Below are 144,179 nucleotides of genomic sequence, written 5' to 3'. Positions count from 1 at the left end.
ATTTGTATTATTTTTTACAATTAATTATTTTGATTATTTATTGCAATATTTTATTTCTTAGCCCTGTTGGGGGGCTTTGGTGAGATATCAGGGGTCTTAACAGACCTCTCACATCTCCCCTTTGAGACAGAGAAAGAGACTAAGGACACAAATTCCCCAGTCCCTTTCTCAGCTGCACTGAAAATGAATGGACAGGAGACAGAGGCTCCTATCAATTCATAAACTGAAGCATCGTAAACACAGGTTACGATGTTTCAGTTATATGAATGGACAGAGTCAGTGATCACTGACTGTTCATTCGGAAAAGGTAGGAGCCGGGTTTAGCGGCTCCTACCGCCGTTCTCCATCCTGACAGATGGGGCGGAGGAGGATATGGAGGGTGACACTGAGCAAAGAGGGGGACATCAAGCACGGAGGGGCAAAGCAGCAGCACGGAGGGGGGACACGGAGCATGGAGGGGAAAAGCAGAACAGAGGAGGACAGCAGGGGCACGGAGGGGGGACACGGAGCATGGAGGGGGAGAGCAGAACGGAGGAGGACAGCAGCGGCACGAAGGGGGGACACGGAGCATGGAGGGGGAGAGCAGAACGGAGGAGGATAGCAGCGGCATGGAGGGGAGACACGGAGCATGGAGGGGGAGAGCAAAACGGAGGAGGATAGCAGCGGCACAGAGGGGGGAAACGGAGCATGGAGGGGGAGAGCAGAACGGAGGAGGACAGCAGCGGCACGGAGGGGGGACACGGAGCATGGAGGGGGAGAGCAAAACGGAGGAGGATAGCAGAGGCACAGAGGGGGGAAACGGAGCATGGAGGGGGAGAGCAGAACGGAGGAGGACAGCAGCGGCGGCACGGAGGGGGGACACGGAGCATGGAGGGGGAGAGCAGAGCAAAGGAGGATAGCAGCGGCACGGAGGGGAGACACGAAGCATGGAGGGGGAGAGCAGAACGGAGGTGGACAGCAGCAGCACGGAGGGGGACACAACGCGCGGAGGGGGAGAGCAGCACGGATGGGGGAACTGGAGGAGGATACAGGGACAGTCAGGTATCGGTACCGATACTAGTATGCTTGGTATCGGTACCGATACTAGTATCGGTATCGGGACAACCCTAATTATAATATTGTCCATTATGTTGCTAAACTGCATTTTTTTTTTACTTTTTTCATTAGTATTCACCAAGTCAAGTGAGGCAATTTTTGAATGTTTTTGAAACTTGCAGAAGATAACCTCCATGATTATGTTATACATTGTTTAGCTGTTGTGCACATGAGCCCAAACATTTTGAACTGGTGGTACAGTGCCTTGAAAAAGTATTCACACCCCTTGAAATTTTCCACATTTTGTCATGTTACAACCAAAAACGTAAGTGTATTTTATTGGTATGTGATAGACCAATACAAAGTGGCACATAATTATGAAGTAGAAGAAAAATGGTTTTCATTTTTTTTTTTACAAATAAATATGTGAAAGTTACATAGTAGGTGAGGTTAAAAAAAGACACAAGTCCATCAAGTCCAACCTATGTGTGTGATTATATGTCAAAAGTGTGGTGTGCATTTGTATTCAGCCTCCCTTACTCTGATACCCCTAACTAAAATCTAGTGGAACCAATTGCCTTCAGAAGTCACTTAATTTGTAAATAGAGTCCACTTGTGTGTAATTTAATCTCAGTATAAATACAGCTGTTCTGTGAAGCCCTTGGTTTTTTTTTTAGAGAACCTTAGTAAACAAACAGCATCACGAAGGCAGAGAAACACACCAGACAGATCAGGGATAAAGTTGTGGAGAAGTTTAAAGCAGGGTTAGGTTATAAAAAAATATCCCAAGCTTTGAACATCTCATGAAGCACTGTTCCAATCCATCATCCGAAAATGGAAAGAGTATGGCACAACTGCAAACCTACCAAGACATGGCCGTCCACCTAAACCGACAGGCCGTGCAAGGAGAGCATTAATCAGAGAAGCATCTAAGAGGTCCATGGTAACTCTGGAGGAGCTGCAGAGATCCACAGCTCAGGTGGGAGAATCTGTTTACAGGAAAACTATTAGTCGTGATCTCCACAAATCTGGCCTTTATGGAAGAGTGGCAAAAAGAAAGCCATTGTTGAAAGAAAGCCATAAAAAGGTCCTGTTTGCAGTTTTGTGAGACTGTCATGTACGGGGTGTATTTGAACCGGGATCTTCCTGGTCCCACAGCTGCAGCCTTACCTGTTGTGCTATGGAGGAGATTTGGACTTTTGGAAATGTCCTTGCAGTATTAAGCATTACCTTGGACTCACTAGCCCCACCTGCTGCCAGCTTAGAAAGATTGTCAATCAATGCAGCCCATAAATAGGAAGTGATGCTATCACTCAGCGCCCGTTTATGTGGATTAGCTCCCTGGGTGTTCTGACTGCTTGTGATCTTGATTGTCATCTTGAACTTCTGCCTGAATCCCTGACTACTCTTTAGCCTACTGATTTTGTACTTCACCGCCAGCTCGTGTATGACCTTTGCCTGCCTGACCACTCTCTGGATTTCAATCGTGTACCACTTTGCCTGATTTGTTGCCAACCTAATGTGCCTGATTACATTTCGCCTGAATCCTCAGCACACAAGTTCCACTTCGGACACTATCAATCACAGGTACCTTACAGGAACACAACAAACATGTGGAAGAAGGTGCTCTGGTCCGATGAGACCAAAATTTGACTTTTTGGCCTAAAATCAAAACGCTATTATATGTGGTGGAAAACGAACACTGCACATCACCCTGAACACACCATCCCCACTATGAAACATGGTGGTGGCAGCGTCATGTTGTGGGGATATTTTTCCTCAGCAGGGACAGGGAAGCTGGTCAGAGTTGACGGGAAGCTTGATGGAGCCAAATACAAGACAATCATAGAAGAAAACCTGTTAGAGTCTGCAAAAGACTTGAGACTGGGGCGGAGATTCACCTTATAGCAGGACAACAACCCTAAACATACAGCCAGAGCTACAATGGAATGGTTTAGATCAGGGGTCTCAAAGTACCGGCCCGCGGACCGGTTTTAAATGGCCCGCATGCAGGGCGGGTGCCGCGGAAGTGTAGATCGAGGTGCATGAAGAGTAGCGCAGGAAGCGTCTGTCATAAGTTCACTTGTCCCTCATGTCACACTGCTACTCCCCGGCGACCCCTCCTCTCTTCTCGTCCATCCCCATTTGCTTGTGACATCATCTGAGATGGACGAGAAGAGAGGGGGGGCTGCCGGGGAGTAGCAGTGTGACATGAGAGACAAGTGAACTTATGACAGACGCTTCCTGTGCTACTCTGCCTTTGAAGAAAACAACAAGTAAATGCTGACCTGTGCCCTGGTGTGCTCTCATGTGCCCTGATGTGCTCTCATGTGCCCTGATTGTGCCCTAATGTGCCCTGATGTGCTCTCATGTGCCCTGATGTGCTCTCATGTGCTCCCATGTGCCCTGATTGTGCCCCATGTACCCTCATGTGCACCAATGTGCCATGTGCCCTCATGTGCCCCATGTACCCTCATGTGCCTCATGTACCCTGATGTGCTGGGCTCTGTACATCAGGGTACTCTGTGCCCTGTACCCTGATGTGCCCTGTCCTGATGTGCTGTGCCCCATGTGCCCTGATGTGCTCTCATGTGCCCCATGTTCCCTGATTGTGCCCTGATGTGCCCCATGTCCCCTGATTGTGCCTTGGTGTGCTCGTATGTGCCCCATGTGCCCTGATATGCCCCATGTGCTCTGATTGTGCCCTATTGTGGCCCATGTACCCTGATGTGCCATGGGGCACATGAGAGCACATCAGGGCACAATCAGGGAACATGGGGCACACCAGGGAACATGGGGCACACCAGGAAACATGGGGCACATGAGAGCACATCAGGGCACAGCACATCAGGACAGGGCACATCAGGGTACAGGACATGGCACATCAGGGCACAGCACATCAGGACAGGGCACATGGCACATCAGGGTACAGGGCACATGAAACAGCACATCAGGGTACAAAGCCCAGCACATCAGGGCACATGGCACATCAGGGTACAGGGCACATGAAACAGCACATCAGGGTACAAAGCCCAGCACAATCATGTGCTGTTTCATGTGCCCTGTACCCCCAATGTGCTGTGCCCTGATGTGCCATGTCCTGTACCCTGATGTGCCATGTGCCCTGTCCTGATGTGCTGTGCCCTGATGTGCTCTCATGTGCCCTGGTGTGCTTGTATGTGCCCCATGTGCCCTGATATGCCCCATGTGCCCTGATGTGCTCTGATTGTGCCCCATGTGTCCTGATATGCCCCATGTGCCCTGATGTGCTCTGATTGTGCCCCATGTACCCTGATGTGGCCCATGTACCCTAATGTGCCATGTGACCCATGTACCCTGATGTGCTGGGCTTTGTACCCTGATGTGCTGTTTCATGTGCTCTGTACCATGTGCCCTGTCTGATGTGCTGTGCCCTGATGTGCCATGTCCTGCACTGTGCCATGTGCCCTGTCCTGATATGCCCTGCCCTGATGTGCCGTGCACCCTGATGTGGCCTGTTGTGCTGTACTCCCATGTGCTGTGCTCTGATGTGCCCTGTACCCTGATGTGCTGGGCTTTGTACCCTGATGTGCTGGGCTTTGTACCCTGATGTGCGCTGTGCACTCATGTGTGCTGTGCCCTGATGTGCTGTACCCTGATGGTGAGTGGTCAGTGTGTAGTGTAGTGTAGTGGTCAGTGTGCAGTGTAGTGGTCAGGGTTAATAATGCGTTCGCTGACACCAGTACTGTTTTTGAAGTTTGAAAGTTTGCATGCGGCCCCCCATGGGATATGGAAACTTGTCTTGTGGCCCTCAGGTAATTTGAGTTTGAGACCCCTGGTTTAGAGATCAAAGCATATTCATGTGTTAGAATGGCCCAGTCAAAGTCCAGACCTAAATCACATTGAGAATCTGTGGCAAGACTTGATATTTGCTGTTCACAGACACTCTCCATCCAATCTGACAGAACTTGGGATATTTTGCAAAGAAGAATGGGCAAAAATGTCCCTCTCTAGATGTACAAAGCTGGTAGAGACATCCCCAAAAAGACTTGCAGCTGTAATTACAGGGAAAGGAGGTTCTACAAAGTATTGACTGAATACAAATGCACATCACACTTTTTGAAATGAAAACCATTTATCATTTTCCTTCCACTTCACAATTATGTGAGAAATCCCCAAAAAGACTTGCAGCTGTAATTGCAGTGAAAGGTGATTCTACAAAGTATTGACTCCGGGAGGGCGCTATACAAATACACCTGTCACAGTTTTCAGATATTTCTTTGTAAACCCATTTATCAGTTTCCTTCCACTTCACAATTATGTGCCACTTTCTGTTGGTTTATCATATAAAGTCCCAATAAAATACATTTATGTTTTTGGTTGTAACATGACAAAATGTGGAACATTTCAAGGGGTATAAATACTTTTTCAAGGCACTGTATAGTCTTGACCAATGCCAATTGAAGCCATGTGCCATGCATCTGCTTTTAATCGTGATGTGATACTTATGTCTCAGCTATTTGAAATATCAAGAGATGGAGCCAATTATCGCTGTGACAGGTATCTAAACTATGTTTGCTGGCTGCAGCCCAGACAGAGCATGGGTCAGGTCATGTCAGCATTCCGTATCGCTCAATAACATTAACTTGTAAAAAACACCTTGTTATTAAACCCTAACTAGCTAATTTGTATTAAACTTTTTATTGGTGCCACAGAGAGGTTACATTGTAAAAACATAAGATATACAAGAGAAAAATGGTAAATTTGTAATTATCCAAAGGTAGCAGAGATAGGTTTTATATCACGTAAGGGTAGATGGTGCGGAGCAAATGGGAAGCTTGTGCAGACTTTAGCTTAGGGGTGTCCAACCGTTTGAACTTCCTGAACCACATCGAAGAAGAGCAATTGTTTTGGGCCACACATAAAATAAGATAAGATAGTCCAAACTTTTTTCCCCTTGCCAAGAGCACTTCTGAGGTGACCCTGACTCCTGTTTCTATAACAATAAAGATAGCCGATAAAGAAAAAAAGTCAAGCAGATCACAAGTTAACAAACACTGATATAGATAATGGCCTGGATTCACAAAGACTTACGCCGACGTATCTTTATATATACACCGCGTAAGTCCATGGATGCGCCGTCGTATCTATGCGCCTTATTCTTGTAATAAGATACGCCTGAATTTTGGCTTCCTACGACCGACGTAAGTCTCCTACGCCGTTGTATCTTGGGTGCATATTTACGCTGGACGCTAGGGGCGCTTCCATTGATTTACACGTCGAATATGTAAATGAGCGAGATACGCCGATTCACAAACGTTCCAAGCTACGCCGTTTACGTAAGGCGTACGTCCGGCGTAAAGATAAACCACCAAATAGTTGGTCTAAGCCATGTAAGGTATGGACGTCGGAACTGCCGTCGGATTTTACATCGTTTGCGTAAGTCGTACGTGAATGGGGCTGGGCGTAGGTTACGTTCACGCCGTTGCCATTGAGCCGTCGTATCTTAGGGCGTAAATTCGACGTGATTCTGAGCATGCGCGCGCATGCGCCGTTCGTTCGGAAATTCATTTACATGGGGTCACGGCTAATTTTAATACAACACGCCCACTACCTTCCTAATTTGAATTTGGCGGGCTTACGCCGGCCCATTTACGCTACGCCGTCGTAACTTACGGAGCAAGTGCTTTGAGAATACTGGGCCAGATTCACAGAATAGATACGACGGCGTATCTCCTGATACACCGTCGTATCTCTTGTCCTATCTATGCGGCTGATTCATAGAATCAGTTCCGCATAGATAGCCCTAAGAGCCCTAATTGACTTACACCGTCGGATCTAATGCCGCGTACAGACGGTCGTTTTTTGTGATGAAACAAAACGATGTTTTATGTGATGAAAAAAAACGACGTTTTTGAAACTTCATTTTCAAAAACGACGTTGCCTACACACCATCGTTTTTCAAAATGCTCTAGCAAAGCGCGGTTACGTTCAGCACGTACAACGGCACTCTGTTCCATTGAAGCTCGCTTCATAACTTGCTTCTGAGCATGCGCGGGTTTAAAAACATTGTTTTCAACGTCGTTTTGCCCACACACTATCATTTTAATTGACACAAAAAAAGACGTTTTGAAAAACGACACAAAAAATTCGAGCATGTTCGAATTTTTTTTTTTGTCGTTTTTCAGAAGACATAAAACGACGTTTTCCCCACACACGGTCATTTTAAATGACGTTTTCAAAACCGTAGTTTTTTTTTCATCACAAAAAATGACCGTCTGTACGCGGCATTAGGATGCAGTACCTCGGCCGCCGCTGGGTGGAGTTCGTGTCGTTTTCCAGCGTCGGGTATGCAAATTAGCAGTTACGGCGATCCACAAAGGTTTTCGGGTTCGTTACGTCGGCGCAAGTCTTTTTTTCCCGTCGCAAAGTTAGGTGTGCTATTAACATGGTGTAAAATTACTCCACCAAGTATGGCCGTCGAGATATCCAGGGTAGCTACAGGTAATATAGGCTTACCTGTAGCATAAAGTTCTTATAATGGGTTTACAACCACTTTAACATTGAAAACTTCAGCTATAACCATAGTTGCCTCTCTAATTTAACCACTTTGTGCCCAGGCCAATTTTTAAAATTCTCTCCTACATGTAAAAATCATAATTTCTTTGCTAGAAAATTACATAGAACCCCCAAATACTATATATATATATATATATATATGTTTTTTTTAGCAGAGACTCTATAGAATACAATGGCGGTCATTGCAACTTTTTGTCTAACACGGTATTTGCGCAGCAATTTTTCAAACGCGTTTTTCTGGGGAAAAAAATAAAAACAGTAAAGTTAGCCCAATTTTTTTGCATAATGTGAAAGATGAAGTTATGGCGAGTAAATAGATACCTAACATGTCACGCTTCAAAATTGCACACGCCCGTGGAATGGCGCCAAACTTTGGTACTTAAAAATACCCATAGGCGACGCTTACATTTTTTTTTACTGGTTACAGAGGAGGTCTAGGGCTAGAATTATTGCTCTCGCTCTATCGTTCGCGGCGACACCTCACATGTGTGGTTTGCACACCATTTTCATATGTGAGCCGGACTTACATATGCGTTCGCTTCTGCGTGCAAGCACACAGGGACAGGGAAATTTTGATCACTTTTATTCCTATTACAAGGAATGTAAACATCCCTTGTAATAGGAATATGACATGACAGGACCTCTTTATAGTGAGATATGGGGTCAATAAGACCCCACATCTCACCAATAGGCTGGGAAGCCTTAAAAAAAAAATCACTGCTTCCCTGCAGAAGCGGCACCGTTTTTTTTAATGCAGAGGCCAGGCATGACGTCATAACATGGCGCCCGGACTACGAACAATCCTAGAGACTCCAGCGACCATCTGGTCCACCAGAAATCTCTATGGTAGGAACCTGGGGCTGGCGGATCTGTTCTCTGACTCACTGATCGCAGCGGTGAGTCGGTAGAAACACCGGAGGGAGGCGGGAGGGGGGGACGTCCCCTCTCACGGCCTGTAAGAACGATCAAGCGACAGAACAGCCGCTTTGATCGTTCTTACGGTGCACAAAATCGCCGGCTCTAACGATATCTGAATGATGCCTGTAGCTGCAGGCATCATTCAGATATACCACCACAAAGCCCAGGACATCATATGATGTCCTCTGGGCACAAAGTGGTTAAAGATTGTATGCATAGTGAGTTTCCCTGAAAAAGGGAGAGAGCACCATAAAACACTTTGGAAACCCTATGCTCAAGAAATTTCTTGTTGAATATGAACAAATATTTCAGGCCATGTGCCATATGCCGTTCACACATCCATGCGTTTTTATGATGATTTTATGTATGTGTAGCGCTACCCCTCAGGAGCCGCTGGTTGTTTTGGGATTGGCGTATTAAGTTACCTCTAATCATCCTAATTTGAATTTGGCGGGCTTACGCCGGCCCATTTACGCTACGCCGTCGTAACTTACGGAGCAAGTGCTTTGAGAATACTGGGCCAGATTCACAGAATAGATACGACGGCGTATCTCCTGATACACCGTCGTATCTCTTGTCCTATCTATGCGGCTGATTCATAGAATCAGTTCCGCATAGATAGCCCTAAGAGCCCTAATTGACTTACACCGTCGGATCTAATGCCGCGTACAGACGGTCGTTTTTTGTGATGAAACAAAACGATGTTTTATGTGATGAAAAAAAACGACGTTTTTGAAACTTAATTTTCAAAAACGACGTTGCCTACACACCATCGTTTTTCAAAATGCTCTAGCAAAGCGCGGTTACGTTCAGCACGTACAACGGCACTCTGTTCCATTGAAGCTCGCTTCATAACTTGCTTCTGAGCATGCGCGGGTTTAAAAACGTTGTTTTCAACGTTGTTTTGCCCACACACTATCATTTTAATTGACACAAAAAAAGACGTTTTGAAAAACGACACAAAAAATTCGAGCATGTTCGAATTTTTTTTTTTGTCGTTTTTCAGAAGACATAAAACGACGTTTTCCCCACACACGGTCATTTTAAATGACGTTTTCAAAACCGTAGTTTTTTTTTCATCACAAAAAATGACCGTCTGTACGCGGCATTAGGATGCAGTACCTCGGCCGCCGCTGGGTGGAGTTCGTGTCGTTTTCCAGCGTCGGGTATGCAAATTAGCAGTTACGGCGATCCACAAAGGTTTTCGGGTTCGTTACGTCGGCGCAAGTCTTTTTTTCCCGTCGCAAAGTTAGGTGTGCTATTAACATGGTGTAAAATTACTCCACCAAGTATGGCCGTCGAGATATCCAGGGTAGCTACAGGTAATATAGGCTTACCTGTAGCATAAAGTTCTTATAATGGGTTTACAACCACTTTAACATTGAAAACTTCAGCTATAACCATAGTTGCCTCTCTAATTTAACCACTTTGTGCCCAGGCCAATTTTTAAAATTCTCTCCTACATGTAAAAATCATAATTTCTTTGCTAGAAAATTACATAGAACCCCCAAATACTATATATATATATATATATATATGTTTTTTTTAGCAGAGACTCTATAGAATACAATGGCGGTCATTGCAACTTTTTGTCTAACACGGTATTTGCGCAGCAATTTTTCAAACGCGTTTTTCTGGGGAAAAAAATAAAAACAGTAAAGTTAGCCCAATTTTTTTGCATAATGTGAAAGATGAAGTTATGGCGAGTAAATAGATACCTAACATGTCACGCTTCAAAATTGCACACGCCCGTGGAATGGCGCCAAACTTTGGTACTTAAAAATACCCATAGGCGACGCTTACATTTTTTTTTACTGGTTACAGAGGAGGTCTAGGGCTAGAATTATTGCTCTCGCTCTATCGTTCGCGGCGACACCTCACATGTGTGGTTTGCACACCATTTTCATATGTGAGCCGGACTTACATATGCGTTCGCTTCTGCGTGCAAGCACACAGGGACAGGGAAATTTTGATCACTTTTATTCCTATTACAAGGAATGTAAACATCCCTTGTAATAGGAGTATGACATGACAGGACCTCTTTATAGTGAGATATGGGGTCAATAAGACCCCATATCTCACCAATAGGCTGGGAAGCCTTAAAAAAAAATCACTGCTTCCCTGCAGAAGCGGCACCGTTTTTTTTAATGCAGAGGCCAGGCATGACGTCATAACATGGCGCCCGGACTACGAACAATCCTAGAGACTCCAGCGACCATCTGGTCCACCAGAAATCTCTATGGTAGGAACCTGGGGCTGGCGGATCTGTTCTCTGACTCACTGATCGCAGCGGTGAGTCGGTAGAAACACCGGAGGGAGGCGGGAGGGGGGGACGTCCCCTCTCACGGCCTGTAAGAACGATCAAGCGACAGAACAGCCGCTTTGATCGTTCTTACGGTGCACAAAATCGCCGGCTCTAACGATATCTGAATGATGCCTGTAGCTGCAGGCATCATTCAGATATACCACCACAAAGCCCAGGACATCATATGATGTCCTCTGGGCACAAAGTGGTTAAAGATTGTATGCATAGTGAGTTTCCCTGAAAAAGGGAGAGAGCACCATAAAACACTTTGGAAACCCTATGCTCAAGAAATTTCTTGTTGAATATGAACAAATATTTCAGGCCATGTGCCATATGCCGTTCACACATCCATGCGTTTTTATGATGATTTTATGTATGTGTAGCGCTACCCCTCAGGAGCCGCTGGTTGTTTTGGGATTGGCGTATTAAGTTACCTCTAATCATTGTCTAGGGGTGATTGTAGTGAGTAAAGCAGTAAACGAATGTCCAATCAGCGAATAAGGTTTTCTGAATGCTTTATTTCTTGGCCCAACACGACCAACATCAACATAAGGTAGACAGAAAAGGTTGATGAAGTAAGAGAACTCTGCGGTATCGGGCTTGGATAAGAGAAAAGCAATCCTGCTCTCAGTAGTAGTAGATACAGTTCGTCGCCACTCCAGACAGAGTGGGTGAAGTGCCTCCGGACAGACTCCTGCCACGAACCTGGCAGCCGAAGTGCCACTTTAAGGTTACTGGGAAGGAATAAGTCCCTGCCACGGACTTGGCTCTGATCCAATTAGGTTAAGATGCCAGATGAGGCCTCTGCCACAGGCTCAATGCTGACAATGTGAACAGCAGAGCGAATCCTCCCAATAAGTCACAATATGGTCACCGGTTGACAGTTGAAGTTCACCTGTCAATGTCCCGGTCACCAGATCCCCGATGGTTCGTTCAAGCCTCTCAGACAACCTGCCTCCGGGTTCTCCTTGAGCCGATCAATCAACGGCACATCACGTAGCTTAGGATCTCTTCAGTAGAGTTGGGGACCCAGTAAGTCACTGGGGCCCCTGACAGCATCAGTTGCTCCAGGCCATGAGGGCCCAGAGTCAGGAACTCCGCGCTGTGCGCAACCCCAGGCCAGGTAGGCCATAGTGGTGGGGCCCGCGATGTGCGCACACCCTAAAGGGGGGTGCCGCACCAGGAACCTGCGAAGAATCAAGAACAACGGCTTCCGCCACAGAAATATTCCTCCCCAGCATGCCCCGCGAGAGAAAACTCCTCTAATTGGCTGCTAGGAAATTATCTCTCTCATTCCCCCACTAACTTTAGCGTAGTGCCTTTACTGAAAGTAAGGGGGTGCTACATATGTTTATAATGTAAAAAAAAAAAAAAAATTGTATACAAATTGTATTTGTGTGCCTAACTCAGTGACGGCCTCATATTCCTTAAAAATCCTAAATTCTTATGCGAGGGAACTACACATTTTTCTTTGATTCTATGTTACTACTGGGATGTGGATGTGATTGGCTGTCCCTAGAACTGGTCAAACCTTAATTAACATAGTTGCCTGTCTAGTCATCAGGATGAGATGAGAGGACCTAGATGAGAGTGAATACTGTATGTTCTCTAATGGAGATACAGTATAGTAGGGCTGAGTAAAGAGAGTCAAATGGCAGGGTCCTTCAGAGGAAAGTCTAGAAAAAGTCTTCAGGTTCTGCCTACCCTGCCCAACAGCTAGGGTTGGGCAAGGTAGGCAGAGGCCGAAGAGTGATGCAGGTCTCAACATTATTTCAAAGCACCCAGTGTTCCCTTTGGTTTTCCTGTAATATAAAAATCAGTATATTGGGAGATGGAATATATTTCTTTGAGTCGTGAGAAAAACACTGTATGGATTGAGTAGGGGGTCCAGGCTTCGAAGAATTTGGTGAGAAGATGTGGTGTTCTTGGCTGACAGAAGAGTCATGGTTATTAAAGGGACCCTTTTCAGTTGGTAAGTTGGAACATATAAGCATAGTTTTGTTACTAAATTGCGTAAATCTGGAGATAATGCCACAGTAGATGGTACAGACCTACTCTGTGTTTGTGACGTTTAGTTAGATACTGGCCTTGAGTAGGATTTTTAAAGGGTAGATCAAATTTATAATAGGCCCTGTGGACAGGGGCGGACTGACAACTCATGGGGCCACCGGGCAATAGGAGATTATGGGGCCCCCAGGCAATAGATTATGTGGCCACACAGTATACACACACACACAATATACACACACAGTATACATACACACAGGATACACATGACGATACACAGTACACACACAAAGTATACACATACATATACAAACAGTACACACACACACACACACTATACACATAAATATACACACAGTACAAACACAGTATACACATACATATTATTTCAGGGACAGATGTAAAAAAAACACAGATTTTAACATACCGTCCCTGGTTTTACTGAGGCTGGCAACCCTGATGGGGCCCCCTAGTGGCATGGGGCCCTGGGGCAGTCCCTGTGTGAACGAATGGTCAGTCCGTCTGTGCCTGTGCAGTATTTCAACAAATGTTTCAAGGCAATAAGTATGTAGATACATTTTTTGGGGGAGGTCAGGAGAAAGGTAAGAGGTGATGGTGTAGTAGGCACTCATAATTAGAGTGGTGGTGGAGGAATGCACTGAACTGTAGATAAGGAAAGAAGTGGCTGGATAGAAGAGCAAATTTGGCCTGTAAGACAGAGCAGGGTGGCAAATTGGTGTCCAGATCAAGTGAATGAATGAGTAACTTGTATAGCGCTACAAACGCGAACTAAATCACCTCAAGGCACTTTTGCAGCCAGTGTCCGCCTGTGTCTTCAGAAGAGATGGGTCTTAAGCTTCTTCCTGAAGGCCAGATGTTTTTTTTCCAAGCGGATGTCCGTGGGTAGAGCGTTCCAGAGCCAGGGGGCCTTGCACTTCAAGTAGATCACCTAATGCCCCAATCCAAAATGCCCATAATGTGTAGTGGTTAGTGGTATTCCATTGTGGGAAAGATGGGGTGAAGTGAAGAGGAAAGAAAGGGGTGATATACCCGGAACTGGATAGGAACTTATGGGTTACCCGCTAGGTATATTTGCTAAGGATAATGGATTTAGGAACAGGAGGGATAGAGGATAGTGGAGAATGAAGAAGGCCTCGAAGAGGAAAGAAGGGCTGATTGAGCTTCCAAGGTAAGGTTTGCATAATGTTTGGTATTTGCGCGTCTGGTTATCTAAGGTCTCTCAGCTTGCCATATAAAGTGTGGAAAGACTTAGTTGAGTGTAGTAATAAAGAATTCTCTTACCTTTGTGGTTGTATGTGGTGAATATATATATATATATATATATATATATATATATATATATATATATATATATATATATATATTCACATTCACATATATATATATGTGACGTTTTTTTTTTTGGGGGGGGGGTGCATGTGATAAGCACAGGGCCAATCAGCACTGGGTCAGGGGTCCTGCAGCCTGATAGGACAGTCAGAGTAGAAGGAAAACTCCTCCTACAAGCTTTAACCAGACACTAATATAAGTCACAAGACTGCTATATACTGATGATGATTAAATGTATTTAGCAGTGTATATTTACCAAAATAATTGCATTTTCATGTTCTGTGTTCTGTGGGAGACCAGATATAGTGCATGCAGAGCCCTGGGTTTAGTAACACTTTAATGTTAAGGGGGATGTAAAGTCAGAAGGTTTTTTATCTTAATGCATTTCTACGCATTAAGATAAAAAGGCTTCTGTGTGCAGCAGCTGCCCAGCTCCTCTAAGGCCCCGTACACACGACCGGATCTGTCCGCTGGGATTGATCCGCGGATCAGTTCCAGCAGATAGATCCGTTCGTGTGTACGTCCGAGCGGACATTTCCCAGCGGATAAAAATCCAGCCGACGGATTCCCAGCGGATAAAAACAGACTCAACGGATCAGTCCGTCTGCTCCCATCCCTCGCATGCGTCGTAATGATTCGACGCATGCGTGGAAGTATTTACCTTCCAGGGTCGCGCACGTCGCCGCGTCATCGTCGCGGAGAAGGCGCGGCCACGTCACCGCGGATGTATTCCGCTGGGATTTCGATCTGATGGTGTGTACAGCCATCAGATCCAAATCCGCCAGAGGATTTATCCGCTGGAAATGGTCCGGCGGACCGTTTCCAGTGGATATCCTCTCGTCTGTACGAGGCCTAATACTTACCTGAGCCCCATCTCTGTCCAGCAAAGTCCACAAGTGTCTTGGCTGCCCGAGACTCTCCCTCCTGATTGGCTGAGCCACAGCAGTGGCACCATTGGATCTTGCTGCTGGCAATCAAAGTGAGTCAGCCAATCAGAAGAGGGTGGGTGGAGCCAGGTCACAGCTTTGTGTCTGGACAAACACAGGGAGCTTTGACTCGGCTCAGGTGCCCTCATAGCAAGCTGCTTGCCTAGGGGGCACTCAACAGGATGGAGGGGCCAGGAGCACCAAAAAGGGACCCGAGAAGAGGAGGATCGGGCCATCTCTGTGCAAATCCACCGCACAGAGCAGGTAAATATAACATGTTTGGTATTTTTATTATCTTTTTATTAATTATCTTTCCATTCCAATCTGAAGTCACTGTAATTTTCTAACAATGTTTAAAAATCAATGCAACATGGTATTCCATACACCACTGATGCAGAGAATGCCCCAGAAATATAATTCAGACATGTGAACGAAGATACAAGTAACATTTTAGGCATCTCCTGCAATAGAAATTTCATTTTTGCTAAGATACTACCTAAGGGTTAGCTACTTCTAAAGGGATGCAGACACTGCAACTTTCTGCATTAAATTACTGAAAGTGTACCAGGTGGTTATAATGAACCAGATTTTCCCATTCAGGAATGTGTCTGTAATGTACATTGATCACCAATTACTCAACAAAGGAGCTGATTTACCTACCACCAGATGATTTATATTACTGTCCACCCAGTCCTGGAGTTTACATGGTTCTTCCACACAGCACAGCCACTGTCTGGCAGGAATATTGCAACCATGTTACATCTTAAATATGGATGTAACATTATCTAAAAGGTGGAGTAATGCCCCGTAAACATGACCCGAAAATAGACGACAGATCGTCCGACTTTTTTCACTGACTTGACGCAAGTAGACATTGGATTTGGTTACTAAAGTCACGAAAATTCTCGTAAGACGGAAAACAAAATCTGAAGTGATGTCATGTGTTGTAATGTATTTGTATTGTATTTTCGGACGACAACTGTACTGATTAAACGAAAATCATACGATTGGGAATCGTACGAGAAACATTATCGTGCATGTCCGATAAAATAATATCAGATGAACTGTCATGATTGGCTCTCGAAAGCTCTGTACTAACAATCCGATTATCGTACAATCGTGTCAATCTGTATTTTTTTTTGTCCGATTTTCGGATCGTGTGTACGGGGCATTAACCTTTATGTAATTCTAATGCCTGGTACTGTCAGAACCATTGACGTATCACGTCATAGTGCCTCCATATACTGTCAGAATGTTTATACTGAAATATAAAAATATTAATGTATTTATGGAAGTATGTAAATCTGTGCATTGGGAGAATTACACTTCCTATAATATCAAACAAGAAATCCAAAGTTCTTTTATCCGTGCTGCTTTGAAGACAAGTAACACAAATGAATATTGCTTAAAATATATATATATTATTTATTAACTAAAGATATAGTGCAAAATTAAAATCAGGTATAAGTTGTGATGATACTTCTACAATCAGAGATAAATGATGGTTAAATGTTCAGATAATATTTACATTATATGACAAGGTATATTCACAGTTCTTACTTAAATCATCCTTGTATATTTAAAACCTGGTTACTTGTAAAATAACCTTCCCGAGACTTCACAGACTTAGTAAATAGCTTTTGTTTACATTGACACTGTTATCTCTTCTCAACACAAACAGATTTCCTTATTTCTTAAATGCATTATCAAAAGGTTATATTATGCAATAGCTTGATAATTTGACCAAGGCTCATTTTAAATTTAGAATGAATTTATTTTTATAGATACTTCATAATAAAACCATTGTACCACTGTTGGATTAGATTTTTAAAGACAAACAAAAATTGTGTATATGTGGTATATAGGGGGCGCTATTAGGACAAATTTTGTAATTAAACAAAATATCAAAATATATATAAATAATATGGTGATAGCAATTACAATCTTAGTGATATCTATAAAAATAAATATACAATCTTTACAAGTAATACTAGAAGACCCGTGGGTCAATAGTGAAAAATAAATAAAATCCACAAGAGAGTCTCTATGACAAGAGTAATGTGCTCCCAGGACAAGAAATCAAGAAAAAATTGCTTTCTTAGTGATAGTTAGTATTGTCCATATATTTGAGTGATAGTAGTGACCACTAACAAACAAAAAAGTGAATCTTTGCAATAATCCAGAAAAGTAGACATGCAATCTTCTCGTGAATGACAGTGCTTCAAAGTCTTTCCACCACTTTCGCAAAACGACACCCAAAAGTGTATAATTTAAATGCGCTTACCAAAGCGATTTGACCCCTTTAGCTAAAAAGAGAGTCAAAAACGCTTGTGCAGTTGTAAATGTCTGCAAACATGTAATGCGTCCTTCACTGATTAGATACAGGCAAATCTTCTTCCAGCAACCTCATAAATGAAATATAAAACAGAGAGCCTCCATAGTGCAACCAGTTTTATTTTAAAAGAATTTTAAACAAGACTTGGGCCAAGTGGCCACTTACATTAAAAAGTGCCCATCCCGGCACTGGGTCTGCGGGCCTTTAGATAGAGGAGACAGCAGCCTCAATTGGCAAGTGGCAGGTTCCTCCTAGCGCCTCGTCAGCTCACAAGGGTCGGATGATGGGAGATGAATAAAAACAACGTGACCAGGCTCGCCGCCGACGATCGTTTCGTATAAACGTCTTCAGGGGGGCAATTTTTTCTTGATTTCTTGTCCTGGGAGCACATTACTCTTGTCATAGAGACTCTCTTGTGGATTTTATTTATTTTTCACTATTGACCCACGGGTCTTCTAGTATTACTTGTAAAGATTGTATATTTATTTTTATAGATATCACTAAGATTGTAATTGCTATCACCATATTATTTATATATATTTTGATATTTTGTTTAATTACAAAATTTGTCCTAATAGCGCCCCCTATATACCACATATTCACTAAAATTTAATGAGGGATTGCCTTTTTATATTTTTAGGGGAGCAGCTCTAATTTTAATTTTAATTTTATTTATTAATTAATTGTTCCACATTTTTTTGGCGCGAAAATCCATCTCCAAAAATTGTGTATGTCTCTTAATATTTGGAATATAATTATTTCATACTGCAGTTAAAAATAAGATAACTCCAAATTGCCTTGCCAAATATATTTAAATGGTTTTAGGTATGTGTATGCAAAAACATTGAATTACCAAAATGCTAAAACTAAAAGATGTATACTTTACCAGGGTCTGTCTGTTTGAGAAGCAAAGTCCCAAGAGGGACTTCTTTCACCATTGCTACATGTTTGCATTCAATCTCTCCCTTCCAGCTTCCTTCAGAGATCCTCTCAGAGAGAAAGTCCATCCAAAGCTAAAGAGCCCGATCAGCGATCCTCAGAGATTCACCCCCTCAAAGATTGACCCCCTACATTACTACATCATTGACGACGTCAAATGATGCTATGTTTAAGTAGGCTGCCATAGCAACCAACTATGCGGCCATCTTTAACAATGTCAATTTTAACCTGTAGGGGCGGTGGTGTATAAGGAATAATTCCTAATGTTAGGGTCACGAGGCCTAATATAATTTATGACCCCTTTTGACCTAAGCCTTGAAAAACACAATAAATTGTCTGATGGTGTCAAAACCCATCAGACACTGTGGCTCTTCTTACAAATTTATAGACTGGGAATGTTTACATACCATTAGCTTAGACCATTAGTTAAATTCGGAGGAAAGTGAGATAATTTGAAAAGTAACTCTAAACAAAACACTTACTTCAGAAATACAGGTTCTCAATGTCTCTGACACTTAGGCCTCGTACACACGATAGGATATCCAGAGGATAACGGTCTGAAGGACCGTTGTCTTAGGTTAACCGATGAAGCTGACTGATGGTCCGTCACGCCTACACACCATAGGTTAAATAAGCGATCGTGTCAGAACGCGGTGACGTAAAACACAACGACGTGCTGAAAAAAAACGAAGTTCAATGCTTCCAAGCATATGTCGACTTGATTCTGAGCATGCATGGTTTTTTAACCGATGCTTTTGCATACTAACGATCAGTTTTGACCTATCGGTTAGGTGTCAATCGCTTTTGCCCGATGAAAATGGTCCTTCAGACCGTTGTCCTCTGGCTATCCTATCGTGTGTACCAGGCCTTAGGATCTCACATGTGTAAGGATAATAATATATATGTATTAAACGGGTTATAATAACTAATACATTTACATTATTACCATTATGAAAGAAACATTACTATTTAAGATATATAATACGATAGATTATTTGTGGATGAGCCCCCTAGTTTTGTTCATGCAAAGAACAATTCCTGTGAGTTCATGTGAAACCAGAGCTCCTTGACATTCTTTTATCTTAGAAGTGTCAAACCTAAAAGATGTATGACCTTGGAGATGGCACAGAAAATGCTCACACAGCCTCCCTGTAAGACATAAAATCATTCTGGTAACAAGGCCTAATTCATAGGCTTTGAACTGTGATTCAACTTTAGAGACAAAATGGTTTCTCTTATGCCAAATATATATGTGTATGGAAAATATGAAATATATATACTGTATTTATCGGCGTATAACACGCACATGCGTATAACACACACCCTAACTATACAAGGGGAGTTTCAGAAAAAAACTTTCCACAGCCCCCTGCGTATAACACGCAGGCACAGTTTACTCTCTATTTTCAGGGTAAAAAAAGTGAGTGTTATACGCCAATAAATACAGTAATATGCGTAATGTAAAGGTCTATATGTATATTCTTATAACCCCAAATGTTCTGACAGTGCACACGATCGGAATTTCTGATTAAAAAAGGCCGACTGAATTTTTTCATTGGATTTTCCGACCATGTGTATGCCCCATCGGACTTTTTCCGTCGGAAATTCCGACGGACTTAGAAAGAGAACATGTTCCGTCGGAAATTCCGTTCGTCTGAATGGAACACCGATGGAGAAAAAACCCTGCATGCTTAAAATCAAGTCGACGCATGCTCAGAATCATTGGACTTCGGCTCGTCGTACGTGTTTTACGTCACCGCGTTTTTGACGGTCGGAATTTGGTGTGACCGTGTGTATGCAAGACAGCTTGAGCGGAATTCCGACGGAAAAAAAAACGATCGTGTGTACAGGGCATTACAGGAGTTATCCCTTCCCCCAGCCATTGACTGGACAGTGCATGTGTCTTGTTAGCACATGAGTATTGCAGCACATCTGACAAGAGGCTGACACCAAATCAAATTTAGGTGTCTAAACTGCTTGTACTTTACAAAATGCATTCAATTATGTATTACTTAATACAAAGCTGGTTCAACAGGTCTGGAGTTCAGCTTTAAAGCCAAGCTCCAGGCAAAGGTTCCGGAGACTCCTGTAATATATGGGAATAATTACGAGCATGCATTGACGCTCTCCGTTCATTACCAGCATGTGCTCACATTCTTCTACACTTACGTCTGTATTCACTGTATTAATGAGAAAAGAATCTGTGTTCTCACGTGCCTAATAACTCCTCCAAATGATTATCCTCTCAATGCAGCTCCAGCAAACACAAGCTGTTTTATGTTTTAATTCCAAAGTGTGATTATATTTTTCTAAATGTCACTTCGTCCTTCTTTCTTTCTATGTGTGCCTTGTGCTATTAGTTCCCTCTGATGACACTTGTAAGCTTCCCGTATCGATCCCTTGGACACCTCTGTGGTCTTTTTTTCTAGGAAGCGTTTCTTAATGGTGCCCATTAAACGATAAAATATTTATTTATTGCCCCGTCTGGACTCATTCAACTCTCTGGTCCGCTCTCTAATTTGTGCAGCCGCTGTAGGAGTAACATTAAGGGTGAGTGAGGGCACAGGAACCTGGCCGTGCTTACTGCATTCATGGGAAATATGACGGGCTGCAGTTACTGTACAGAATCTGGCGAGTTTCAGGCAGGTGGACATTATGGCCAACAGTAGATCAGGGAAGCTGGAGGACTAGCTCTTTGTGTTCTCTAGAATGCAGGAAATTCAAAAATAAACCAAATTAACCACTTGCCGACCGCCGCATGCCGATTTACGTCAGCAGAATGGCACGAGCAGGCAAATGGACGTACCTGTACATCCCTTTGAATTCGCCGCATAGCATAGGGTGACCAGATGTCCCCGGATTAGGGACACTGTCCCCGGACTAAGTCTGTCCCCGGTTTTGTCCCTGGATTGGATTTAAACAGGGGCTGGGGCAATTTCAAAGACAGTCAATGCAGAATAAAAATATAAATAAACTCTGAATTACACAACCCCCGCTCCGCCGCTCCTACTAATTTAGGGGGTGAATTTTTTTCCATTATCTGTGCCCCTTTTTGATGATCATGTGCTGGTCGGAGCGGAGGGAATATTTCTTCAGTTTCAGGTGCATGCCCATTCATCTCCGCTTGCATGTTCTGCCTTGGCTCAAGTCCCTGCCAGCCACCTGCCTGCTTATCTCCTTGCCTTCCCTGGCAGAGTGATCTTCCTTCGCTCCCAAACCAGTAGTAGCTGGAGCCCGGAGAGTAAGACTTGACAGGCTGTAAGGCGGGCGGCAGCAGCGACGAGCAGAGAGTCGCTGACTGCTGCCATTACTAGTAAAATAAATAAATATGTCCCCGGATTTCATCGGATTTTCACCCAGCTGGGCTGACCCTGGGTATTTAAGGAGGCCTGCTCCCTGCCAATCCAAGTTGGGGATTGGTCAAGGCTCCATAGAATACCCCAGACAGCTCCACCTCCCCTCTCTTTCCAGAATGTTCTGGAAAGAAAAGGGAGGTCTTGATGATGCTGCCTGTGAGTCACCAGCTGCTACTCTGAGCCACTCCCAGCCCAGAATAAAAAACAAACAGGCCTAGCCACCAGCCTAAATTTTCCTACTCTGCTAGAAAAATCCGCACTCTAGCACCTACCTAATTAGAGGGCGCTAGAGTTAGAAAAATAATCCTGCCTTTTTATCACTTTGCTAATTACGTGCTTAATTTTGACCAAGTCAAATTATTTAACCACAATGCAACAGTCTCCTTCCGATAGTTTTCCATAGATCAAAAGGTGGTAAGCCTAGGGTCAGCAGAGAGTGCCTGTTGTTTGTGCACCTGGTACTGACCCAGCCACTGTGCATGGGGGGGGGGGCTCTTTGGAATCTTTTGCTTTGGGTTTTTTGGCACTGTCGCTACCCCTAACACTCCTGATAACACAAACTCACATCTGAACTCTCTCACTAACATTAACTTTCACCCTAACCCTACCAACTTCCCCCAATGCAACCCTCCTGACAACACAAATCTTTACCCTCCCACTGACCTATAAGTTGGCCATAGACAGATCCCTGCAGAACCAGCCGAATTTCGATCCATGTGTAGCCACTGCAGTTGAACAGAAGTTAATCCACTGATCAACTTCTGTTCAACCTTGTAAGATAAAAGCTGGTTGTACTTCATGACCTGCTGACCAACCTTACCATAAGTGACCTTATACTTCTCATTTGTTGGTTATTAACCTGGTTATCTCTGGAAATATTCAAGTGATATGGGTCAATAATAACAGTTCTTATTTGGTTGTACCTTATTAGGGTGTATTTTCTGATCATTTGATGGGAATTGTTGAATTATGACTTATTCCATTATGTATTTGACTTTATCCATGATGTAATGTATTTGGAATTTATTCTCTGTATTAAAAAAACAAAAAAAAACAAAGAAGCTGGTTGTGGTGCTGATGTGTGTATTCTGACAGCAGGGATTGCTGTCAGAATACAAATGTGCAGGGTGGGAAATGTGTGGATGGGGAAATCAGTTCAGTTTTTTTCACTCAGCCCACTGGCTGAACGAAAAAAAAAATTGAACCATGTATAACCAGCCATAACTCTTTGGACAACCATTAAGGCTCAATCAGATACTTCCTCTCCATTGCAGTGCATTAACAGCAGCCTGGCAATGAATGTGATATTGGAGCTTCACTAATTACACTCAGAGAGCTGCGGTCTCAGTGTATTTTAGAAGGCTAGGCTCCCCTTCCCCCAGTTGTGTTGTTTAGCGAGTTAATGAATGAGCCAGCACAAAACAACCCTATTTCTTTGAATTTGGCCAATACACCAAAACAGACTGGAAATCTGATGTAGCGCACCACAGCGCACAGTTCTAAGCTCTAATGGTTGGCACTGCAATGCACTAACTTGTGCATAGTGTATTGCTGTAACATGCACCGCAGTGAATAGGTTTAAATTAGGGTTGCACCAATACTGTTTTTTTTTTCTGCAAGTAAGAATACTTTGGTCAAGTACTCGCCAATACCGAGTACCAATACTTTTAGGGTGCAATTTGCAGTAGATACACCGACGTAACTCGCAATCTAAGCCCGTCGCATGGTTAAGTGTATGCTCAAACTGAGATACACTTAAACCTGCCTAAGATACGACGGCCTGCGCCGTCGTATCTTAGGGTGCAATATTTCCGCTGGCCGCTAGGTGGCGCTTCCATTGAGTTTGGCGTAGAATATGCAAATTAGAAGATACGCCGATTCAGGAACGTACGCTTGCCCGTCGCAGTAAAGATACGCTGTTTCCATAAGAGGTATGCCGGCGTAAAGATAAAGCTGCCCCCTAGGTGGCTTATCCAATGTTAAGTATGGCCGTCGTTCCCGCGTCGCAATTTGAAAATTTTACGTTGTTTGCGTAACTCGTCCGTGAATGGGGCTGGACGACAATTACGTTCACGTCGAAACCAATGACGTCCTTGCGACGTCATTTGGAGCAATGCACCCTGGGATATTTTACGGACGGCGCATGCGCAGTTCGTTCGGCTCGGGCACGCGCATCATTTAAATGATACACGCCCCCTACCCGCCGAATTTGAATTCCACCGGGTGATTTACGCTACGCCGCCGCAACTTTACAGGCAAGTGCTTTGTGAATAAAGCACTTGCCTGAAATACTTGCGGCGGCGTAACGTAAATGAGATACGTTACGCCAGCAGAAAGATCCGCTGATTTTTCTGAATCTGGCCCAGTGTGTGTATAAAAAGGGAAAAGTGCAATCTAGTGAGCAATTTATCAATTGCAAAATCTTGATAGGTGTCCTGGTCCCGCCAATGCTAGAAAATCACAGCCGCTGGAGGTGCTCACAGGGCTGGAGAAGTTCCCGGGACCCCATTGGTATAGGGCAGAAGTGATGTCAGCTTGGGGGTGGACCACCTCTACATTTCCTCCAGCCCTGTAAGCACCTCCAGTGGCCATGATTTGCTATCATCGGCGGGACCACTTGGACACCTATGCAGATTTTGACCAGCGGAGATCCACCCAAAAGTAAAACCTTCACTTATCTTCTTCTTCCCCACCTCTGGTGCCACATTTGGCATCTTTCAGGGGGGAGGGGGGGAAAGGGTACCTGTTTTTGAAGGGTACCCTTCCCCACCTTTGGGAGACGGTGCCGCTGCGCCACCCCTCGGAAGTTCGGCCGGCCCCCCTCCTCCTTCCTCTGCTGCCAAGCCAGTTAGAAAGTGCAGCGTGCTTCGCACATGCGCTGTAGGGAACCAACATCTTGCAGGAACTCAATCAGACCCAAGTTTCTCCAAGTTGGCACCAGGAATCTATAGCAGAGGACACACTAGTCCTTTGCTGAATTGCCCCTAGTGTCAGTGTCAACGTGGCAGTCACCTGACCGCTGTATTGACATTGCTGTACAGGAAAACAGCCAACAGGGCTAAGGCTGGCCATAGATGAGTCGAAAACCGAGTTCTGTCAATTGTAAAACAAAAATGGCACATATGATTGTGTCATCATTTGTTCCGTCTTTCTAAACAAAATCCAGCATGTTGGATCAGGCACTTTAGATTGTGGCACAAAAATCGTGTGTCACAGCTGGCACACTAATGGTGCGAAAAACGAGGCTGACAGTACAGGTGTACCCCACTTTTAAGTACACAATGGGACCAGAGCATGTATGTAAAACGAAAATGTACTTAAAGTGAAGCAATACCCTTTTTCACTTCTGGGGCGTTAGGGGCTGTAGTGGGGGTGTCAGGGGCTATAGTGGGGGTGTCGGGGACTGTAGTGGGGGGGGTCAGGGAGTGTGTTTCCAAGTAGCGGGGAATCTGAACTATCCGTGCACGGATTACTCAGCTGCAGCTTTAGCCTGAGAGCCACTTTACATACACTGACGGGTATGTCCTTACTCACGAGTGTATGTAAAGTAAGTGTACCTAAAGCGGGGTATGCCTGTACATAGTTTACACTGGTAATCAGTGCCCTGATTATCAGTGTAGATGCATCAGTGCAGATTATCAGTGCCGCTTATCAGTGCCCATCAGTGCAGTCTCATCAGTGCCTCCTTATCAGTGCAGCCTCATCAATCGACATCAGTGTAGCCTCATCAGTGCTCATCAGTGCCACCTCATCAGTGTACATCAGTGCAGCCCGATAACCGCCAAGGCTGACAGTACATAGTTTACACCGATAATCAGGGTACTGATCATCAATGCCCTGATTATCAGTGTAGCCCCATCAGTGCAGATTATCAGTGCTGCCTATCAGTGCCCATCTGTGTAGTGATATAATAAATGTCCAATAGTGGAGTCCGATATAAAAAAAAGGTATAGTGTCCAGTCCTCTTAGATAATTGATATCTTAGATATTATACGATGGCTATACTTTTTTTTTTTTTATTAACTTCCAATAACAAAGTTCAAATTCCACAGATGATACAAAATCCAACAGGGTAATTCAAAGCTTCATCTTAGAAAATATATATTCTGATCACTTCCAGACCAATATATATTCATGCAGAGAATACATAGGGTTATATTCTCTTCACTTGTAGACCTGTGCCAAGTTTCTCAGTGACAAGACCAGACTGAATGCCAGCTTGACTGCCTCAAATGCTGGTCTCACACTGGAGGGAGGTGTTCTTTCAGGTCAACCAAATGTTTCCCTCAATGAATACCCCCTCAAGTCTAATCACCATCAATAAATACTTCCTTATGTATGTAAGCAATTTATCCTTTGAGGTTAACAGGCCATACCTAGGTAATCTTGGACAAGATTAACACATCCAAGGGTCTTCAGCTGTCCCTTTGATCTGTGTTTGGCCACTAACCCTTTTGGTCAGCAAACACCCTTTTGATGTGTAATCTTGAATGCCTGTATGTAACACAGATATACCATACATATAACACAATATTTTAAATACCTACACATATATATTAATATTACAACAATCGGTGCTGCCTCATCAGTGCCCATCAGTGTAGCCTCATCAGTGCCCATCAGTGCTGCCTGAAAGCTAAAAATTGGCCCGGGCAGGAAGGGGGTAACATTTTCCAGTATTGAAGTGGTTAATTTAAACAACCACCCCTACTCACTATCAAAAGGATAACTGTAAAAAGCAACTACTCATCTCCTTACACTCACATCTGCAGTTCACAATGTGATCTGTAAGTTAGCAGCCACCATTCTCCTTTCTGCATGACACCACATATCAGCAGACGTACCCCCTCCGCCCACACACAAACCCTCCAGCCAAACATTTGTCTCATCTGCACTTCAGAAAGCGGCGAGGGAACGGTGCGCGGTTGTTTCAGGTTTGATAAATAATGCATCGTTTTCAGGATAGAGAAACGGCCTGCAGATATCTAGGTTCATTTTCAGGTGCTCGTCAAGGCCCTAATGATATAAAAAAAATATCCAGTGATCCCAATCTACATAAAAGCACGTGTGAAAGGAAAACCTCTTCTAAGAACAATGAGTATGAAATGTGCTCCGAAGAATAAAAGGAGCAAGAGGTTAAAGGGAAGCTGCCAAATCCTTTGTTTTTTTTGGAGCAAATTTTTATTTGATATGCAAAGTGAAAGCTCACCTGGAGTTGATTGCAACCGTTACCATCGTATATAGGAAACCTATAAAGGCTGCTGATATTTCATGTGTGTTCCTTTCATTTTTTGTAGAGGAGCTTCACCGCACAACAGCAAAACAACACAATTTCAGTATCGGTTGAGGGTATAATATACACTACGGGTACGCAAACATATGATAAAATAAAGCTGTAAGCAAAGTCCAAAACATGAAGGTTATAGTGCACCCGGAAAGTATTCACAGCGCTTCACTTTTTCCACATTTTGTTATGTTACGGCCTTATTCCAAAATGGATTGAATTCATTATTTCTCTTCCGTTCATAGACGGACAAAGCCTTCTTTGACATTAGGGTTATGCTTCTTCCTACCAGGAGAGTTTAGGCAGAATTTAACAGCACTTAAAGTGTTAAAACCTTTCCTTCGTGCCGCTCCTCCCAGGGGGCGTGGCTCCCCCAGGCATAACCCACACCCTGCTCTAGGAGCCTCAGTCTTTTTCTGCCTAATGACAGGAGAGGAGTCAGGCACTTCTGGAGTCCTGTACTCTGGAGTTTTTTTCTTGCGTTTTTTTCGCTTTTATTATTTTGTTCCTGCATTTTTGAATCCTGTGATTCTTCTATCAACAGCCGACTGGGTGACAGGCTATAATTTTTTAAAGCGCCCCCCTGTCCCCACCAGCTTGCGCAGCAAAGAAAACGCATACGCAAGTCGCACCCGCATATGTAAACAGTGTTCAAACCACACATGTGAGGTATCGCAGCGATCGTCAGGGCAAGAGAAATAATTCTAGCATTAGACCTCTGTAACTCTAACCTGGTAACCGTTAATATTTTTTAAAGCGCCGCCTATGGAGATTATTAGGTACCGTAGTTTGGCGCCATTCCATGAGTGTGCGCAAAAAGACACGCACCTGTCCCACAATCCAGCGACATGGCCACTCGAACCCTCCATTCTCTCCCCCGCCTGTCCGCAACACTGTCAATACTACTGTGGGCATCCGGCTATGACAGCTTGCAGCTTCACAGCCAGGTGCACATGTCTCACTGCACTGTCCTACATAGCCGAGCAATCTTCTGGGACTTGTGATGTGTCCCAGAAGATTGCAGGGAGGAAGGGTCGCCTTGGCTGCCCAAGCGGAAGTGGGAGCTCGTCAGTAATCGTGATGCATCGCGGAATCGAATCGTGAGACCAGTGTTTAGTAGGGAGAATTACATTTGCTGATTGCAGATATATAGGTCCCTGTGTTCCTCCATTCTAGGCCAAACTCCTAAGTGGCCAGTGGAGTCTTTTGGATGGTATTTTTGAACTGGGTGTGGCCTACAACTGTAAGGGGGGTGGTGCATAGTACTGACCAGTGGCGGCTGGTGCTCAAAATTTTTGGGGGGCGCAAACGGAAAAAAAAATTGCAGCCTCACTGTGCCCATCAAATGCAGCCACTGTGCCATCAATTGTCACCACTGTGCCATGCCATCAAACGCAGCCACTGTGCCATCAATTGTCACCACTGTTCCATGCCATCAAACGCAGCCACTGTGCCATCAATTGTCACCACTGTTCCATGCCATCAAACGCAGCCACTGTGCCATCAATTCGCACCACTGTGCCATGCCATCAAATGCAGTCACTATGCCATGCCATCAAACGCAGCCACTGTGCCATGAATTGTCACCACTGTTCCATGCCATCAAATGAAGTCACTATGCCATGCCATCAAACGCAGCCACTGTGCCATGTCATTAAATGCAGCCTCACTGTGCCCATCAAATGCAGCCACTGTGCCATCAATTGTCACCACTGTGCCATGCCATCAAACGCAGCCACTGTGCCATCAATTGTCACCACTGTTCCATGCCATCAAACGCAGCCACTGTGCCATCAATTGTCACCACTGTTCCATGCCATCAAACGCAGCCACTGTGCCATCAATTCGCACCACTGTGCCATGCCATCAAATGCAGTCACTATGCCATGCCATCAAACGCAGCCACTGTGCCATGAATTGTCACCACTGTTCCATGCCATCAAATGAAGTCACTATGCCATGCCATCAAACGCAGCCACTGTGCCATGTCATTAAATGCAGCCACTGTGCCATGCCATCAAATGCAGCCACTGTGCCATCAATTGTCACCACTGTGCCATCAATTGTCACCACTGTGCCATGCCATCAAACGCAGCCACTGTGCCATGCCATCAAACACAGCCACTGTGCCATCAATTGTTGCCACTGTGCCAATTTTCACCACTGTGCCCTTTAATTGTTGTCACTGTGCCCATTGTCGCCACTGTGCCCATTGATGTCACTGTGCCCATTCATGCCACTGTGCCAATTGTCCCCACTGTGCCTATTGTCGCCACTGTGCCCATTGTTGTCACTGTGCCCTTTAATTGTCGCCACTGTGCCCATTCATGCCGCTGTGCCAATTGTCCCCATTGTCCCCACTGTGCCTATTGTCGCCACTGTGCCCATTGATGTTGCTGTGCCCTGTAAAATGCCCCTTTCCCCCCCCCCCCGCCCGGCACTTACCTTTACTGGAGTCAGCCATCCACGTCCTCGACCCTCGATGTCTTCTCCCGCCCTCGATGACGCTTCAGCCAATCAGGTTACCGGTAGCCAGAACCGGCCAACCTGATTGGCTGAGACGCCTGTTAGTCTTATCCAAGGAACGCACCCCCTGTGCGTTCCGAGGATAAGCTTACGGGGACCCGAGCCGCTGGCTCTGATAGGCACTTCCGTACAGCCAACCAGCTGCTGTTATTCAGATGGTCGGTGCTCAATGTCCGGCCATCTGAATAGAACAGCGGCAGCGGCGACAATAACATAGATTCGTGCAATGCAGTAATCTATGTTAATAGACTCGGTGGCGGTGAGAGCCAGAGGGGGCGGCGCTCCAGCGCCCTCTATGGACGAACCGCCACTGGTACTGGCTTGACCAGAAGTCATAGGCCAGTATACAGACTGGGCCAGAAATCCATGAGCTGAAAAAGGAAACCGCATTGCTTTGAACACAGTATGTTTTATAGGATCCGACAGGTTCACCTTCTACCGACGGCTCCAGTAAGCGTCGGAGACGACCGGACTGGCCCCACTCCCGCCACTGAAAAAAGTGATCTCGCAGCGAATCCACCGCTGAGACCACTTTTACTTGAAAGAGGACAGTCCACCGTTTTTTTAAATGCCAGGGTTATGGCAGCTAGCTGCTGCCATAACAACGGTATTTAACGTCCTTAAGTAGTTAATATAAATTAGGACTACAGCCATTTTCCATGTCCTCCATGTAATAAATAAATAATCAATAAATGAACACATTTTCTGCATGCGCACACACACCTGCGGCACTGCACAGCGTGTTCATTGTCTGGCCCGAAGAGCTTACACCATGACAAATTCCGATAAGCTTTATCCTCCGAGATAATTATGCTTGGGGGGAAAAAAAAAATCAACTCCGTTTTACAATAAAGAGCAGAGAAGCACTGAGAACATTGGTTTAAGGATATTAATTTGCATAAAAGCAGACATTAAGAAATATCTCGTTTTCACAGGCGACGTAAGATGTGCAAGCTGTGCGAAATGAATGGCAGGCAATTGTTGGGGATAACCCAGCCTTGTGTTAATAAGATGTAAGAATCGCTGGTAATGTCTTCACACAGGACGGCCGATGTTTCAGATAAATTTCAACAAAATTGCTGTAAAATAATTATAATCATTTCACAGCTCTCAATTACTAATGTTCTCTGGTCCACAAGCTGTAGCTGAATAACACTTGTTTTGTTTTTGTATAATGTTGGATATTTTGGGCAATAATTACGCACTTTGCTGCCGCCGCCGCTACAACGCCGTCAGGCTTCTACCCATTCTCAAAGCAAAATATTTACAAATCTGAAAAATATGAGAAAAGGAACGGGAGCTTTTATTCAAAGTAAGTAAATTTGACATCGTTGCGCTAAGGGATTATAAGGAACCCAAAGAACTGTAGTAGGTGGTGACCATCAGCTCCAGTGGTGGTGCTACCATAGAGGGCGCAGGAGCGCCGCCCCCTCTCTACTGCACCCGTCAATCGCAAATAGATAGATTCATGCATTTCATTAATCTATCTATTGTCGCCAGTGCCGCCCACTATTCAGGTGTCCTTATCGGGCGCCGGACATCTGAATTACAGTGACGGGGTGTTTTTAGAAGTGCCTGATTCGAGTCGTGGGCTCTAATAGGCTTCCGAATTTGGTAAACAGCGGGCGCAATGCTCTGCGTTCGCTGTTTACACAGTATTGTGTTAGAGAAGCAAATAAATCACTTTCTTAACACTGACCCGCCTCTCAGCCAATCAGGTGCTGTGATTGGATGCCTATCAGGCGTCCAATCATAGCAGAAGAGGACAGGAGAAGACATTGAGGACTCGGAGGGAGCGTGAAGGACAGCGCCGTGACCCGAGACAGGTAAGTGCCGAGCGTGGGGGCACACTGGCAGAATTTGATGGGGAAAACTGGCAGCAATTAATGGGGAAAACTGGCGGCAATTGATGGGGCAAACTGGCGGCAAGTGATGGGGCAAACTGGCAGCAAGTGATGGGCACACTGGCGGCAATTGATGGGGCAAACTGGTGGCAATTCATGGGGCACACTGGCAGCAATTGATGGGGAAAACTGGCAGCAATTGATGGGGAAAACTGGTGGCTATTGATGGGGAAAACTGGCGGCAAGTGATGGGCACACTGGTGGCAATTGATGGGGCAAACTGGTGGCAATTGATGGGGCACACTGCCGGCAATTGATGGGGCACACTGGCAGCAATTGATGGTTACAGTAGCTGTGTTTGATAGGCACAGTGGCTGCACAGTGGTGGTAATTTATAGGCACAGTGGCTGCGGTTGATGGGCACAGTGGCTGCGGTTGATGGGCACAGTGGCTGCGGTTAATAGACACAGTGGCTGCGCTTGATGTTTTTTTTTTTTAGTTTGTTTGCGCCCCCCCCAAAATTTGGAGCACCAGTCTCCACTTATCATCTTCCATCCAAGGCTGGTATGCAATGCCACTGCTGCCCTTTTAAGATCGGGAATCCTGAAATGACATAAACATGACAAAACAAAAGGATGCAAAGATCAAGTGCATTATCAACAACATTAAACCAATGAGTGCATCCTCACAATAGCCAATGGCAAAAACAGCAATGTACATAAACCCAGGGGACAAGGTGGTCCTTTTGAAGATGGAACTCGCATGACCCTGGCATAAGCATGACCTGCCAGATCATGCGTTTCAAGGGACAAGCCCTCTTTTTTGACCAAAGCCACTGGACTTTTTTATAAATTAAAGCTTAAAAACTTATTTATAGCCAAAGCTTATTTTTTTTTCCAAGAACCCTTTTTTTCCCCCCATTAGATGGATTGAGTAGAGTAGGGTTAGGTTCCCTGTTAGGCTCTTATTGGTGTGTGTTTTTATTGTTCTCTATTTGTTCTGGTGACCATTGCTGTTCTCGTTTAGACATTCCGTATATACTCGAGTATAAGCTGAACCGAATATAAGCTTAGGCACATAATTTTACCACAAAAAATGGGAAAACGTATTGACTCGAGTATAAGCCTAGGGTGAGAAATGCAGCAGCTACTGTAAATGGAAAAGAAGATCAACAATGCCCATTTGCAGCCTCACTGTGTCCATTTGCAGCCTCACTGTGCCTATTTGCAGCCTCACTGTGCACATCTGCAGCCTCACTGTGCCCATCTGCATGCCTCAGCCTCACTGTGTCCATCTGCATGCCTCACTGTGCCCATCTCCCTGCCTCATGTACCTGATCTCCTGGCGCTGTGCCCATCTGCAGCCTTATGATCTCCCACGCTGTTATATGCAGTTTAGTCGGCGGCCTTCCAGTGAAACAAAGCCCCGCCTCCTCCTCGTTCTCGTCCGTGACGGAAAACTGACTCAGTTTCCCAGCAGTGAGTCAGTGTTCAGCCTATCAGACGAGGACGAGGAGAAGGCGGGGTTTTGTTACACTGCGTGGCCACGACTAGACTGCATATCACAGCGCCGGGCAATCATAAGGCTGCAGATGGGCACAGTAAGGCAGGGAGACTCGGGTATAAGCCGAGGGGGACTTTTTCAGCACAAAAAAAAATTGCTGAAAAACTTGGCTTATACTCGAGTATATACGGTACTTTGAAATTTTAGATACCATGGATGGCTATTAATGTGCTTACTATGTTAAGATGCTTTATTGACGTGTTTTGCATTTGTGTTAAAAAACAAGATATACGTACACTGTATTACCAAAAGTATTGGGACACCTGCCTTTACTCACACATGAACTTTAATGGCATCCCAGTCTTAGTCCGTAGGGTTCAATATTGAGTTGGCCCACCCTTTGTAGCAATAACAGCTTCAACTCTTCTGGGAAGGCCGTCCACAAGATTTAGGAGTGTGTCTATGGGAATTTTTGACCATTCTTCCAGAAGCACATATGTGAGGTCAGGCACTGATGTTGGACGAGAAAGACTGGTTTTGCAGTCTCCACTCTAATTCATCCCAAAGGTGTTCTCTCAGGTTGAGGTCAGGACTCTGTGCAGGCCAATTAAGTCCCTTTACCCCAAACTCACTCATTCATGTCTTTATGGACCTTGCTTTGTGCATTGGTGCGCAGTCATGTTGGAACAGGAAGGGGCCGTCCCCAAACTATTCCCACAAAGTTTGGAGCATGAAATTGTCCAAAATGCCTTGGTATGCTGACACCTTAAGAGTTATCTTCACTGGAACTAAGGGACCAAGCCCAACCCCTTAAAAACAACCTCACGTCATAATCCCCCCTCCACCAAATGATTTGGACCAGTGCACATTTCAAAAATGCAATGGTGCTGCTGAACAGTGGCTGCACTTTTCCACCCGACTCAGCCAGTTATTAAATTGACCATTGTCGAGTCCAGTGGAAATTCGAAATTTTGGACATTTGAAATTTTGGACATTTGAAATGTTGGACATTTGAAATTTTGGACATTTGAAATTTGGAAATATTTTAGAAATCTGCAAATAAAAATGAAAATCTGAAAATTCAAAAACCCGAAAATCTGAAATAATAACTAACTAATAATGACTTATTTCGGATAATTCGTAACTTCAGATAAATTTGTATTCGTTACATTCACTAACAGCCAAATTTGATAGGAAATTACAATACCTATAATTTAATACTTATTATTGGTTAGTTATTATTTCAAATTTTACTGATTTTCTTTCTTTTTTTCAAATCGTAAATTCAAAAATCAAAAATTCGAAAATTCAAAAATTCGAAAATTCCAAAATCAGAAATTCCAAAATCAGAAAAATCGGAAATTCGATAATTCAAAAATCAGAAAAATTGGAAATTCCAAAATCGGAAATTCCAAATTTAGAAATTCAAAAGTCAGAAAAATCGGAAAATCCCAAATTCTAAAATCTGAAATTCCAAAATTTGAAATTCCAAAATCAGAAAATTCAGAAATTAGAAAATCTGAACATTTGGATTTTCGATTTTCCGAATTTTCGAATTCAGAATTTTCGAATTTTCTGAATTTCTGAAAAAATAAAAAAAATGAAACGAAAACTAACAAATTTTTGGGACAGTGCACATGTCTACTGAAATTTGAGTGATCTATGGCCAGCTTAAGGCTTTCATCTGTCGCTTCCAGCAGATCAAATACGATGTTGTAAAGATTATATAAAAAAAAGGCAGCAAAGGTATTCAAAATATAGCAGTATAGGTGCTGCGTACGTAACTTCTAACCTTGGAGCGTGGTAAACCCAGTCAACAAATGTGTTTTTGAGTTTGTCTGATGACTAGAAATTTTAATTTGTTGTACTTGATATTAAACATTAATATACGAACAGAAAACACAAATCTATATGGAATTATAATCCAGTATTGACTAATGACAAATAGCATGATGGTTTATAGTACCTTGAAGACTACGCTTTTTTTCCTGACATTTGTTGCTTACAAATACAGTATTTTTTGCTAAAAAAAATACTTAGAACCTTCAAACTTTTTTTTTTTAGCAGAGACCATAGAGAATAAAATGGTGGTCGCAATATTTTATGTCACATTGTATTTGTGCAGCAGTTTTTCAAACTCAATTTTTTTTGGAAAAAATACACTTTAATTGGCTCAGGCACATATAATGCAGCACAATGGCACCGCTGCCCGATACCCCATATGGGGATGGGATTCCCTTTAAGAGCCGCCAGAGGGCTTGCTGTCGGAGGCACACGCGCACACCCGTTGCACGGCGGGGGACCCGATTGTCTGCACTAGAGCCAGCCTAGGAAAAAACACAAATCCCTGTTCTGTCAGGGGAGAGGAGACATGTCGTTTGTTCCTACTAAGCAGGAACAAGGATATGACTCTTCCTCTAGTCAGTCCCATCCCCATACAGTTAGAACACACCTAGGGAACACACATTTAACACCTTGTTCGCCCCCTAGTGTTAACCCCTTCCCTGCCAGTGACATTTATACAGCCATCAGGCATATTTATAGTACGGTTAGCTGTATAAATGTCAATGGTCCCAAAAATGTGTCGAAAGTGTCCGATCTGTCCGTCGCAATGTCGCAGTCCCGCTAAAAATCGCAGATCATTGCCATTACTAGTAAAAAATCAAAAACAATGCCAAAAAAAATCCATAAATCTTTCCCATAGTTTGTAGATGCTATAATGTTGGCGCAAACCAATCAATATACACTTATAACGATTTGTTTTACCATAAATATGTAGAAGAATACATATCGGCCTAAACTGATGAAGAAAATATAAAAAAAAAATATATTTGGGGGTATTTATCAAAAAAGTAAAAAACATTGCTTTTTTTTTCAAAATGTACACTCCTTTTTTGTTTATAAAAAAATTAGTTTCCGTGAGTGAAATTAAGGGTGAATTATAAATTCATTTATTCTGTCTGTGTATTAAATCCCATACTTTGAAAACATTCTTTGTTAGTCCGTGCGTGTCTACGTCCAACACACTATACTTTCGTGGTATCCATACATTTTTGTGAAGTGCTGTTTTACTTATAATATTTTCCATTCAAATCCATTTTTTTTTCATTCTCTTTGTGTTTAATGATAGTGGCCTTGTAATATCTAGTTATATCCGGCGCTGCTAATCCTCCGTGTTTTTTTCCTCTTGTTAATGTTGCAAAGTTTACTCTCGGTTTTTGTTTTTCCATATATATTTTATCAGCATCGTTTTAATAATCTTGAAAAAACTCTGTGGAATGTCTATGGGTAACATCTGGAATTTATATGTTATTTTTGGGAGGATAGCCATCTTAAAAACGTTTATCCTTCCTAGCCATGAAAGTGATCTTGTTATATTCTTTTTTAAATCTGTTTTTATCTCATTTAACAGAGGGATATAGTTAGCAAGATACAGGCCATCTACTGTAGATGTCAATTTAACCCCCAGATAGGTTAGCTCTTCTCTCACCCACGTATATGGGTATTGTTTTTGCAACGCAAGTTCTTCTTTTTTCTTCACCCCTATATTTAGAATTTCTGTTTTTATAGGATTTATTTTGAAGTTCGAAAGTTCTCCGTACTTTTTTATTTCCTTAGCTATGTTTGGCAGGGTCACCCTTGGATTAGTTATATACATTAAGATGTCATCGGCGTATGCTGCTACCTTGTGTTCTTCTTCACCTATTCTCGCCCCCTCTATATGTGGATTATTTCAGAGAGATGCCAGAAAAGGTTCCAGCGTTAATACATATAGAAGTGGCGAGAGCGGGCACCCTTGTCTAGTCCCATTATGCATTTCAAAGGGCAATGACATCTTACCATTTACCTTGACCATTGCCATTGGTATACTGTACAAATTTAGTATCCAGTGTCTGATTTTAGGCCCCATTCCCAAATGTTGAAGCATGTCCATCATAAATCAAATAAATAAATAAGTCTACCCTGTCAAATGCTTTCTCGGCATCTATTGACAGGAGTAGGACTGGGGATTTTCCGCTCTTGTTTTCCTGCAGTAGTAATATAGTTTTTAAACTACTATCTCTGCCTTCTCTTCCGGTTATAAACCCAGTCTGATCTGGGTCAACCCAATCTGGCATTAGGTTCTTTAATTGAGTGGCTAGGATTTTTACGTATAGTTTTGTGTCAACATTTAGTAATGCTATAGGCCTATAACTAGAACATAATATCTTATCTTTTCCAGATTTTGGTATTATAGTGATGTGGGCCATTAAAGATTCATGTTGCATTTCCTCTTCTTCCCCTAATTTATTAAAGTAGTCACATAGTCTCGGGATCAGTTGGCTCTGAAATGTTTTATAATATTTGATAGTGAACCCATCTGGTCCAGGACTTTTCCCAGTGGGTGTTTCTTTTAATGCTCTTATAATTTCTTCCTGTGTAATCACTGCTTCCAAAGCTGTCAGGCGTTCTTCATGTATTTTTGGCAATTTCGCGTTCTTTAAATATTCTGTTTTTTTTTTCTTTCCTCTTCTCCTTCTCCTTATGTGCATCTTCCTTTCTAATTGCATATAATGCACTATAATATGTTTGGAATGCTATTTCAATATCAGCTGTTTTATTCACCATTTCTCCTCTTCCGTTCTTTATCTTCTCTATGTAATTTAATGACTTATTGCGCCTCAACATTTTTGCAAGGTATTTTCCAGGCTTGTTTCCTGCTTTGTATCTGTCCTTTATAATTCTGTTGAACTCCTTTCTTGTTTCCTGCTCCATTAGATCTTTCAATAATTCCCTTTTTAGTATTAAGGCTCGTTGGATTTACTTTTCGACATTTCTCTTATGTCTTTGTTTCAAGTCATGTATTTCCTTTAAGATTTTTTGCATATTAATTTCTCTTTCTTTCTTTTTTCTAGCCCCAATAGCTATTAATTGGCCCCTTATAACAGCCTTATGTGCTTCCCAAATTATTGCTTTTCTCAATTCTGGTGTGTCATTGGTCAGGAAACACTGGTCAATTTCTGTTTCTATTATCTTCTCTACTTCTTGATCTTCAATTATATCTTCATTTATTCTCCAGGCTCCTCTCCCCATCACATCCCTTTTTAAATTTAGCTTCCTTGTCACTGGGGCGTGATCTGATATTGTGGCTATTTCTATTGATGTTTCCATAATTACCTCCAATGCTCTATGTTCGATCAATATGTAGTCCAGTCCATGTATCGTTGAGTGGTATGTAAAGTCTTTTACATTAGGATGTTGAATCCTCCAGACGTCTACTAATTGATGTTCAAATAGTGCTAGAATTGTTGCTCTCGCTCTGACGCACACGGCAATATCTCACATGTGTGGTTTGAACGGTGTTTCATATGTGGACGGGACTTACGTGTGCGTTCGATTCTGAGCGCGAGCTACCGGGGACAGGGGCGTTTTACATTTTTTTTATTATTATCCATTTTTTTATTTTACTTAATTTTTTTTATTTTTACACTTTTTTTTATTATTTTTTTGATCACTTTTATTCCTATTACAAGGAATGTAAACATCCCTTGTAATAGGAATAGTGTGTGACAGGTCCTATTTATGGAGAGATGTGGGGTCAATAAGACCGCCATTCCGGTGCTGCTATCTGGTGCTTCTCCAGGCTCTCCCGTGCCATCGGGAGATGGTCACCAGTCATCTCTATGACCGTCGGAGGCACGGGCGCGATGTGATGACATCACGCCCGGGTTCCCAGAAGAAAACAAAGCCGCGATTGCGGCTAGTAAGCATGAGATCGGTGAATCCCATGAAAAAAAAATCACCGATCTCATGCTTACTAGCCGCAATCGCGGCTTTGTTTACTTCTGGGAACCCGGGCGTGACGCCATCACATCGCTCCCGGGCCTCAGTCATCTCTATGCTCGTCATGTGACAGGACACCGGCGCCGGACGATTCTTTCTCTGGGCCCCCGCTGGCACGGGAGAGCCTGGAGAAGCACCAGATGGCGGCGGGAGGGGGGGTGTCCCCTCCCGCCGCCTACAAGAAAGATCAAGTGGCAGAACTGCCACTATGATCGTTCTTATCGTGCGCAGAATCGCCGACAGAAGAAAGGATATATGAATGATGCCTCTCGCTGCACCCATCATTCAGATATCACCGCACAAAGCCCAGGACGTAATATGACGTCCACCCAGGATGGTAGATCCCATCTGTGGACATCATATTACTATGGCTGGGTATTGAAGTGGTTTAGAATGCTGATGAGTATGGAGTTATACATTGAAGAAAGGAGGCTATTTAGCTGAATTAAGACTCCCTTTAGCTAGATATCAAATACTTGCAAATCTTTATGAATTGTATTTTGAACAACTAAGATCTTTATCCAAGGTAGTTAACTTTGATTAAGCATTAATTAAAACTGAATTTAAATACTATTTGTATTACTTGGATCTCTAGCACGAGACTAAAACCTCCAGGTAGACTCATTATTTCGGGATAATAACTCAGTAACGTTAAATCTTTTCTGTTGGATTGATCACCTCTTACGGAGAAATGTTCCAGTTTATCTCAAAGATTCTTAATTTACATTAATTCCAAGTTATAATGTTGTTCGTTGATTAGCCTTGATTCAATTCAACATTATCTTCTATTTCATCGTAATTTTTTTTTTCGATAGGAAGCTGGCACGTGTCTTAGGGACTTGTGAGTAAAGATCTTAAATTGAACCCATCCAGGTCTGTTACAACAGTGAATGAATTGTCGATGTTGTAACACTGATCCTCCTCCCGGCCATTTAGGAAGCCGGGTTTGACAACGGTCACCCAATTGGCTGAAAGGACAGGCAAACCTTTTGGGACACCCAGGAGGAGGAGTGGAGGAGCTGGAAGCTGCCGCTGCAACACGCTGCCTGCCACCCGCCGATAGGGTAAGTGCCGGTACGACCTGCAAACAGCGGGGGGTGGGTGCCGCTCGGGGGGCGGGTGGTTGTTTCCCCCCCCCCCAAAAAAAAACACCAGTCACCACTGCCTTAGAATGTTCAGAAAGTTACCGCATGGTCCCTATCTGTAAGGTTTTAACCAGTTCTCTTGGTCTTCAGCTGTGGGGGTGTAGACTGTAACACAATCACAAGAAGATTTCTCTCTAAAGCCTCATACACACGATCGGATTTTCATCGGACAACGCGTAGGACTTTTGTCCGAAGTGTGTTGGCCAGGAACTTGTATTGTATGAGGCTTAACTGTTATGTGCTAATTGCTTTGGGGTATCCTATGCCCTAACGCCTCACCTGTTAAAGTTTCGTCAAGCAATAAATCTTAACCACTTGGCTCCCAGGGTACGTCATATGAGGTCCTGGGCTTTGTGGTGGTATATCTAAATGATGGGTGCAGCTACAGGCATCATTCAGATATTGCCGTCTTCAGCCGGAAATTCCCTGCACCATAAGAATGATCATAGCGACTGTTCTGCCGCTTGATCGTTCTTACGGGTAGCGGAAGGAGACGTCCCCCGCCGCCCTCCAGTGACTTCTCCTGACTCACCGATGTGATCGGTGAGTCGGAGACGAGACCCGCCGACCGTGGATGATGATCACAGAGTCTCTATGATCGTCAGAGGCCGGGCGCGATGTTATGACGTCACGCCCAGCCTCTGCATTAAAAAAAACTGCGCCGCTTCGGCTGGGAAGCGGTGATCTTTTTTTCTTTTCTTTTTTTTTAGATTTCCCAGCCTAGAGGTGAGATGTGGGGTCTTATTGACCCCCCCCCACCCCATATCTCACTGTAAAGAGGTCCTGTTATGCCATATTCCTATTACAAGGGATTTTTACATTCCTTATAATAGGAATAAAAGTGATCTTTTTTTTTTTTTAAAGTGTCAAAATAAAAAAAGTAAAATGAATAATACATTTTTTAAAGTGCCCCTGTCCCCAGTAGCTCGCACACAGAAGCGAACGCATATGTAAGTCCCGCCCACATATGAAAACGGTGTTCAAACCACACATGTGAGGTTTGGGTTAAAGAAAAAAACATCGTAATGCTTTTTTCAAAAAAGATGGACTTTGTTGGCACATAGAGAAAACATTTTATTTTAATATTGCATAAATAAATACATAGATGCATCTACACAAATTCTATCATAATATACAGAACAAAGACGACAAATGTTTTTCCAAGGAAAATACTCAATAGCCTCAAAGCTTGATATACAACTGTAACACAGTACAGATCTCACATTGGACGGAGTAGTGAATCCTGAATAAAACCGATTGAGTCCTTAGAACATTAAAAAGCAGCTCTACATGTTTCGCGATTTCAAATATATTGCTTTTTCAGGAGCTTCTAGGTTTTTAAGAACAATAAACTTTAATTTGAATACATTTGAACTAAAAAGCTACCAAATGGCTTGCATTTAATATATAGATATGAAGACATCAATTGTATCACTATATACACACTCACCAAAAAATGGTGCTTTGCTGAGAGATAGCGATGATTAACCCAATCTACAGGCCTGCTGATGGCAAACCAATCACACCTCCTGAGGGTGGTATTGAGGGAGGGGAATGATGAAGCACAAAAGGTCCTAGACCACCAGCCAGTAAGGTGCCTTGTACTGATAGAAAATAAGTGGGAGTACATGCGATAGTTCTAGATAAAGATAAATATTGAATAAACTGTACCAAACCCTGGTGAATAGTCTCTATCACCATAATAACATGCTGGCTATATACCTCTTCAAAGAAGACAGAACTGCACAAAAGCCCCTCACTGGTGTCTTGACATGCCCCTAATATGACATGGAGTCTATAAATAAAAAAACACATAATATAGTATCCTTACTGTCATAATGGCATTATTGCAGTAATAGCCAAAATTTGAATACAAAATGATAAAAGGAATACTCCAAAATTACCTCATAAGGCCAATAATAAAGTATAGGCTGATAATTCAAAATGAATCCAAAAAATAGCCACCAGATGGCGATAAAAGGATGCCAGGGACGGATCCTCCGTTGTAGCCAATCTAGTAAGACATAAAGCCAAATGAATTGTAGCCTAACTGAGGAACACATCCTCTTCAATAAATGTAAAAGGCCTTTACAGGACATACCTTGCTACCGTAGTCAAAAAGGGGGACTATGAGGCAACCAGTGCTGGACCGTAGAACCGGCTTGTGCACTCTCCCAAGCGCCTGGAGAGTGACACAGCCGGCTAGTCCTTTTATGTGTAACCCGCGCAGGTGACGTCAGCACGTCCGACGTCACTCCGGCCGGCCAACTATGCATCGCGATGTGTTACGTTGAGGAGCCGCAAACGGCTCCTTTGCTAATCCATAGCAGTTCTGTCTTCTTTGAAGAGGTATATAGCCAACATGTTATTATGGTGATAGAGACTATTCACCAGGGTTTGGTACAATACTATGTTTATTCAATATTTATTTTTATCTAGAACTATCGGGTGTACTCCCACTTATTTTCTATCAGTACAAGGCACCTTACTGGCTGGTGGTCTAGGACCTTTTGTCCTTCATCGTTCCCCTCCCTCAATACCACCCTCAGAAGGTGTGATTGGTTTGCCATCAGCAGGCCTGTAGATTGGGTTAATCATTGCTATCTCCCATCAAAGCACCATTGTTTGGTAAATGTGTATATAGTGATACAATTAATGTCTTCAAATCTATATATTAAATGCAAGCCATTTGGTAGCTTTTTAGTTCAAATGTATTATGTATTCTAATTAAAGTTTATTTTTCTTAAAAACCTAGAAGCTCCTGAAGAAACGATATATTTAAAATCACGAAACATGTAGAGCTGCTTTTTGATGTTCTAAGGACTTAATCGGTTTTATCCAGGATTCACTACTCCACCCAGCGTGAGATCTGTACTGTGTTACAGTTGTATATCAAGCTTTGAGGCTATTGAGTATTTTCCTTGGAAAAACCATTGTCGTCTTTGTTCTGGATATTATGATAGAATTTTTGTAGATGCATCTATGTATTTATTTATGCAATATTAAAATAATTTTTTATCTCTATGTGCCTACAAAGTCCATCTTTTTTTGAAAAAAGCATTAAAATGTTTTTTTTCTTTAACCTATATACTCTAGGATATGGCACTTATGTACTAGAGGGTGTGTGATTACCGCCCTAGGGCAACTGTAATCACTCAAAATCACACATGTGAGGTGTCGCTGCGAACATTAGAGCAAGAGTAATAATTCTAGCCCTAGACCTCCTCTGTAACTCAAAAAATGTAGCCATTTAAAAAATTTAAAGCGTCACCGATGGGGATTTTTAAGTACCGAAGTTTGGCGCCATTCCATGAGCGTGTGCAATTTTGAAGCGTGACATGTTAGGTATCTATTAACTCGGCGTAACATCATCTTTCACATTATGCAAAAAATTGGGCTAACTTTACTGTTTTGTTTTTTTTAAAGCATGAAAGTTTTTTTCCCCAAAAAAACGTGTTTGAAAAACTTACTGCGCAAATACCATGCAAGATAAAAAGTTGCAATGACCGCCATTGTATTCTCTAGGGTCTCTGCTAAAAAAAAACCCATATATATAGTGTTTGGGGGTTCTATGTAATTTTCTAGCAAAATAATTATGATTTTTACATGTAGGAGCAAAGTGTCAGAATTGCCCCGGGGCTTGAGGTGGTTAAAAAGAAATCACCTAGACTGTTTTTGAGGCCGGTGTGAATGGACTGGTTCTTGCGGTCATGGGAAGCCTCTGTGCTTTTATGGAAAAAACAGATATTACCAGCGGCCCCTTGGGGGTGTAGCGCTACACATAAGTATGGACATACGCCCCTGAATACAATCTGCACCCAGAGTTGTACATCCATACGCACGTTCACACTAGTTCCAGCCTTCAGCTTAGGGTGACTACGTGTCCCGGATTGCCTGGCACAGTCCCGCATTTTGCAGTTCTGTCCCGGGTCACGGGCACCTTCATTCCAGGACAATACAGTGTCCCGGAATAAAACTGACACAGCCACTAAATGAGAGAGCGCGGCTGGGAAGACGGCGTCCCTAACAACTGATGAGTCTTCAGCTGTCAATGGGCTTTTCCACTGACAGCTAAATAAAAAATAAAGCTGCCAGTAAAAAAAAAAAAACACAGCGTGGGGTCCCCCTCCCCTAGTCCATTCCAGACCCTTTGGGTCCTTTGGGGGCTTCCAGATTCTGTTAACCCCGCTGCCTGCATGCCACCACAACAACAAGCCAGGGTAAGATGGGGACGTGATGCTTTGGGGTGGGAGGGGGTAGAGCCCTAGGTCTTTTTTTTTTGCTTTTTCTTTTTTTCAGCAATTTTTTTTTCAGCAATTTTTTTCAGCAATTTGGCAGCAATTGTAACCGTGAGTCAATTTAAATGTGATTTGACTCTTTTTTTTTTCTTTTGAAATTTCATTTTTGCTGCAGCATGTTCTATACATGGTACGAATGCCCCACTTTACAGGCAGACTAAGGGGACCCCCCAGGCACTATATTTAGAGGAATTGTTCATTTTTATTGTTGCACTTTAAGCATAATTAGAATCACTGCTCCTGAAAAACGTTAAAATTGGCAAATTTTGGTGAAGGAGGGGGGTGTCCCTGAATGGCAGTTTGGAAATGTGGTCACCCTAGTTCAGCTGCGTTCAGCCATTGATGTCTATGGATGGCTGTGGCTTTCAGGTGGGGAAATACACCCATATTTTACTCCATACAATACAGCTTCCATGTGCAAAAGGGTTTATTATATATATATATATATATATATATATATATATATATATATATATATATATATATATGCAGCCTGATTGTTCATACACAGCATGTGTTCTCCTATATATCTGTAAAGTTGAACCTTAACCTGCATCTCCAATAATCTCGCTGCCCTTCCTTCCGTCCTCCCATCCAGATAACAGCTGCTGTTATCCCATTACTGTCTGCTTCTCAATGGACAGACGCTCCAGCCAGGCCATACTTCAACATTGACTTTTCTGTTGTGGGTTCGGGTTTTGTCAGCCAGTAAATTCGCTGTCCGTCTCACGGCATAAGATAGCTTGATGGCTGGATCAATCACAGCCGACTTATCAGACTCTCCCCGCATTGCACAGAAATCTCTGCGTCTCCTGGCAAATGAAGCGGAGCCGGCAGGACAATAGAATTCAGCCTGGCTTATAACCCGGCTCTGAAATCGAACAAAAGAGCCAAAAATGAATTGCAGAAGAAGACGGACGGAATAATTATTGCCCATCCTCCGATTCTGTATTCAAGACGGCTGTCCGCTATTCCACAATGCATTATAACATTGTCTGTTTCACCCATTAAAAGAGCAATTCCAGGCAAAGAGTGAAATCAATAAGTGAAGTTGCTGATGCAATACAGCAAATGCTGTAACTATGTTTAAGTTCACTTGAAATGTCTTTAAGATGAACTCCAACCTTCCCTTTGGTCTTGCACACTTCTCTACTCCTCTACTGCACAGAAATCACTTACTGATTTCCAGTGGCGGCTGGTGCTCAAATTTTTTTGGAGGGGTGCAAACAAACTGAAAAATTCTGGGGAAAAAACACCACCAATTGCAGCCTCACTGTGCCCATCAAACGCAGCCACTGTGCCCATCAAACGCAGCCACTGTGCCCATCAAACGCAGCCACTGTGCCAAACGTAGCAACTGTGCCATCAAACGCAGCCACTATACCAAACGCTGCCACTGTGCCCTTCAAACGCAGCCACTTTGCCCATCAAATGCAGCCACTTTGCCCATCAAACGCTGCCACTGTTCCCATCAAACGCAGCCACTGTGTCCATCAAACGCTGCCACTTTGCCCATCAAACGCTGCCACTGTGCCATCAAACGCTGCCACTGTGCCATCAAGCGCTGCCACTCTGCCCATCAAGTGCTGCCACTGTGCCCATCAAACGCAGCCACTGTGCCCATCAAATGTTGCCACTTTGCCCCAAATGTTGCCACTGTGCCCCAAATGTTGCCACTGTGCCCATTAAATGCTGTCACTGTGCCCCCCGCCCGTCACTAACCTTGTTTCGGTTGGGCAGCGGATGGTGGCGGCAGCCGGTGTCCTCCATTTCTTCCTCGATGTCTCTGTTCTCCCGCCCGCTCCTCCTCTCCTTTGATTGGAAGCCTGATAGGCGTCCAATCACAACGCCAGTCTTTCAGCCAATCAGGTGACAGGTAACACAGACCCAAGCACCTGATTGGCTGAGAGGCAGTTCAGTGTAAGGAAAGCAAATTCCTTTGCTTTGCTAAAACACAGCTGAGTGAATATCGAATGCATAGCATTGCCCCTGCTATTCACATTTTTGGCTGCCTATTAGAGCCTATTACCTACACTAACAAAGCCTGAACAACATCTAGCACACACTAGAGCAGGGGTAGGCAACCTGGGGCCCTCCAGCTGTTGCAGAACTACAGGTTCCATCATGCCTCTGGGAGTAATTGTAACTACCAGCCTTGCAATGCCTCATGGGAAATGTAGTTCCACAAAAGTTGGAGAGCCCTACCCTTGCACTAGAGGGTGCTACATGTATTAGAAGCTGCAGAAAGTCAGACAAGCCTTCCTCATTTCTTGGCTGCAGGAAGCCCAGCCAGGGCCGGCGCCACTGCTAGGCGAACTAGGCAGTCGATGGTTTCCCTTAAATTTGGATTTGTAATGGTGCTGCAGCAGCGTATTTTTTAACATACTCCCAACTGCTATACTGACCGGGAGTGTGTGTACTTCAGTAAAGCTGACTATTGTCTTTCAATGTGGAAATGATACCTGCAAGACCCCCACCACCACCACTCTGCCATGTTTACTGGGCTCTGCTATCCCACCTACAGACCCTGTGCAGTCATACAGGGGTCCCCCGGGAAGGAAGGCGGAAGCTCCACAGGCATCAGTACGCTGAGCCACCCTCCTGACCAGAGACCAGGAAGTGACGTGTGTGACATCACTTCCTGGACCGGGGCTGCCATTCTGCAGGAGCTGTGCTCAGGAAAGCAGCTGATGGAACATCATCTGTAGCAGAGTACAGAGGACACCATCCAGGGTCTAATACACCCTGAATGTCTAAAAAAGAGTACCTGTCACCTATATTCTATGACATAGGGGGCTATTGGTCCCCTATGTGATAGCAATAAAAGTTATGTAAAAAAATAAAGAATAAACCTAGTAAAAATATTACAAAATAAAAATGTTTAGGGCTGTTACTGATTAAAATTGTTTTTAAAATCGATTAATCTACTAATTTTGATTAATTATAATGCACATACATTTTTCGGATCACCGCCATATATGGTCCCCACTGTAATATCCACAGACATCTCCCCACTGGAATATCCACAGACATCTCCCCACTGTAATATCCACAGACATCTCCCCCACTGTAATATCCACAGACATCTCCCCCATTGTAATATCCTCAGACATCTCTCCCACTGTAATATCCACAGACATCTCCCCACTGTAATATCCACAGACATCACCCACTGTAATATCCACAGACATCTCCCCCCACTATAATATCCACAGACATCTCCCCCACTGTAATATCCACAGACATCTCCCCACTGTAATATCCACAGACATCACCCACTGTAATATCCACAGACATCTCCCCCCACTATAATATCCACAGACATCTCCCCCACTGTAATATCCACAGACATCTCCCCACTGTAATATCCACAGACATCTCCCCCACTGTAATATCCACAGACATCTCCCCCACTGTAATATCCACAGACATCTCCCCCACTGTAATATCCACAGACATCTCCCCCACTGTAATATCCACAGACATCTCCCCCACTGTAATATCCACAGACATCTCCCCCACTGTAATATCCACAGACATCTCCCCCCACTGTAATATCCACAGACATCTCCCCCCACTGTAATATCCACAGACATCTCCCCCACTGTAATATCCACAGACATCTCCCCCACTGTAATATCCACAGACATCTCCCCACTGTAATATCCACAGACATCTCCCCCACTGTAATATCCACAGACATCTCCCCCACTGTAATATCCACAGACATCTCCCCCACTGTAATATCCACAGACACCTCCCCCACTGTAATATCCACAGACACCTCCCCCACTGTAATATCCACAGACATCTCCCCCACTGTAATATCCACAGACATCTCCCCCCACTGTAATATCCACAGACATCTCCCCCACTGTAATATCCACAGACATCTCCCCCACTGTAATATCCACAGACATCTCCCCCACTGTAATATCCACAGACATCTCCCCACTGTAATATCCACAGACATCTCCCCCACTGTAATATCCACAGACATCTCCCCCACTGTAATATCCACAGACATCTCCCCCACTGTAATATCCACAGACACCTCCCCCACTGTAATATCCACAGACATCTCCCCCACTGTAATATCCACAGACATCTCCCCCACTGTAATATCCACAGACATCTCCCCCACTGTAATATCCACAGACATCTCCCCACTGTAATATCTACAGACATCTCTCCACTGTAATATCCACAGACATCTCCCCCACTGTAATATCCACAGACATCTCCCCCACTGTAATATCCACAGACATCTCCTCCACTGTAATATCCACAGACATCTCCCCACTGTAATATCCACAGACATCTCCCCACTGTAATATCCACAGACATCTCCCCCACTGTAATATCTACAGACATCTCCCCCACTGTAATATCCACAGACATCTCCCCCACTGTAATATCCACAGACATCTCCCCACTGTAATATCCACAGACATCTCCCCACTGTAATATCCACAGACATCTCCCCCACTGTAAGATCTACAGACATCTCCCCCCACTGTAATATCCACAGACATCTCCCCACTGTAATATCCACAGACATCTCCCCACTGTAATATCCACAGACATCTCCCCCACTGTAATATCCGCAGACATCTCCCCCACTGTAATATCCACAGACATCTCCTCCACTGTAATATCCACAGACATCTCCCCACTGTAATATCCACAGACATCTCCCCACTGTAATATCCACAGACATCTCCCCCACTGTAATATCCGCAGACATCTCCCCCACTGTAATATCCACAGACATCTCCCCACTGTAATATCCACAGACATCTCCCCACTGTAATATCCACAGACATCTTCCCCACTGTAATATCCACAGACATCTCCCCACTGTAATATCCACAGACATCTCCCCACTGTAATATCCACAGACATCTTCCCCACTGTAATATCCGCAGACATCTCCCCCACTGTAATATCCACAGACATCTCCCCCACTGTAATATCCACAGACATCTTCCCCACTGTAATATCCGCAGACATCTCCCCCACTGTAATATCCACAGACATCTCCTCCACTGTAATATCCACAGACATCTCCCCCACTGTAATATCCACAGACATCTCCCCCACTGTAATATCCACAGACATCTCCCCACTGTAATATCCACAGACATCTCCTCCACTGTAATATCCACAGACATCTCCCCACTGTAATATCCACAGACATCTCCCCACTGTAATATCCACAGACATCTCCTCCACTGTAATATCCACAGACATCTCCCCACTGTAATATCCACAGACATCTCCTCCACTGTAATATGGTCCACATCTCCCCCACTGTATAGGAAAATTAGTGCTTGCTTAGTCTTACCAGAGAAGCCGGCACGAGCAGTTGAGGCTGGGTGATGACGTCAGCGCACCGCTCTAGGCTCACCTAGGCCGCCGCCGGGTGGACCAAGATGGCCGTCGCTCCGGGAGCTAGGCCGAAGCTACGGCCTTTCCTATGGCCGAGGCAGCAGCGGAACTCTGCGTGGTGCGCCGATCCGCATATGGTGACCCGTTCGGATCACGGATCATTTACGATCCGTTGCACCACTAGTACCGATCAAAAGAATTTTGATCTATCAAAAATATTAACGATTAATCGAGGAATCAATCCTTAATTTCCACAGCTAACTTCCAAATGTTATAAACATTTAAAGAGACACATAAAAAAACATTTTAGAGCCCCTCTACACACACAGGCAGACAAAAATGCATGCGCTTTTGCACCTGCGATTGCCCTGCACATGTTATGTATCACCACGCAAGCTGGAGTGAGAGCAATAATTCTAGCATCCGAACATCTGCATATCACTAAACTGATGACCTGTCGGGGGCTTTTAAAGCTTTGCCCATGAAAAAATATAGGATATTTCTAGGTTTTTCGCCATTTCATGGGTGCACACACACACACACAAAGGTGCAGATCCACAGAGATCTGCACCCGCGCAGCGTATCAGAGATACGCTACGCTGCCGTACCTTACCTAGCTTTAGTTCGAATCCTGGAAGAATTTGCGCCGTAAGTTACAGCGGCGTAGTCTATCTCTGGCGGCGTAATTCAAATTGGCGATTAGGGGGCGTGTTTCATTTAAATGAAGCGCGTCCCCGCGCCGAATGAGCTGCGCATGCGCCGTCCCTAAATTTCCCGCCGTGCATTGCGCTAAATGACGTTGCAAGGATGTCATTTTTTTTAACATAGACGTGAATTACGTCCATCCCGATTCACGGACGACTTACGCAAAAAAAAAAAATTCTAATTTCGACGCGGGAACGACGGCCATACTTTAACATGGCAAGTCTAACTATACGCCGTAAAACAGCAGCTCTAACTATACGCCGGAAAATGCCGACTAGAGACGACGTAAGAGAATGCGACGGCCGCGCGTACGTTCGTGGATCGTCGGAAATAGCTCATTTGCATACTCGACGCGGAAAACCACGAGAACTCCACCCAGCGGGCGCCGAAGTATTGCATCTAAGATCCAAAGGCGTACGAAGCCATACGCTTGTCGGATCTAACCCAGATGCCGTCGTATCTTGGTTTGAGGATTCAAACCAAAGATACGACGCGGGAAATTTTAAAGTACGCCGGCGTATCAGTAGTTACACCGGCGTACCAGTAGATACGCCGGCGTACTCTCTTTGTGGATCTGCCCTAAAGCCTCTACAGATCATCAGTTTAGTGTTATTCAGGAGTTCTGGGGCTAGAATTATTGAATTAATTGTGAAGGGGAGGGGGTGCAAGTAGCTGGTCCTGCCTAGGGTGTAAAATAGTCTAGCACCGAATGAATGTTCATGCAATTTCACAGCATGAATAGCTCAATTTTTTTCATAAATAGACCCCAAGTGAGTGGGATAAGTGAAAAAATAAATAAAAAAGCTGAGATTGTTGGTTCGCTCCATCTAGTGGCCATAATGTGGTATGATTTATTTAAGGTATATAAAGTGTATCTTCACTTTCATGGGAAAAAAATAGCAAAAAAAATAAAAAAAATAATAATATAGCATATACAATTGCGACTTAAAGTCATATTGTAATTGAATGTTATTAAAAATAACCTTTCTTTTTCAATCTGCAGCTCTGTAATTTTCTGTAATGCAATATGGCTACCTGAAGGTGTTCTGTACACAGAATGTATACAGTACGCCCCCCCCAGAAACATAATTTCCTGTTTGTTTCATTGGCTCACTGATTTTCCCAGAATTCTGCACTAAGTCAGATTTTTGGCATCCCCTGCAACAAAAATGTCCTTTTTGGTACGATACTCCCTATAGGAAATCACATCTAAAGGGATGCAGACCCTGCTACTTTCCTCATTCGAGCCCTGGTTGATAATTATGAAACCACTCCCATTAGACTCACTTGGCACAGGGGCACAGAGGAACACACAGGGATTTCTTCAGTGTAACAAAAGATAAGAATCTGCAGCCACGTTTTTTTTAAATCCCTGCAATGTACATAGATCACCCAGAGGGGAATGTTTTTTTTTACACTTTAACCGCTAGGCTACCGCCTGCCGTCAAATGACGGCGGGACGATAAGCCTCTCGTTCTGGGAGGACGACATACAGGGGCGGACTGGGCCGGGATGCAAAGTGGCACTTTCCTCCCGGGCCGCTCTGATTCCCTGTAAAAAGGGCCGCTGTACTGCCAGCTCTGAACTGCGCATGTCCGGCTGTGCCTGCAATAGATTAGAATAGGCCGTCGGCCGCGGACCCTGCAGTACAGTACCGTACCAAGTCTGTCTGACTATAGTAGTACTAGCACAGCCACAGATTTGCTCCCGAGTCCCGCGCACGCCGCACAATGGCTGGAGATCACACCGTTATTGGCTGTCAGTGTCATGTGACCAGTGGTGGGCGGGGCATCGGATGGTACACAGGGACGGGGCTCTTGGGGAGAAGGCCGCTTGACTCATGTGACAGGCTGCTGTCTGATGGGGCTGGAAGATGACAACCTGTGGGAGAGACATGTGCTGTGCTGCTGCTGTCGAGAGAGAGAACAACCCCAGAGGGGCTGGTAAGTGTAACCTAACTACTAACACAACCTGCATACACCCACCCTGCATTCACCTACCCACCCTGTATTCACCCACCCTGTATTCACCCACCCTGCATTCACCCACATACACCCACCCTGCATTCACCCACATACACCCACCCTGCATACACCAACCCTGCATTCACCCACATACACCCACCCTGCGTTCACTCACCCTGCATTCACTCACATACACCCACCCTGCATTCACCCACCCTGCGTACACCCACCCACCCTGCATTCACCCACATACACCCACCCTGCATTCACCCACATACACCCACCCTGCATTCACCCACCCTGCATTCACCCACATACACCCACCCTGCATTCACCCACCCTGCATTCACCCACATACACCCACCCTGCATTCACCCACCCTGCATTCACCCACATACACCCACCCTGCATACACCCACCCTGCATTCACTCACATACACCCACCCTGCATTCACCCACCCTGCATTCACCCACATACACCCACACTGCATTCACCCACCCTGCATTCACCCACATACACCCACACTGCATACACCCACCCTGCATTCACCCACCCTGCATTCACCCACATACACCCACCATGCATTCACCCACCCTGCATTCACCCACCCTGCATTCACCCACATACACCCACCCTGCATTCATCCACCCTGCGTACACCCACCCTGCATTCACCCACATACACCCACCCTGCATTCACCCACCCTGCGTACACCCACCCTGCATTCACCCACATACACCCACCCTGCGTACACCCACCCTGCATTCACCCACCCTACGTACACCCACATACACCCACCCACCCTGCATTCACCCACCCTGCTTTTAGCCACATGCACTCACCCATCCTGCATCCACCCACATACACCCACCCTTCATTCACCCACCCTGCATACACCCACCCTGCGTACACCCACATTCACCCATCCTGCATTCATCCACATACACCCACCCTGCATACACCCACATTCACCCACCATGCGTACACCCACCCTGCATTCACCCATCCTGCATTCACCCACATACACCTATCCTGCAATCACCCACATTCACCCACCCTGTATTCACCCCCATTTACCTATCCCGCATTAACCCACCCTGCATTCACCCACATACACCCATCCTGCATACACCCATGCTGCATTCACCCATCCTGCATAGACCCATCCTGCATTCACCCACATACACCCATCCTGCACTCACCCACCCTGCATACACCCACCCTGCATTCACCCTGCGTACACCCACCCTGCATTCACCCACCCTGCGTACACCCACATTCACCCAGCCTGCATTCACCCACATTCACCCATCCTGCATTCACCCACATACACCCATCCCGCAATCACCCATCCCGCATTCACCCACCCTGCACTCACCCACCCTGCACTCACCCACATTCACCCATCCTGCATTCACCCACGTACATGCATCCTGCATTCACCCATCCTGCATAGACCCATCCTGCATTCACCCACATACACCCATCCTGCATTCACCCACATTTACCCATCCCGCATTCACCCATCCTGCATACACCCACCCTGCACTCACATTCACCCACCCTGCGTTCACCCATCCTGAATTCACCCACGTACATTCATCCTACATTCACCCATCCTGCATAGACCCATCGTGCATTCACCCACATACACCCATCCTGCATTCACCCACATACACCCACCCTGCATTCACCCACCCTGCATTCACCCAAATACACCCACCCTGCAATCACCCACATTCACCCATCCTGCATACACCCACATACACCCACCCTGCATTCACCCATCCTGCATTCACCCACATACACCCATCCTGCATTCACCCACATACAGCCACCCTGCATTCACCCACATACACCCATCCTGCATACACCCACCCTGCATTCACCCACCCTGCATTCACCCACCCTGCATTCACCCACCCTGCATTCACCCATCCTGCATTCACCCACATACACCCACCCTGCATTGGTCACCACCATCACACCTCTCTATTACCCTTCAGGCCAATGTACACTGCATTATATGTCACCATTAAGGATGAGCTCCGGTGTGTTTGCACAGCCCACGTGCAGAGTCCGCCAGGAAGTCGGCACCGCGCTGCGCTAATCACAGGCAGGGAGACATTATCCCGATGCTCGACTGCAGAGATCGGGAAATGTCTCCCTGCCTGTGATTAGCGCACTGCGGTGCCAACCTCCTGGCGGGCTCTGCACGTGGACTGTGTGAACACACCGGAGCTCATCCCTAGTCACCATACCCTGTGTGTACTCCCTTATACCCTGCACATATCCATTACACCTGCTCAACTACAGGCGACTAATGCACAGCTATCCCCTCCCTGCAGAGCCCTGACACCACCCAACTAGGGTTGCCACCTCATCCCCTTAAACCCGAACACATGTTAATTACACAGGTTCCGAGGCTAATTTGATGCAGATAAGGCACCAAGTGAGTTTAATTACCACCTTAATCAGCCACAGAACCTGTGTAATTCATGTGTGTTTGGGTTTAAAGGCATGAGGTGGCAACCCTACACCCAACACTCCCCATTATACCCCATTATACTCTGCATACACCAATCACACCCCAACACTACCAACACCTCTCACCACAGATCCCACCCTACTATACTATACATACACCAGTCACATAAGAACTCTTAGGCCCTGTAAACACGATAGAACATGTCCGCGGACCGTTTTCATCGGACATGTCCGCTGGGAGATTTTGGTCTGATGGCTGTACACACCATCAAACCGAAATCCCCGCGGACAGACAGCGCAGTGACGTGGCTGTGGCGTTGACGCCGCCACGTCACCAAACCAGGAAGTACAATACTTCCACGCATGCGTCGAATCCATTCGACGCATGCGGGAGATTTCTGTCCGCTGGTTAGGTGTACTAACCAGCGGACATGTCGGACGGACGGGTTTCCAGCCGACAAGTTTTAAAGCATGCTTTAAAACTTTTGTCTGCTGGAAACCTGTCTGCTAGGCTGTACACACGGTCGGATCTGCGGACCAGTTTCAGCAGACATGTTCGGTCGTGTGTACGAGGCCTCACACCTCGTACACACGACCGAACATGTCTGCTGAAACTGTGTACTCCCCTCTTTTATTGTCACCACCCTTTACAGCCTGGTTGCAACCATCACCATGCAACCTACCCCTCCCCTAAATATACAACAGTCAAACCCTTCATACACCTGCTCATCCTCCAATGTAAAAAAACAAAAACATTTGGTACATATTCTCTCATGCAATCCATCATTTGATCGTCTTTTTTTTTTTTGCTTTAAAAAATTAAAAAATACCAAAAATGTGGAATTTTTGTAAATAAGTAATTTTTCTCCTAAACTGATGAGGCGCACTGATTAGTTGGCACTGATGTGGAGGCACTAATATGCCGCACAGATAGGTGGCACTGATGGTGGGCAAGCACTGAAAGGCAGCACTGATTGGTGTCTCCGATGGGCACAGAATGGCATCACTTGCTGGGCACTGTTGGGGCTGCACTGATGATCAGTGCCCTTTTTTACCTGTACGGGTCTCCCCTGCCAAGAGGTGCCACTGATCGGTTCTCCTCTCCTCACACTCTGTCAGTGTGAGGCAAGGAGAGGCAATAAACGACACTTGTGATCCATGATTGGACACAGCGGATCACATGGGTAATGAATGGTGAGCTGATTCGGTGGTTCAATGGGCCACTTGAACCACCAATGGGCCACTTGACTGGACTTGCCCCCCAGGCCGAAGGCTGCCAGCCCTCCCCTGACGACATATGATGTCCTAGCCTTCCTGAGCCACTAGGGAGCGCGTGCGTCACTGGGAACACGATGCACGAGCCCGGCGGCCGCCATGTTCGCCGGGCACCCGCGATTGCCCAGTAACTGAGCAGGACCGTGGATCTGTGTGTAAACACACAGATCCAGGTCCTGTCAGGGAGAGGAGACCGATGGTGTGTTCCTTGTACATAGGGACACCGATCGGTCACCTCCCCCAGTCAAGCCCCCCTACAGTTAGAATCACTCACTAGGGTACACATTTAACCCCTTCCCTGCCAATCACATTTTCCCAGTAATCAGTGCATATTTATAGCACTGCTCGCTGTGTAAATATGAATGGTCCCAAAATAGTGCCAAAACTGAGGGAAAAAAATGTTTTTTTATTTATTTTTGGGGGATATTTATTATAGCAAAAAAATATAGCTTTTTTTCAAAATTGTTGCTCTTCTTTTGTTTATGGCACAAAAAATTAAAATCGCAGAGGTTATCAAATACCTCCAAAATAAAGCTCTATCTGTGGGGAAAAAATGATTACAATTTCATTTGGGTACAGTGTTGTATGACCGCGCAATTGTCATTCAAAGTGTGACAGCGCTGAAAGCTGAAAAATGGCTTGGGCAGCAAGGGGGTGAAAGTGCCCTGTAGGCAGGTGGTTAAGGAAAATGCTGCACTATGGCCACTAGAGCTGATGATCATAGAAGATACAACAGTACAAACAATACGTCGATGGGCACAGTGGCTGCAATTAATGGCACAGTGAGTCTGCAATTGATGTTATTGTTTCAGCATTTTTCAGTTCATTTGCGCCCCCACCCCCCAAAAAATTTGGAGCACCAGCCGCCGCATTACGTGGGCAGCAAGAGGTTAATGCATTCAGTTGCTGAAATGTTCCTTGTGAATGTAATACATCCCCAGCACTCTAGGCTATAATAGAGATCACTTCCATCTTTACGGTTTAAATGCACACAGAATCATTTGGTCACTGAATATTTTCATGAGCTGAATTTTCTTCAAACGCTTTCCTTCTATCAGAAGGTTGAAGGTTTTAGTGATGAGATTGTGACATCTAGTGGTAAAAAAAGAAACTGCAAAATAAGTTTTTAGTATTATGGAATCTTACTGATTCTGTGATCACTTTCCTGCCAGCATCTACCGAACAGCTTTTCTTCTGTTTTGGGATGGACTGACACTTTAAAGCCCAACTCTGGGAAACTTAAAAAAATGATCTCTTGCAGTGGGGATGCACCTGCATTGCGAAGGTAAATTGCTCCTTTAAAGTGGTTGTAAACCCTTTTTCACTACTTCTACCTATAGGTAAGCCTAGAATAAGGCTTACCTATAGGTAGTGGAAATATCTCCTAAACGTGCGCCGTTAACGAGATATTTCACTTGTAGTCCGCCGAAAATCCCAACGGTGCATGCGTGGGGAAGAAACAAAACAAAGTCCTGTTTCTTCCCCAGCCTGTGCCGTAAATGGCGGTGTAGTGTCACCGTTTGCTCCCTATCGCAGAATGCAGCCTAAGTCACGTGGCGTCGAACTGCGCATGCGCAATGCGTTCCAATGCCAAATGCGATTCCTTTCCAGGGGATTCACGACACTACCGTTCAGTGAACCATCACAATTTGTGACGGAAGTGACGAGGAAGCATACACAGACCGGGGGGGGGGGGGGGCCGAGAGAAAGACATACAGATGTAATGAGAACCACACAAAGAGCGGGGGGGGGGGGGCGGGAAAAAAAGAGACATGCAGATATAATGAGAACAATACACGGAGCGGGGGGAGAGATAGAGACATGCAGATACAGTATGGTTCTCATTACATCTGTATGTCTCTTTCTTTCCCGCCCCCCGCTCTGTGTATGGTTCTCATTACATCTGTATGTCTCTTTCTCTCCCGCCCCCCCCGCTCTGTGTATGGTTCTCATTACATCTGTATGTCTCTTTCTCTCCCGCCCCCCCCGCTCTGTGTATGGTTCTCATTACATCTGTATGTCTCTTTCTCTCCCGCCCCCCCCCGCTCTGTGTATGGTTCTCATTACATCTGTATGTCTCTTTCTCTCCCGCCGCTCTGTGTATGGTTCCTCGTCACTTCCGTGACAAATTGTGATGGTTCACTGAAGGGTAGTGTCGTAAATCCCCTGGAACGCATCGCATTTGCCGTTGGAACGCATTGCGCATGCGCAGTTGGCCGCCACGTGACTTCCGCAGCATTCTGCGATAGGGAGCAGAATATGACACATCAGCGGCTCTCGTGCGCATGCAGGGAAGTGACGTCACGCGGCTCCGGCGAATCACAGAGCCGAAGTCCGCAGCCCGGAAAGAAGAGAGGACAGAAGATGGACGCTGCCTACACAGGGGACATTGCTGTATTATTTTGCAGGTAAGTGCACATAATGAGCTAGCATGCGATGCATACTAGCCCATTATGCTTTTCATTTGCAGGCTTTGCAGCAAGCTAAAGAGGAAGTAAAACCCATCAGGGTTTACTTCCTCTTTAAGTCTAGTAGATTGTTTAAAGATTTACTTACCAAATCCTCAACTCCTCCATGCTGATAGACAGACCCTGCCGGGTTCCCCCCCCCCCCCCTCCATGCTCCCGCGGTATAAGGTTCTGATGTCATCAAGACCTACCATATAGTGTCATACTATGTGCGGTTGTTTTGTTTTTTTATACTTACCACCATGGATCACTATAACATCCGATGAGGTCCACCGCACATTCTGGAGCCTGTCTTTTGATTTTGGAACCTTCCCCTCAATACTGGGTGGGGCTAATCCTTTAACCACTTCAGGCCCAGAAGAATTAACCCCCTTCCTGACCAGAGTACGTGTGACGTTGTACCGAAACGCCCTTTTTTCCCCACAAATAGAACTTTCTTTTGGTGACATTTGATCACCTCTGCGTTTTTTTTTGCGCTATAAACAAAAATAGAGCGACAATTTTGAATAATAAAAAAAAAAAGCAATATTTTTTTACTTTTTGCTATAATAAATATCCCCAAAATATATATAAAAAAATAATTATTTCTTAGTTTAGGCCGATATGTATTCTTCTACATATTTTTGGTAAAAAAAACAAAAAAACGCAATAAACGTATATAGATTATACGCAAAAAGTAAAGCAAAAGTTATAGCGTCTACCAAATAGGGCATAGATTTATGGCATTTTTATTATTAATTTTTTTTTATTAGTAATGGCAGCGATTTTTATCGTGACTGTTGTCAGGTGAGGGGTCACCTGTGATCACCTGTAAGTTCCTATTTTGTTTTGCTATCTTTGCTCTGGGTACGAGGAGTTCTACGGTCGATCGGGTAATCAGCAAGACACTCACACAAGTATCATTTAGCAAGATTACAATTTATTTCCGGAATTTAGCTGGTTTTATTTGTGAATTTGAGACGCGCCCTTTGGGATGTATCTCTTTGTGGACCAGCCAAATCAGGTTACAATTTCTTACAGTATATTTTTTTTTATACAAAGTCTGCCTAGAGATGGCTCCAATATATAAATATATATATAAATATATATATATATATATATATATATATATATATATATATATATATATATATATATATATATATATATATATATATATATATACACACACACAGGGAGTGCAGAATTATTAGGCAAGTTGTATTTTTGAGGATTAATTTTATTATTGAACAACAACCATGTTCTCAATGAACCCAAAAAACTCATTAATATCAAAGCTGAATATTTTTGGAAGTAGTTTTTAGTTTGTTTTTAGTTTTAGCTATTTTAGGGGGATATCTGTGTGTGCAGGTGACTATTACTGTGCATAATTATTAGGCAACTTAACAAGAAAAAAATATATACCCATTTCAATTATTTATTTTTACCAGTGAAACCAATATAACATCTCAACATTCACAAATATACATTTCTGACATTCAAAAACAAAACAAAAACAAATCAGTGACCAATATAGCCACCTTTCTTTGCAAGGACACTCAAAAGCCTGCCATCCATGGATTCTGTCAGTGTTTTGATCTGTTCACCATCAACATTGCGTGCAGCAGCAACCACAGCCTCCCAGACACTGTTCAGAGAGGTGTACTGTTTTCCCTCCTTGTAAATCTCACATTTGATGATGGACCACAGGTTCTCAATGGGGTTCAGATCAGGTGAACAAGGAGGCCATGTCATTAGTTTTTCTTCTTTTATATCCTTTCTTGCCAGCCACGCTGTGGAGTACTTGGACGCGTGTGATGGAGCATTGTCCTGCATGAAAATCATGTTTTTCTTGAAGGATGCAGACTTCTTCCTGTACCACTGCTTGAAGAAGTAGTCTTCCAGAAACTGGCAGTAGGACTGGGAGTTGAGCTTGACTCCATCCTCAACCCGAAAAGGCCCCACAAGCTCATCTTTGATGATACCAGCCCAAACCAGTACTCCACCTCCACCTTGCTGGCGTCTGAGTCGGACTGGAGCTCTCTGCCCTTTACCAATCCAGCCACGGGCCCATCCATCTGGCCCATCAAGACTCACTCATTTCATCAGTCCATAAAACCTTAGAAAAATCTTTCTTGAGATATTTTTAGGCCCAGTCTTGACGTTTCAGCTTGTGTGTCTTGTTCAGTGGTCATCGTCTTTCAGCCTTTCTTACCTTGGCCATGTCTCTGAGTATTGCACACCTTGTGCTTTTGGGCACTCCAGTGATGTTGCAGCTCTGAAATATGGCCAAACTGGTGGCAAGTGGCATCTTGGCAGCTGCAAGCTTGACTTTTCTCAGTTCATGGGCAGTTATTTTGCGCCTTGGTTTTTCCACACGCTTCTTGCGACCCTGTTGACTATTTTGAATGAAACGCTTGATTGTTCGATGATCACGCTTCAGAAGCTTTGCAATTTTAAGAGTGCTGCATCCCTCTGCAAGATATCTCACTATGTTTGACTTTTCTGAGCCTGTCAAGTCCTTCTTTTGACCCATTTTGCCAAAGGAAAGGAAGTTGACTAATAATTATGCACACCTGATATAGGGTGTTGATGTCATTAGACCACACACCTTCTCATTACAGAGATGCACATCACCTAATATGCTTAATTGGTAGTAGGCTTTCGAGCCTATACAGCTTGGAGTAAGACAACATGCATAAAGAGGATGATGTGGTCAAAATACTCATTTGCCTAATAATTCTGCACTCCCTGTATATATATATATTGACCACAGTCTATCATCTTATTTCCATAAATGTGTATAAGTGTATAAAGTTCATAAAACTGTTAATAAGCTGTTAATAAAACTTCAAATGTCTGTAAAACATTAGCCAATATTTCACACCTTTCTGCAGAATATTAGTGAACAATCCTCTTTGTAAAGAATGTTTCACACATTCTGCAGAACAAGCTTCAAGTTTCCCGTGCATTCACAAGCGAGAATTTGTCATTTAAAAGTTTAAGAAGAATTTAAGTCTAATAGGAAAATAAAGGCCCTTACCCCCTTGTTCCTATATCAGACCAGACCACCCAGAACAAAGGGGTAACCCCACTTTCCTATCAACTGCAACATTATGGCGGACACATCGGACACTTTTGACACTATTTTGGGACCAGTGTCATTTTTACAGCGATCAGTGCTATAAAAATGCACCGATTACTGTGTAAATGACACTGGCAGGGAAGGCGTTAACACTAGGGGGTGGGGAAGGGGTTATATGTGTCCTAGGGAGTGATTCTAACTGTGGGAGGGCTGGGCTACAAGTGACATGGCAGTGTCCTGTCACTAGGCAGAACAGGGAAATGCCTTGTTTACAAAGGCATGTCCCCGTTCTCTCACTCCTTGACACAATCGGCGGACATTGAGTCCGCGGATCCCACGGGCATGGTCACGGAGCCCACGCTCGCACGGCGGCAATTTATAAGCAACATACAGGTACGTTGCTTTGCGCAGCCATGCCATTTCGCAGACGTATGTAGTCGTGAGGCAGTCAGCAAGCAGTTAAACATCGACCTTATGTATTATCTTGGGGAGATGCAGACTAGAATACTGCAATCACTGAGCAGAAAATGATATCACCTGTGATGTATTTCAGTTATCTTGCAAACCTGGCCTGTTAGTGGGCCCTGAGGACAGGGTTGATGACCACTGCCTTAAGGAACTCCCTCATGACTGCCCGTTTGACTCACATGCTGTACAGTATATGAGTCCACCATTTCTGGTAAGCGTGCCAACCTTATTTGTTGATTGCGCCTAAAGATCAAGTTTTCATTCACTTTGAAAAAAACACAAGTGATTTATTTATGCACATAATTAATTTCTTATTATCCTACAATGTTCATCCATGAATTTTGATTCAATTTGAACAGTGCTCTTTTTTATTAATCTTTTCACGTCATTGGTTGTTTATTCATCATAATTTCATTTATACTTTTGGACTTCATATGTCTACAATTGTATACGATTTTTCATTGTTCACATTTACATTATTGTTTTATATGTTCTTTTTGCACTATATGTTTAGTGAAGTGTTGGCAGCTTTTCAGTTTCTATGCGCAATATTTTATTTATTTTTCTAAGACCAATGCAGGGTCTATAACCCTGGACCTGATGACATCAAGGGACAGTCCACCACCAGAGAGCATATGAGGACACCGGAGGATCGAGTAGGTAAAAATGCTTTTCTTCCACACAAACAATATTGGCCCATAGGAATTTAAATGAGGCATGAATATCCGTTTTTAAATTCTGTTGTTGGAGGCATCTGCTCCTGAAGAAGTGAAAGTATTTCCGAAACCAATTGAGACACAAGATTCATTCCTCTCCAATATTGCAATCCTCTTGGTTATGTAAAGCATGCATTTAAGAATATACCAGTTTGATGTACATTATATATTGTTATGTGCAACCCATTGGCTTGATATGGCAAACATTTTTTTATTGCACTTTATACAGTTATGTGTCAAATCCTTGTACAATACCATTGATATTTTATGACTTTTGTATTATGTCTCATTTTACCTACTTCCAGACCCCCCCCCCTTTTTTTTTTTTTTTTTTTTTAAGTTCAATTTTCTTGTCAGAATTTTGGAAAAATTAATTTAAAAAAATGTTAACAATTTTTTTTTTACATACTGTTACCAGTGCAGCACTGCGTCAGGTGTAGTGGTGATCAGGGACACAGACTGGTGACAGTATGTAAGAAATAAATTACATTTTTTTTTTTTTTTTTTACACATTACGATGGTTTATACCAGTGAATTTCACTGGTATAAGCAACAATTTTTACTGAATGAAACTGAATCATTTAGTGTGTTTGGTTGTGATTGGTCACAGCTAATCACATGGTACAAATAGGCTGTGATTGGCCCTGTCTGTACCATGTGATCAGTGTGACCAATCACAGCTAGCAACGCATGAAAGGAAGCCATCTATTGTTAACAACTGTGATGTGACCTGCTGTGACTGGTTACAGCAGTCACATGGTCCCGGAAGCGGGCCGGTACACTGTGGCTGATGGGCACAGCCTGTGACAGATCACGCCGCGCCATAGCCCAGCGCGAGGCGTTACCCTGGAGGACGTCATATGACGTCCACCCAGATCGAAAAAAATAAAACGTTTTTTTTTTTTTTTTTTTTTACACATACTGTCATACTGTATAATACTTCAACTCCTACAATAGTACACTTATCATTGCATTAATCTGTATTTCAATGCTGCATCTCATTCTTGTTGTCATCTGATATACTGCAACTGTTGTAATCTATTACTTTAAAATAAAAACATTATAGGGGGGGGGGGGGGATACTTCCTTAATAAAAACAGAACAAGTCACTCATAATAAACAAATGGCTGTTTATTGAGAATTAGTAATTTGTTAGAACACAAGTCACTTTCTACTATACAAGTCAACAAATAAAAGACACTACAACTGCTGCAGTATATAAAACGTGTAATGCAATCAGGTATGTTGTGGTACTAATATCTAGATAAAAAGCATACATATCATCTGATGAATATTTCATATTATTATGGAGTCATTTATATATTATGTACAAGGTCTTTAGTACATGATAGAACCGCCATGGCAAGCGGGAATCTCCTGCCCGATTCAAGGGCCCCCCCCCATGTACAGTTAGTACAGGTCAAGACCAAATCAGAAACTTAGGAAAAAATATTTGGTATATACAATGGGAAATATTACAGTCGGCAAAAGGATACATTTGCACTATTTGTATAAACAGGAATTAAGTGATCCAACGCCTTTATTTATTTAGAGTCCAAAATAAAAATAAAAAAATTCTTAAGGAAGGAGCTCCCCATTTTTCATCCCATCTTTGCTGTAGGCTTCAGTAAGGGTCTGAAGAATGGGAGGGGCTATGAAACTCCTGAACAGATTTAAAGCTAAATATTATTGCACAGCGCGTTTGAAATATTATTCTACAGGACTGCATTTTATTTGCTTCACTCCTATGTGGCTGTGGTGTTACATAGTCACGAGAGCCCATTCATTAGATTGAGCTGCCGTGACCCCGCAGGAAAGAAGTCCCTGCAGTACTTCGGAAAAAATCGCAGCCCGCATGGGAACTGCGAGTACAGCGCAATCCCCAGTGTGGGCAGCGTGCACCATTAGGATTAATGGGTCCCATGTTCCGCTGTGCAGGTGGTTGCAGCTGCGGGAATTTGTGCGGGTCCCGCAGTGGCTCCACCCGCACACGTTTAAACCTAGCCTCAAAGGCGGCAGAGATGGTACAAACACTAATGCCCCCCCCTTATTTTTAAACAATAAATTAAATTGGTAAAAATCATAAAATGCATTATAAATTTATCATCGTGTGTGTCAATGGTATAGCAAAAGGTAAGCAATTGTAATCATTTAATAATGTTGAGAAAATTCCAGGTGCAAATTCATTTTTTTTATAGCATTAAATTGGCTTTTGCTAAAGCGCACTGAATTGACGCCTCTGGAAATTTAGAATTCATTTAAAGCAAAAGTTCACCTTTGGTAACCCGTATTTAGGATGTTACCAAAGAGAACCTGCCTGAGACCCTCCAATCTTTAGCCGTGACAGCGGGTGGAGGATCTTTTCCCCACAAGTGCTGTCACAATCTAAAAAGAGCTTGGCAATGTAAGGCTCTGCCCATATGGGTGCGCCGTTCATTCATATCGATCTGTTAATGAACAAACTATAACTACTGTCTGCCAACGCAGCAGGCTGCTTGTATTTCTCAATGAACTGCAAGGGCGCTGGCGAGCGTTTTCATAGTTCATTGATCTTCTTGCTCTCCAGTAACTTTACATTAGGGACAGTTATACAGAGATTCTACAGGAGCCTGACATTGCACCCCCGATCTTTTAATCATAGGAGCAATGCTCTGAAGGGTCCATGAAAAAAGAAAATTTGCACTTTTTTTTTAACCTGAAAAAAAATGTGTATTTATTTTATAGGTGAACTTAGACTTTTGACACAAGTCCATATCACTACTTTGTAGAGGGGATCTCTCTCCTTATAGGAAAAGTTCACCTTTTGTAACATGTTACAGCTATATCCAGGGTGTAACATGTAACATATTACAAATCCACCAGCCCACGCACCCCCTCGGCTCCCCGTTATGACAGGTGGTGGGAAATTTTCTCCCCCCCCCCCCCCCTCTGTCACACACTACAACAAAGGACATCACCGTGCAGGGCTCACTCATTCATAGAGTTCTGTGAAAATAAACTACAAGCCTTTGCAGCTGTAGTTTTCAATGAACGCTGTGGTAGTCCATGGATGCTTCCTGTTAGTGTGCAACTGCTTGGCCATACGATGTACAGCCTAATAGCGTACACATGGCCAGATTCAGAGAGGTTTACGCCGGCGTATCAGTAGATACGCCGTCGTAACTCTGAATCTAAGCTGTCGTACATTTAAGTGTATTCTCAAATTGAGATGCACTTAAATGTAGCTAAGATACGACGGCGGGCGCCGTCGTATCTTAGCTGACTATTTACGCTGGCCGCTAGGGGCGTGTACGCTGATTTACGCCTAAAATGCGTAAATCAGCGAGATACGCCTATTCACGAACGTACGCTTGCCCGTCGCAGTAAAGATACGCTGTTTACATAAGGTGTTTTCAGGCGTAAAGTTAGTCCAACAAAAAGCTGGCCTAGCCAATGTCAAGTATGGACATCGGTCCCGCGTCAAATTTTGTAATTTTTACATTGTTTGCGTAAGTCGTCCGTGAATGGGGCTGGGCGTCATTTACGTTCACGTCGAAACCAATAAGTCTTTGGGGCGTAATTTGGAGCATGCTCACTGGGATATGTCCACGGACGGCGCATGCGCCGTTCGTAAAAAAACGTCAATCACGTCGGGCCACGATTCATTAGCATAAAACACGCCCACCTCTTCACAATTAGGCGCGCTTAGGCTGGCACATTTACGCTACGCCGCCGTAACTTAGGACGCAAGTGCTTTGTGAATACAGTACTTGCCTCTCTAACTTACGGCGGCGTAGTGTATATGCGATACGCCTGCCTAACGTTAGGCACAGGTACGTGAATCTAGCGAAGTCTGCAAGAACCCGGCATTGCACCCACGATCTTCTGATCGCTAGTGCAATGCTTTTTACTCTCCCAATAATAAAAATAAACGCACTTTTTTTAACCTGCAAAAAGATGTGCATTTATTTATTTATTTTTAAAAAGTGAACTAATTTTTTTAAGAGATTTGATAACACCATCCTCAGGACACTCCAGTGTTCACTCCACAAGACCATTCATAAAATGCAGAACATGGTGTGGGTTTCAATGTCCCAAAGAAAGCAAAGCAGCGAATACATTTTAAGATGTTTGTAGAGCAGCTCCCGCTATTGGATGCCCTCCGACTCCTTTCTCTACAGATAGAGATGTCTTCTCCTTTCCATGATACTACTACAGTGTATCAGTGCCACATTTCAATGAGGAGTGCAAATCCTCTGTTGTCCATGCCTGGTTCTCCATCCAGAGTGTCCAACATGCAATGTATCTTCGATATCACTATAATAAGAGTTAGTTATGTAGTGTTCTACCACAGACTGTCTCCACTTTACAGTCTTTTCCACTTTAACATGTCCCTCAGGTTCTGCGATAAATCGCAGCATGCAAAGAATGAACAAAGTATGAGGAGTTACAATTTAATCTTTCATCGGGTGCAACAGGCCATTGTGTTTCAACCATAAACCTTGCAGAAATCCACTACAGCTTCCCCCACTCTAATGGTTTCCCGTATTGTCATCCCCATCCATCTTGGATTTCCCTATTCATTTTTTATTTTTTTTTACCTTCTAATCTTTATATTCAAGGCATGCCTCAAAAGGAGTTAATAGCGTGCTTATGTCAACTTCCAGCCAAGCCTTCAAATGGCTGATGTCATAGCTGGAGATTTGTGCAGCACCGCGGCATCTGCAGAATTAAATAGAAGCAAAGATGGCGCCATCTTTAGCTATAGAGGATTGGGGGGGGTTTAGTTCAACTTGAGTCATCTGATCATATTGATTTAAGCCAGTAGTTATCAACTGCTGTCAATTAAAATGACATGTGAGCTGGGGATGGGACCGAGTCCTGCTGTCTGTGTCAATGGGAGCACAGGACACAGAAGCATGCCCGCACGAGTGCCCCGAGGGAGTGCGGCATTTCCAACGAGGCACTCGAGAAGAGGAGGAGCCGGGGGGAAATCGAGATTGCGATCTTTTCGTGATTAATCGTGCAGCTCTTGAGATTGTATTATATATATATATATATATATATATATATATATATATATATATATATATAATCTCGCTCTCTATCTCCATCTATCTCTGACCTCTGACAAGCAGACTGCCGCATGTCAGATGAAAGTAGTCCAGCGGTGCCAAATTGCTTTCACACCCTCCCCTGATAACATGCGCCACCCCCACCAACTGCTCACCTCCCCTTTTTGTTGCTGACCCAGAAGCAACGTGTTTGACGTCACTCCTGAGTCCCCCTGTCAGTTTCCCTGGCTACCATGGCCGGGAAAGAATGTATTTCAATGCGATCTTCACTGCATTCGATTTAGTGGAGCACCGGGGCGGGGACATCCGTGGTCTTATTAAAAAGAACTGGTCACCCCCAAAAAAAAAAAAACTTGCGTAAATAACCAGCTGTGAAGATTGAAGGCTTCTCTGCTGGTTTCCCTTACAGGCGGATGCAACCGAATGTCCCCTGACAAATCGGCTTGGCGTGCCAACACCACGGGGTCCCTGGACAGTCAAGTGTCCTTATATTAGAAGTATTTGTAGCTGCTGACTTAATCCCCCCCCAGACTGGAGCTCCTTTAACTTTTTACTGAAATGTTGCGGTAATATTGGGCAACCTAAAAAAAATTAGAACTGCCACTATTTTATTGTCTAGGGTAGTTATGGCAAACCTTGGCACCCCAGATGTTTTGGAACTACTACTATTTCCCATGATGCTCAAGCACTTTGCAGTGTAGTTGAGCATCATGGGAAAGGTAGTTCCAAAACATCTGGGATGCCAAGATTCGCCCTCACTGCTCTAGGGTGTCTGCTTTTGTAAAACATCAGACCTAAAACAAATAAAAAACAGATCTCTGGCAGTGAAAGGGCTAAAGCATTATAAAAAAAAATGTTATATATATATATACGCCATGTTTTATTATAATGTAGTTGGGTCTTCTGCTTCCATAAAAGATCATTGGCTTGTTGACATGAAGCAGCCACTAGCATGATTCTTTACAGGGGAAAAGTAAAAATAAACCAATGGGGAGGACAGACACCATGATTTCTACTACCAGCATATTTCACAGTAAAGCATAGGTTTGTCAGATTCTGTATACACCCATCTGCACCTCTTATTCCTGAAGATTTCTGTGTGGTCCTGCATTGCGGGGTGCCCATCTCATTGTAACTCACAACTGCAAAATTAAACTGCTGCTGTCTGCAGCTAATGAATATTTAATTCACACACCATTACATAATCAAATCATTGATTTTCCTGCAGGCCGAGTGTCCTGAGATCTAAAAGATGCAGAGTACGGCTTGGAAATAAGGAGTCGCTCTAATTGCAGCTATCTGCTGTAGAGCATTTAACATGCAGTCTAGTATTGGACACCCTCAACAAAAACAAAAAAATGGAAGTCTGTGCCCAGCTTATCCACTATGCAGGTGAAGAACTTATTCTACCATGTGAGCAGAGTTTCTATTACCTAGTGCAGACCTAGGCACATGCTAAGGAGTGGTTATAAACAAGTCATAGGGGGGTTTTTGAACTCCACATGTGCCTGACTTAAGCCTCATACACACGATCGGATTTTCTTTTTTTTTTCACAAAGCGTAGGACTTTTGTCCAAAGGGCATTGGCCATGAACTTGTTCTGCATACAAAAAAAAAAAAAAAACGGCAAAAAACTGCCGGCCAGCAAACACGAAACGACGTGGTTTGCCACCCTTTAGGCAACTTCTGCTAATGTGTTATGGTTAGCATTGTTCTGAGCATGCGTGTTTGTACTTTGGAGTTTCGTCCGATGGACTTGTTTACACACGATCGGATAATCCGAACACACATTTGTTGGCAGACAATTTTAAAGCATGCTATCCCACATTTGTCTGCGGAAAATCCAACAGAGCATACAAACGGTCAGATTTTCCAACAACGGCCTGTCATCACGCAATCCCCGTCGGATAATCCGATCCTGTGTACGAGGCTTTACAGACATTAGTAACCCAACAGCTCTCCCCCACACCTTACAAAAAGGGGTAGTTCCTCAGAATCAGCCAAGGTTTGATGGAAATGTTGCTTAATAAAAACACCTCTTCACAATACATTCTAGACCGAAGAGTTAGAAATAAAAAATAAAAAAAAATATTTTATCGTCAGGTCAAATTAAGTGGGAAAAAAATTTGTTAGATAAAATGTAAAATGGGATCTGAGGGCCCCAAGTAAAAGTCTGAATCTACCCTGACCTGGAGTAAGCGGGAGAAGTTATGTGCATATAGTGCGATATATAGATATATATCTATAAAATCACGATTACAAACATGATTGCGCTTTTCAGTCCTCCATCCTGACAATGTAACGGATACATTTGTGATGGCGCCTTGCTTGGTGGGTTCATCAGTCCAGAGGTTGGGGGTCTGCGATGGGCATGGTGTGAAGGACTTCATCCAGCAGTTGAAGAGCACGGTGTAAGTGAATCTCAATCCAGCATGGGGTCTCCTTTATACTCTGCCTGGGGTAATCGGGACCCCAGCCCTTCACAAAGCTCATCCGCAGAATGCACAGCCTACGGAGGTCATCAACACCAATTCCTGCTGCTGCAGATAGACCTGGAAATGGAGAAAACAGCCTCATCAGTCATCTGTGTACACAAGTGACCTGCTTTACTACTACCAATGACTTAAAGCTATTTTTCCCTTAAAGGGGTTGTAAAGGTAAAACATTTTTTTACTAAATAGCTTCCTTTACCTTAGTGCAGTCCTCCTTCACTTACCTCATCCTTCTATTTTGCTTTTAAATGTCCTTATTTCTACTGAGAAATCCTCACTTCCTGTTCTTCTGTCTAACTCCACACAGTAATGCGAGGCTTTCTCCCTGGTGTGGAGTGTTGTGCTCGCCCCCTCCCTTGGACTACAGGAGAGTCAGGATGCCCACTAACACACAGCTCCTTTCTCTATCTGCAACGTAGAGAGCGTCCTGACTCTCCTGCTCGCCCCCTCCCTCGTGCACCAAGGTAAAGGAAGCTATTTAGGGAATTTTCTTTACCTTTACAACACCTTTAATTTCACCTGGTGATCTGGCCAGCTTGTTTTTGAAAAACAGACTCACCGTTTTGCAGATGTAGCTATTCAGGGCTATTTATCACTGGCAGAGGTGCTTATAATGATCGATTTATTAATGTAAAACTTTTATCCCAAAAAGAGTGTTTGATTTTAATTTGTTAGTGTATTTAAAGAGGTTGTATACCCGGAAAAAAAAAAACACATTCTGTAAGACAAAGGCAAAATGAGCTAGCATGCCTTTGTTTTTGGTTTTAAAGTGGTTGTAAAGGCTGAACCTGTGAAGCCCCCCCCCCCCATATACTTACCTGATCCCCATCTCAATCCAGCGATGTGCACGAGAGCAGTGGCTCTCCCGGGTCTCTGCCTCCTCACTGGCTGAGGCACAGCCATTGGCTCTGGCTGCTGTCAATCACAGGCAGTGAGGAGGGAGAGCGGGGGCAGGACCAAGTGTGTGTCTTATGGACTCGCTATGGCTTGCTATGGGGGAACTCTGCAAGGGGGAAGGGCCCTGAGCACCAGTGGGGGTCCCAAGAAGAGGAGGATCAGGGCTGCTCTGTGCAAGACCACCGCACAGAGCAGGGAAGTAGAACATTAAAAAAAAAATATTAAAAGCATGAGCCTTTACCACTTCAGCTCCGGAAGGTTTAGCCCCCCTTCACGACCAGGCCATTTTTGCGGAACGGCACTGCGTTACTTTAAATTACAATTGTGCGGTCGTGCGACTAAGTACCCAAATAAAATAGCTGTCCTTTTTTCCCCCACAGATAGAGCTTTCTTTTGATGATATTTAATTAAAATGTAATCCCATTTGCCTGGAGTTCGGGTTTAGAAACTACGTCTGTCCCCCCCCCCCCCCCCCGGTTTACAACTAGCGTTAACCACTTGCCTACCGGGCACTTTTACCTCCTTCCTGGCCAGGTCAATTTTCAGCAGTCTCACACTTTGAATGACAATTGCGCAGTCATGCAACACTGTGCCCAAATTACATTTTTATCTTTTTTTTTTCTCACACAAATAGAGCTTTCTTTTGGTGGCATTTAATTACCACTGGGTTTATTTTTTGCCAAAAACTTTTTTGAATCTGAAAAAAAAAAATTCTTATAGTTATAAAATGTAGCAAACAGGTAATTTTTCTGTTTCATTGATGTGCACTGATGGGCACTGAGAAGTCACACTGATTGGCGGCACTGTTGGGACTGCACTGATGAGTGCCAATGTCCCTTTAACACAAGCCGGGTTATATGCTTTCTTCTCTCCTCATGCTGTCAGCGGGAGGAAAGAAAAGCCGATAACCTGCTTGTTTGCTTCCGTGATCAGCTGTCATTTGCTGACAGCTGATCACGTGGTAAAGGGCCATTCTGATTGTCTCTTTACCTCGATCTGTGAACAGCCGAGTCCATGTATGCCCTCCCGGCAAAGAAAGCCTGCGCTGTAGCAGTCTTTCTGCTATAGTGCAGCCGTGAAGTGGTTAACCACTTCAGGTCTGGAAGAATTTACCCCCTTCCTGACCAGACCGTAAAAGGGGAAGTTTCATTTTTGGGTGGAACTCCGCTTTAAATATACCATAGTGTGTAGAGACTATGATATTCACGTAAACCAATATACACTTACTGGAATTATTTTTTTAATAAAAATATGTAGCAGAGATACTGGCCTAAATTTATGAAGAAATTGTATTTCTTTTTTTATGGGATTGGTTTTATAGCATTTAGTAAAAATTATATTTGTTAAACAAAATGTATATATATATTTTTTTATAGTGTAAAAAATAAAAAAAAAGTAAAAAAAGTGATTCAATGCCACCAAAAGAAAGCTCTATTTGTTGGGGGAAAGGACAATTTTATTTGGGTACAGCATTACATGACCGTGAAATTGTCAGTTAAAGTAACGCAGTGCCATACAGCAAAAAGTGGCCTGGTCAGAAAGGGGGGGTAAATCTTTGAGGTCAAGTGTTTAAGATATAGTGGAGAATATGGATCTGGGTACAGCAGTAAAGGTCTCTAAATCCATGCTTTTTCCATGGAATACTGCAGATGAGAATACAAAACAAAACATTGAATGAAGCTCCATAACCTCCATGTCATTGACTGGTAACTGGCATATATCACTTACTTATGGCTGGTGCAATGCCACCAACAGATCCGGGACCAGGTATGTTGCCGGCTACAGCGGCTGCCTGTGCTGCTGCCGCTGCCTGGGCTGTAGCCGCTTGTTGTTGCATCTGTCGATGACACTGCCGCAGGTCAAATACCTAGAGCAAGAAAAATAGGAAGAACGTCAAAGCGAATCACAATATGGGGCCTATCGAATAAACACTGGAACAAAAAGGGAACTTTTCATATATACCATTTGGAAAATGATGATTGGAATACAGATTAATCTCTATGGCTACAGCTGAAGTTTCTTCTCTGCAGTTTTCATAAACAGGCCACAAAGTTTACATAAAGTATTGGATGCCACAAGAAAAAATTCCCAAAAACTGAAGAGTGTTGGTCTGTTAGATACGCCATTGAAAGCGTTTTGTTTGATAATCGCAAAAAAATTACCTGGTTATCTTACAAGAGTAAGCTGATAAATTCCTGTTCTCTCTGCTGCAATCAGTTACATTATTCCCGGTTATGTCTGGACTACAGAACCCCTATCCCCTATGTTATGAAGGAGTAAAAGAGGGTGATGTTCTGTAGTTCTAAACCGATTCCTGTCCTGGTGCAGTGATGGCAAACCTTGGCACCCCAGATGTTTTGGAACCACATTTCCCATGATGCTCAGCTACACTGCAGGGTGCATGAGCATCATGGGAAATGTAGTTCCAAAACATCTGGGGTGCCAAGGTTTGCCATCACTGTCCAAGTGTGACAACACTTATCCTCCATAGATAAAGCCATGTGGAATAATTGCTTCTGGCACAAAGGTTCCACAATCTACTACCTTGAACCCAATACATACAGTACTGTGCGAAAGGTTTAGGCAGTTGTGCAAAATGCTGTAAATTAAGAAAGCTTTCATAAATAGAAGTGTTTAATAGATTATCTTTATCAATATTAACCACTTAAGGACCGCCTCCTGCACATTTACGTCAAAAGAATGGCATGGCTGGGCACAGGCACGTACCTGTACGTCCCCTTTATGTTCTCAGGCGTGGGTCGCGCACCCGCGACCCGGTCCGAAGGACCCGATCTCTGCCGATGTCCCGCGATCGGTCACAGGAGCTGAAGAACTGGGAGAGGTGAGTGTAAACACACCTTCCCCGTTCTTCACAGTGGCAATGTCACTGATCGTCTGTTCCCCGATATAGGGAAAGGCGATCAATGACGTCACACATCCAGCCCCGCCCCCTACAGTTAGAAACACATATGAGGTCACACATAACCCCTACAGCGCCCCCTAGTGGTTAACTCCCAAACTGCAATTGTAATTTTCACAGTAAACAATGCATTTTTATAGCATTTTTTGCTGTGAAGATGACAATTGTCCCAAAAATATGTCAAAATTGTCCGATGTGTCCGCCATAATGTCGCAGTCACGAAAAAAAAAAATCGCTGATCGCCGCCATTAGTAGTAAAAAAAATCCCCTATTTTGTAAACGCTATAAATTTTGCGCAAACCAATTGTTAAACACTTATTGCGATTTTTTTTTAACCAAAAATATGTAGAAGAATACGTATCGGCCTAAACTGAGGGAAAAAAGTTTTTTTATATATTTTTGGGGGATATTTATTATAGCAAAAAGGAAAAAAATCGTTTTTTTTTTTTTTTTCAAAAATGTTGCTCTATTTTTGTTTATAGCGCAAAAAAAATAAAAACCGCAGAGGCGATCAAATACCACCAAAAGAAAGATCTATCTGCCGGGAAAAAAGGACGCCAATTTTGTTTGGGAGCCACGCCGCACGACTGCGCAATTGTCAGTTAAAGCGACGCAGTGCCGAATCGCAAAAACTTGCCAGGTCCTTTACCTGCATAATGGTCCGGGTCTTAAGTGGTTAAAAGTAAATGAATAGAAGAGAAATCCAAATCGGATAAATATTTGCTGTGACCCCCCTCCCCCGTTTGCCTTTACACCAGCAATTCTTCAAGGTATGCTTGCATTCAGTTTGTATTTTTTTTAAGGAACTTGGCAGGTAGGTTGTTCCAAACATCTTGGAGAACGAAGCACAGATCGTCTGTGGATGTCGGCTGCCTCAAATCCTTTAGTCTCTTCATGTAATCCCAAACAGACTCCATGATTTGAGATTAGGGCTCTGTGGGGGACAAACTATCACTTCCAAGACTCCTCCTCCTTTGCACAGAAGATTGTTCTTAATGACATTGACTATGTTTGCAGTCATTGTCTGCAGAATAAATTTGGGGCCAATCACACGCCTCCCTTATGGTTGACATGATGGATAAGTATCTGCCTGCATCTCTCAGCATTGAGGACACCATTGATCCTGACCAAATCTCCAAATCCATTTGCAGAAATACATCCCCAAACTTTACAAGGAACCTCTACCAGGCTTCACTGTTGCTTGCAGACACTCATTATTGTAACACTCTCCAACCCTTCTGCAAACAATTTGCCTCCTGCTACAGCCAAATATTTCACATTTTGACTCATCAGTCCAGAGCACATGCTGCCATTGTTTTGCACCACAGTCCCAATTTTTAGCCTTGTTTCTACATCGGACGTATGGCTTTCTGCCTGCAATTCCTCCATGAAGACCGCTTCTGGCCAAACTTCTCCGGACAGTAGGCGGGAGTACCCGGGTCCCACCAGTTCTCTGCTGGTGGCACTTGCTGGACACCTTCCAATGTTGGAGGGAAGGACGACGTGTCTTTCATTTGGCGCATAAAGTTTCCTTGGCTGACCACTGCGTCTTTTATGGTCCTCAATGTTGCCGTTTCTTTAGGCTTCTACAAAACAGCTTGATTTGAATTGATGCTGGTTTGAACCCAAAGGGTATTAAACACCAAATATTGATTCGATTTAGATTTTTTCTTCTGCTCACTTTGTATTTTGTTAATTGATAAAAAATAAAACATTTAAATATATATTTTTGAAAGCATTCTTACTTTAGTTTCTGCACAGTACTGTACATTCTAAGAATGGACATCTGGGGAGAACTTAAAGTGGTTGTATAGAGGTTTTTTTTTACTTTTACCTACAGGTAAGCCTATAATAAGGCTTACCTGTAGGTATAGAGAATATCTCCTAAACCTGTACGGTTTAGGAGATATTCCCCCGCAATGCGCCCGCTGATTGCAGCGGCGCATGCGCAGGGGGATCCTCTGCCGAATTGAAGTCTCCCGCGCACATGTGCGCGGGAGTGACAACATCGCCGCTTCAGCCAATCAGAGCGGCGATACCCGGAAGATGACATCTCGCTCGGCGTGGACCAGGTAAGTTCTCTTCTCCTCGTTCTGAGGTAAGTATTTCATAATGGACTAATATGGACTAATATGCGGTGCATACTAGCTCATTATGGCTTTTGCCTTGCATATGCGGGTATACAACCGGTTTAAAGAGGAACTGCAGTCACATAATTTGTAATAAAACAGCTTTGCCATTCTGAAGCTTCCCTCCAACCTCTTTGCATATTATTTTATATATACTGCGATTCTGTACTTGCCAAATAGGCTGCAGAAATCTCCCCCCACTAAGTCTGGCTACAGCCATGTTAACTGTGGGCAGCTAAAGCCGCTACCTGTTCACTTCCTGGATTTAAACAGACACAGAGGCACGCCTCCAGCTCTACAGCCCTCATATGACTCATCTCCCCTCCCTTCCTTGGAAACTCTCCAGGAGTGAGAGAGAGCTGTGCATGATGTCACAAGTCTAGACTTTTTACCAGACAAAAAACAGGAAGTGGGCTGTATAAGGCATTTACTGGCAGAAAGAAAATGTTTTACTATCCAAAGTTAAAACAACAAGGGCAGAAAATTTAATAGATGGAAAGTTGAAAAAAATGTAATAAGCAAAATCTGGCGAAAAGCATGATTTCATGTAGAATTACCTTAATATATGCACTTGGATAAATTTTGTGAACGGCGTCTCCGGGAGCACGCCCAGCTTCTCTGTCCAGGTAGTAGCTCTGTACAAACACGGCATGATCACTAAGACAGCGCACCCACACGTCCCCTTCACCTTTACACTCCAGCTGCACACCTTTCCCTATGTGTAACCTAAAAGAGAAGAGATGCAGTTGTTTAGTACCACAGAAAAGCACTGCATGTGCTTTTATTCTACAGGGCCTCTACGTTCAGAAAATATATAATGTTTTGGGGGTTGAAGTCATTTATTTTGCCAAAATTACCATTTATTTATTTTTATTCTTTTACATGTATGCAAAAAATAAAAATAAATTGCTCCAGAGCATTTTTTTTTATTTGTTGCATACATGTAAAAAAAAATGGTAATTTTGGCAAAAGAAATTACTTCAACCCCCAAAACATTATATATTTTCTGAACGTAGAGGCCCTGTAGAATAAGAGGGTGATGGTTGCAAATTTATGTTTCACATGATATTTGCCCAAATGTTTATTAAATGCAAATTTTCAGGAAAAAAAATGCAATGAATTTTAGTGCAAAACCACAGCATATAATACCCATTTTTGGTTAAAATATAAAAAGATGAGGTACATCAAGTAAATAGATTAAGACATTTAATGTCTTAAAATTGCGTGACATACAAAAACAGAGGGGAATGTAGCGCTGCATTCCCCTCTGTTTTTGTATATTCTGTTGGATTGTTGTACACAATTTTTAGTGCTAGCAGCTCATCATTTAATTTATATTTCAATCACCATTTTAATTCAGCGCAGCGCCAGCCTTTTGGCTTTTTCCTAATTTAAAATTGCGTGAGCCCGCGATATCGCCAACAACTATATCTCATTTTAATTTTTTTATTTTTATTTGATTGCTATCACAAGGGATAATAACCCCCTATGTGTTAACACTGGGCAAATGACAAATACGCTTTATGAAAAAATTAGGCGTCCAATAGACGGAAATGTCTCCCCTGTCCTTCACACCATCTAAAAAAGCACAGATTGGCTTGGTCAGATGTGTCTCCTGGCTTTACTGACCAGGAAATGGTGCATCTGAAACCCAAAGTGACATCACTTCGGTTTCATTGTTTGCATGCGAGATCAAGGCATGGATTTTCCTCAGCCTCACCGCAATCTCTCTCACTTAGCTGGCAGCTGTGTTCCCGAGCAACGGTAAGCACGGGAGAGCCCGGGCACCTCCACGCAGCCGACTCTGTGAAAGCGATCGGCAGCTATGGAGCTGCCGCATCACTTTCACTTTGAAGCTGGCTGAACAAAACCCTGTTACTACAGCCATCAGCTTGCGACTAAAGGCACTCTTTGAACGTATGTTCAAAGAGCTGAACTGGACATACAAGGACACAGAAGCTGAGAAAACGAATAGGACTTCAATTCAATTGAGGACAAGATTGTGCAACACTATCAGACTTCACTGGGACATTGGGAGAATATACTTACTTGTCTCAGCTACAAGTGATGGATAGAATGGCATGGAAAAAGACTGTATTGGCTTGCAAGTCGAATACTATACTGAAGATCCATGCACTATATACTAAAGGTTGTGAAAGTGCATGTTAAAGTGGCGTTCCACACAAAAGTGGAACTTTCGCTTTAAGGACTCCTAAGCCCCTGACATGACACATTTTGCATGTCTTTATTGGGGGGGGGCGCGACCTAGTTTTGAAAGCTACCCAGCTCCCACTTCTGCCTGCACCGCCTAGGTGACTCTCCTCCTCCCTCTAATCTTCTGGGACACGTCACAGGTCCCAGAAAATTGCTCTTCCTTTTAAGGCAGCGCAACTTGTGCATGCGCCGTGCGCACCCGGATGTGAAGCCACAAGCTGACACAGCCGGATGCCCACAGTAATGATGCCGGCGCAGGGAGGTGGGGAGAGAACCAAGGCTTCGGGGAGCCACATTGCTGGACCATGGGAAAGAGGAGGGTGCGTTTATTAAAAAAAGTCAGCTACACATTTTGTAGCTGCTGGCTTTTAATAAATTGAAAAACAAGTGGAACTCTGCTTTAAGCCAAATATTAACAGCAAGTCTTAAAGTGTGAACTGCAACTTTCCATACTTTAATAAAGCTTCATAAAACCTTGAGACTGTTGTGCTTATCCTGCTCTCCAGTATAAAGCTTACCTTGCTCTCTCAATAGCTTCTGTTCTATGTACATTGGACAGCTGACCTAAGCAGAAGCGATCACCGCCAGATGGGTCTACATAACCGTCCACGGTGACAATGGGGCAGTTTGAAGGGACTTTGAAGGTCTCGCCCACCTGAACATCCATTTCAAAGTAAGCAATAGAGCACCAATACTCAGGGGCTGCCGAGAAAGGAAAAACAATTAACCATACGCAAACATATTGTAAATTGTATAATAAAATGTGAGTGGGACCCCTTCTTGCACCTCTAGATAAACTGTACACTGACTCCTGGTGAGGACATATTAATCTACGTCATCCCGTTGACAGCCATCAGCCTGTGCAGAGCTGCCAACTGTGAACGCCAACTGTGAACCCCAGCTGTCCATGACCACTTCCATTCCCACCCACCATCAGGAACTACTCAGAGTGGTTATGCGATCACCATCTTGGCAAAAACCCATAATATAGTGAGGCCACTGTAGCTTGCAGAGGGTAAATACTGTAACTGCCAAATACAATTAGAGTATGAAAAAACAAATTCATATGCATACAAATATGTTTTCTGTAAAACATACCATCATCTACAATCTTTTCTTTATACGCAATTTCACAGAAATTGACATAGGAAACACTACATCTCCCTAAAAAAGGTTAAGTTTGAATTTTACAAAACCATTATTATTATTTTTTTTATGATATCAAGTCATTTTTGTGCATATCATGGACATTTAGTAATACCATGGGGGTGTGCAAAACTTCTAATGCCTATCTTTATGGTATAGCACAGGGGTTTCCAAACTTTCTATACAAAGGGCCAGTTTACTGTCCTTCAGACTTTAGGGGGGCCAGACGGTGGCCATGGGGTGTAGAAAATGTACTAACATCAGTTGGAGTGAACAATGCCCCATCTTCGGTGTCAATGAGAGGAATTGTCCCCCATCATTTCTGCAATTGAAAGAAATTATGTCCCATCGATGGTGCCTTTGGTAGGAATCATGCCCCATCGATGTAGTCTTTGGTAGGAATTATGTCCCATCGATGGCGTCTTTGGAAGGAATTATGTCCCATTGATGATGTCTTTGGTAGGAATCATGCCCCATCGATGGTGTCTTTGGAAGGAATTATGTCCCATTGATGGTGTCTTTGGAAGGAATCATGCCTTATCGATGGTGTCTTGGGGCCCTATTGTTAATGTCATTAGGAGGAATTGTGCCCCATCTTTGGTGTCATTCATAGGAATGGTCCACCGCCATTGATCTCATTGGGCCCCATTGTTGGTGATAGTGAATGAAATAGTGCCCCAGGGGCCGGATGAAAGCAAGCAAAGGGCCACATCCGCCCCCCGGGCCGCAGTTTGGAGACCTCTGGTATAGCAGAAAGACAACGTGGATCCCCTGTTACAGCAGGTGACTGACACTGACAATTAGTTGGTTCTTTGATGCTGCAGCATCTCCCTAAAATTAATGTAATTTAGAGCCAATTCACACTGACGTGTGCTAAAAAGTATGGAAAATGGTCCATCCATTTTAGTCACGTTTTAACGTCCCCTGTCATCCATTTGACATACATTTTGAAGTCTACTGGCATGCATGCACGGCATTATGGTGTTAATAGGACACGTTGGAAATTATTCTTTCAGATGTCCTTCCATTGATGTGCATTACAGTTGCGCTAATAAGCAGACCAATGCACTGGTGTGAATTGGCCCCTAAGATGGCATGGCTAGTCATAGTCATGTACATTTTTAAATGTACCACAGTGCTGATAAATAGAATAACTGAAGTAAATTAGTTCTGAAGCACCAATTTAAAAAAAGTTTCTTACACAACACTGTGAATATGATAATCAACTTTAAGAAAAAAAACAGGAATAATTTGCTTATAATTTATTGCTCACCTGGATGATTGGAAATTGGAGGCTGGAATGCAAGTTCATTGTGAACAGGCCCTGAAAAACACAATTCTTCCTTCTTAAATCACTTTACATAGATTTTTGAGATTACCATGATTTAAACCAAGTTACAACAATGTGGAAAAATCAGAGAAACCCAAAATATTCACGTAAAGAGATAATAAAATAAATATATATATTATATATATATATATATATATATATATATATATATTTTTTTTTATTATTATCTCTTTATCTCATTAGTGCCGTTTCCATAAAATGATAATCTCAGCGACTGAAAAATAGCAGATCCTTCATAAAAATGAAGAAAAACTATTTTGCCAACTACTACCAAATATCCGCTCCAGATTATAGCCAGTAGGTTGCTATAAACACCAATTTTCTTCTAATTTTACGAATCCGCCCCATTCATATGGCAACCAGCATCAAGGTACATAAATAAAATCTTCATTATAGCAATTCTCAGTGTTGGGGAGACACACGCACACACACCAGGGCTGATTTCCCTAAGAGAAAAGCGGCTGTTTACTTTGCAAAGTGGACATTTACTCTGAATATTAGTGAATAAGGAGAATTCAGGTACATTTTGCATACCCAACTGAGCAAGGGAAACTAAAAACTGGATTTTTTCTAGCATATGATTCCAAGTGATCACACAACCTTATTCACTTACATTCAAAGCGAACGAACCCTGCACCTTCAGTAAATTAACCCCATCGTATCAAACATTCTGAGTTTGTGAGTTGGGGGAGAATTTTCTTTTCTTTAAGGGAATTTAAATTGAAAAATTGTGGAAAGCAAACTGGTAAAAAGGAAATGGTTATAAATCTGTGAGACACCACGTCACTTTGCTAGCAGCCCACCTCGGCCCAAGCAAGGTACTCTCTAATGCCGCGTACACACGATCAGTCAAACCGATGAGAACGGTCTGATGGACCGTTTTCATCGGACCAAACCGATCGCGTGTGGGCCCCATCGGTTATTTATCCATAGGTTAAAAAAAAGCCAACTTGTTTTAAATTTAACCAATAGAAAAAAAACAATCGTTAGTAGCCACGTCCATCGGTTAAAAATCAACGCATGCTCAGAATCAAGTCGACGCATGCTTGGAAGCATTGAACTTCGTTTTTTTCCAGCACATTGTTGTGTTTTACGTCACCGCGTTCTGACACGATCGTTTTTTTAATCGATGGTGTGTAGGCACGACTGACCATCAGTCAGCTTCATCAGTTAACCGATGAAAACGGTCCATCAGACTGTTCTCATCGGATGGACCGATCGTGTGTAATTGGCATTAGATTTGTAGTTCTCTTCGGGCTAACTGCTCTGTCAGAGACACGTTTTGGATATTGGGACCTTCCCCATTCGGCAGTGCTCATGCCTGAAAGGATGATCACCCGGGGACTGACGGGGGCATCGTTACATCATTGATGTATCACTAAGTTCCAACATCATCCTACCAGTGAGGTGGGGTGTTATCAGGAGTTATTGTCCCTCTGAATTGGCAGGCAACAGTGGGGGAGATTTACTAAAATGACTATATTTTCATATTCCAATAAACTTTACTTGGAGCCCACGTGAGGAGCAGCTGTTTCTTATTTTGACAATTTACCACGGAGGCGAGCCATGGCTAGCACTCAGGTGTGTGTTCCAGTGGACGTCTCAGTTACACCTGGAGCAGCGAGTTCTTTTAATTTAAAGCAGCTTGTGGATTTGCCTTTAGTAAATAAACCCCATAGCACTTTAGATCTTGATAAAACAGAGGGGACGCAAGTTATTTATGATCCTGACTTTACAACAACCACTTTATATTTTGGCAATAAAATCTGGAAGCCAATTGGTTTCTATGCAGAGCTGCACCAGATTTTTCCCTCTCCGGTTTTAGTAAAACAACCCCATTGTTCCTGTGCGATTCACATGCAGTTCCTCACTCTGGAAGAAACTCCTGCATGCCTAGGAACCTCCCATCTTACTTGCGTATTATCATCCAAATTCTGGACTTGGAAAGCCCTGGTTCACATTGGTGCGATCACATGCCAAATCGGTGTGCGCTGCATTTGCGGCGCCACACCGATATCCAAAAGCAGTTTCTGTACTACTTTTGATGATTTTCAGGGTGCGATTTCCATTGATGTCTCTGAAATCGTCCCCGAAAATCGGGACTGACATGCGGGAATGAAATCAGCTGAACTCGCACGATTTAATTCCTGCACTTAGACCAGTTTCACACTGAGGAGTTTTTCAGGGGTTACAGCGCTAAAATTAGCACCTAAATACCGCCTGAAAAACTCCTGCCCAGCCTTCTCAATGTGAAAGCCCGAGGGCTTTCACACTCAGGCGATGCGCTGGCAGGAGAGAAAAAAATCTCCTGCAACTAGCATCTTTGGAGGGGTGAGAGGAGCGGTATGTATACCGCTCCTTCCCATTTAAACCAATGGGAAACCGCGGTATTAACCATTTATCGGCCGCTAGCGGGGGTTAATAACGCACCGCTAGCGGCCGAATCCCACGGCAATTCCAACGGTATAGCGCCGCTATTTTTAGCGGCGCTATACCGCCACCGCGCCTCCCGCCCCAGTGTGAAAGGGGCCTTAGTGTGAACCTGGGCTACATGTTGCTAAGCAGGGCTCAGATTTATGCATTCTGCACCGCAGAGTGGGATGAGAGTGCATGCCAGATTGTGCCAAACCTGGGTTCTATGGCTACCAGAAGAAATACAATTTGTTACAAGCACCCTGTAGTGTCTGCTGGTAGACAAAGGCATTATTATAACATTTCCTAATGTCAGATGTCCTTTGAAAGGTCCGCCCACAACTGAGTTTGTGTATGAATAGAGCAGGGCTTAGAAATACAACAGCTTCATGCTAAACTAAATTAATATGAGGTGATAACCTAAAGCGATTGTCTCGGGGGGGGTTCCTGTTCCACCAAAGATCATAGTCTTCGCTTATGCAAACTATAAAGACTACAGATTGACATCCGTAAAATTGTTAGCCAATTGTTGCTTGGAAATGACATACTATAGCCTAGAGCCCAATAAGTAAAAAAGACATGGATGGAACTGATCAATGTATTTAAAACATTGGGGGGAAAAAAAAAAAAAAAAAACTTACAGTAATGTCCGGGATGGGGCATGGGTGGATGGTGCTGAAGATGTCCGTTCTGGTGGTGAGACATATTGGGTGTGTAAGCTGCTGTTCTACTTCCAGTCCAGGTTGTGGTACTGTCTACAACATCACACAGAAGATGGTTACTACTCCGGCCCTTATTCTGGGAGCCGTGTCAACAATATGTCTCAGGGGTGGAATTTAAAATAAAGCAGCTATGATATTTCATGCAAAATAAAATGAATCAAAAAAAAAATCTGCAGAGTGTTATGGAGGGATGACTGGTCTCCAGCTTCTAAGCTGGGATGGCAGAAATTGTGAATGCTGCTGATTTACAAAAATTAAGGGCTTCTAATCAACATGGCAGCCGTACTGTAACCAGAAAGCTGAATTCATCAAGGAGAAACGTACGCAGTCATTTCTTAAGGCCCCTTTCACACTGGGGCATTATTCAAGCGTTTTTCAGGCACTTTGGCATTAAAAAAAAAAGCCTGTAAAGCACCTGAAAGAAGCCTCATCTGCAATCCCAATGTGAAAGACAATGTCAATCTGGGTGTTTGTGCAGTTCTTGGATGTCCTCACAAATAGTCTGCCACAGATCAGCCCCTGCTACAAAGTTACGGTTTATGTTGAAGTCTGATCACTGAAGGAGAAGAGACTAAGGCCTCATTCACACTTAGCCGTTCGGGTCCGTCTGTCACGGACCTGAACGGCCGCTCCATGCATCGCTATGGAGCGTCAGATGTCAGCGGAGACATGTCCGCCGACATCTGACCCGATCCGCTAAAAACAGACGTATGGGGGCCACGTCCCCATCCGTCCATGCAAATCGGATCGGGTAAGATCTGATGAAAACGGACATGCTGTCCGTTTTCATCAGATCGCTCCATAGGGAGACAGTGGTGCCTGACAAGCCCCTCCCCGCTCAGTGAGCAGAGAGGAGCTTGTCATCCGTCGGCTCAGTGGAGATCTGCGGACTGATCTCCCGTTGAGCCGACGGAGTCCGCCAAGTGTGAATGAGGCCTAAGACCCCATACACACTATTAGATTTTCTGCAGATTTCTGTCTTCAGATTTACCAAAACCATGTAGTGCAAGTGCCTGCCTGATTGCATAATTGAAACGCTTAAGGTTTAACCTCATATTATATGGTTTTGGTAAATCTGAAGACAAAAATCTGCAGAAAATCTAATAGTGTGTATGGGGCATAAGAATCCATAAACACATTTTTTACCAAAACCATATAATATGAGGTTAAACCTTAAGCGTTTCAATTATGCAATCAGGCAGGCACTTGCACTACATGGTTTTGGTAAATCTGAAGACCGAAATCTGTAGAAAATCCAATAGTGTGTATGGGGTCTAAGCCAATGCATTCTTCTGCCTGTAGAAGAGAGCATCATCGCAGTCTAGGCAAAATAATAAAATCTGAGCACCAGGGCAGGTTAATGATGAAAAAGGTAAAGGTTTTGTTTACGGTTGCTATATTGCGACAGGTTAGGCCCCTTTCACGCGGACGGACCGATCAGATCTACCCGTTTTTCAGGCAGACCCGATCGGGCCATTCATTATTTTCTACGCCAACATCCGAGCGTATCCGGTAACAGCAGATGGATAGGGATCTGTTCCCCATCTGCCTAGCGGATCGGATGACAGAAGGCTGTGTCCGTATCCGTTCTCCATCAGCAAAGTGGACACGGACCTGTCATCCACCTCCTCAGCAGGGATCAGCGGAGAGACCCCCGCTAAGCAGGCGGATCCGCCAGTGTGAAAGGGGTCTTAGGATTTATTTAATGAAGACTTGCAAAGTTGCTGAAAACATCCACTTTACACAATCCAACAACTTATTATTAATGCTACCCAGCAACTGAGTTCTTTAGCGGCTAACTGGGGATCTTGCATTTTGTACTATATCCTAATCTGACAATTCTGATAGCAAGACCCGCAGCTTAACAAATACGCAGCGAATAGACAGATTTGTTTATCTTGAAGGGTCTTGACAGCTGCAGGCCACTTACTGTGATGATATGTGGCCGGTTGAGCACTGAAGCCATTTTGCGGCGTCCCCTGAGGCGGCACAGAGGCAATCTGCAGCAGTCCATCAGCGTGTGAAGCTGCCAATAAACTGGCAGGCTGACCTGAGGGGAAAAAAAACATCTTCAGTCTTGTGCAATCGATACTGCCAATAGGTTTCTGTGGGCACGTCGTGTTTGCAAGGAGGAGAGGCGTCAACACCTCTCAAATAAAGAATAGAAATCATCGCCTGACGCAAAGATCGGTATGAAGCACACAAAACTAGACCAATTCTAAACAGCAGAGGGTCCGTAAGTAACCAGCATCTTCAAAAGCATAATAGCAGCCTTATAGCTTTATATCTTGACAGGTTTGTTAAAAAAAAAAAAAAAAAGTTTGTGTGCAGTGTGGTGCATTGAAAACGTATGTAAAATGCACCATAGACACCCATTTACATACCTGCATTTAAAAAAAACACTTAGTTTAGGTATTTAGTGGTCAACTTTAAAGTGCAGGTTCACCTTTACAGAAAAAAAACATAAAAAAAAAAAAAAAAGTGACCTACCACCGGACCCCCCTCCCCACCACTGTACTTACCCCCCGCGACCCTGAGCGGTCAAGGTTTCCACAAACCGCGCCAACAGTCCAAGGTTTTGAAATCCCTGCTGCTTTCTCTCCATTTAGAGCTGCCAGTACAGACCATATGGATTCTGATTGGTCAGCACCGTCTATTGAATGCTGCTGGTTGATTAGAACTCATCAGCTCTGTACCGGCAGCGCTGGCCAGAGAGCAGAGAAAGCAGCAGGGATTTCAAATCCTTGGACTATTGGCACGGTTTGTGGAAACCTTGACAGCTCAGGGTCGTGGGGGGTAAGGACAGCGGGGACTAGGGGTTGGGGAGGGGGTCCGATGGTAGGTCACCTCTACAGAGATTTTCTGCAAAAGGTAAACACTTAAAATTTTAGCTAAATCAACATTTTCTAAATACAAGAAACATCTCACTAACCACTGAGACCTTCTGAGCCTTTTCTTTCTAATAGGATGGTGTCCCAGAACAGAGATTATATATCTGGTCAGAGCAGTCACATGACCACACTGGACTATTGCTAGTATTAGGATTCTATACTGCCTCTGAATCTGTGTAGTGGAGTCTTTGTGTGTCCAGCAAGGCTAATAAACATTCCAATTGTGCCCGTTTATCAGGCGGACCTAATCCTAACCTCCATTCACCTCTATGGAGAGGTGGGGTTCGTTTACACCCACCTATATCCAATCCGATAAATAAATAAAAATAATAATTCGTCCAGCGAATCGGATGGCAGTTGGGTGTAAAACAACAGTTTGTTTACATCCGACTGCCTATAGAGAGCAGCAGGCTGTGTCCGTGTCCATCCTACAACCACCTGCTCAGCTGGGATCAGTGGACAGGTCCCCCCGCTGAGCAAGCTGATCGCAGCCGGAGTCCATCCCGTGTGAAAAGGGGATTAACTCAGGCTGGCATGAGATGACATTTACTGCAGAAAAGACTCAAAGAAGTGGGGAGGGCATTGTGAGCTCCCCCCCCCCCCCCACAAATAGAGCTTTCTTTTGGTGGTATTTGACCACCTCTGCGGTTTTTATTTTTTTGAGCTATAAACAAAAAAAGAAGGGCGACAATTTTGAAAAATATATATAATTTTTTTTACTTTCTTCTATAAAACATACCCATTTTTTTTTTTTAATCCAATTTCTTCATCAATTTAGGCCAATATGTAGTAGATAGAGTAGTGTGGGCTGAGGATGAATCCACTAGTGCAAGAAACGTGCTCATTGGCATCATTCCATAAACATTATTTTTTTCTTTTCCAAAAATAAGGTACTAGATAGTAGTGCGGGACTTAACATATGCCTCAAAAAACATTATTTAATACATAGGTGCTTTTTTACCCGACTTATTTTGATCTATGTATTAAATAAAATGTGAATAAAGTGACAGTGCTTTTGCGCTAATATGGACCCTCAATGAATAAAACCCTAAACAAAGTGTAGCAATAAGGTGCTGCAAAACCTGAAGTGTTTACAATACACACAAATATATTTTATTAAATAAAATGTACCTTTGGCATTTCATGTATTTTGAGGCATATGTAAAGTCCCACACAACTATGCCGTACCCATTCTCTTTTCCAAAAATTAGGCCAATATGTATTCTGCTACATATTTTTGTTAAAAAAAATCCCAATAAGCGTATATTGATTGGCTTGCGCAAAAGTTATAGGGCCAGATCCAGAGAGCAAGTACGCCGGCGTATCTACTGATACTCCGGCGTACTTTCAAATTTGCCGCGTCGTATCTTTAGTTTGAATCCTCAAACCAAGATACGACGGCATTTGGGTAAGATCCGACAGGCGTACGGCTTCGTACGCCTTCGGATCTTAGATGCAATACTTCTGCGCCCTCTGGGTGGAGTTTGCGTCGTTTTCCGTGTCGGGTATGCAAATTAGCGATTTACGACGATCCACGAACGTACGCGCGGCCGTCGCATTTTCTAACGTCGTCTGTAGTCGGCTTTTTCCGGCGTATAGTTAAAGCTGGTATTTTGCGGCGTATAGATAGACTTGCCATGTTAAGTATGGCCGTCGTTCCCGCGTGCGCAGTTCAATCGGCGCGGGGACGCGCTTCATTTAAATGAAACCCGCCCAATTTGAAATCGCCAGAAATGCACTACGCCGCCGTAACTTACGGGGCGAACTCGATGAGGATTCGAATATACACCAGGTAAGGTACGGCGGCGTAGTGTATCTCTGATACGCTGCGCCGATCGAAATGTATGTGGATCTGGCCCATAGGGTCTACAAACTATTGGATATTTTTGTATTTATTTTACTAGGAATGGTGGCGATCAGCGATTTTTAGCGGGACTGCGACATTGCGGAGGACAAAAATCGCACACTTGACACTTTTTGGGGACCAGTGACATTATTACAGTGATCAGTGCAAAAAATATGCACTGTCATTGTACCAATGACACTGGCAAGGAAGGGGATAATATCAGGGGCGATCAAAGGGAGTGCTTTCTAACTGTGGGGGATGTGCTTTGACTGGGGAAAGAGAAACCCGTGTTTCTGCTTAGCAGAAACCCAAGATCTCTCTTTCCCTATGACAGAACGTCGGTCTGCCTTGTTTACATAGACAGACCACAGTTCTTCCTCTCCTGTGAACAATCCGCAGGTCCTGGCGAACATTGCATCTGCCGGACTCGCTGATTGGCTCCTACTGTGTTCAATCATAGCGGGAGCGTGTCGCCAGCGGCGAGCGCCACAGACCTTGTGCACAAAATCACGTACAGGAGAGCCACCCAGCTGTAGTATATATGCGTGGGGCGGTCATTAGAAGGTTAATGTACATTTATAGAAATGCAACAATACACTTTAACACATTGCAGGTCACCTAAATACACACACAAAAAAAAAAAGGTCAAAATGCTCTTCAGAAGAGCAGCAAATATAAAACTACAATTTCAACAATAGTTTGTTGAAACATCTTGTTTCTATTGCACATAGAGGCTCTACGATTATCTAGTGTAACCAACAGGAAATCGGTAAGTTTCAACGATCTGTTTATATTATATAACAGGAAACAAACCCTTCAGTATTTCACCATACAAAATTGCATAAAAATTAAAGTGTATGCAATCCTTAAAACTGTTTCTATTTCCTCTCTTTTGGTCCAGTAAATATACCATTAAAACAAGTTTTGTTATATCGGTTTGACAATTTCAACAATACCTGTCGATTTTGCAAGAAATCTTGTGAGCTGACAACTTCCTGTGCTCTCTGCCTGTGAACATGGAGGGGTTATGGAGATGAAGAGAGGTCTGTGTTCATGGTAATCTATTAGAGATAAAGAAGGCAGGACTGACCTCACCTGCTCAGAAATTCAGAGTTGTGTTGTCATGTAAAAAGAGAAAGCAGGAGCACACTATTTCTGGTATATCAACAGGTACTCTTTTCTGTACTAGCAGTGTGTTTAAAAAAAAGGAATCAAACATGAGGAAATGTGCATTGTATTGCAGAGATGTATGCTTTTGCTCACCACACCCCTTCACTGACCTCTGTAGCTACAGCTACTGTGGAGAAACGTATTCTCAGTGTTAGCAGCTGAAACTATACAGTTTTACTTTCAGTGTCTGAGAAGCTCGGCTCCCCCTCCCAGCAGGGAGTTGCAGCCTGCTAGCCTTCTTATCTTTAATGTTAACACAGAGCGTCGTCACCCTTACACCAGGAAGCTAGGGTCATCAGTTTGAATCCCAAACCTGGCACCACCTGCACAGGGTTTGCATGTTCTCCCTGTGCCTGCGTAGGTTTCCTCCAGTTTCCTCTCACACTCTAAAGGCATGTTGGTAGGTTAAATGGCTCCTGTCAAGGATGGCCCTAGTATGTGTATGTATGAATGTGAGTTAGGAAACTTAGATTGTAAGCTCCTTGAGGGCAGGGACTGATGTGAATGTACAAGAGATAGATATATCTATATCGCTATCTAGATATGTATCTATCCACACACATTATCCATCTCTCTCTCTGTATCCATCTCTCTCTCTGTATCCATCTCTCTCTCTGTATCCATCTCTCTCTCTGTATCCATCTCTCTCTCTGTATCCATCTCTCTCTGTATCCATCTCTCTCTGTATCCATCTCTCTCTCTCTCTGTATCCATCTCTCTCTCTCTCTGTGTCCATCTCTCTCTCTCTGTGTCCATCTCTCTCTCTCTGTGTCCATCTCTCTCTCTGTGTCCATCTCTCTCTCTCTGTGTCCATCTCTCTCTCTCTGTATCCATCTCTCTCTCTCTCTGTATCCATCTCTCTCTCTCTCTGTATCCATCTCTCTCTCTCTCTGTATCCATCTCTCTCTCTATATATATATCTCTCTCTCTATATATCCATCTCTCTCTCTATATATCCATCTCTCTCTCTATATATCCATCTCTCTCTCTATATCCATCTCTCTCTCTATATCCATCTCTCTCTCTATATCCATCTCTCTCTCTCTCTATATCCATCTCTCTCTCTATACCTATATCTCTCTATACCTATCTCTCTATACCTATCTATCTCTCTATATCTATCTATCTCTCTCTATCTCTCTATATCTATCTCTCTATATCTATCTCTCTATATCTATCTCTCTATATCTATCTCTCTATATCTATCTCTCTATATCTATCTCTCTATATCTATCTCTCTATATCTATATCTATCTCTCTCTCTATATCTATCTCTCTCTCTATATCTATATCTATCTCTCTATATCTATATCCATCTCTCTCTCTCTCTATATCTATATCCATCTCTCTCTATATCTATATCCATCTCTCTCTCTCTATATCTATATCCATCTCTCTCTCTCTATATCCATCTCTCTCTCTATATCTATATCCATCTCTCTCTCTATATCTATATCCATCTCTATATAATATATATATATGATAGAGAGACTATACAAGTACCTGTAATAAATAAAAATCATAGGGCACATCTGTATTGAACTATACCAAGGGGAACCATTTGCACAGATAATTCGGGTTTACAGAAACTAAGTTCCAGAAGCTATTTTACAAATGTCATCTTGATTTTAAAAAAAACAAAAAAAAAATCAGGCCAGAAATTCTGCATCCATTTTTATACCACCTGTCCCTACGATGTCCTTGCACTTTTTAAGAAGAGCCATAACTTGTACGAGATACAAAGATGTTACTTACTGGTTGAAGGAACAGGTATGCTGGAGAAGGACGAAGGATTGGGGGTGCTCGGCTCGCTGGGTGCCAGCATTGAAGCATTGCTGTAGCTCTCGCTGGATGACCTGTTACTTGGCGGGTGCTGAATTGTCTGAATAGAATGTCCATCAGAAGAGGAGATGCTCTGCTGTGCTTCATAGTCATGGCCATATTCATCCTTCACTAGCAAGCCAGATGGCGCTACAACACAACAAGCACACCAGCATAGGTAAGTCTACATCAATTTTATATTTTTAATTATACTTAACTAGCGGTAAAGTTTTTTTTTTTTTTTATGTGTAAAATGTACTGCACACAGCCTGTCAGAACAAAAAACTTACCAGTGCTTTGCAATGTGAGCCCGGACAAGTCTGAAAGACAAAAATAAAAAAGATCAGACTTGCAAAATAAAGATCAAATTAAAGAGTGGCGAAAGGTCCATATATATATATACACACACACAATATATATATATACATACACACACACATATATACACACATACCCCTTAATTCACCAAGCTACAAAGAATGCCTTATTTACTTAACCACTTAACGCCCGCCGCACGACTATTTCCGTCCGCAAAATGGCACGGACAGGCAGAAGGGCGTATATATACGTCCTTGCCTTTTTGCGCGGGTCGGGAAACTGCGTGCGGCGGGCGGATTCCCTCGGGGAGCGATCCGGGACAATGGCGCGAGTGTTCGTTTATAGCCGCCCCGTCGCGATCGCTTCCCGGAGCTGAAGAACGGGGAGAGCCGTATGTTAACACGGCTTCCCCGTGGCGGCGTATCGATCGTGTCATCCCCTTTATAGGGGAGACACAATCGATGACATCAGACCTACAGCCACACCCCCTACTGTTGTAAACACACACTAGGTGAACACGAACTCCTACAGCGCCCCCTGTGGTTAACTCCCAAACTGCAACTGTCATTTTCACAATAAACAATGCAATTTAAATGCATTTTTTGCTGTGAAAATGACAATGGTCCCAAAAATGTGTCAAAATTGTCCGAAGTGTCCGCCATAATGTCGCAGTCACGAAAAAAATCGCTGATCGCCGCCATTAGTAAAAAAAAAAAAAATTAATAAAAATATCCCCTATTTTGTAAACGTTATACATTTTGCGCAAACCAATCGATAAACGCTTATTGCGATTTTTTTTACCAAAAATAGGTAGAATACCTTTCGGCCTAAACTGAGGGAAAAAAATGTTATATATGTTTTTGGGGGATATTTATTATAGCAAAAAGTAAAAAATATTGAATTTTTTTCAAAATTGTTGCTCTATTTTTGTTTATAGTGCAAAAAATAAAAACCGCAGAGGTGATCAAATACCACCAAAAGAAAGCTCTATTTGTGGGGAAAAAAGGACGCCAATTTTGTTTGGGAGCCACGTCGCACGACCGCGCAATTGTCTGTTAAAGCGAGGCAGTGCCGAATCGCAAAACCTGGCCTGGGCATTTAGCTGCCTAAAGGTCCGGGGCTTAAGAGGTTAAAGACCAATATTTTCAGAAACACGCCAAAAATAAAATAATTGCTGACAAAAAGCATAGGAAGTACCTGTAAAACCTTTTATTTTTGTAATATCCTCCCATAGTGCATGGCACACTGGAACAAACTGGGAGTTGCTTGGGCATGGTACAGTGCAGGGAGCGCACAAGCTTGACCTTCCCAGTTGTACGATACTTACAGTCCAATATGAAGCACTAGGTGATGACACAGGAAGCTGCAACAGCTAACAAAGACTCTTTTAGCTAAACAGGGGCAAGAATGGCTAAACAAAACTAATATTTTGGAAGGCAAGACTTGAATTTAAAAGTGGTTGTACACCCTGTACAACCCCATTTACCTACATGTAAGCCTAGATTAAGGCTTACCTGTAGGTGCTGAAAATATCTCCTAAACCTCCACGGTTTAGGAGATATTTACAATTCCCTGTACGAAGATTTCTACTGCGCATGCGCCCTTTAGAAAGAGAAGGCTGTGTCATTTCTAGATGGGGTTATGCCGTTACTGACGTCACGCGACTCCGGACAGTCACAGAGCCGAAGTCCACGACCCCAGAAAGAAGAGGACTGAATATGGACACTTCCAGCCAGCGGTGACATCGCAGGCTTCTGTTTCAGGCAAGTGCGATGCATAGTAGCCCATTATATGCTTTACCTTTGCAGGGGAATAAAGAGGAAGAAAAGGAATGCAAAAGGAATTGCAAAAAGGAATTATTTGTAATCATTTATTGAAAATAGTAGCTAGCATGCATGTACAGTACAGACCAAAAGTTTGGACACACCTTCTCATTCAAAGAGTTTTCTTTGTTTTCATGACTATGAAAATTGTAGATTCACACTGAAGGCATGAAAACTATGAATGAACACATGTGGAATTATACATAACAAAAAAGTGTGAAACAACTGAAAATAGATTTCATATTCTAGGTTCTTCCACCTTTTGCAGCAGACACATCTCTAGAACTGGTAAGAGGAGACTGTGTGAATCAGGCCTTCATGGTAGAATATCTGCTAGGAAACCACTGCTAAAGAAAGGCAACAAGCAGAAGAGACTTGTTTGGGCTAAAGAACACAAGGGATGGACATTAGACCAGTGGAAATCTGTGCTTTGGTCTGATGAGTCCAAACTTGAGATCTTTGGTTCCAACCCCCGTGTCTTTGTGCGACGCAGAAAAGGTGAACGGATGGACTCTACATGCCTGGTTCCCACTGTGAAGCATGGAGGAGGAGGTGTGATGGTGTGGGGGTGCTTTGCTGGTGACACTGTTGGGGATTTAATCAAAATTGAAGGCATACTGAACCAGCATGGCTACCACAGCATCTTGCAGCGGCATGCTATTCCATCCGGTTTGCGTTTAGTTGGACCATCATTTATTTTTCAACAGGACAATGACCCCAAACACACCTCCAGGCTGTGTAAGGGCTATTTGACCAAGAAGGAGAGTGATGGGGTGCTGCGCCAGGTGACTACCTCTTGTAGCTCATCAAGAGAATGCCAAGAGTGTGCCAAGCAGTAATCAAAGCAAAAGGTGGCTACTTTGAAGAACCTCGAATATGAAATATATTTTATTTATATTTAGTTTTGATGCCTTCAGTGTAAATCTACAATTTTCATTGTCATGAAAATAAAGAAAACTCTTTGAATGAGAAGGTGTGTCCAAACTTTTGGTCTGTACTGTATGTATATATATATATATATATATATATATATATATCCCTGAGTTTAGGCCAGGGAATCAGCGTTTATTAATTGGTTTGCGCAAAAGTTATAGCAGCTACAAAAAAGATGATCGTTTTAATGGCATTTTTATTAATATTTTTTTTCTTACTAGTAATTGCAGCGATCAGCTATTTTTATTGTGACTTTATGGCAGACACTTGACACATTTTTGGGACCATTGTCATTTTTACAGCGATCAATGCTATAAAAATGCACAGATTACTGTAAAAATGACACTAGCAGTAAAGGGGTTAACCACTAGGTGGCGCTGCAGGGGGTTAAGTCAGTACTAGAGAGTGATTCTTACTGTTAGGGGGCGTGGCTACACGTGACACATCACTGATGACCGTTCCTGATCATGGGGAACAGCCATCAGTGACAGTGTCACTACACAGAATAGGGGAATGCCTTGTTTACAAAGGCATCCCCCCTGTTCTGCCTTTGCTGACTGCAATCGCGGGCCGCTCAGGAACATCGAGATCCCGGGACCCACGAGCACACTCATTAAGCACGCAGGGGGCGTGCGCACTCACTGGGCGGCAAATTTAAAGGGACATACAGGTACGCCAATGAGCCTGCCTGTGCCATTGTGTCGACGTACATCTGGTTTGGTTAGAATCAAACTAATTGCCATAAAAGCAGCTAGCTGCATAACAATTCAGGGTACATTCAGACCTAAGAGTTGCAGCAACATGCGTTTCGAGATCTGAATGCCACCCAAATATACTAAACCACTCTCAATGAACCTGCATTGCAGCATACTAATACTAGTGTCCATTGGGGTGCGCTGTGTAGGCATTCCTCCACATATCTGCCAACTGGGATAAAGGTTTTCTATTTTTTTTTCTCTCTCTTGCATTGAATATATTTTTTATCCAAATTTTCTGGTTCCCACACTATTGAGCTGTCCATCAATCAGATTTATCTAGCAGCTGCTGTGCCGATTATGTCTTATTCTAGGACCACGCTGCGGCTCCATCATTATGATTTATAGTATAAACTCATTTATTGCATTGAAATCCTGTTAAAATTATGAATAATTAATTATATGGATTGCAACTTTTTAATTGAATTCAATTAAAGATTAAAAATATTATTAAGATATATAAAAATAAATAAAAAACACCTCTGCCTTTACAACTCCATTAAAATGGTAAGAATTTTTCCCTGAAGTGAAGGGACCCTGCATCAGCTGATGTAGATGGTAGAAGCCACAGAGGATGTTAAAAGGGGTTGTAAAGGTAAAAAAAAAAAAATCCCTAAATAGCTTCCTTTACCTTAGTGCAGTCCTCCTTCACTTACCTCATCCTTCCATTTTGCTTTTAAATGTCCTTATTTCTTCTGAGAAATCCTCACTTCCTGCTCTTCTGTCTGTAACTCCACACAGTAAAGCAAGGCTTTCTCCCTGGTGTGAAGAAAGCCTCTTGAGGGGGTGAGCAGGAGTCAGGAGGCTCTCTACTTTGCAGATAGAGAAAGGAGCTGTGTGTTAGTGGGCGTCCTGACACTCCTGCTCGCCCCCTCAAGAGGCTTTTTCCACACCAGGGAGAAAGCCTCACATTACTGTGTGGAGTTACAGACAGAAGAACAGGAAGTGAGGATTTCTCAGAAGAAAAAGGACATTTAAAAGCAAAATGGAAGGATGAGGTAAGTGAAGGAGGACTGCACTAAGGTAAAGGAAGCTATTTAGGGAAAACAATTTTTACCCTTACAACCCCTTTAAATCTTTTCAAACATTTCTATTGCTTGTATTAGAAGCACAGGGCTCCTAAACACTCAAATCCCACATTCCCTCCTTCACCATTGGATAAAATCCCACAAGAGACTCTTACCTATCCCTGGGGACACAACACGTTCATAGTGATAAGGATTCACACAGACGCTGTCGCATTTCAAATCGAATGCATACTGACAGTACTTGACATGCTTCAATTCATTCTTATGAAGATCTGGCCATCTCCAGAGTCGGGCATATATGACGTGAGGGAAGCCTTTTCTACCAGCCACCTGTCAGGATATAATGAACAATGTGTAAGATTTCTGATTCATACAGATTACGGTAATCGTGAATGTCATTTGAATTTTTTTAAAACACAGGTTTATACGTTCCCGCTCTGTGTAATGGAAATGCAAACATCCGCTTCTCATGGCCCTTGATGGCGCTCCTGGTTCCTCTCTGGCGAGAGCCTCATAGAAAGCCACCATCTATGGGGGCATTCCTGCGGGCTCGCTCATGAGCCTTGCTGTCTGCGTTTGTAGACACAGACAGCAGGACTCAGCCCCGCCCCATTGTCACTGGCTTTGATTAACAGCAGCGAGAGCCAATGGCTCAGTGGGACCAGGAAGTATAGATAAGAGCTGCAGACATGGTTTGGTATTCTTTTTTTTGCATAGTTCTATTGGTAGACCAACGTAAATATCCATGTGGCCATCCATACCTGCAGAATACAGAAATCACTAGAGTAGGCACTCAAGTGATCATCCCTAGCTTCTGCATCCCATACCGAGTGGCTGTCCTGCTACGTAGTACACAAAGGGGGTCGCTTGCCCACTAAGCATGGGCACCATTTAAAGAACACCCTGCATTTTCTAAATTAATCCAAAGTGTTTTCTGATTGAATGAGGTAGAGGCGGGTGGTGACATCGCAATCTCTATCCCATTCAGAGAACACTTTGCATTTCAATGCAAGGGGTTCTGAAACTGCCTCCCAATGCTGAACAAATGACTTTGCGTGTTCACTATGCAGCAGGGCAGGTGCTACGCATGGGATCTAGAGGCAATCAGCTAGGAATACCTAAACTTCAGAGTTCAGATTTAAAATAGAACTAAAAGGCATTTAGCAAGTGAGGATTATGGACCTCGTTTGTGCACTGGTGTGCAGTCATGTTGGAACAGGAAGGGGCCATACCCAAACTGTTCCCACAAAGTTTGGAGCATGAAATTGTCCAAAATGTCTTGGTATGCCGACGCCCTAAGAGTTCCCTTCACTGGAACTAACAGGGAAAGTCCAACCCCTGAAAAACAACCCCCCCACCATAAAATCCCCCCTCCACCAAATGATTTGGACCAGTGCACAAGGCAAGGTCCATAAAAGACATAGATGAGCGAGTTTGGGGTGGAGGAACTTGACTGGCCTGTACAGATTCCTGACCTCAACGCGATAGAACACCTTTGGGATGAATTAGAGCCGAGAAGGTGAGCCAGGCCTACTTGTCCAACATCAGTGCCTGACCTCACAAACACACTGCTGGTAGAGTGGTAAAACATTCCCATAGACACTCCTAAACCTTGTGGACAGCCTTCCCAGAAGAGTTGAAGATGTTATAGCTGCAAAGGGTGGGCCAACTCAATACTGAACCCTACAGACTAAGACTGGCCACACACTATATGAAAAAAATCGGCTGAACCCATTTCCCAAAAAACAAACAAAAAAAGAACATTCGACCGTGAGAGCAAACGATAGTGCCAACCGATAAATCGTTCAGTGGACATAAATGAATCCATTTTTTTTCCATATACCTAGTGCAAACAGTTCGGACGGGAAACACATTAACCTTTCATTGTCCTTCGTTTTTTCGGCTCAAAAACGTTCATCGATTTTGTGCCCATTAACTGTCCGAAAAACGAACGAACTGTGTAAATTACCGAATTTCGGACAATTTTTCGTATAGTGAATGGCCAGCATAAGACTGGAATGCCATTAATGTTCATGTAAAGGCAGGGGTCCCAATACTTGACAATATAGTGTACATGTGAGAGAACAGTCAACATCTAAACCAGTCTTCCTCAACCTTTCAAATGCAGAGGAACCCTTGAAATAATTTTCTGATCTTGGGGAACCCCTGCTAAAAATGCGTACCACATATACTTGAGTATAAGCTGGCCTGAGGCACATAATTTTACCCAAAAAAACTGGGAAAACGTATTGACTCAGGTATAAGCCTAGGGTTAGAATGCAGCAGCCACTGTAAGCGGAAAAGAGGGTCAAGAATGCCCATTTGCACGCCTCACTGTGCCCATTCTCACTGTGCCCTTTCTCACTGTGCCCATTGCAGCCTCCCTGTGCCCAAATCAGTGTACCTGAAATTTTTACAGGCAGCGGGCGTCCATTGTTTAAAAGTCGCGGTCTCCTCCTGGTCCCGTTTCGTGATAGGCGTTTCCCAGCAGCCTATCACGGACGTCTTCTCATCCTCTGACTCGGTTTCCAAGCAGACACTGTGTTCAGTGTTCGGCCAATCACGGACGTTCTCTTGTCCAAGGATGAGAGGTCATCCGTGATAGGCGAAACACTGAACACAGTGTCTTCTGGGAAACGCCCATCACGGAAGGGACCAGGGGGAAGCCGCAAATTTTAAACAACGGACGCTTGCGGCCCTTCAGGTACACTGACCAATCGTTTTTTTTTTCTTTGTGTTTAATCAGTGGTGTTATTTATCTGAATTGAGTACTCATTTTTTCAGTTTCTTGCAACATCACCCATCCGTTTTGATCGTAAAGATAAACTTATATTGTTCGATCACGGCATTTGCCATTTTGCTTGTGGGCATTGTGAAGTCCACAAGCAATTACTTCCTGGAAGCGGTGAATCGGCTCCCGGCATTAACCACTTTTTCCCAAGCATGTCCACTCTTTACGGCGACCTGCGCCGTAAACATCCTGGTTGTCATCACAATGGGCGGCGTCATTGACAGTACACGCCCCCGTTGTGATGCCATTCACAGCTAGAGAAACATGATCCTGTGCTCCCAGTATACACTGCGGTGCGGAGACGCCTACTCCCGCGGGAGTGAGATTAATGAAAACGACAATTCTAAAAAAGGTATTTACATAAAAAAAATAAAACCGGCCAATTTTATATCCTACATCTCCACTGATGCAGAGGAGACAGTGTTGTGTTTTTGGTGAACCTCCGCTTTAAGTATAATCCGAGGGAAGTATTTTCAGCCCTAAAAAAAGGGCTGAAAAACTTGGGCTTATACTCGAGGATATGCAGTATATCTACAATTCATGATACATTAGTGTGATGGTCAGTAGAAAAGAATGCTCCTTACACTTGTGGTCATTGGGAAGAATTACCTCCTTACACAACGGTGTCAGTGGGAACCTATCAAAGGCAGAAATTTGTCATTGCTCAAGGAACCCCTAGCAAGCTCTTGAGGAACCCTAGGCTTCCATGGAACCCTGGTTAAGAAAGGCTGATCTAAACAGACTCCACAGTACAGCTTTTTAACATAAAGGACTTGCCTGCAGACGGCCATCTAACGTTCTTTGTATAGTGACACATTTGCTAGGGTGTGCTCCATTTGTAGTGATTGCGGTAATCAGGGAATCCAGTTCATCCTTCTTCTCCTTCAGCTTTTTCACTAAACTCTCAATGGCCCGCTTGGCAAAGGTCTCGCTCTCCCCTCCCTGGCGATGACACATCAAGCTGTGGACGATGCTCAGACAAGCATCGTTACTTGTAGGGGTGTTGGTTATGGACATCTTGCCGGAGAATTCCACCTTCTATACTCAGTTCAATGCTCCTCTTATTGCAGTGCTAGGAGGAGAATCCACAAACCTAAATGAAGAAAACAGAGAAACAATGAGAAGTCAGAAAAAACCTTTAACGACGGTCAGTGAACTAGACAAGGATAATAGACCTCAATGTGAAGTTAAAGAGAACCCCTGTCTTTTTTTTTTTTATCTGTGCATGTGAAAGTGACCAGCATACATGTACCGAAACCCACCAATAAAAATGCAATATATGGCAGCTCATCAGTCCTTAGAAATGGTGGCTACATTAGTTTTCTATTTCAGGCTTGCACTTAATTTTCACCTGATGATTCTGCAAAGAACACACTTCCTGTCCTCGGTAACACTCATTTGTTGTACTGTACCTAGGGAGGAGCAGAGCTGTCACCCTAGACTGCCCTCTTTTGATTTAGGCTACAGAAAAAAATCCCATTTTGCTTAACTTCATAACATGGGGGGTTATGTACAGCTGCACGATTCTGGCCAAAATGAGTCACAATTTTTTTGCTTAGAACAGGGTTCGACAAACCCGGGCGCAATTGCGACTAGAATTAGCAACCTCGCGTGGCACAGCTGGGGTATCCTGTCCCTCCGAGCGCAGCCGCCCCCCCCGGCGCGATCGCGTTGGGCCCGCGGCTTTTTCTGCAGTCCTGTGCTTCATCAGTGCAGCCTCACCGGCGCCCCATCAGCGCAGCCCAAAAATTACTTAAAGTGGAGTTTCACCCATAAATATAACATTACATCAGTAGTTTTAAAAAAATGTCATTAGTCCTTTACGAAAAAAAAATTTTTTTTTAGATGCCTTCAAAGTGTTGTTGCTAGGCAGAATAGTTAATCTTCCCACTTCCTGCACCTAGGTGCTTAATGCTTCCTAACCTACACCGCACAGACTCCTGGGAATGTAGTGGGTGTAACTTTCCAGGAGTCTGTGCACTCCCCAGTCTCAAAGAATCATGTGACTTGGACAGTACAGGTGCTGAAACCTGATCTGACACTGCTTGTGCAGCACTGAGCATGTACGAGATCTGAAAGGCTGAAATCCAGGTCATACAGTCTGGCTTCATGATGCCCACACTTAAGGTGGCCCCAATCAATTTCTATCTTATAAAGTGTCTAAATGCTGTAACAACCTAACAAAGGGGACCTTAGTTTACAGGCCAACTTTACTAGAATACATTAAGCTTGTGTATTACAGGGGTATTTAAATTTAAAAAGTGAAATTGTGGCCGGAACTCCGCTTTAATTGCGAACATTTTTAACAAGGACATTTTTTTTTATATTTTCAGTCTTTGTGTTTATTTAGAAGAAAAAAATAAAAACCCAGTGGTGATTAAAAACCACCAAAAGAAAGCTTGGTCTCAAAAAATATTATCAAAATTTTTATTTGGGTACAGCGTTGCATAACTGAGTGACTATGGTTCTTTTTTTTTTTATAATCAAGTTTTATTTTGTTTCAATTATTGTTAAAGTGGAGTTCCACCCATTTTTTTATGTTTGTCTGTGCTGCATGCCCTAATCTCATAGTGTTCAGAATGGACAATTTGTATTTATTTTGTTGCTTGTAAATACCTTTATTTTGTAGTCCTTCATTACTTCCTCCTCCTTATTAGCCTAGGCTATTAAGTCACAAGGCTATTCGCAAGGGTTTCTGGGATAGGCATCATGTATCCCAGTAGTCCTTGCAAATAGCCTATTTGCATAGAGAAGGGGCGGCAACTTCCTCTGACACTCCCGTTGCTATGGAAACCTGACTGAAACTTATTACATCGCTTGTGCAGCACTGAGCATGTGCGAGATCTGCAAGGCTGAAATCCAGGAAGTCATACAGTCTGACTTCATGATGCCCACACTTAAGATGGCCACGGTCTATTTCTAGATTATAAACTAACTAAATGCTTTAACAACCTAACAAAACGGACCTTAGTTTACAGACTAACTTTACTAGACTACATTAAGCTTGTGTATTACAGGGGTATTTATATTTAAAAAGTGAAATTGTGGGTGGAACTCCCCTTTAACAATATTCCATACAATGATTCAAAGTTTAAAAGCGCTGAAAGTTGGCCTGGGCCAGTGTTAATTTTGGCAGCAAATTTCGATTTAGTTTTAGTCTTAGTCATAGGACTAAAATGGCATTTTAGTCCCATTTTAGTCTTCTGTAATTGTTTTAGTCGATTTAATCTCATTTAAGTCATCTAAAATGTAATGAGTAATTAAAATTGTAATGCATAGTTAACATTTCTCTACAATTTCCAAACTCATTATATACTACGGGAGTGAAAAATCGAATATGTTATTATTTATCTTATGGAGGTATAAACATGTACTACCGTGTTAATTTTGTAATATTTAGTCTTATTTTAGTCATCGCAATAGTTTTAGTTGACGAAAATTAACACTGGCCTGGGCAGGAAGGAGGTGAAAGTGCCCGGTAATAAAAAAAAAATAAAAGAAAGGGACTACGGGCCAAATCCACAAAAGGGATACGACGGCGTAATTGCTGTAACGCCGTCGTATCCCTGTTCCTAACTATGGAACTGATCCACAGAATCTTTCCCATAGTTAGGCAGAAGATCCGGCATGTGTAAGAGACTTACACTGACGGATCTTAGGATGAAGTACCGCATCCGCCGCTGGGGGCATTTCGTGTCGAAATGCCGCCTCGGGTATGCAAATTAGCACTTACGGAGATCCACGAAGCTTTTCAGCTTTTTTTTTTCTCCGTAAGTTTTAGTTTGCATACGCAAAATTAGGGCTGCTTTTACATGGTGTAAAGTTAGTACACCATGTAAAAGTAGACCTTTCTGTCCAGCGACGCGTTTTTTTTTTTTTTTCCCGCCGTATCTTTTTTTTTCCCCGACGCAACTTTATTGACCCGTCGCAATCCACAAAGCTCGGCGTAACGTAATTTCGCGCAATGTACGTCGCGAAAATTACGTCACGAGCATGCGCAGTACGGCCGGCGCGGGAGCGCGCCTCATTTAAATGGGAATCGCCCCCATTTGAATAGGAACGCCTTGCGACGGCGGAATTTAAGTTACACAGCCCAAAATTTCTAGGTAAGTGCTTTGTGGATCGGGCACTCAGGTAGAAATTTTAAGGCAGTGTAACTTAAATGGAAAAAATTAAGTTAGGCACGATCTTTGTGGATTTGGGCCTACATTTTCAAGTCAAATTTCCAAAAGTATTATGGTTACAGGAAAGGAATACCAGCGTAGACCCCTATCATCCTAAATCACAGTGTGGAGATTCCCTGTACAAGCAACACAGCTGATAACCAGACAAGTGTCAGAGGTTGATGAAGGTCACATGACTCCGGCAGGCCTATTCTCTCCATGTCACTAAAAACAAGCAGAACACGCATGGAAAATTCTCCTTTGTCCTGAACAAAAATATCAGCACGGAAAATGAACTCTATAATTAGGTTTGTCAAAAAACACAGCAAAGCATAGTAAGAACTTAAAACACCAGCTAGAAAAAAAGTCCTAAATTGGATCTAGAGCTTACAATAATGTTCTCCTAACCATGTAAAATATTAACCACAACATATATCTATACAGTACAGACCAAAAGTTTGGACACACCTTCTCATTCAAAGAGTTTTCTTTGTTTTCATGACTATGAAAATTGTAGATTCACACTGAAGGCATCAAAACTATGAATGAACACATGTGGAATTATACATAACAAAAAAGTGTGAAACAACTGAAAATATATTTCATATTCTAGGTTCTTCCACCTTTTGCAGCAGACACATCTCTAGAACTGGTAAGAGGAGACTGTGTGAATCAGGCCTTCATGGTAGAATATCTGCTAGGAAACCACTGCTAAAGAAAGGCAACAAGCAGAAGAGACTTGTTTGGGATAAAGAACACAAGGGATGGACATTAGACCAGTGGAAATCTGTGCTTTGGTCTGATGAGTCCAAACTTGAGATCTTTGGTTCCAACCCCCGTGTCTTTGTGCGACGCAGAAAAGGTGAACGGATGGACTCTACATGCCTGGTTCCCACCGTGAAGCATGGAGGAGGAGGTGTGATGGTGTGGGGGTGCTTTGCTGGTGACACTGTTGGGGATTTAATCAAAATTGAAGGCATACTGAACCAGCATGGCTACCACAGCATCTTGCAGCGGCATGCTGTTCCATCCGGTTTGCGTTTAGTTGGACCATCATTTATTTTTCAACAGGACAATGACCCCAAACACACCTCCAGGCTGTGTAAGGGCTATTTGACCAAGAAGGAGAGTGATGGGGTGCTGCGCCAGGTGACTACCTCTTGAAGCTCATCAAGAGAATGCCAAGAGTGTGCCAAGCAGTAATCAAAGCAAAAGGTGGCTACTTTGAAGAACCTCGAATATGAAATATATTTTATTTATTTGTATATTTAGTTTTGATGCCTTCAGTGTGAATCTACAATTTTCATAGTCATGAAAATAAAGAAAACTCTTTGAATGAGAAGGTGTGTCCAAACTTTTGGTCTGTACTGTATATATATATATATATATATATATATATATATATACATATACATACACACACACATATACATATACACACACACACACACACACACACACACATACATACACACACATACACATTTCAGCTTTGAAGTAGTTTACACGTGGGTCAAGGCTGAAGCCAAAGAGTAGATCGTCTTTGATCACCTCTGTTGCCTTGGAGGACCAAAGCGATGTCATGTCACTTCCGATGCAGGCTGGAGGTACACTTTTTTATTTTTTGAAAGCAAAAGATCAAAAAAAAAAAAATCTTGACGGTGGCACAAGCACATACCTGTACATCCTCTTTAAGAACCCAGCCGTGGGGTCGCGAGCACAGCGCCGGCGGTGCACTCGCAAGGCGGTCCGTAGCTCCGTGACCGCGCCACCCGATCGCCGCCGGTGTCCCGCGATCAGTCACAGGAGCTGAAGAACGGCGAGAGGTGAGTGTAAACACACCTCCCCTGTTCTTCATTGTGGCAATGTCAGTGATCGTCTGTTCCCTGATATAGGGAAAGACGATCACTGACGTCAAACGTCCCGCCCCCCTACAGTTAGAAACACATATGAGGTCACACTTAACCCCTACAGTGCCGTCTAGTGGTTAACTCCTTCACTGCATTGTCATAGTAATCAGTGCATTTTTATAGCACTTTTCGCTGTGAAAATGACAATGGTCCCAAAAATGTGTCCGATGTGTCCGCCATAATGTCGCAGTCATGAAAAAAAATAAAAAAAAAAATCGCTGATCGCCGCCATTAGTAGTAAAACATTTTTTTATAAAAATGCAATAAAACTATCCCCTAGTTTGTAAACGCTATAAATTTTGCGCAAACCAATCGATAAAACGCTTATTGCTTATGTAAAAGAATACGTATCGGCCTAAACTGAGGAAAACATTTTTTTGGGGGGGATATTATAGCAAAAAGTAAAAAATTACATATTTTGCAAAATTTGCGTTCTATTTTTGTTTATAGCGCAAAAAAATAAAAACCGAGGTGATCAAATACCACCAAAAGAAAGTTCTATTTGCAGGAAAAGGACGCAATTTTGTTTGGGAGCCACGTCGCACGACCGTGCAATTGTCAGTTAAAGCGACGCAGTGCCGTATCGCAAAAAGGGGCCTGGTCCTTTAGCTGCATAATGTTCCGGGTCCTAAGTGGTTAAAAAAAATAAAAAAAACTTAACACAGGGGCATTAACGATGCATTTCCAATGCATTTGAGCTGGGAGGTGCGTTTTTTTAACTGACCAAAAAGTGCAGCAAGCAAGATTTTTAACACTACAATGGAAGCCCAACAGACCAGTGTGCATACATAGAATTTAACCACTTAAGGACCGCCTCCTGCACATATACGTCGGCAGAATGGCACGGCTGGGCACAAGCACGTATATATACGTCCTGTACTTGTACCCAGCCGTGGGTCGCGGGTGCGCTCCCGCGACCCGGTCCGAAGCTCCGGGACCGCGGGTCCCGCGGACCCGATCGCCGCTCGAGTGCGGCGATCGGTCCCCGGAGCTGAAGAACGGGGAGAGCCGTGTGAAAACACGGCTTCCCCATGCTTCACTGTGGCGGCGTATCGATCGCGTCATCCCATTTATAGGGGAGACACGATCGATGACGTCACACCTACAGCCACACCCCCCTACAGTTGTAAACACTCACACAGTGAACCCTAACTCCTACAGCGCCCCCTGTGGTTAACTCCCAAACTGCAACTGTCATTTTCACAATAAAGAATGCAATTTAAATGGTCCCAAAAATGTGTCAAAATTGTCCGAAGTGTCCGCCATAATGTCGCAGTCACGAAAAAAAATCGCTGATCGCCGCCATTAGTAGTAAAAAAAAAATAAAAAAATTTAAAATGCAATAAAACTATCCCCTATTTTGTAAACGCTATAAATTTTGCGCAAACCAACCGATAAACGATTATTGCGATTTTTTTTACCAAAACTAGGTAGAAGAATACGTATCGGTCTAAACTGAGGGAAAAAAAAATTATATATGTTTTTGGGGGATATTTATTATAGCAAAAAGTAAAAAATATTGATTTTTTTTCAAAATTGTCGCTTTATTTTTGTTTATAGCGCAAAAACTAAAAACCGCAGATGTGATCAAATACCAACAAAAGAAAGCTCTATTTGTGGGGAAAAAAGGACGCCAATTTTGTTTGGGAGCCACGTCGCACGACCGCGCAATTGTCTGTTAAAGCGACGCAGTCCCGAACTGTAAAAACACCTTGGGTCTTTAGCCAGCATATTGGTCCGGGGCTTAAGTGGTTAAAGGATACTTTGTTCTTGAGCTTTTCTTGCACTAAAAAAGGTGCCAATTATGGCCGACAATAAACTCTTGTTCATTTAAAATGTATGATATTAATTAAAAAGTCGAATACGAAGGAAAAAATGTATTTGATCCCCTGCTGATTTTGTACATTTGCCCACTGACAAAGAAATGATCAGTCTATAATTTTAATGGTCGGTTTATTTTTTACATATATTTGTGTTATGCTTATACTATTACACATATATATTTTTACGGATTATGTATAACATTTCACTATATAGGGTGTTACTGTTTTATATGATGGTTGTTTTAGTTATATTTCTAATTTTACTTTCATATCTTGATGTATTTTTTGTGGATCAGAGAATTTGTATTTTTGAAGGTGTGTTCACACACATGTTTTAGTATGCACAGGTGAACTGTGACTCCCATTTGGCATGGGGGTGTCTCCTAATCACGGATCCCTCCCGGCCAGTTGGTGATGGGAGTCACATGTTCACCCTTATTTCCTATATGTAGGTAAAGCATTCCATTTCGCACATTAGCCATGATTAAGCACTAGTCCAGTGCGAAACGCATCGGCTGTTCCCCTGTTCCTTTGCTGTAACCTGTGAAGTGATGTACTTGCTGTTCGTTTGAATAAAAGACAACCTTTTTGGTCATCGGAGTGCGGCTATCCATTTCCTTTCTTTGTATCCTATGCATGGTCAGTGCATTGCCAGCACCCACGGTATCCTGAGTCAGTCTAATTCTATATAGTGACCCACCTGGAGCGGTGATCCTCTCTCTTCTCGGTTTATTTTAACAGTGAGTGACAGAATAACAAAAATATCCCCCAAAAAAAACACATTTCAAAAAAGTTATAAATTGATTTGCATTTTAATGAGTGAAATAATTATTTGACCCCTTCGCAAAACATGACTTGGTACTTGGTGGAGAAACCCTTGTTGGCGATCACAGAGGTCGGACGTTTCTTGTAGTTGGTCACCAGGTTTTCACTCATCTCAGGGGGGATTTTGTCCTCTTTGCAGATCTTCTCCAAGTCAATAACCACTTCCCGACCTCCTCATGTACATTTACGTCAGCAGAATGGCACGGACAGGCACATCCACGTACCTGTACGTCCTCTGCTAGACGTGGGTGGGGGGTCCGATCGGGACCCCCCCCCCCCCCGATACATGCGGAGGTCGGGTCCGCTCGGGGAGCGATCCGGGATGACAGCGCGGCTATTTGTTTTTAGCCGCTCCGTCGCGATCGCTCCCCGGAGCTGAAGAACGGGGAGAGCCGTGTGTAAACACGGCTTCCCCGTGCTTCACTGTGACGGCGCATCGATCGAGTGATCCCTTATATAGGGAAGACTCGATCGATGGTGTCAGTCCTACAGCCACACCCCCTACACTAGTAAACACACACACTAGGTGATCCCTAAATGTTACAGCGCCCCCTGTGTTTAACTCCCAAACTGCAACTGTCATTTTCACAATAAAGAATGCAATTTAAATGCATTTTTTGCTGTGAAAATGACAATGGTCCCAAAAATGTGTCAAAATTGTCCGAAGTGTCCGCCATAATGTCGCAGTCACGAAAAAAAAAATCGCTGATCGCCGCCATTACTTGTAAAAAAAATAAAAAAAATAAAAATGCAAAAAAACTATCCCCTATTTTGTAAACGCTATAAATTTTGCGCAAACCAACCGATAAACGATTATTGCGATTTTTTTTACCAAAAATAGGTAGAATACGTATCGGCCTAAACTGAGGAAAAACATTTTTTTATATATGTTTTTGGGGGATATTTATTACAGCAAAAAATAAAAAAAATATTGCATTTTTTTTAAAATTGTCGCTCTATTTTTGTTTATAGCGCAAAAAATAAAAACCGCAGAGGTGATCAAATACCACCAAAAGAAAGCTTTATTTGTGGGGAAAAAAGGACGCCAATTTTGTTTGGGAGCCACGTCGCACAACCGCACAATTGTCTGTTAAAGCGACGCAGTCCCGAACTGTAAAAACCCCTTGGGTCTTTAGCCAGCATATTGGTCCGGGGCTTAAGTGGTTAAGGATTTGAGGCTGACATTTGGTAACTTAATCCTTCAGCTCCCTCCACATATTTCCTATGGGATTAAGGTGTGGAGACTGGTCAAGCCACTCCAGGATCTTAAAGCGGAGTTCTGCCCGCCCCTTTAAAAATTAAGTCAGCAGCTAGACATACTGTAGCTGCCGACTGTTAATTAGTGTACCTTCAGGTGATGGACACTGGCACTCTCCGACAGGAAGTTCCCTCCCTATATAACCCCCACCCATAGTGGGAGTACCTCAGTTTTGTAGCAAGCAATATGCATCCCAAAATTCCCCATAAGAGGGGTGGGAGCTCTGTGTCCCGTGATGTACTACAAGAAAAGGATTTTACAGGTAAGCTGTTAATAAAAATCCCTTTTTCTTTATCGTACATCACGGGACACAGAGCAGCATAGCCATTACATATGGGATGTCCCCAAGCAATGCTCCATGAGGGGAGGGAGACAACCAGAAAAAACCAAACAGGAGGTGCCACCGGACAAGAGGAGATTAAACTGCAGCCCGTAGTACCGCCTGCCCAAAAGCTGAATCGGCGTTCCTCCTAACGTCCATTTGATAAAATTTTGCAAATGTGTGGACAGATGACCAGGTTGCTGCCCTGCAGACCTGAGCCATAGAGACCTGGTGATACGCTGCCCAAGAGGCACTCATAGCTCTAGTGGAATGAGCCTTAACCGATAAGGGTGGACTCTTCCCCTTCAGGCCATAGGCCTGTATAATCGTCTGCCTAATCCACTTAGAAATAGTGGCCTTAGACGCTGCCTGGGCCTTCTTGGGCCCCTCCGGCAGAATGAATAAGACGTCCGTCTTACGAATCTGGGCTGTAGCTTCCAAGTAAATCTTTACAGCTCTAACTACATCCAAGGAATGTAGTAACCTCTCTTCCTTAGAAGAAGGTTTTGGAAAAAATTATGGAAGAATCACATCTTGATTAAGGTGAAAATTCGATACCACCTTAGGCAGGAAGGACGGAAGCGGCCGCAAAACGACCCTGTCCTTATGCAGTAATAAATAAGGTGCCTTACATGACAAGGCTGCCAACTCCGACACTCTTCTGGCGGATGCCATGGCCACCAGAAACACTAGTTTCCTAGTCAAAAGGACCAAAGGTATCGCGGACAAGGGCTCAAAGGGCTGCCTTTGCAAGGCCGATAGAACCAAATTTAGATCCCAAGGATACAGGGGAGCTTTAATCGGGGGATTCACCCGAATAACACCTTGTAAAAAGGATTTCATTAAGGAATGGGCAGCCAAAGGTCTCTGGAAGAAGACCGACAAGGCAGACACCTGCCCCTTGATTGTGCCGACCGCCAAACCTTTTTCCACTCCCAACTGTAAAAACTCCAGGATTCTCCCAATGGTATATTTGCGGGGATCCCATTTCCTGGTTTCACACCAGGTAATATAGGCCTTCCACACCCTATAGTATATTAACCTGGAAACCGGTGTTCTTGCGCTTATAAAGGTGGAAACGACCTGCCCTGAAAGGCCTCTGTTCCTGAGAATCAGGGACTCAGCCGCCAGGCCGTTAAATTTAGGGCCTGTAAGGCAGGGTGGTAGAATGGCCCTTGTGAGAGGAGGTCCGGACGTAGAGGGAGGACCCAAGGCTCCTCTACGGTCATCCTTTTTATCAAGGAGTACCAAGGTCTTCGGGGCCACGCTGGGGCCACTAGAATCGCTGGCTTGCGTTCCCTTTGAATTCTGTGAAGAAGACGGGGTAGCATCCGTATTGGAGGGAAGGCATAGATTAGCGCAAACTGATGCCAAGGGCATACCAAGGCATCCGTCCCGCAGGCCAATGGATCCCTCGTTCGAGAGACAAACTTTGCTACTTTGGCATTGAATCTGGACGCCATAACGTCCACCTCCGGAGTACCCCACTTCCGGCAGATGTCCTGGAACACTTCGGGATGGAGGGACCACTCCCCTGGGGACATTTGTTGGCGGCTGAGGAAGTCCGCTTGCCAATTGTCCACCCCGGGGATAAAGATAGCTGAGATGCAGGGGACATGGGCTTCTGCCCATGAAAAGATCCGATCTACCTCCCTCTGGGCTGCCTGACTCCTGGTGCCACCCTGGTGGTTTATATAAGCTACGGCAGTGGCATTGTCGGATTGTACCCTTACTGGGGAGCCCTGCAGAGTCTCCGTCCAGCCCAAAAGAGCCAACCGAGCTGCTCGGATCTCTAAGACATTTATGGGTAGGGCTGATTCTGCCCTTGACCATTTCCCCTGTAGGGTTAAATCGTCTAGGACTGCACCCCAGCCCGATAGGCTGGCATCCGTGGTTACGATCCTCCATGAGGGGGGACTGAACGATCTTCCTTTCAGAAGATTTTTTGTGACTAGCCACCAACACAGACTCTGCCTTACCGCATTGGGAAGGGAAATGGGAAGATCCAAGGCCTGGAGTCTTTTGTCCCAGGCCGTGAGAATTGCTCTCTGTAGCCTCCGAGAATGGATCTGGGCATAGGGCACTGCCTCGAAGGTGGCCACTAGCTTTCCCAACAGGCGCATGCAGAGGCGTATAGATGGCCTTGTGCTGCTTAGGACTATGTGGATTAACTCCCTTATCGAGTCCACTCTGGACTGGGGCAGGAAGATCCGTTGTCGTCTTGTATCTAAAATCAGACCTAGATACTCCAACCTTCTTGTGGGCTGTAAGGCCGATTTGTCCCGGTTTAGAACCCAACCCAGGGACTCTAGGCAGTTTACTGCTAGCAACACTGCCCGATTTAAGCCGGCCGCTGAGTGGTCGACTACCAGAAGTAAGTAGGCCATGATCAGAATGCCCTGTTCCCTTAGGATGGCTAATACGGGGGCCAGGATTTTCGTAAAAACCCGAGGGGCCGTGGCTAGTCCGAACGGAAGAGCCACGAACTGATAATGCCGATAGTTTAGGGCAAAACGCAGATACCTGTAATGGCCTGGGAAAATCGGAACGTGCAGGTATGCGTCCTTTATATCGATGGAGGCCAAGAACTCCTTTCCTTGGAGGGCGGCCACCACCGAACGAATGGACTCCATTCGAAAGGACCGGACTCTTAAAAAGCGGTTTAATGACTTTGGGTCCAGTATAGGCCTGACGTCGCCGTTTGGCTTCGGGACAATGAAGAGGTTTGAGTAAAACCCTTGTCCTTGCTCCCCTGCTGGTACTTCCATAATCACTCCTTGAGATAGGAGTCGCTCTAGGGCGGACAGAAGTGATGCCTGCTTTTGAGGGTCGCCTGGAAGTCTTGACGTTTGAAAGTGAGGAGGGGGGAACTCCCGAAACTCCAGCTTGTACCCCTGAGTCACTGAGGACAGAACCCATTGGTCGGTAACTTTGGCCCCCCACAACTCCGAGAACAACCGGAGTCTTCCCCCCACTCGAGAGAGTGGGGGCGCCCCTTCACAAGGCTGCCTTAGGGGCAGCCTTAACCGGCTTACGGTTCCACGGTCTCTTGTTCCCTGCAGCTTGCCCCTGTGGCCTGTTTGCAGCTGTGCGTCCAGGAGGCCGTCGATACTGCCTAGAGAATGAGGGCCCTGGAACTGGAGAGGTTGGACGCTTAAAAGAGGGACCCCGGAACCTTTTCTTAACTGGCAAGAGGGTGCTCTTACCACTAGAGATCTTTTGAATATATTTGTCAAGATCTTCTCCAAACAATCTCTCTCCTTGAAAGGAGAATCCTGTAAGGAGCTTTTTGCAGGGGGTTTCTGCAGACCAGTTCTTTAACCAAAGTAATCTTCTCATGTGAACCAAATACAGGGATAGGCGGGACGCCTGTTGGATTGAATCCTTGATAGCGTCTACCGCGAAACATAAAGCTCTAGGTAGGTCGGCCAAGTCCTGAGCCTGTTGAGCCGGGAGGTCCTTTAGGGCCTGCTTGGCCTGGTCCTTTAAAGCCTGGCAGACGCCAATGGCAGCTACAGCTGGCTGGACCACTGCCCCCGCTGTGGCAAAGGATGCCTTCAGTAAGGTCTCAAGCCTTTTATCCACAGGATCTTTGAACATGTGAATATTGTCCACTGGACACGTTAAAGCTTTATTGACACATGATATGGCTGCGTCAACAGTGGGGACAGCCCATTTTTTCGAAAACTCCTCCTCTAAAGGGTACATAACTGCGAACCTTTTAGGAGGCAAAAAAATCCTGTCTGGCTTAACCCAGTCCTGAAATATCAGGTCCTTTAACAAAGGATGGACCGGGAACACCAGGTTGGCTTGGGGCGCTTTTAGGGAGCCCAATGAGGACACAGCGGAAGCCAGAGGCTGAGGCAAAGGCATTTTAAAAGCTGACCGCACCATATCCGTTAAGGACTGAACCCACAATTTTTCTGCGTGAGAAGCTGAAAAAGGTTCTTCTATAGTAGAATCCTCAGAACCTAAATGGTCCAGGTGATCCTCAGCCTGGTCTCCTGTATCTTCCAATTCCTCAGTGGAAAGGACATCTTCCTCAGGAGATTCAAACCTGGGAGACGGGGACCTAGCCCGCTTCTTCCCGGATAAAGAGGCCGTAATAAAAGCGGCCATCCTTTTTTCAAATCCACCCAAGGTGGAGGCTAACATCTCTTCCGTGACATAGGAAGGAGTTGGTTGAATAGGGCCCGCCATAGCACCTAGCAACCCCGATGGCTCACCCAGGGCAGCAACCTCCGGATCCTCCGGGGAGGTAGGGGCAGGTGGATTCTGGGAAATATCCTCCGAGCCCGATGGGGAACCCTTCGGCTTTTTAACACCTTTAGCATTTTTAGCGTTCCCTGCACCCTTAGGAGCCATAATAAACAAATCTGAGATACTCCGCTAATATACAACTAACTGTAATAGCTGGAGAAAAACACACATTTAAATAAATGAGGAAAAAAATTAGGCTAGGGTAATGTTAGACAGAAACTAAACTTCCCAAAACCTAACAAGAGATAACAATATTGAGCCCCAAGGGCTTAATCACATCCTAATATTGTTTCCCTTAATGCTGGGCTAGGAGAGTACCTAATAATAAAAGTACTCTGACTGCTACTTAGTACACCGGCTTTCCAGAGAAAATATGAGCTTAAACAGCTCTTTAGCAAGGTGTGTACAAAAAAAACGGCCACTAGAGCCTCGTTTCCACTGAGCGGATCGGTTCGGTACGGTTCGGTACGGTACGCTTTTTTGGGTGTTTCCATTATGAAAGCGTGCCATAAAAGCGAACCGTACCGGACCATTCTGGGTCCTGCTTCAGATGTGGGGCCATAGAGAATGGAACGGTTCCATTAGGGCGGACCTACAAATACATCTCACTGATTGGTGGACGTGCTAGGCTTTTTTTCTAAACCTTGCATGGTCCCGGATGGTCCGATTTGCAGTGAAAATGCTCTGCAGAATAGACCGGTCCCATTCTAACCGCTCCATTCTTTCTGACCCGAACCGATCCGTGCAGTGGAAACAAGGCATAGGTGTCACTGTGTCAGCATTACATAGGCAAACCTATCCTGCTCAGCTCAGCATCGCTGCTCCGTGTCCCTTCACAGCCTTCAGCAAACTGACAGGCTAAATAGAGTTTTCCCTCTGATGTACAGAGGGGAGGGAACTCCCCGGGCGTCCCCCGCCCCCTCCACGCAGCGTCGGCGCCTATAACAGTGCGCGCGCGCGCTCCCGACGCCGCTCAGCAGGAAGCCATGTGGGGAGAGGAGCCCAGGAGCTGCTGAAAGACACACACAGACATCAGGAAGTAAGTATTTTAAACCTGACATGCTCCCCTTTTACATCTCATGGAGCAAAAACACCTTGTAGCAGCAGCAGCAGTCTATTAGCCCAGCCAGAGGAACAGTATACCTGGGTGTTTGAGCCATCCAGTCATGCAGACTTTGTGGTTTCTCTTTAGCCCATGCACAGAGGCATAAAAAGGCTTTCCCCCAGAGTCCCCTGTGGGGAGCCCACTGACAAACCAAGTTCCGTAGGCCCCCCGCTTACCTTTCCACGCCGCAGGGTATTGCTCATGCAAGAGGCCCAATCTTCCCCCTTCACCGTGGGTATGGTCATAGACCTTCAGGGACCGGGGTCCAAGTCAGGAACACCACACACCTGGACCTATACATCACTACTGGCAGCAGGTATCCATAGGTTAAAAAACCCAGTCCTGGAACCCAGAGTCCAGCCCTCCAAGGAGAGGCATTATAGGCAAAACCCCATCCACGAATTGGGGCCCGGGTACCGTCCACTTTGGCTATGAAGCACCTTGGACGGATCCGGTCGGCTGGCCCTGGTCCCAAGGACAAACTGCAGGCACAACCTTCAACGTGCACCAACACCTAAGACACTGGCGAAAAAACTGAGGTACTCCCACTATGGGTGGGGGTTATATAGGAAGGGAACTTCCTGTCGGAGAGTGCCAGTGTCCATCACCTGAAGGTACACTATATAACCCATATGTAATGGCTATGCTGCTCTGTGTCCCGTGATGTACGATAAAGAAAAAATGTTTTCATAATAAGCATCCTTTACCTGCAGACATTCCTCTTTTCACTTCCTCATTGTTCGTTTTTGCTCAGAAGTTGCTCTATTTCTTCTCTGTTCACTTCCTGCTGGTCTGATTGTAACTCACCACCGTGATGGGAGGCTTTACTGCGGTGGTCAGTAACGTGCTCACCCCCTCCTGGGAACTACATCTGTGCGGCAGGACGCTCTCTACGTGTTAGAGACTTCAAGGAGGTGTGAATTACTGGGCGTGCCGCAATGCATACTGTGAAATGTAGTTCTTACATGAACAAGCGCCGCAAACCAGGAAGTGAATGAGAGAACAGAAACTAGAACGCCGGAGGTGATATAGATGAAGGAATTTAATAGGTATTTCCTCATTTTTTAACAGAATCATTACACTATTCTGTCTGTCTACTTTGCAGACATTCATTTTAGGCAAAAAAATTTAGTGACCCTTTAAGCATCCCTAATAATAATAGGGCACGACAGGTCCTCCTTATGGAGAGATCTGGGATCTATAAGTCCTCTCCGCTATGCTGGGAAGCCTAAGATTGGGGGGGGGGGGGTTTCAGGCTTCCCAGGAAAAAAACAGCAGTGTTTACATCTGCTGGCGCCGCTGCTGGCCTCCGAGGGTCATTGAGATGGCCGAGGACCATATGGTCCCCAGCCAGCTCTATGGTAAACCACTGCCCCTGGCAGGATTCATTCTCCAGCTCCCCAATCACACGGGTGAGCTGGGAGAAGCACCAGAGGCCCTCCTGCCGCCTGTAAAAACAATCAAACCACTATGATTGCTTTTACATTGCAGGGAATCGCCTGCTGAAAAAAAAAAATGATATCTGGATGATGCCTGCAACTATAGGTATCATTCAAATAACACCACTTAAAGTGCCGGGACGTCGTATGACGTCCACCTAAGGATAAAAATAAATAAATTGGATCAGAGCAGCAAAAATAGAAAAATAAATAAATAAAAAAATCGGTATATTTGCAACACATGTATTTAGAACAAGTCAAGCTTGAAAAATATCCGATTACACTAAACTTGGGGGAGGAAGAGGTCCCCTTTAAATGTTACCAGATCAAAACGTGACAGAAGGTGCATTAGCAGCCCTAAATGAACAACAATAGAGATTCACAGCAACTATGAAGTACATGCATCACTAAACCTGATACCTTAATGGATTGAGAGATGCAAGAATTCCTCAGGGAATGGGAAATTGCCGGAAAAGATATGCCACATCCCATAGATGTCTATGAGTCATGGTTGTCAAAATATCCTAGATATATTAGATGACACATAGGCATGCAGGGGGGACTAAAATCAATTATGAGACAAAAGTAATACCATTATGTTTTCTCTTTTTTAAAAAGGAGAGAAAAAACAATCCTGTTGACCAATATTGTAAAAGCATTGTTGGCGAATCAGTAAATATAACCCAATAGAAAGGGTAACAATAGTTTAATTTCAGGAAGTACACAGAGATATTCAAACACTGCCTGAAATAACCGACATGTCTGTGTTGGTTTGCTGTTCTATAATTATTACATTACATCCAGTGCAGCATTTCCCAACCTTTTACCCCAGAGGAACCCTAACAGCGGAAGAAAAAACGCAAATGATTTAATTTTTAAAAAGTGCAGCCAGCCCTTCCCAGTGTCATAAGTGCGCATAGTAATATCTACATACCCCAGACCAACGTCCCAATCTCCACCATACCAGCGTCCTGATCACCGCCACACCCCATACCAGCCGCCCGATCTCCGCCACACCCCATACCAGCCGCCCGATCCCCGTCATGCCCCATTCCAGCCACCTGATCCCCCGCTATGCCCCATTCCAGCCACCTGATCCCCCGCCATGCCCCATACCAGTCACCTGATCCCCCGCCATGCCCCATACCAGTCACCTGATCACCCGCCATGCCCCATTCCAGTCACCTGAACCCCCGCCATGCCCCATACCAGCATCCCGATCACCGCCATACCAGCGTCCTGATTCCCGCCATATACCATACCAGCATCCCGATCACCATACCCCATACCAGCGTCCTGATTCCCGCCATATAGCATACCAGCATCATGATCATCGCCATACCCCATACCAGCCCCCTAAGCCTCGGCATACCCCATACCGGCCACCTGATCACTGCCAAAGCCACCGCCATACCCCATACCAGCCGCCCGATCTCCGCCACACCCCATACCAGCCGCCCGATCCCCGCCATGCCCCATTCCAGCCACCTGATCCCCCGCTATACCCCATTCCAGCCACCTGATCCCCCGCCATGCCCCATACCAGTCACCTGATCCCCCGCCATGCCCCATACCAGTCACCTGATCACCCGCCATGCCCCATTCCAGTCACCTGAACCCCCGCCATGCCCCATACCAGCATCCCGATCACCGCCATACCAGCATCCTGATTCCCGCCATATACCATACCAGCATCCCGATCACCATACCCCATACCAGCGTCCTGATTCCCGCCATATAGCATACCAGCATCATGATCATCGCCATACCCCATACCAGCCCCCTAAGCCTCGGCATACCCCATACCGGCCACCTGATCACTGCCAAAGCCACCGCCATACCCCATACCAGCCACCTGATCACCGCCATACCCTATAACAGCGTCTTGATCACCACCATACCCCATTCCAGCCACCTGATCACCGCCATACCCCATACCAGCATCCTGATCACCGCCATACCCCATTCCAGCCACCTGATCACCGCCATACCCCATACCAGCATCCTGATCGCCGCCATACCAGCCTCCTGATCACCACCATACCAGCATCCCGATCCCCGCCAAACCCCATACCAGCCGCCTGATCCCCACCATACCCCATACCAGCATCCCGATCCCCGCCATACCAGCATCCCGATCCCCGCCATACCCCATACCAGCATCCCCGATCCCCGTTATACCAGCATCCCAATCCCCGCCATACCCCATAGCCGCTTGATCACCGCCATACCCAATACCAGCGTCCCAATCACCGCCATACCAGCGTCCCGATCACCGCCATATACCACACCAGCAGCATGATCATTTGGATGCCTGTCACACAGGAATTTTTCAGGCGCTTTTGGGCCAACAATAGTGCCTGTAAAGTGGATGAAAAATGTCTCCCCTGCAGTCCCAGTGTGAGAGCCCGAGTGCTTTCAGTGTGGCGATGCGCTGAAAGAACGCAAAAAAAGTCCTGCAAACAGCATCTTTGGGGTGGTGAAGGAGCACACCGCTCCTCATCCGCTCCTGCCCATTGAAATTAGTGGGCCTCGCTGCCAAAGCGCCCGCAAAGTGATTCGGCAGCGGCGCTACACTAGCGCATTTAACCCTTTATTCGATAGCGGAATTTAAAAGCGCACCGCGAGCAGCCGAATAGCGCCACTAAAATGACCGTAAATTGCCGTTTTACCATGAACCCATTGTGAAAGCAGCCTTAATGTTTCTCTACACATTTACATTCAAGGCTTGCTACGAATAACTCAGATTTCTCAACTGAACTGTCAAACCATCAAGTTGTCATAACTGATCACGATCAGCACCATGGCAACTGTAGATGAAACCGAGGCCAAGAAACCAGCTTCCTTGGCTGAACTCCAGGCACGATCATTTTAATATATATACGGTATATATATTCCTTTGACAGCCACAAAGGCTATAGTTTCACTTTATGTGCACCAAATGCCTTTGCAAATCCAGATATTACCTTGAAAAGGAAAGGGGGCCATTAGTAATATGCTGCACGTAGCCTGTGCAGAGCTGTGGGAGGGGCCTCACAAAACGTCACTTTCTCCCATAGCTCTTAAAGGGCCATTGACAACATTTTATTTATTTTTTTATTGTATTTTAGTGTAACTATGAGATCCGAGGTCTTTTTGACCCCGTATCTCATTTAAGAGGACCTGTCATTAGGGCTGGGAAAAAAAATCCATTTGAATTGAGATGCAAGGGCAAATCGTTTTTTTTACATAGGTCGGCGCTCCGCGGACTAGGCCGCAAATTTGCGGCCTCGCCTAAAAATCGTGGCCGCAGCTCGACTTGATCCTGGAAAAAGGCTGCGAGGCCGGACCCCGCTAGCGGCCTTTTCCCAGGATCACGGCAGACAAGGCCGAAGTCGGGGCCTCACCTAAAAAAAAAATCCTGCCCGCAGCCATCCTGGGAAAAGGCCGCGAGGCCGGACGCCGTTTGTGGTCTTTTCCCAGGATCACAACGAGCTTCGGGCAGGATTTTTTAGGTGAGGTCCGCTGCCTTTTCCCAGGATCGCGGTGGACTAGGCCGAAGCCTCTCCTAAAAATGTAGGACCGGCGCGGATTTGCAGATTTTTTTGTTGTTGCCCAAAATAGCTCAGCCCTACCTGTCATGCTTTTTCCTATTACAAGGGATGTTTACATTCCTTGTAATAGGAATAAAAATTACACCTTTTTTTTTTTTTTTTTTTTTAAATACAGTGTAAAAAAAATAATTGGTAAAATAAATAAGAAAAACTTTTTTTTTAAAACGCACCCCGTCCCGCTGGGCTTGCTTGCAGAAGAGAAAGCATACTTGAGCAGCGCCCGCATGTGAAAATAATTCTAGCCCTAGATCTCCTCCAACTCAAAACATGCAACCTGTAGAATTTTTTAAACGTCGCCTATGGAGATTTTTATGGGTAAAAGTTTGTCGCCATCCCACGAGCGGGCGCAATTTTGAAACGCGACATGTTGGGTATCAATTTACTCGGTGTAACATTATCTTTCACAATGTAAAAAAATAAAAAATTGGTCTAACTTTACTGTTGTCTTAAAAAAAGTGCACTTGTAAGACCGCTGCGCAAATACGGTGTGACAAAGTATTGCAACGACCGCCATTTTATTCTCTAGGGTGTTAAAACCCCCAAACATTATACATTTCATGCAAAAAAAAAGTTTTTTAACTTGTAAACAACAAATATCAGAAAAAGGCTTGGTCCTTGAAGTGGGTAAAGGGGTTGTAAAGGTAAAAGTTTTTTCACCTTAATGCATTCTATGCATTAAATTGAAAAAACAACTGTGATTAGAGGCCCCCCGAACCCCACCTTTACATACCTGACCCCTCGAAAGTCCCGCGCCATGAACACGCAGGCTTCTAGGCCGTCTTCCCGGCTCATTTATTGGTCGATTGAAAGCAGCGCAGCCATTGGCTCGCGCTGCTGTCAATCACATCCAATGACACAGTGCGCCGGAAGACGGGACTGAGCGATACAGTGAGCGGCTATGGCCGTCAGCTGTATCACGGGAGCGCGCCCACAAGAACTCAACACCATGCGAGCTTGCATGAAAGTGTTAAGTCCTTGCGGGGGGGAGCTGAGACAGCCGCTGAGGGACCCCAGAAGACTAGGTTCGGGGCCACTATAAAACGAGCTGCACAGTGGAGAACATGTAAATTAAAAAAAAAAAAATATTTACTTTAATGATCCTTTAACCACTTGACAACTGGGCACTTAAACCCACTTAATAACCAGACCAATTTTCAGCTTTCGGTGCTCTCACATTTTGAATGACAATAACTCAGTCATACAACACTGTAACCAAATGAAATTTTTGTCCTTTTTTTCCCACAAATAGAGCTTTCTTTTGGTGGTATTTGATCACCTCTGCGGTTTTTATTTTTTTCGCTATAAATGAAAAAAGAACGAAAATTTTGTAAAAAAATGAATTTTTCTTCATTTCTATTATAAGATTTTGCAAAAAATGAATTTTTCTTCATAAATTTGGCCTAAAATGTATACTGCTACATATCTTTGGTAAAAAAAAAAAAAAAAATTGGGATATTATTTAGTCTGGGTGAAAGTTATAGGGTCTACAAGCTATGGTACCAATTACTGAAAATTGATCAATTTGATCACATCTGATGTACTGACAGCCTCTCTCATTTCTTGAGACCCTAACATGCCAGAAAAGTACAAATACCCCCTAAATGACCCCTTTTTGGAAAGAAGACATTCCAAGGTATTTAGAAAGAGGCATGGTGAGTTTTTTGAAGTTGTCATTTTTTCCCACAATTCTTTGCAAAATCAAGTTTTTTTTTTTTTTTTTTTTTCCCACAAAAGTTTCATATTAGCAGGTTATTTCTCACACACAGCATATGCATACCACAAATTACACCCCAAAACACATTCTGCTATTCCTCCCGAGTATGGCGATACCACATGTGTGAGACTTTTACACAGCGTGGCCACATACAGAGGCCCGACATGCAGGGAGCACCATCAGGCGTTCTGGAACACCCAGACCAATTCTGACATTCCTCTCCTACATGTAAAAATCATCATTTATTTGCTAGAAAATTACATAGAACCCCAAAACATTATATATGCTTTTTTAGCAAAGACCCTAGAGAATACAATGGCGGTCGTTGCAACTTTTTATCGCGCATGGTATTTGCACAGCCATTTTTCGAACGCATTTTTTTGGGAAATAAAACAGTTTTGTGCTTTTTAAAAAAAAAAACATTAAAGTTAGCCCAATGTTTTTGCATAATATGAAAGACGAAGTTACGCCGAGTAAATAGATACCCAACATGTCACCCTTCAATATTGCACACGCTTGTGGAATGGCGCCAAACTTCGCTACTTAAAAATCCCCATAGGTGACGTTTTAAATGTTTTTACTGGTTACATGTTTTTAGTTACAGAGGAGGTCTGGGGCCAAAATGATTGCTCTCGCTCTAACGTTCGCAGCGATACCCCACATGTGTGGTTTGAACACCGTTTTCATATGTGGGCGGGACTTACGTACACATTCGCTTCTGTATACGAGCACGCGGGAACAGGGGCGCTTTAAATATTTTTTTTTATTTTTATTGTTCATTTTACTTAATTTATTTTAGTTTGACACGTTTTTCCCCAAAAATAAATGTTTTGATCACTTTTATTCCAATTACAAGGAATGGAAACATCCCTTGTAATAGGAATATAGCATGACAGGTCCTCTTTACAGTGAGATATGGGGTCAATAAGACCCCACATCTCACCTCTAGGCTGGGAAGCCTGAAAAAAAACAAGAAAAAAAACGATCCTGGCTTCGATCGCAGCGGTGAGTCAGAAGAAGCACCGGAGGGCGAAGGGAGTGGGGACGTCCCTTTTTGCCTCCCGTAAGAACGATCAAGAGGCGGAACAGCCACCATGATTGTTCTTATGGTGTAGAGAATCGCCGGCTGAAAAAAATGATATCTGAATGATGCCTGTAGCTGCAGGCATCATTTAGATATCCCTGCACAAAGTAAAGGAGCTCATATGACGTGGGCGGGAAGTGGGTAAAACACATTTTTTTCCCCAGAGTATTTTCTGGGTATTGCAAAGTATTGGCCGGGGTATTGCAAAGTATTGGTGCGGGGGTATTGCAGAGTATGGTGCGGGGGTATTGCAGAGTATGGTGCGGGGGTATTGCAGAGTATTGGTGCGGGGGTATTGCAGAGTATTGGTGCGGGGGTATTGCAGAGTATTGTGCGGGGGTATTGCAGAGTATTGTGTGGGGGGTATTGCAGAGTATGGTGCGGGGGTATTGCAGAGTATTGGTGCGGGGGTATTGCAGAGTATGGTGCGGGGGTATTGCAGAGTATTGTGTGGGGGGTATTGCAGAGTATTGGTGCGGGGGTATTGCAGAGTATTGTGTGGGGGGTATTGCAGAGTATTGTGTGGGGGGTATTGCAGAGTATTGTGTGGGGGGTATTGCAGAGTATTGTGTGGGGGGTATTGCAGAGTATGGTGCGGGGGTATTGCAGAGTATTGTGTGGGGGGTATTGCAGAGTATTGTGCGGGGGGTATTGCAGAGTATTGTGCGTGGGGTATTGCAGAGTATTGTGCGTGGGTATTGCAGAGTATTGCGCGGGGGTATTGCAGAGTATTGTGCGGGGGTACTGCAGAGTATTGCTCAAGGGGTACTGCAGAGTACTGGCAGGGGGTACTGCAGAGTACTGGCAGGGGGTACTGCAGAGTATTGCGCGGGGGTATTGCAGAGTATTGCGCGGAGGTATTGCAGAGTATTGCGCGGGGGTATTGCAGAGTATTGCGCTGGGGTATTGCAGAGTATTGCGCGGGGGTATTGCAGAGTATTGCGCGGGGGTATTGCAGAGTATTGCGCGGGTGTTTTGCAGAGTATTGCGCGGGTGTTTTGCAGAGTATTGCGCGGGTGTTTTGCAGAGTATTGCGCGGGTGTTTTGCAGAGTATTGCGCGGGTGTTTTGCAGAGTATTGCGCGGGTGTTTTGCAGAGTATTGCGCGGGTGTTTTGCAGAGTATTGCGCGGGTGTTTTGCAGAGTATTGCGCGGGTGTTTTGCAGAGTAATTGCGCAGGGAAGGCAGAGCATTGCAGAGTATTGTGCAGGGAAGGCAGAGTATTGCAGGGGTTAATGCAGAGTATTGCACAGGGAAGGCAGAGTATTGCAGGGGTTAATGCAGAGTATTGCACAGGGAAGGCAGAGTATTGCAGGGGTTAATGCAGAGTATTGCACAGGGAAGGCAGAGTATTGCAGGGGGTTAATGCAGAGTATTGCACAGGGAAGGCAGAGTATTGCAGGGGTTAATGCAGGGATGGCTGAGCAGGGATGGATGGATCTGTGACTGCAATAGTCACAGATCCATCCCACACTGCTGCTGCCATCCGCGCTCTCCTCTCACACTGTACCGATCGGTACAGCGAGAGGAGGGAGGAACCGGCGTCATCAAATGACGCCGGTTTGTTTACCTGTGATCGCGCCGTCATTGGACGGCGCGATCACATGGTAAAAGACCGCCGTTGCCGGTCAATTACCGTGATCTGTGTAGCGCCGGGTCTCATAGACCCGGCGCGCACAGAATTTTCTGTGTGCGCGCCCGAGGCGGCGCGCATTACTGCTTCTGGTGGGCGCCGTTTCAGAACGGCGACCCCCAGTTAAGCAACCACCTTGCCGCCGTTTGTAGACGGCGGCTGGTGGTTAAGTGGTTAACGAGATAAAATGATTACAAATAGATAAAAATCAATCCTATAATGTGCCTGTAGGTTAGTTTCACTTTTAAACTGGTTTCATGTTCCTGTGAACTAGAGAGACACACAGAACAAAAACAAACAAATCCAGGGCAGCGTTTTGTTTTTAAAATGAATCCGATTGGTTCTGTTAAGTTTTAGACACACAGTAATGACAGCTTAGACCACCGTGAAAAGCTCCCAGTATGATGATTATAAGGAAAAAGACAACCAGGAAGTGTGGAGATCAGAGCAGAATTACAGCCACTTCAAAGCAAAAACGAACAATAAGGACATGAAACCAGTACTGCAGTAAGGTAAAGAAAGCCATTTAGCTAAAAAAAAAAAAATTCCTTTATTGATCCTTTAAGGTGGTAGTAAACTCTGCATTTGGATCTTGATAACCAGTTCAAAATCTTTTACAAACATGCGGATGGGGCCCTTATTAGACTAACAAAGGGGTTCATTTTGGTGGATTTTTTAAATGAGAATACAGATGTAACCCCTCGCCAACCGTAATATGTATTGCCTATATACGTTGCGGTTTGCAAGTGGTTTACTGGTATTACAGGGAGTGCAGAATTATTAGGCAAATGAGTATTTTGACCACATCATCCTCTTTATGCATGTTGTCTTACTCCAAGCTGTATAGGCTCGAAAGCCTACTACCAATTAAGCATATTAGGTGATGTGCATCTCTGTAATGAGAAGGTGTGTGGTCTAATGACATCAACACCCTATATCAGGTGTGCATAATTATTATTCAACTTCCTTTCCTTTGGCAAAATGGGTCAAAAGAAGGACTTGACAGGCTCAGAAAAGTCAAAAATAGTGAGATATCTTGCAGAGGGATGCAGCACTCTTAAAATTGCAAAGCTTCTGAAGCGTGATCATCGAACAATCAAGTGTTTCATTCAAAATAGTCAACAGGGTCGCAAGAAGCGTGTGGAAAAACCAAGGCGCAAAATAACTGCCCATGAACTGAGAAAAGTCAAGCGTGCAGCTGCCAAGATGCCACTTGCCACCAGTTTGGCCATATTTCAGAGCTGCAACATCACTGGAGTGCCCAAAAGCACAAGGTGTGCAATACTCAGAGACATGGCCAAGGTAAGAAAGGCTGAAAGACGATGACCACTGAACAAGACACACAAGCTGAAATGTCAAGACTGGGCCAAGAAATATCTCAAGACTGATTTTTCTAAGGTTTTATGGACTGATGAAATGAGAGTGAGTCTTGATGGGCCAGATGGATGGGCCCGTGGCTGGATTGGTAAAGGGCAGAGAGCTCCAGTCCGACTCAGACGCCAGCAAGGTGGAGGTGGAGTACTGGTTTGGGCTGGTATCATCAAAGATGAGCTTGTGGGGCCTTTTCGGGTTGAGGATGGAGTCAAGCTCAACTCCCAGTCCTACTGCCAGTTTCTGGAAGACTACTTCTTCAAGCAGTGGTACAGGAAGAAGTCTGCATCCTTCAAGAAAAACATGATTTTCATGCAGGACAATGCTCCATCACACGCGTCCAAGTACTCCACAGCGTGCCTGGCAAGAAAGGGTATAAAAGAAGAAAAACTAATGACATGGCCTCCTTGTTCACCTGATCTGAACCCCATTGAGAACCTGTGGTCCATCATCAAATGTGAGATTTACAAGGAGGGAAAACAGTACACCTCTCTGAACAGTGTCTGGGAGGCTGCGGTTGCTGCTGCACGCAATGTTGATGGTGAACAGATCAAAACACTGACAGAATCCGTGGATGGCAGGCTTTTGAGTGTCCTTGCAAAGAAAGGTGGCTATATTGGTCACTGATTTGTTTTTGTTTTGTTTTTGAATGTCAGAAATGTATATTTGTGAATGTTGAGATGTTATATTGGTTTCACTGGTAAAAATAAATAATTGAAATGGGTATATATTTTTTTTTGTTAAGTTGTCTAATAATTATGCACAGTAATAGTCACCTGCACACACAGATATCCCCCTAAAATAGCTAAAACGAAAAACAAACTAAAAACTACTTCCAAAAATATTCAGCTTTGATATTAATGAGTTTTTTGGGTTCATTGAGAACATGGTTGTTGTTCAATAATAAAATTAATCCTCAAAAATACAACTTGCCTAATAATTCTGCACTCCCTGTATAGCTGAAGCCATCAGCCATAACCCTGATACTTTTTTTTTTCAGCGAGTGACAAAAGCGCTCCAAGCGACGTCCCCTCCCGCAGCTCACCAGTGTTTCTCAGGTTTACTGGTTCCACCGGCTCGCCCCGATAAACGTTCTGGTGGTGTAGCCCACTGGTCAGAGGCAATAAAGAGTAGGTCATCTTTGATGGTCTCTATGGCCTTGGAGGACCGGAGCAACGTCACTCATGTTCCAGGGTGGAAGTAAACAATTTTTTGATTAACCATTTGCCTACCGATGACTTTCACCACCTTCCTGCCCAGGCCAAATTTTCAGCGCTCTCACACTTTGAATGACAATTGCGCGGTCATGCAACACTGTACAAATACTAAAAAAAAAAAAAATTCTGTTCAAATAGAGATTTCTTTTGGCGGTATATAATCACCTCTGGTTTTTTACTTTTTGCTAAATAAATGAATAAAAGTTTGAAAGTTTTTTTTTCACAAACTTTTTTTAATAGCCTGTTATAAAATTTTGCAAACCGGTAATTTTTCTGCTGCATTGATGAGGCAGCACTGGTGGGCACTGATGAGAATGCCGATAGCTGGCACTGGTGGGCACTGATGAGATAATGCTGGCACTGGTGGGCACTGATGAGATAATGCTGATAGCTGGCACTGAGACAGTGGTGATAAGTGGCACTCATTAACAGCATTAATGGGCACTGATGAGACAGTAGGGCTGCACGATTCTGGTCAAAATGAGAATCATGATTCTTTTGCTTAGACTAAAGATCACGATTCTCAAAAACTGAATGCCAGAACACCCCCCCCCCCAATATAAATCTGTTGGCGTCATTTGCGTTCCACGCTGGTTACGTAGAACCAGTGCCGGTCCCCCCTTACACCAGGCATTCCCAGCGGGGTCCCCCCTTACACCAGGCGTTCCCAGCGGGGTCCCCCCTTACACCAGGCGTTCCCAGCGGGGTCCCCCCTTACACCAGGCGTTCCCAGCGGGGTCCCCCCTTACACCAGGCGTTCCCAGCGGGGTCCCCCCTTACACCAGGCATTTCCAGCGGGGTCCCCCCTTACACCAGGCGTTCCCAGCGGGCATGCAAGCCCAAAGCAGAAATCCTTTTTTTAACACTTGGACCCTTTTCACACTGGAGTGTTTTTACAGCGTTTTAGCGTTAAAAATAGCGCTCTTAAAACGCTCTCCATGCATCTCAATGGACCCTTTCACACGGAGGCGTTGCACTGGCGGGGCGTTGAGAAAAGTCCTGCAGGCAGCATCTTTGGAGCAGCTTTTGGGCGCTGAAAAAAAAAGCTCCAAAAACACCCCTCTCCATTGGAATGAATTGAAAGCGCTGTAAAGACGCCTGAATAGCGCCTATAATCCGCTCTGAGCTGTAGAAAAGTCACATGATCTCCCAAAAATGTAAACAGGCAAGCAAAAAAAAAAAAAAAAAAGCATATACAACAGCAGGACTGAAATTGCCCATGCTTCAATAACGCTGGAAAAACGCCCACAGCGTTAATTTTACCGCTATCGCCCTAAAAACGCAGTAATAGCGCTAAAGGCGTTTCGCAGTGCCTCGGTGTGAAAGGGCTCTTGAATATGTAAACTTCTTGTATCTTTGGCAAATAAAACCAGTGGGTTTTTTTTAAGTGCAGAAGCCCTTTGGAATATATATATATTTTTTTATTATAGCAAAGCTCCTATAGAATTTTATATACAATATATAAAAAATGATTATAGCAGAGACCTTCTAAAATAAAATGGGGATTGTTGCCATTGTATTATACATTCTGGTATTTGCACAGCGGGTTTTAACCACTTGAGACCCGCGCTATAGACGAAAGACGTCCACAGCACGGCTCTCAGGTGCTGGGTGGACGTCCTGTTGACATTCCCTGTACGTACCGCTGGGGGCGCGCAGAGGGGAAACAACGTGTCCCGGCGCATCGCTGGGAAGCCGATGTGGGTGCCTGGCGGCTGCGATGTCCGCCAGGTACCCGCGATCGGCGGTGACAGCAGGGACATGGAGCTCTGTGTGTAAACACAGAGCTCCACGTCCTGTCAGGGAGAGAGGAGACCGATGCTGTGTCCCTTGTACGTAGAGACACAGATCGGTCACCTCCCCCAGTCACCCCCCTCCCCCCAAACAGTTAGAACACACCCAGGGAATACATTTAACCCCTTCCTCACCCCCTATAGTGTTAACCCCTTCCCTGCCAGTCACATTTATACAGTAATTGGTGCATATTTATAGCACTGATCGCTGTATAAATGTGAATGGTCCCAAAATTGTGTCAAAAGTGTCCGATACGTCCGCCGCAATATCGCAGGACTGACAAAAAAAAAAAAAAAATCGCAGATTGCCGCCATTAATAGTAAAAAAAATCAAAAATCTATCCCCTATTTTGTAGACGCTATAACTTTTGCGCAAACCAAATATACCCTTATTGCGATTTTTTTAACAAAAATATGTAGAAGAATACGTATCGGCCTAAACCGAGGGAAATTTTTTTTTTTTTAACCACTTAAGGACCAGACCAATATGCTGGTAAATGACCCAAAGGGTTTTTACAATTCGGCACTGCGTCGCTTTAACAGACAATTGCGCGGTCGTGCGACGTGGCTCCCAAACAAAATTAGCGTCCTTTTTTCCCCACAAATAGAGCTTTCTGCGGTTTTTATTTTTTGCGCTATAAACAAAAATAGAGCGACAATTTTGAAAAAAATGCAATATTTTTTACTTTTTGCTGTAATAAATATCCCCCAAAAATATATAAAAAAAAAATGTCCTCAGTTTAGGCCAATACGTATTCTTCTACCTATGTTTGGTAAAAAAAAAAAAAAAAAATCGCAATAAGCGTTTATTGGTTGGTTTGCGCAAAATTTATAGCGTTCACAAAATAGGGGATAGTTTTATTGCATTTTTATAAAAAAAAATGTTTTACTACTAATGGCGGCGATCAGCGATTTTTTTCGTGACTGCGACATTATGGCGGACAATTCGGACAATTTTGACACATTTTTGGGACCGTTGTCATTTTCACAGCAAAAAATAGGATTTTTTGTACTCACCGTAAAATCCTTTTCTCTGAAGTCCATGGACGGACACAGCTCCTTAAATCTTGACAAGTGGGTTATGTTCCCTGTTTACAGGAGAGGACTAGGCAGAAACATGTTAAATAGTTAGATACATGTTACATTAACAGAGTTGAACAGCCCCGCCCAGGGGGCGGTCCCTCCAGACATAACCCTCCTCACTGCAGCTTGCAGCCTCAGTTCGTAACAAGCAGTACAAACCTAAAAAGGAGGGGTGGGAGCTGTGTCCGTCCATGGACTTCAGAGAAAAGGATTTTACGGTGAGTACAAAAAATCCTATTTTCTCTTATCGTCCATGGACGGACACAGCTCCTTAAATCTTGACAAGTGGGACGTCCCCAAGCAGTGTCAAAAAACGAGGGGTGGGAAATATATCAGTAAAAACAATTTTAACTTCACCCCAAAACAAGCAGAGCTCCTCAACGGAGGAGGTGCAACTTTAAACAGCCGCCGGCAAAAACTAGCGGCTGAAAAAAACATCATAAGATGCACTCACAGCAACCATGTAAATTCTGGAAAAAGCATGAACGGACGAGCAAATCGCCGCCTCGCACACCTGTGAGACCGACGCATGATGTCGGGAAAAAAAAAAAAAAAACCCAGGAAGCACCAATTGCCCTGGTCGAAAGTGCCGGGACCGGAAAGGGGGGCCCGCCCTTAGGAGCATAGGCCTGTATGACGGCCTGCCCGATCCACCGAGAAATGGTGGTCGACGAGACCGCCAGGCCCTTTTGTGGACCAGACACCGACACAAAAGAGAGTCAGAAGCTCCGAAATGGAGCCGTAGTAGGCTGGTATACCCGCAAAGCGCGTACCACGCCTAAAGTATGAAAGGCCGAAACCTCCTTCGGAAGAAGGGAAGGTCGCGGGCGCACCATCACCTAATCCTTATGGGGGATCAAGCATGGCGGCTTGCAAGACAAGACCGCCAGCTCAGAAACCCCTCTAACAGAGGTAAAGGCCACTAAAGGGGCCACCTTCTGAGATAGTGTCAAGAGAAAATCTCTCTGATGTTTCCAAAAGGAAGGTTCCTGAAGAACCGAGAGCACCAGAGTCAAAACTCATGGGGGAAGAGATGGGCCAAGAGGGGAAAGTATATGACAAACCCCTTGCACACAAAAAAAGGGGACCCACCAGGGAACGGGCCGCAAAAAGGCCACTAAAAGAACACAGCCAAGGCTGAAATCTGCCCCCAAACGGTGCTTTAAGCAATTTTTAGATCCAATCCAAGCTTTAAAAACAGCAGGACCCTGGACATTGAAAGTACGCCCGTGGACGTCACTCCATCCCTTCGCACCAAGAGAGGTGCGACGGTAGATCCTCCGGAAGAAGACTACGGTGCCCTGTTGAGATGACCGAGTCAGACAGACCCTGGTCACCTAAAGTCTGGCTTCCAATAACCATGTTAAGCAAGTCAGTGACTGTACAACAGGAGGAAGTATGGGACCTTGAGACAGGAACCTCCTGCCCTGGCAATCGCCAGGGTGCCTCCGCTACCAGGCGCCCGATATCAGCGTACCAAGGACGCCGAGAGTAATCTGGAGCGATTAGAATCATCGGGATCTCCTCAGCATCCACTCTGTGGAGCGGCCGAGGAAGCAACTACCATGGAGGAATGGCAAAAAATCACCGATACAGACAACACAGGGCCACCAGCGCGACTGACGCGTCTGTACAAGATCACTAGACCTGGCCACTAACTGACACCCTTGCGGCGGAGACAAGCTGCCAGGAGATCCATGCCATGTGAGGCTCACCTCCTGCAAGGGAGCCGAAACACCCCAAGCACAAAGACCAGTCGCCCTGGTCCAGCATCTGGCGACTCCAGTAGTCTGCCTGCCGGCATACCTGATGGTAGACTGAAGCCACGGCCGTGGCGTTGTCCGGCTGAAACCAGATTGGTCGACCACAAGGAGAAGCATAGCCTGATCGCCTAAAATAGTAGGACAATGAACAGTAGACAGCACCTGGTATTCCCAGGCGGTCTTCCACCAGGCACTAGCCAGGCCCGACCCTGGGTAGCTACCGAGACCAGACACATTCAAGGAGGTGTGGTCATAGGTCCACGCAAGTCCAGCGACTCAGGGCCGACTGGACCCCCCAGTTTTGTGAACCTCCAGGTTCACAACCCGTGAGCTGGCATTCGTCGTAAACACCGACCACTGGAAGGAAGGAACAACTTCCCGGACCGAAGAGTCGGGAATCTCTGTCACCAACTCAGAGAGACTCTGACTAGGTGGCGCACAGGAATCTAATGATTTCAGAGACAAGAGATTTTTACCACCTGGACAGTAGTTCCACTGGAAAACCAGGGTGTGGAACTGGGCATACAGTACCACCTTGAAGGAGGCTACCCACAGACCCTGAACCAGCAGGCGCCCGGAGAGAAGACCGATTGCGTGATGCCAATACCTTCTCCGCAGACTGAAGAGTCTGCAATTTCTCCAGGGGAAGAAGGACCTTTGCCACTGAGGAGTCTGGATCAACACTAGATACTCCAACGCTGAGTCGGAACCTAGCATGCCCATAATTTGAACCCTGGGTCGCACACATGTAGGGCAGGCTTGCTGCCACTGAGCTACACTTTCTGGCCTAAACGTTTAACATCCACCCGAATCTTCGGAGGGTCTGAATGGGAATAACCTATCCACTAGGTCGGAGACAGAAGCTGCTCTCAGAAGAAAGTCGTCAAAGTAGCCAATGAGGCAAAGCCTCGCTGTCCCAACAAAATTCAAATAAGTGCGAGCTCCTAGCTGAAAACCCATGGTGCTGACGCCAGATCAAAAGGGAGGGCCACAGGCTGACAGAGACCCTTCTCTCATCACGAAGCACAGAAAAAAACACTGACATGTGCAAAACGGGACATGCATGTATGCGTCCCTGATGTCCGAGGACGTCAGGACATCCCCCGGATGAAGCGCAGCTACCACCGAACAAATGGATTCCATGCGGAACTACCCGACGTTCACAAAGGTATTTAGGGCCTGAGGCCCATAGAAAACCCCAAAACTCTCGTCCTGCAGGAAAGGTAAAATTACCTTGCAGCTTAGCAAATCCCACACTGCCCAAGGCAGACCGACGTGCCGGGAGGGGAAGACACAAGGACAGAACTTTGTTCTGTGGATAGGAGGAAACCCTATCTAGTACTCCGAAGAGACCACCTCGCAGACCCACTAGTCGGAGAGCAGGGAGGTTTCACTGAATTGTGAACCTGCAAGCCGCCCCTCCCACCTAGAGACAGGGAGGGAAGGCTATATACATTGGCAGGATTTGGGTGCCGGCGTGATCGGCTTATGCACCCAGGGACAGATTAGTCCCCCAGCTGGGCCTTTGACGGCCTGGGAGGGTTGCCCCTAAATAATACACACACATAGTGTGTATGTATATTATGTAGGTGTATGCACACATGTCTTTGGAGGAAACCGGAGTACCCGGAGGAAACCCACACAGACACAGGGAGCGACAATGCAAGCTCCAGGCAGATTGGCGTCAGTGTGCAGATTTGAACCAATGACTCTTTTGCTGCCAAGTAATGGAGTTAAGCACTACACCACCGTGTGCATAAAACCATTCTGAAACAGACGCCCTGGATAACAAGGGCGCAGCATTCAATGAAGCATCACAGACCTATATGAGGCCCTGGACCAGCTGGTCCGCTAGGCTAATAACCTCAGGAGAGAGTCGGTGCTCCTCCACTGTCTGGTGCAAAATGCTCACTCTGTGAGTTGTATACAGCACTAGGGGTCAGGACTACTCCAAGATGGCCGCCGAGCGTTCAGAACGCGGCCACAGGAAAAAGGCCAGCACAATGTAAGCTGCGCCATAGCGTGGCTACGACAAAATGGGCGCCAATGGGAGTTTTCAATGTAATTGAAAAATCTCCCAAAAAAATAGCGCCAGCGACCACTGAGACCCCAGTGTAGTGGCCACAATAGGCCGCAAGCCAGACCCCAGCATGGTAAACATGGAACGGGTCAGTACTTCGGATCTTCTATCATTCAGATCCATACAAGTAGGGGTTCCCGCCCGGCGGTGAGGGACTACAAAAGCCCTCAGTGGCTTTTCTCATTCCGCATCTCAGAAGTTATCAAAGTTATCACAGAAGGAAAAAACCTACACAGCGGTCTGATTTGTGTGATCCAAAAAAGACCGAGCCCTCAGCGGAAACCCAGCTGCACTATGCAGCTTAGGAGAGTCCCTTGCAGCAGTAAAAAGCGCACCCATAAATGCCTTATTCTGCCTTTTTTTTTTTTTTTTTTTTTTAACTAGGTACCTAGTCCATGGCTCCATAACAGAGCATTCCCCAGGGGATAACGGGGGAAGGGGGCACTCTTTTACCGCCCGCCCGCAGTCCACCCCCACCCTGGCACAAACTGTGTCCAGGACTAACAATAAAAACTCTGTGGGAATCACAGGTGCTAACACCTGCTGCCACCACCAGCATGTGGGGAAGGACCCAGATACTGACTCCAATATTTACATATAGTGTGTATTATAATATGCACACCTGTCCATACAAATAGACAAAAGCTCCTAGAGCCCTATTCAGGGCCTCTCAACCACTTGCTGCGCTGACCAGGGGTAACCAGGGGACTCCCTCAGGAGGAGACTGCACAGCGCTGCCTGTGAGGAAAAGAACCGTGAGGTAACTTTTGCAGGGACCTGTGTTTAAACAGGAAAAGCCTCCTAGGGCTGTTTTATTTAAGGACAAGTCACAGATACAGCATAAAAAGCAAAACCATTACAGGTGTCACCAATCAGTCAGCGTCTGCTGAAGTATAATCATAAACATCTGTGCTCATCACAGGGCTTTTTACCTCACAGGAAAGCCCAATACAAAAAAGAAAAAACACAGGCCAGATAACAGTCCCCTCAGGAAGGCCCCCTCCCCCCTGACAGCGGCAATGTTAGCAATGCAGCAAGGGAAAGGAGCAGGGAAGTAAGGGGAAGGGACCCCCGAACCCCAGGAATGCCCAGCTGTACCAACCCACCGAAGCAGGAGGGACTGTACTTACCCGTCCGAGCGAGGACTCGCTGACGCATTCCTGACAGACCTACAACCGCAATGGAGGTAGCTGTCGGCCCGGTCCACTGTGATTGAGACAACACCACAGCTCAGTCATATGTGGACCTCGGAGCAAAGCTCACCGGCCCCCCCAGGAGTCATGGGGTATGGCGTGGCAGACCAAGCCTCTTTGCAAAGGTGTGCCCACGCTTGCTGGTCGGACTGAGTAGACTACAAGGATCTATAATATCCAGCCTGTCTCTCAGCCAACAGTTGAAAGAAGATTCTTCAAGAAAAAGTAAAATAAAATAAAATTTCTCCTCAGGGCGCTGGGCCCAAAGGGAGCCATACGTCCTTCTCCTTTGCTAGGCAGAACGAAACTGAGGCTGCAAGCTGCAGTGAGGAGGGTTATGTCTGGAGGGACCGCCCCCTGGGCGGGGCTGTTCAACTCTGTTAATGTAACATGTATTTAACTATTTAACATGTTTCTGCCTAGTCCTCTCCTGTAAACAGGGAACATAACCCACTTGTCAAGATTTAAGGAGCTGTGTCCGTCCATGGACGATAAGAGAAAATGCATTTAAATTGCATTGTTTACTGTGAAAATGACAGTTGCAGTTTGGGAGTTAACCACAGGGGGCGCTGTAGGAGTTAGGGTTCACCTAGTGTGTGTTTACAACTGTAGGGGGGTGTGGCTGTAGGAATGACGTCATCGATCGAGTCTCCCTATAAAAGGGATCACACGATCGATGCAGCCGCCACAGTGAAGCACGGGGAAGCCGTGTTTACATACGCCTCTCCCCGTTCTTCAGCTCCGGGGAGCGATTGCGAGGGGGCGGCTAGAAACGAATAGCCGCGGCATCATCCCGGATCGCTCCCCGCGGGAATCTGACCGCCGCATGTAGCGGGGGGGGGGGGGTCCCGATCGGACCCACGTCTATGCAGGGACGTACAGGTACGCCAATGTGCCTGTCCGTGCCATTCTGCCGACGTATATCTACATGCGGCGGTCGGGAAGTGGTTAATTGGGATATTATTATAACAAAAAGTAAATAGTGTTTTTTTCAAAATGTTCTGTCTTTTTTTGTTTATAGCGCAAAAAATAAAAACCGCAGAGGTGATCAAATACCACCAAAAGAAAGCTCTATTTGTGGGGGAAAAAAAATGATAAAAATATAATTTAGGTACAGCATTGTATGACCGCGCAATTGGCATTCAAAATGCGTCAGCGCTGAAAGCTGAAAATTGGTCTGGGCAGGAAGGGGGTTTAAGTGCCCAGTAATGAAGTGGTTAAATGATATACTATGTTGTTGTATTATTATAGCAGAGATCCTATAGAATTTTATAAACAATATATAAAAATGATTACAGCAGAGACCTTCTATAATAAAATGGGGATTGTTGCCATTGTATTATACATTCTGGTATTGATATATTATTTTTTATCATAGTAGAGATCCTATAGAATTATATAAAAAAATGTTTGAGGGTTAGAAATTATTTTCTGGCAAAAAAAAAAGAAAAATAATGTAACCACAAAGTGTGAGAAAAGGCCAGGACTACGAGGGCACAATACAGATTATTCGCACCGATATCAGACAGCAAAATAATCTCGTGCACAGCCGTTTTATTCTCCGGGGTCTCGGATTACATTGGGGTATTTTCGGGTGTTTTGGGGAATCTTCAGGCCTAAAAATGATGATTTTTGTTATCACATGTTGGAGGAAAACAAAGCCATGTCTCCAGCAGTGAGGGGAAGACGACGATGCCCCCCATTGGGGCCCTCCTCAGTCTATGGGTGAAGTGTTAGGTTGTGGCCCCTCTGTGTTGTTGTGGGGCCCCCCATATGAGGAGGGCCCGGTGTATAACCCCACCCCGCACCCCTCACTCACCCTCCGGGGCCCGTGTGTGTGTGTTTTCTCTCCGCTCTCCTCCAGCCCGGGGGGAGGCAACACCCGCGTCTCCCGCAGGAAGCAGACCGAGCAGCTGCGGCGGCGGCCCCCTCCGCTCCTCCTGGGCCTCTCCGGACTCCCAGGCCGCAGACAACAATCCCCCTTCACGGGTCGAGCGTGCGCAGCTTCGGTGAAAGCGGCGGCTACATCCGGGACACTGAGGAGGGCGGAGGGAGGAGCCGGAGCAGCTAGCGGGAATGTGTGGGCGGGGCCCGCAGCGAACGCGAGGGGGGCTGGATGGTTACCGTGGTAACACGAGCTGTGATTGACGGACGTATATATGGGTGGGGGAATAGGAGGGGCCGAGAATGGGAGGGGACTTGTGCGGTTACCATAGTGAGGCGTTTGACTAGCAGGAAAAGAGGCGGGAAGGAGAAGTAAGGGGAGGGGTTGCTGTTCTGTCATATTCTCCAACTCGTCAGATTCTCCAACCGAGTCTAATATGAAAGAACAGTGGCGGTGTCGATATAGGCAACGAGGAACAGGGGCGCTGTGATTGGTGGAAAGATTGGACCCTGTCCATAGGGGGTGTTGAGGAACAGGGGGGCGGGGATAAAACCAGACTACAGCAGTAGGAGCTGTGATTGGTGGGTTTGCCTATTGGGAAAATGGGAAGGGAGGAGGCGTGTCGATATGGTAATATTGAACAGGGGGCGGGGTAATACTTTATTATGGCAACAGGAGCTATGATTGATGGGGTTTGACTTATTGGGAAGAGGGGCGTGTCCATAGGCGGTAATGAGGAACAGGGGGCGGGGAGATACGAGGTCACTACGGCAAAAGCAGCTGTAATTGGTGGGTTTTACCATTGGGAAATGGGGGAATGTCCATAGGGGGACAATGAGAAACAGGGGGCGGGGATAGTATCTCAATACAGCAGTAAGAGCTGTGATTTGTGGGTTTGACCATTCGGGAAAATAGGCGTGGAGAGGGGCGTGTCCATAGGGGGGTAATGAGGAACAGGGGGCGGGGATACGAGCTCACTACGGCAAAAGGAGCTGTAATTGGTGTATTTTACCATTGGGAAAATGGGGGGCGTGTCCATAGGGAGGCAATGAAGAAACAAGGGGGCGGGGATAGTACCTCACTAAAGCAGTAAGAGCTGTGATTTGTGGGTTTGATCATTAGGAAAATAGGCAAAAAGAGGGGGCGGAGATACGAGTCACTACGGCAATGATTGGTGTTTTTTTCCTATTGGGGTGAGGGGCGTGTCCATAGGGCAGGGTGGCTGGGATAACACCTCCCTACATCAGTAAGAGCTGTGATTTGTGGGTTTGACCATTGGGAAAATGGGCGGGGAGAAGGAGCCCGTGTCCATAGTGGCAATAAGGAATAAGGGGCGGGGATAATACTTTAGGAGCTGTGATTGATAGGTTCGACCACCAGTAAAATGGGCGGGGAGTAGAGAAGGTGGGTGGGGCTGTATTTATACTGGCAAAAGAGGGACGGGGGGGCGGGTATAGTACTTCACTACGGCACCAGGAGCTGTGATTGATGTGTTTGACCATAAGGAAAGTGGGTGTGGCCATGTTTCGGTCAGGTCAATGAGGAAGAGGGGGAGTGGAGATAATACCACGAAATAGGCAGGAAGAGGGGCAATGAGCAACAGGGGGGGGGCGGGGATAATACTTCATTACAGCAACAGGAGCTGTGATTGGTGGGTTTGACCATTGGGAAAATGGGCAGGAAAAAGGGCAATGAGGAACAGGGGGCGGGGATAACACTTTATTATGACAACAAGAGCTGTGATTGGTGGGTTTGACAATTGGGCAGGAAAAAGGGCAATGAGGAACAGGGGGCGGGGATAACACCTCACTATGACAACAAGAGCTGTGATTGGTGGCTTTGACCATTGGGAAAATGGGCAGGAAAAAGGGCAATGAGGAACAGGGGGCGGGGATAACACCTCACTATGACAACAAGAGCTGTGATTGGTGAAGTGTACAGGAAGTAGATGAGAGGAGGAAGTGTCAGTCACAGTGTGTTTGTGTAGGATTGTTCCTCAGGGTACACAGACATGGCTGTGTGTGGTGACATGTCATAACTTGCACTGGCCCCGGGTCACCTCCGTCTTTTATGGCGTCGTAGAAGAAATAACACACGCGTGTGCGTCGCGTTGTTGGCAGAAAATGAGTGACAGGAATCTGGAGCAGCGGATGAACATCAAACTTTATGTGAAGTTGGGGAAAAGCGCAAGTGAAACGTTAGCTCGGTTACAAGAGGCGTACGGCGAACATTCCATGAAGAAATCCAGTGTTTTTGAATGGCATAGGCGGTTCAAGGAGGGGCGGGAAGACGTCCACGACGACGCAAGGAGCGGGCAGCCGAAAACGCAAAGGACGGAGGAGAACGTGGAGCGGGTGCGGACCCTCCTGCGCTCGGACGGAGGGCTGAGCGCGAGAACGATGGCGGAAGAACTGAACATGAACAGGGAGACCGTGCGGCAGATCCTAACGGAGGATTTGGGGATGGGAAAGATCTCGGCAGAGACAGTCCCTCCAATCCTCACAGAAGATCAGAAGGAACGCCGTCTTCATATTTCATCCGATCTCTTGGAGAACGCGGAGGTGTTTGGTCGGGTTATCACCGGAGATGAAACGTGGTGTCTCCAGTATGATCCAGAGACCAAACGCCGGAGGAAAACCAAGAACTCGCCTCGCCCGAAGAACGCACGCACCTCTCGCTCTCCCTTCAAAACCATGCTGGTGTGTTTTTTTGATCACAAGGGGATCGTCCACTACGAGTTCATCAAACGCGGTGCGACGGTCAGCCAACAACGTTACGTGGAAATCCTGGAAAGGTTACGGGAATCGGTTGGGAGGGAAAGACCGGAACTCTGGCCCGGCAAGTGGGTTCTCCACCACGACAATGCTCCCGCGCGGGACGAGTTAAGTGTGCGCCAGTTCCTGGCCCAGAATTCCATTCCCAAACTTGACCAACCACCTTATTCCCCTGACTTGGCGCCCTGCGACTTTTGGCTGTTTCCAAAATTAAAAAATGCCCTAAAGGGACAGAGATTTGATGACGTTTCGGACATCCAGCGCGCCGTGACAAAGGTTCTGCGCCGCATTCCGGAAAACGAATTCCAGGAATGCTTCCGGCAGTGGCGCAGCCGTCTAGAAAAGTGCGTCGCTTCACAAGGGGGCTACTTTGAATGTGATGACAGCCACTAGTGTAGAGGTAAGCAAATTTTTTATTTTTTTTTGTAACCACTAGATTACAGGGGACTCCAAACTAAGACCCTCTAGCCATGGGCGTCCGCTCCATAGGGCAAGGGGGGGCAATTGACCCCCCCTGGAAAATCGAGAAGGTGTTGAAGAGTCTCGCGGCCACGGGCTGTCTGACTGGTCCCGGGCCGGATGTCACACAGCGAGCAGAGTGAAGCTGCCTCCCCCTCCAGTGTTTATGTGTACACAGGGGGAGGGAACCTGCTATGACCCGGCCGTGCTGATGGCTGATCTGAGGTACTGAATGGGATGAGAGGAGGTCCGTCTGTGCTAAAGGGGGGGTTTGTGCTGAATGGGGGTCCATCTGTGCTGAATGGAGGGGTCTGTGCTGAAGGGGGGGTCTGTGCTGAAGGGGGGGTCTGTGCTGAAGGGGGGTCTGTACATTCTCTAGGCTATATTTATATGGGCATGGAGTGAAGCTGAATTATCTCAAGACCCATTTCACACTGTCAACTGGCCGCGTTATCGGTAAAGCGGCGCGAAAAAGTGCCGCTTTACCATAGTTTAAGCTACGTTATTCGGCCGCTAGCGGGGCACTTTTAACCCCTGCTAGCATTTGAAGAAAGGGTTAAATGTGTATCGCCGCTGCGGAAGCGCTCCCCCCCACCCATGCCTCCAGCTGTTGTGGAACTACACGTCCCATGAGGCATTTTAAAACTCTGACATTCACAGACATGACTAGGCATGATGGGATTTGTAGTTCCTGAACAACTGGAGGGCCTTAGTTTGGAGACCCCTGCACTAGAAGACCAGCCACGCAGTTATACTTCGGCAGGTTGGCTCTCCTGGGATAATCGCCATAGCTATACATCAGCCGTTTTAAGACCATTAGGGACGCACGCCCGCGGCACGACGACGGAGCCAAGCGACAGAGCCGTATCTAGTGAAAATGGCGCCTATGGCAAGCACTGAAACTGCGCCCTTGTCAAAAAATTTGAAACCCATCTTTCAGATAACCAGGGACATGGCGGGGACACTGGGGACCACTGGCGGCTGGTGCTGATTTTTTTTGGGGGGCGCAAACAAACTGAAAAAAAACATCAATTGCAGCCACTGTGCCCATCAAATGCAGCCACTACCCTATGTGGATCCGGTCTGGCCAGTCATTGGTCATCTTGGGTGCACCTGTCACTCCCCTCCCCAGGCAGAAGGAGAAATATTAGCAATTGCTGAGCTACTAGCCAGGCCTCAAGGCATACTCGCCACCAGTTGCCCCGCCCAACCCCTACCATGTCCCGCCCCCTAATCCCGCCCCTAGACACGCCCTCATAAATCTCATGAAAATTACACTTAAATGTTTTATGTAGAATTAAGTTATAAAAATAAATATTAACAACAACTTTATCCGTGCCCAAAAATGCAACCTGCCCATGTCTACCAATGCAGCAAAATGTCCCCATTTTCTAGCCAGAGTCCCCCCCCCCCACCACCACACATTGTAGCCAGAGTCCCCCCCCCCACCACCACACATTGTAGCCAGAGTCCCCCCCCCCCACCACCACACATTGTAGCCAGAGTCCCCCCCCCACCACCACACATTGTAGCCAGAGTCCCCCCCCCCCACCACCACACATTGTAGCCAGAGTCCCCCCCCCACCACCACACATTGTAGCCAGAGTCCCCCCCCCCCACCACCACACATTGTAGCCAGAGTCCCCCCCCCCACCACCACACATTGTAGCCAGAGTCCCCCCCACCACCACCACACATTGTAGCCAGAGTCCCCCCCACCACACATTGTAGCCAGAGTCCCCCCCACCACCACCACACATTGTAGCCAGAGTCCCCCCCCCACCACACATTGTAGCCAGAGTCCCCCCCACCACACATTGTAGCCAGAGTCCCCCCACCACCACCACACATTGTAGCCAGAGTCCCACCACCACCACCACACATTGTAGCCAGAGTCCCCCCCCCCCACCACCACCACACATTGTAGCCAGAGTCCCCCCCCCACCACCACCACACATTGTAGCCAGAGTCCCCCCCCCCCCACCACCACCACACATTGTAGCCAGAGTCCCCCCCCCCCACCACCACACATTGTAGCCAGAGTCCCCCCCCCCCACCACCACACATTGTAGCCAGAGTCCCCCCCCACCACCACCACCACACATTGTAGCCAGAGTCCCCCCCCCCCACCACCACACATTGTAGCCAGAGTCCCCCCCCCCCACCACCACACATTGTAGCCAGAGTCCCCCCCCCCCACCACCACACATTGTAGCCAGAGTCCCCCCCCCACCACCACACATTGTAGCCAGAGTCCCCCCCCCACCACCACACATTGTAGCCAGAGTCCCCCCCCCCCACCACCACACATTGTAGCCAGAGTCCCCCCCACCACCACCACACATTGTAGCCAGAGTCCCCCCCACCACCACCACACATTGTAGCCAGAGTCCCCCCCACCACACATTGTAGCCAGAGTCCCCCCCACCACCACCACACATTGTAGCCAGAGTCCCCCCCCCACCACACATTGTAGCCAGAGTCCCCCCCACCACACATTGTAGCCAGAGTCCCCCCACCACCACCACACATTGTAGCCAGAGTCCCACCACCACCACCACACATTGTAGCCAGAGTCCCCCCCCCACCACCACCACACATTGTAGCCAGAGTCCCCCCCCCCCCACCACCACCACACATTGTAGCCAGAGTCCCCCCCCCCACCACCGCACATTGTAGCCAGAGTCCCCCCCCCACCACCACACATTGTAGCCAGAGTCCCCCCCCACCACCACCACATTGTAGCCAGAGTCCCCACCACCACCACCACACATTGTAGCCAGAGTCCCCCCCCCACCACCACCACACATTGTAGCCAGAGTCCCCCCCACCACCACCACACATTGTAGCCAGAGTCCCCCCCACCACCACCACCACACATTGTAGCCAGAGTCCCCCCCACCACCACCACACATTGTAGCCAGAGTCCCCCCCACCACCACCACACATTGTAGCCAGAGTCCCCCCCCACCACACATTGTAGCCAGAGTCCCCCCCCACCACCACCACACATTGTAGCCAGAGTCCCCCCCCCACCACCACCACACATTGTAGCCAGAGTCCCCCCCCCACCACCACCACACATTGTAGCCAGAGTCCCCCCCACCACCGCACATTGTAGCCAGAGTCCCCCCCCCCACCACCACCACACATTGTAGCCAGAGTCCCCCCCCACCACCACCACATTGTAGCCAGAGTCCCCACCACCACACATTGTAGCCAGAGTCCCCCCCCACCACCACCACACATTGTAGCCAGAGTCCCCCCCACCACCACCACACATTGTAGCCAGAGTCCCCCCCACCACCACCACACATTGTAGCCAGAGTCCCCCCCACCACCACCACACATTGTAGCCAGAGTCCCCCCCCCACCACACATTGTAGCCAGAGTCCCCCCCCCCCCCACCACCACCACACATTGTAGCCAGAGTCCCCCCCCCCCACCACCACCACACATTGTAGCCAGAGTCCCCCCCCCCCACCACCACCACACATTGTAGCCAGAGTCCCACCACCACCACCACACATTGTAGCCAGAGTCCCCCCCCACCACCACCACACATTGTAGCCAGAGTCCCCCCCCCACCACCACCACACATTGTAGCCAGAGTCCCCCCCACCACCGCACATTGTAGCCAGAGTCCCCCCCCCACCACCACCACACATTGTAGCCAGAGTCCCCCCCACCACCACACATTGTAGCCAGAGTCCCCCCCCACCACACATTGTAGCCAGAGTCCCCCCCCCACCACCACACATTGTAGCCAGAGTCCCCCCCCCACCACCACCACACATTGTAGCCAGAGTCCCCCCCCCCCACCACCACCACCACACATTGTAGCCAGAGTCCCCTCCACCACCACACATTGTAGCCAGAGTCCCCCCACCACACATTGTAGCCAGAGTCCCCCCCCCCCACCACACATTGTAGCCAGAGTTCTCCCCCCCTGCATCCTACCTGTGCTGGGTAGGAGAGGAGGAGCCACCGCCAAATGGTTCAAACCGCGGGGAACATTACAGCTTTCAA

General features: G+C 45.0%; 1 protein-coding gene across 3 annotated transcripts; it reads right to left on the bottom strand.

The window, feature by feature from the left end:
• Positions 1 to 69,817: 69,817 nt before the first annotated feature.
• SMAD4 (SMAD family member 4) lies at positions 69,818 to 137,083 on the bottom strand. 3 transcript variants are annotated; one of them, XM_040337041.1, is made up of 13 exons: positions 136,852 to 137,082; positions 100,182 to 100,497; positions 96,769 to 96,943; positions 92,047 to 92,076; positions 91,691 to 91,906; positions 89,722 to 89,826; positions 85,959 to 86,078; positions 83,948 to 84,061; positions 80,817 to 80,867; positions 78,916 to 79,099; positions 76,741 to 76,909; positions 72,863 to 73,001; positions 69,818 to 70,297 (listed from the first exon to the last, which is right to left on the bottom strand). In XM_040337041.1, exons 2-13 carry the CDS (start codon positions 100,419 to 100,421, stop codon positions 70,086 to 70,088), a joined length of 1,755 nt encoding a protein of 584 aa, XP_040192975.1. In that variant the 5' UTR covers positions 100,422 to 100,497; positions 136,852 to 137,082; the 3' UTR covers positions 69,818 to 70,085. The 3 variants fall into 3 exon arrangements, with proteins under 3 accessions (XP_040192975.1, XP_040192992.1, XP_040192984.1); XM_040337058.1 differs by lacking the exon at positions 83,948 to 84,061 and having other exon boundaries at positions 136,852 to 137,083; XM_040337050.1 differs by lacking the exon at positions 89,722 to 89,826 and having other exon boundaries at positions 136,852 to 137,081.
• Between the last annotated feature and the right edge of the window lie 7,096 nt (positions 137,084 to 144,179).

The sequence above is a fragment of the Rana temporaria genome, chromosome 1, assembly GCF_905171775.1.
Source record: "Rana temporaria chromosome 1, aRanTem1.1, whole genome shotgun sequence".
In the NCBI taxonomy this organism is placed as follows: Eukaryota; Metazoa; Chordata; class Amphibia; order Anura; family Ranidae; genus Rana; species Rana temporaria.
Note: the sequence above shows the minus strand (reverse complement) of the source record. Positions and strands in the feature narration are given on the sequence as shown.

Excerpts from the sequence above, each read along its gene's own strand:
- SMAD4 (XM_040337041.1), bottom strand. The coding sequence starts at position 100,421 with ATGTCCATAACCAACACCCCTACAAGTAACGATGCTTGTCTGAGCATC. Across the intron at positions 92,077-96,768 it reads TGTTGTGTCCCCAGGGATAG|ACTTGTCCGGGCTCACATTG; the intron begins GTAAGAGTCTCT and ends TTTGTCTTTCAG. Across the intron at positions 86,079-89,721 it reads ATTTCTTGCAAAATCGACAG|GTCAGCCTGCCAGTTTATTG; the intron begins GTATTGTTGAAA and ends TTTTCCCCTCAG.